This window comes from Carassius gibelio, chromosome A5 (genome assembly GCF_023724105.1).
Source record: "Carassius gibelio isolate Cgi1373 ecotype wild population from Czech Republic chromosome A5, carGib1.2-hapl.c, whole genome shotgun sequence".
Classification (NCBI taxonomy): domain Eukaryota; kingdom Metazoa; phylum Chordata; class Actinopteri; order Cypriniformes; family Cyprinidae; genus Carassius; species Carassius gibelio.
In genome coordinates this window covers 31,455,199-31,577,094 of record NC_068375.1, presented here as the reverse complement: position 1 = coordinate 31,577,094, position 121,896 = coordinate 31,455,199, and the positions used below count along the sequence as shown (strand labels likewise).

At 37.1% G+C, this 121,896-nt stretch overlaps 4 protein-coding genes across 50 annotated transcripts in view; 1 reads left to right on the top strand and 3 right to left on the bottom strand.

The window, feature by feature from the left end:
- Positions 1-3,224: 3,224 nt before the first annotated feature.
- On the bottom strand, positions 3,225-17,497 carry si:ch211-225b11.1 (uncharacterized protein LOC561694 homolog). Its single transcript, XM_052595352.1, has 13 exons — positions 16,739-17,497; positions 15,132-15,266; positions 10,787-10,997; positions 9,386-9,518; positions 9,075-9,209; positions 8,418-8,521; positions 7,425-7,549; positions 5,716-5,828; positions 5,192-5,332; positions 4,867-4,966; positions 4,616-4,716; positions 4,013-4,183; positions 3,225-3,919 (listed from the first exon to the last, which is right to left on the bottom strand). The coding sequence occupies exons 1-13, from the start codon at positions 17,007-17,009 to the stop codon at positions 3,827-3,829; spliced, it is 1,833 nt and encodes a 610-aa protein (XP_052451312.1). The 5' UTR covers positions 17,010-17,497; the 3' UTR covers positions 3,225-3,826.
- A 5,227-nt stretch (positions 17,498-22,724) lies between these two features.
- On the top strand, positions 22,725-70,996 carry limk2 (LIM domain kinase 2). 6 transcript variants are annotated; one of them, XM_052595349.1, is made up of 16 exons: positions 22,725-23,006; positions 31,432-31,528; positions 53,947-54,082; positions 57,599-57,708; positions 58,407-58,598; positions 58,959-59,064; positions 61,388-61,599; positions 61,807-61,993; positions 62,368-62,454; positions 63,634-63,765; positions 64,337-64,393; positions 64,926-64,991; positions 67,304-67,481; positions 68,127-68,182; positions 68,427-68,584; positions 69,303-70,996. In XM_052595349.1, exons 1-16 carry the CDS (start codon positions 22,991-22,993, stop codon positions 69,463-69,465), a joined length of 1,953 nt encoding a protein of 650 aa, XP_052451309.1. In that variant the 5' UTR covers positions 22,725-22,990; the 3' UTR covers positions 69,466-70,996. The 6 variants fall into 6 exon arrangements, with proteins under 6 accessions (XP_052451309.1, XP_052451308.1, XP_052451310.1 ...); XM_052595348.1 differs by lacking the exon at positions 31,432-31,528 and adding an exon at positions 23,655-23,751; XM_052595350.1 differs by lacking the exon at positions 31,432-31,528 and adding an exon at positions 39,205-39,301 and having other exon boundaries at positions 22,726-23,006.
- Positions 70,997-71,560: 564 nt separating this feature from the next.
- Positions 71,561-78,815, bottom strand: pik3ip1 (phosphoinositide-3-kinase interacting protein 1). The gene is made up of 6 exons (XM_052595351.1): positions 78,447-78,815; positions 78,016-78,114; positions 77,497-77,613; positions 75,966-76,160; positions 75,795-75,873; positions 71,561-72,929 (listed from the first exon to the last, which is right to left on the bottom strand). The coding sequence occupies exons 1-6, from the start codon at positions 78,520-78,522 to the stop codon at positions 72,713-72,715; spliced, it is 783 nt and encodes a 260-aa protein (XP_052451311.1). The 5' UTR covers positions 78,523-78,815; the 3' UTR covers positions 71,561-72,712.
- Positions 78,816-86,913: 8,098 nt separating this feature from the next.
- camk2b1 (calcium/calmodulin-dependent protein kinase (CaM kinase) II beta 1) overlaps positions 86,914-121,896 on the bottom strand; it is a 56,438-nt gene continuing 21,455 nt past the window's right edge. For 2 of the 42 annotated variants that reach the window (XM_052595300.1, XM_052595325.1), the window contains 20 exons: positions 120,120-120,192; positions 116,503-116,605; positions 116,284-116,367; positions 115,546-115,640; positions 114,794-114,916; positions 114,601-114,684; positions 114,476-114,518; positions 112,996-113,091; positions 108,309-108,346; positions 105,527-105,559; positions 103,495-103,563; positions 99,341-99,385; positions 97,589-97,637; positions 95,311-95,385; positions 94,033-94,173; positions 93,727-93,894; positions 92,426-92,501; positions 92,233-92,327; positions 91,910-92,144; positions 86,914-90,919 (listed from right to left, as the gene is read on the bottom strand). In XM_052595300.1, coding sequence (XP_052451260.1) covers positions 91,912-92,144; positions 92,233-92,327; positions 92,426-92,501; positions 93,727-93,894; positions 94,033-94,173; positions 95,311-95,385; positions 97,589-97,637; positions 99,341-99,385; positions 103,495-103,563; positions 105,527-105,559; positions 108,309-108,346; positions 112,996-113,091; positions 114,476-114,518; positions 114,601-114,684; positions 114,794-114,916; positions 115,546-115,640; positions 116,284-116,367; positions 116,503-116,605; positions 120,120-120,192 — 1,723 coding nt within the window. In that variant the 3' untranslated portion in view covers positions 86,914-90,919; positions 91,910-91,911. The remainder of the gene's footprint in view (positions 90,920-91,909; positions 92,145-92,232; positions 92,328-92,425; positions 92,502-93,726; positions 93,895-94,032; positions 94,174-95,310; positions 95,386-97,588; positions 97,638-99,340; positions 99,386-103,494; positions 103,564-105,526; positions 105,560-108,308; positions 108,347-112,995; positions 113,092-114,475; positions 114,519-114,600; positions 114,685-114,793; positions 114,917-115,545; positions 115,641-116,283; positions 116,368-116,502; positions 116,606-120,119; positions 120,193-121,896) is intronic. The other 40 variants (XM_052595302.1, XM_052595301.1, XM_052595307.1 and 37 more) reach the window with 40 other exon arrangements.

Below are 121,896 nucleotides of genomic sequence, written 5' to 3'. Positions count from 1 at the left end.
CTTAATTGTGTGTGTTTTGGATGACGGCTATAAAATTATTCCCAGTAAGACAGTTTATATAGACTGTTGGTTACTGTTATTAGACACTTTCAGGAAATGCTTGTTGTAAGAGAGTTTAGATTAGTCTGTCAGAAAGAGTGAAGAAAGAGAAGAAAACATCTCCTCAACTAATGGATCTGAGAAGGACACTGGCACCAGACGGTGAGGTAAGACTAAAGGTGACTGAGTGAGTGTGTATTTTCAGCCTCGCTTCACTTCTCTCTGTGTCCTTTGAGCTGCTCTGATTCATCCTTATCATGGTTTTCAGACTCACAGCTTCATTACACAAACACATTTCTCCCCCTTCAGCAAACTCTAAGACAGGCATAAACACATACAGATTGGCAGACTGCGTACACTCAGCTGTTAATGCTAACACAGCTGCCCCTTCATTGCCTGATGGGAATACACAGTAGCAAGAGTATCGTTTATTTCAACATTCATTCATTCATTTTATCACTTGCTTGTGGTTTTATGTAACTGGTCATAGCTATTGCTGTCTTTCTTGATTAGCATCACAGAGGAAGTATTTATTGCTCAGAGGCTGCTGTTTCATAACTCAAGAGACCTCAGTTATGCTTCAGTTGAGTATCAACTTCATCTCATTTTCCACTAATTGATCTGGAAAAATTAAAATACAAACAAATGAGCGAATCCTTGAGCTGCTATAGTAGAATACAGGGGTATCGTGGATAACACTGTAAAAAGACTGTAAAAACTGTACAAAAATTCCTGTTAATTGGTTAACTGTAACTTACCATGTGAATAATTCTAAATGGTTGAACAATAAATGTAATATTATTGTAAAACACTGGCAAAATTATTATTATTATTATTTTCAAATGAAGAGTAGAAGGAATTTGATGAGAAGTGTGAAATATCTCTTGAAAGATCCAACTTTGATTGCAGACTTCAGTATCTTGGCAAATATAAAGCAAGTGAATAGTTTTCCCACTGTTAAATTACCTTATGAGTCTGTGAATTTGGGGACTATCCATTTGTCCAACCAGTTGAAGTAAAAAATAATGTTTGTTTTTTCATGTCAGATAACTGCTGGTGTGTTCATATTTGCTACTGTTCATTGAATTTTAACTTGGTGAAATCCAGTAATTTCATTAGAAATCCACGTGATCGGGAAGTTTGCGTGAAGTTGCAGATTACACACCAGGTTCAGTTGGTCACATGAATTTGCAGTGTTGACCAACAGAATACTGCTTGCTTTAAATGAGATTTGTGTCAACTCTGATTTATCAATAAACTACTGAAAATAGACCTTTTTTTGCCTGTGATGTTTTGCTAATGTTACCACAAAAGATAAAAGGTTGAGATTCTTGAACGAAAACTGGACAACTGTGGTTGCTCTTTCAATGCAAGCCAATATTTACTATTATGTAAAGTCAATGCAAAGGCTCACATGCCTGTTTTCCATCTGAACCACATATGTATGTGTGTGTGGAGGGTAAAAAGAGGGACATGTGTCTTCATTTCCCTTTATGCCTGATTTCCTTTTTCACTTGAAGTGAACCCTCCCCTGCAGTGACTCTGAGTGTGCTATAGCACACCTGCGCTCCTCCATGGCAGGGAAGATAAAGAGAAGGCAGATTTGGCTGGGCTTCATTTGCAAAGGTATCCCACAGGTCAGCCAGAGGTGACCGAAAGGTCAGCTAAGCCCTAGGGCATCTCTGCAAAGACCTGCGCTTCTCTTATCCGGCCCTGTCAGGTCACAAAGATATCAATTACCAATGCCCCAGGTCCTCTCAGTTATACAGACACATTCACATATTGGAGTCTTTCCAGTCCTTAAAAAGCTAACAAACACATCTTCTCTGTTGCAGACACACATGTCCCTGTCCTCTTCCTGCACACACTGTGCTATTTCAGGGGCGCTAACAGCAGTGTAGCACATCTCTCCCACAGAGGCACTGCTCTGTCACAGGCTGTAGTGTATTGATCTGCTGCTGGCAATAAATGAGCCGCTGTGGTGGCATCCAGCCTCCGTTTGCATTGAGTGAGGGTATTGATCTGCCATCTGAACCCTAGTCTCAACTGACTTCCGCTTTTCAGTTTCAAAGTGCACAGACACAGGAAACGCAATTGATCTAGAGGAAGAGGTCACCAGAAGTCATTTTTAACTTACACAACCCCCATCAAGCTTTGCAATGTGACAAAATAAATGCACATTTAAATATATGTTTAAATCTATTTACTTTTACTTATACATAAGAATGGGATATTTCTATTATATTTAAAAATTATTTATGTATACAAGCTAAATATATAGTTTTGTAATGCATTTATAAAAAATGAAATTATAATAATTATTTTAAACAATAAATGACGATATTGTATAAATAATATTATATAAAGTTACTTCCTATGAATGCCGTGTTTGTGACAAATGAATACTTTTGACATCAGTAGTTAATTGTGCTGCGATGACATCTTGTGGTAAACGGCAGTATGACACGTCATTACACGGAACTGAAACTGACAACAAAGACTTTTATTTTGGTGAGAGCACTTGCATAAAAAACTGCCAGTCATGACATAAAAGCGACAATTTTAAATATACAAAAATGTTTCACCTTAGACAGTTTATAATGACAAACAACAACAACAACAACAGTTTGAATGATTATCCTTTTGTGGTTTCATTAACAACAAAACATACACAAAATAAGCATTCATTCTGATATGTAGATGTAAAAAAATACAATTTAATAATCAGTCCTCGAGTTGCACTTAAAACAAAAGTATTTTCTTTGTAAATATGCATTTTTAATATAAAGGCCACTTTTTTTTGGTGGGGTGGGGATGGGGGGAGGGGCAGAAAATAGTACATTATTATGAGTTCAAAATGAAGCATTATACCCCATCTGAACATGGATTATAGCAGAATTTCTATATCAGAATGCATAAGCCTTATGGATGACATCAGAAAGTGCTTACTAATAAGATCATCCATTTTTACTTGCATCCTTTATCCTTTTCCTCTTTTTTCTGTAAAGTTGGGCTAAGTGTTTTAAAATATGGTGCAACAGTTCAAGTTACAAAGTAGAGAGCAAAAGCTGAGTCATCATAAGCAGCTGAATATGTAGAGTTCAATTCATATAACCTTGGTTCACTTTGAACACAAAAGGCATCTGAGAGCAGCACTCTGTATTTCTTTTTTTAGAATCTATAGAATCTGAATGAGTTAAAGCCCATGAGAGTGAATGCTGTTGCACCCACAATAAATTGATGTTGACATTTGAGTTTCATGAAAACAGGCATTTGTAAGTGCATTGGCATCCATTTTTGAACTGTTTAAAATTCAAAGGTTCGTCAGTCATTCAGCTCAGTGTGTGAAAAGATATATTCCATCAAATTTCAAGCTCAGTGAATAATTATTTTAAAGTTTAAATAACGGAGAAAACCAAAATCTTGTAATTTCTCTCTCATTAAATCATCATATATTTTACATTTTTCTTTTCCTGAAGAAAAATATGAATAAATTCTCTTAATCTTTTTACATAAAAAAACAACATCTGTCAGACAATCAAATAAATACATGTAATACAGTTATTCAATTAGGCAATAAAAAACAGATTTTCATCAGTATTAATGCAAAATTGTAATTCTGGGACCTTTTTGGTGTTTGTTCTTTTCAGCATTAATCTCAAATGCAATAAATAGAATATGAACACTAATAAAACATAAAATGATAGTTTTTACAGTTTAAGCAAAGCTACTTTGTACTTCTAATGAGTAAACATACCAAAAACAATAATACCACAAACAATAGCGTCTAAGCAACCGTGAACAGCGCTATGGACTCAGCAGATGGCTTCTCTGAAACAGACTCCAGATCTACAGTTGGTGTTATGGACTTTTTCAACCTCTGCGTCAGAGACAGAGAGAGGCACTGGGTTCATTTTGGCATGAAGAAACAAAACAAATATTGATATAGTGAATGTCTGTGCACTGTACATACCTGTAGCAGAGACCCTTCTGTGGTCCAAAGCTCATGTAGAGCCCCAAGTGGAATCCAGATGATGGAGAAGAGAGAGATGAACCAGCCCACCACCTCTGCCCAGAACGGGTATTTGTAAGACTTACCGTATCGAGCTGGAGTATACTGAAAAATACTGGAGATCAGAATACCCTGCAGAGAGAGCCAGGAAAGAGGACATTATTATGAGTTCAAAACAAAGCATTATATGCACTTGAACAGACACAAACCAGGCTTAACTCTGTCGGTTACTATAAATAAATGTATTTTCAATGTTAAGAATGTCCTCAAATTGTAAAAAAAAAAAAAAAAAAAGTGGATTTAAGGTAATGCAATGGCATTTAGGATTCCCAGATCCCATGTATAAGGATGTGTGAACAATACAATCTGACAAAAAAAAAAATTAGTTTTGTCATTGATTTAATTTCAGTTTACTGCTACTAAATGCAAAATTTGTCTTATTGGGGAAGAAGTGACTATTGTAAAATCATCTGAGCTTTGAAGCCATTCCGGAACACACATCTATATAGTTGTCAATGTTGTGAGATATAGAGGATCCCAAAATTGTTGATTTCTTTTCCTCACCAGCACAAGCATGGGTGACAGGAACTGCCAACAAACACGGAAGAAGAGGTTTGGTTTCTTTCCCAGCATATTCTCCACCATTATACTGAGCCGTCTCACTCCTGTGTATGTGCGAGGGAAAGCAAGTTGTGGAAAAAAGCAAGAAAGAGGTGAGATAAAAGCACAAACTGTCATATCTAAATAGAAGCAGTGGTACAATGGCTACATCTGGTCTGAGTTTCTATGATCAGATTGAAGGAAGTGAAATTCACCAAATATGAGAGTGATGGCGAGCACCTCGAAGAAGGCCAGAAACATTAGAGACACCACAGCTGTGTAGTGATCCATCAGCTGAAACACATATATCCCACCCTGCACACATCAAAATGAGGGTTAGGTTTGCGTGTCCGTATTTAAAACTATATACATACATACACACACAGACACTCATTTATTCATTTTTATTTTCTTCTAAAAACTAAAATTATGTGTAAACAGTTCCAGGTCCAGTCGTGAATCCAACTGATCCAAGTATAACAAAATCTCAACTGTAAGAGCACAATACTTGTTAATGAAGTGAATCTAGATCATATTTACCCTAGTAATATGAGGAATCCCCAGCAGAAACCCAAAGCTGCACACTGCCAGAACGATCAGCTCCTTTCTCTTAAAAACGGGCAATATTTTCTTGCCAAATCCGTCCATGATGAACGTCACAGCCACCTCCACCATGGCAAACTGCACAGTGTACATGTACACATATAATTGTTCAGATGAAAGAAAATAAAACAAAGAAATTTGCCATCTGTGGCCTACCAAACCAGGGCAGCATTAGGTTTATACATTGCACAGAAGACAACTCTAGAACGCACTGGGACAAAAATTATTCAATATGAAAGCAAAGAACTGTCAATTATTCATATTTACATATACAGTTTAAGATGTTGAAAAGCAGTGAGATCCACCGCAAAGATTAAAGGTGTCTGTTAAGCACTTGTTGACAAAACAAGAGCATATCATGTGTGAATGGCTTTTTAAATAGTAGCTGTCTGCTTTTTCTAGGAATTTGACAGAAAGAAAGCTTTCTCTGGATTAAAATTATGTTTTGAAGCCTATTTTACCTGACTGTCCAGTCCCAGGCACAGTAACATGATGAAAAACAGAGGAGCCCAGAGCTGAGAGATTGGCATAGTGGAGAAAACTTCAGGATACACCACAAACACCAGACCAGGCCCTGCAAGAAAACACACACACACACAACATCACTCTCACTGACATAGAGAAAGATGACACCAGCACTTGTGCGAACATGAACAACTACCGTATTTTCCGGACCATAAGTCACACTTTTTTTCATAGTTTGGCTGGTCCTGCGACTTAAAGTAAGGTGCGACTTATTTTTTTTAAATTAAATTTGGCATGAACCTAGAGAAATGATCCAAGAGAAAACATTACCGTCTACAGCCGCGAGAGGGCGCTCTATGCTGCTCCGTGCTCCTGTAGTCTACACTGAAAACAAAGAGCGCCCTCTCGCGGATGTAGACGGTAATGTTTTCTCTTGGTTCTAAATAAATGCGACTTATAGTCCAGTGCGACTTATATATGTTTTTTTGCTCGTCTGATGCGACTTCTACTCAGGTGCGACTTATAATCCGAAAATACGGTAATTACAGAGGTCTTGGAAACGAGTAGAACCATATTTTTCACTCTCTTAGAGAACCTAACAGTTTTCAGATCCCGGTAAGACATTAGTACTTAGAGATAATAAGAGAAAAGAGATTACCACATTTTAGTATGTTTAAATCATTATGTTTTGTAATTTCCCCCCCAAATCATTACAGAAATTGCTAAAAAAAAAAAAAAGTGCAGACGATAGATTCCTATAGTACTCAAACCCCAAAATAAGACAGGAAGGGAAGGAAAGAAGCTAGAGAAACCAGAGAAATTTTTTTTTCTAATTGCATTTCTCAGAGGAAAACATCTTCATCATTTTTCTTAAGTATAACATTATCCAACAGCAGATGAGGTCTTAATGGGTTAAACTTGTGGAAACTGATGGACTTGAATGATTTTAATAAACTGTGCTGTAATATAAACACAAAAATATTATAATATTGTAAACTGCTGTGAAGTATTCTTGAGGGCAGCTCAACTCAATGACATGCTTTTAACATGTTTTAAAACTGTACTACTTTGTCTACCTTCATTTGATTCTTCACGATTCTTTTTCTTCCATGAATAGACCCTTTTATTCTTTTTCTTTGGCATAATCCTCCCCACCCTTCACCTCCTCTCACACTTATCCTCTCTCTGGCAGTAAAGAAGGAGAACATTTCATTTATTATCCTGCTTCATCTCAACTTCTGAAGCTGGAATTTTCCCACTGCATTCTCATTTCATTAGCTTGCATTGACACAGACATTCTTAGGCAAGAAAGTAGTGCATATTTATGTCAATGCCCATATTAATGGTTTACGGCAGTATTTACATTGCCAGTGTCCTGTTCTGTGTAAATTAATTAGGATTTGGATGATTGTAATCACCCTCCTCATGTACAGTGCATTAGATCTCCAATGATCACAAGAACACAATGGCAAAGACCACATCAAAAAGATAACAGAGATCCTTTGTGATCCTTAAAACTAAATTGTGATTCTTTGCTGTACAGAGACACGGCAATAAAACCAAGACAGTAAAATTGGTTCAACCAGACCAAGCGATTAAGTTAATTTCCTGCATGTGAAAAAACCTTGAAACACACAAGGACAGGGGAGGACTAGATTCACAGCTGCAGGAACTGTTATTACAAAGAAAAGGAAAACAAACCTACCATCAGTGGCAATGTCATCTACAGGGAGGTTGTGAATGTGGGCCATGTACCCAATGGCAGAGAAAATGACAAACCCAGCCACGATACTAGTGGCTGAATTAGCCAGACAGACGATAAATGTGTCCCTGTAAAATAAAAGGTGATGAGGAGAAAGAATCAGGTTTTCATGGATGATAAAAGAGTGCCTTGTAATGACTGGACTTTAATTGTTTTTATAAGACTGTTTACTGCTCAAAAGTATGTGGAAAGATGCTATGCGCAATGGAAAGTAAATCTCCCTCCAAAGGTACCATTCCTTATTGGCTCACTCAAATCCTGAGGGTGTGACATCCTCACTTTAAAGATCACTGAAAACAAGATCAGGGCAGTTTTTAGATTCTGAGAAGATGAGGACACTGAACTAGAAGTCTAAGGATCCCTAAGTTTGTGCCAGGCTGCGGTCTTGTCTCTCCATTCACCAAAGATCCTCAGACTTCAGCTGGTTCGCTCTCATAAAGACAAAATCAGCCAAGATCAACTGGAGCCTCAACAAACGGCATCAGGACACTTTTATTTAACTAGACAAGACACGAAAGAATCAAACTTAGGCTCATCGTTCGATCCATTAAGTATCCCCACCCCTTTTAAAGAAGAAATGAACTTAGAAATAGTTTGTGGTTTGCTCATGGCTGTTGATCTTCTGAATCTCAAACAATACTATAATTCTTTGCATTCCTTGCATTCATGTACTCTGATTAAGTTCTCCCTCCATTGCTAATGTGTATGCATTAATAAGTGTTTAGTGTTTAGTTAATAAAGTCTGGTTTCACACTCAAGGTTGTTTGTTAGTTTGCTCATAACTGGAGTCCCTAATTATGTAGTATTGTACAAAAAAGCCATTATTTCCCATTTTAATTAAATAAGCTTTTAAAATGTAAAATCAGTACCTGGGACAAAACCAACCAATACCCCTAACAACTATATTTAAAACCCCTTCACTGCAATATTTCTTACCTGAGGATGTTGTTGTTGAACTTGTTGTAACTGGCCATGGATATCATAGAACCAAAGGAAATGCCAATAGAGTTGAAGATCTGAGCAGCAGCATTGACCCACACCTACAACATAAGATCAGTAAAGTCAACCAAGCACAAGGTTTTATTTTTGCCCTTTGTTTATATATTGCTAACATAAACCTATCTAAAGTTTTGAGTTTTATTAACAGGAATCATATGTCATGTTTGCTTTATTATATTGAGTTACTAGAATTCTCAACTGATCTGAATATTTAATAGTAATTTAATTCTGCAGTTAACATTTTTATGAAAACATTTGTATTTGTATTTTTTTGTACATTTGTAGAAGCATTTATACAAGCAACATCAATAGAAACAGGGGTAAAGTGTGTCACGAGGATTCAGTGCCCTATTATTTACATGAATCATAGATGTTTTCAAAGATTTTCTGGTGTTAAAGTTATTATTTCAAACCTCCTCCGGACCTGCTGAGAAGTGCTAATTACATGTCAAATGGTAAACCACCACAGATCCCACAGTAATCTTGTTGTTTGTCCAGCGGTACTACAGTAATGATGTGGTAGCATGTAAAAAGCTTCTAGCTTGTTTTTAACACTATGTGACTTCATGTATGTTCATTCACATATAATCTCACCTGGACTTCCAAGAGTTTACTCCAGTTCGGCATGAGGAAGAAGAGGATACCATCTTTTGCTCCAGGCAATTGAACATTATTAATCAGCAATGCAAACAGTATGAAATAAGGGAATGTGGCAGTAAAGTACACAACCTATGGACAGAGTCAATAGAGGAATTTTATATTTATGATAAGGCAAAACTAAATATATATATATATATATATATATAGTTATATGATATGCTATTGTTTCCCATACTAAAGGCTTTATTTAGATTATTCAAATGCATTGAATCAGTTAAGAAATGATGTGAGTTCTGAGCTCAGACCTTTCCAGTGGATTTGACCCCTTTAAAGATACAGAAATAAACAATGGCCCAGGCCAGAACTAGAAGACCAAAGAGTTCCCAACGAATCCCTCCAGCATGCTCAATCCCTGCGGTCATTTCTAGCACCTTATGACTGAAAAACAAAACATTGAAACATAATTTTGCAAAGCACAGTCACACAACAGAGCAAATCTCAGGACTCTAACATCACACTCACTGACTTAATGATTAAATTAACATACTTTCAAAATATATATTGTTAAAGACTCAAAGGTTCATTGATGTCCATAATTTCATTTGAAATCCACAAATCCTACACACATTAAAGGGACAATAAGTAACTTTTTAGGTATTTTATTATCTAAAATCAATATTTTTATTCATAAATATGCCCTCAATGGTGTACAAATACCTATGCAAATGTTTAAACTAATCCTCGTAAATGAAGAATTTATTATCTTTATATACATGGGACAGGTAGGTCGACGGAGGCTTCCATGTAGTTCCCCCATCTTGCAAAACTATAATAGCAGAGAGGGACAAAAAGTACTAAGCCAACGCGTTTCCACAGCGCGTTTTCGGTCAGAGCCAGAAACGCAGGTGCAGATCAGTGAGAGGCGCTTGAAACTGCACCGGCAAGTTTAAAAGTCTGGATTGCATTCTTATTATGGACCATACATATGCCGCGCCACAGGAGAAGAAAACATAGTCGCAAAAACAGTAAAAAATAGAACGTAAAAGGAAACGTGACCGTAGATTACAGAAAACAAGAGTTAATGTCGGGGAAGCTTTTTCTAGGTGGAAAGAGCTAATGCTTGATAAAGATGTCAAAAGAGACGCTGAAGTGGCCAGTTTTCTTCTCGACAGGTAAGTCAGTGTTACAATCTATACTACAATTTTTTTTTTATATCTAACAATGCACATAATTCAGAAAATATAACGAATAAAGAAGACATAACTACTAATTACAATATTTCATGTTTTCCACAGTCAGTAATTCATACTGTAACATTCGTTTGTTAGTTGTCATGTTGCAGTTTGTTTGAAATAACACACCTGTTCACCTGAAGGAAAACTCGACGAAGTGCTATTAGAAGACATCCCGTCAAAGCTTTTTGGTACATATCGCCTACCGTAGATGCAACGCGCATTTGAAATAGCGAGGCGCTGGAGAGCAAAATTAGTTTGAATGCAAAATACAATTTCACCACTAGATGGGAGTAATTCCTACTTAGTGCCCCTTTAAGAAAGTACTCCAAATGTTCCATTTACATTGAATATGAAAAGTCAACAATAGAGAGTGAAACACAACTATAATCGATCTCTGACAGAAAATAAAGTATTCTCATCAAATATGGAATAAACGTTGAAGACAGTAAACAAATTAAATCTGTTACTCACTCAAAGAACTGTTGACTGGCGGATTTCAGATGTGTGGCATTGCCAGGAAAACCGGTGGAACAGTTGCCAACTTCATTCCATGTGTTGTTGCAGGATTGCCACGGCAATGAGGGGCTGAAGGAGTGAAGCAGGTAGTAGAGAGCCCAGGTCATGAGCACATTGTAGTAGGTGCAGAGCACGTAAGAAATCACCACTGTGGCAAGACCCACACCTGAGGACAGACAAAGAAAGAGTGAGACACCAAAAGATGCCACCGTATTCTGCCACCTTGTCCAAGTCTTTCACTGCTGAACAGACTCACATTGGAACAGCACCTAGGGCTCTTCAGAGGCTCTGAAATGTTTAGCTTTTGTTTTAGAAGAAAAATAATAAAACCCTTGACCTCCAGAAGTACAGTAATATACAAGTTCCAAAAGAACAAAGCAGAACTTTAAGACAGATGTTTTTGGTCAAGTTATATTAAGAGGGCTCTATCTGAAAACATTTCCAAATGTATGCTAAAAAAAAACAAAAAAAAAACATGATTCGTCCGATCTCCTTTTTATTGAATATTTTTGGTGGTTGGCCAAAACAACCATGGATAATGCAAGAGGTTCTAGGAGATATGTATCAGAAAATAGTTTATTATTATTATTTAGGATTGAATGAAAAAATCCAGTACGGCTGTTCAGTGTTATGCTAAACATTAGATTTCAAATTTCAAAGATACACAAGACTTCATTTCAAAAGATCTCAGGCAATGAAGAGCTAAATATTTCTTGTATACTTGTTACCTGTAATAAATAAATAAATAAATAAATAAATATATATATATATATATATGTTGTATTTAGTACTGACCTGAATACAATATTTCACATAAAGATGTTTACATTATGTCCACAAGAGAAAATCATAGTTGAATGTCTAAAAAAAAAGTGTTTACATATTTGCCTTTGGCTAGTTTTCACAAAGTGACAAATACAACAAAATATCATTGTGCTTATTTGAGTGCGCTGGCTTTAACCTCAAACAAAAGCTGAATACAGTAGTAGTAGCTAAATAGTAGTTCTGCTTCTCAGTGATTTCAAGTATTAATTACATCCTGAGAAATAAACAGGAATATTAGCAATCCACAGAATATGCCTTCTTCACAAAAGGATTCAATGGTCAGTGTTAAAGGGGTCATATGAGGAGATTTCAATTTTTCATTTCTCTTTGGAATGTTACAAGCTCTTAGTGCTTGAAGAAGACATGTAAAGTTGCAAAGACTTAAGTCTCAAATCCAAAGAGATATTTTTTATCAAAGTTAAGACTCTTATTAATGGTCTTTACATTTATTTTGAAAGAAGCTAGCGATTATGGAAAGAGGCAGTACAGTACATTTCTGACGAGTGCTTGCAGTGTTCGGCCAATTACAATGCACTGGGCCAGTTGGCCAATCAGAGCAGAATATATAGGGACTTTTTGGAAACGACATGTTTGAGAGAAACGGGGCATAGAGGACCCACAATAAATGTACAGTAATACACTTTGACATATTGACATTCTAATATAATCACAACGGCATTGCTTCCAGTGATTTTAATGTATTACTGCAATACAGTAATCAGGGTTGAAAATGAAATCTCACAGAAGATGAGAACATCAAGATGATGTTTACAAATAAACAGCCACATAGAATGAAACAAATAAACATCTCAAAGACAGTTTAAAGAAAGTAAATGCATTCTTAGTAATCTATTTATGATTTACTTGCCAAATATAGATAGGGGTGTGATGCCAGTATAATCATTCAGTGTGACCTACAGTAGTTACCTTGTAACCCAAATCAACTTGGTTGGAGGATAAAAGTGCAAAGATCACCGATTAGATTTTTTTATTTTTATTTTTTCATATTTTGATGCCCGCTTTAAATCCATGGATTAACTATCATCACTCTGGCATCACTCTGTGGATCTTGGCATTATTTTGTGTCCCTTTCCCACCGTCTAAATGGAATGTCCATTAGTTGTTTCAGGCCTGAATAGTAGAAAGCTCTAAAAACAGGAATGTTGTTGTTGGCACGTTCCGTGGTGCCCTCTAAGGTCACCCAGATTCCCTCAGTGCCTTTTGGTCTCCTGAACTTAAGCCTTACGAGTCCACAGCTTCAGCGAATCTATAGACCAGAGGCATTATGGGATCATTGGATGCTCTACTGGAAATCCAGAATCAAAAGTCAATCCAAACGGTTTGTTTTTTGCATGACCATGGTAGCCATCCACTGCACATAACCTTATTGTAAACTTTGTGTTGCTCTGAATTTTATTTCATAACCAGATCTGTTAAAGTTATTAAGAATGTTATTTGTATGCATTATTAATTGAGAACAAGTTTGAACCTAAAATGGCATCACATATCTTTAAAAGAGAAAACACTACTTTGCATGTTAATATTTATTATATTATTTCACATCTACAGATTTTTTCTTCAGATCAGCCACAGTAGTTATACAACTCCACTTTAAATTGTGTGAACAGACAGTAAGGCTGGATTTGCAGACAAAACCCAGATCTGCATTAAAGGATATTCAGTTGCATTAATTAAAAATATAAGTAAGAATTCTGTTTCTGTGACAAATACAATAACCAGCTGGTATTAGCAGGGAGAACGACTTTAGAGCTGACTGTCACACAGGTTTACCAAGACAGTTAGAAAGAGACTTTTCTGAGAAAAGCCCAACTTTTGTATTTTTCTTCTGTTTGCTTTTGCAGAAAAGAACCCACAGAATTAATCTTCTGTTAAACCACATGCAATTCCACCACAAGTTCAACATTCTGAGAATCACATTAATGTTGCATGATTAAACAACTGTATGCTTTTTCATTGTTAAGTCCACAAATACGTAATTCTAACATCTTACTCCATTCTAGGCTTGTACTGAGCTGAATGGTGCCATTTTGACCTGACCATGGTCATGCAAGTCATGCAACCCTGAAGTCAACACCTGGTGAAAGACTAACCCATTAGGAAATGATTACCCTGGAGACAGAAAAGTTACTTAGGTGTGAGGTTACTTTACGAAGCATACCAAGATAGATAACACAGAAGAAAAAGGATAAGCTTTTTTACAAAGGAGAGCCACTGAATAGCCCATTACTCACTTTTTTTTTTTTTTTTTTTAAGAATGTGACATAAGTGGACATTTCAATCAAAAGAATATACAGAAAGAACTACCTGCTTCAGTCCCTCTGCTACCAAGGAGCAATAATCGGCTGAAATGAGCCCTATATCAACGGACGGACCCAAAAGATTTGACCGGGTAGACTATCTCTGTCTTTGAGGAAAGAAGTCCTGGTTAGCAGGTGAAAGAATGACAATTAAAAAAAAAATGAAGAAACCCAAATGACGAATAGTGTTGGCTGAACTTCTTAAAGTTGACACGCACTTTGGTTATAAATAGGTTACCCTCAATTTCCATTAAAATGACTAATTTCCACAAAAATCACTTTATTTTTATTTAAGTCATTTTATTTTTATATTTTAATCACATCACAATAAATCTATAATCAAATAAATAAACTAAAATGTATTTATGAAAAGGATTGATTTAACTCAACAAAAAAAAAATTGTTCTTCCAGATTAGGTTCAGTAATAACCGTTTTTCTCTTAAAAGTGATCAGGATTGTAGAGGAAATGTTGTTGTTTGCACATGAACAATGCATGTTTTTATAAACACAGGAATTCAAATATGATTAAGCTGATTAGGTACAGAAAACTGAGTAGTAATAAGATCAGCCATCACTAGATCATCAGAGATCAAGTGTAATATAGTTGCGGTCTACACATTTTACAGGGAAAATCCAACGTAAAGGGGAGAAGACAAGCTCTGCTGTCAAAATGCATGCCATGTCAAAGCAAAGAGACGAGATCATTCATAGTCCAGCAAAATGATAATGCAGTTAAAAAGAGTTGTAATGCTTAAAATATGTTACTGTAACATTGTTCAGTAACCATGTACTGTATGCAAAGAACCAAAATTCCATGATATATGATGAGCATTCACTTTTGTTGACACAGTAAACAACAGAAAAACAAAGCAGGACATAAATAATCACTAATAAGAAAAAACCAAGGTACATAGCAGGCAAAGCCATCCAGAGGTTTTACAGGGAATATATAAAAATGTATCTTTAAATGTCAAATTATCATTGAACAGGTTTAAACAGTGTTGAACAGGAGGCTATTTGTGTGATTGAAATATTGGAATGTGCACACAACATAAAAAATAAAAATAAAATAAAAACTGCCCATTTTTTGGACTATGTTTAGATGGTAGATTTAAACACTGGAGATGTGAGGGATTGGGGAACACGGACCACTCACCTTTGAAAAGGGGACATATTTTAGCCAGAGCGTGGACCGGCCCCAGACGGGTGTACTGCCCAACAGTGAACTCCATGAACAGCAGTGGGATACCACAGAGAAACAACATGATCATGTAGGGAATCAAGAAAGCACCTGGAACATGTGGACAGATGATAATGACAGATTAAATGACTAAATATTCTTTAAATAAAACTGACACCATTATTTAAAAAAAGAAATAGTTTTGCTTCAAGGGACACAAATGCACTGTATTTTTGTCTTCTGAAATTTGACAAGGATACATCAAAAGAGCAGTCAAATAGTCTTGTAATCTCATTTTCTAATCTACAATTTGTTTTGAATGGGAGTCATTCTGTGAGGTTAAAACTATTATCTTGCAAGTCATATTAATGCAAATTTATCATGAAAGGAGGAAGCGTCTTTCACAAGAGCAAGATGATTTATTCACATGCTCTAGATAGATAAAAGTTATTGCCACAAATCTGTTCTTTCTGACTTCGAAACTTTTTTTAAGAAAAAAAATAAATAAATCAAGAATCATTGGGTTAGTGAATGGTTTCACTTTCTATTAAAAACAGGTGGAAAAAGCTAACCTTTGTCTGGACAATATGCATTTATATTAAGCAAACAAAAACTATATGGAGAAATATAAACATGAAGCAGTGGGAAGCAGGATTATCTGCTGTGAACTTTGTGACAATTGTCCTATGGAACATGTTTATCCTAAATATCACAGATCACTGCTTACAGAAATTAAGTTTTATTCACTATTACTCTTGGGACAGTATATATTGCACCTCTTCAGACTTTATTATTATTTTTTTTTAATCATACTGACACGTATTTGGTACACATTTAAAAAAAAATAATAATTATATACAATTGAAAATATTGCATATGGCATTTTTAATGTTGATAAATATTCTGGGAACCAACAACCCCTTATGTTCTAACTCATATGATTTAAGTCAATAATTAACAATGGAAAAACGGTCAAACGAACATCATAAAAAACAGAAACAAAGGCTAGCGTGAGAGAACAAGAGACATATCCAATTGCACATCCAACTCCTGGAGTTTCTATTGTTACATCTTACAGTTACACAACTGCTGCAACCTTAGCTTCAAATAAATTACAGAAATAGAAATAAAATAAAAATAAAATGATGGTGATAAAAATACAGTTTGAAAATGTAGGTCATGAAAATAATTTATAAAATTTTCTATAAATATATATATTTTTTTTTACAGTCTAAAAAGTTGGTAAGTCTTTAAGTAAAAATGATTAAGACTTACGTTACAACATGCATGCAATCATGATAAAAATCAAAACCAAATATCAACAAACATCAAGAAAAGTGCCTTTTCATAAAAAGTCCAGTGTTTTGTGCCAAACTTAAATAATAATAATAATGATCTTGACTTGAATGGCCAGTATAAAGGGAACTCTTGGGGTCATGGTTTGTAGTTCTTATGTCACATGATAACAAAATGGCTTCTTGTATTTTAGTTGGCCACACCACACTGACTTATTGGCAATAAGATGAATACAAGCACACAGAGCAGAACAGAGAGAGGAGCAGGAGTGTCGTCACGTCACTCACCTCCCCCGCTCCTGTAGCACAGGTACGGAAAGCGCCACACGTTTCCCAGCCCCACAGCATAACCGATGGTGGCGAGCACGAACTCCAGGCGCCGACCCCACATTTCTCTTGTCTCCGTCTCCTGGGGTTCAGCTTTTGGCAGCCTCGTGGCTTCAGCACTGCCGGGTGTCATCTTGTCGATCTCTACCTCCTCTTTTTCCTCTTCAGACGGCTGTAGTGTAAACTTACTGGATGTGCTCACGGTTTTGTTATCAGCTCCGACTCCCATCATTACAAACGTTTCATACACACATACAATCAGTTTTTAAAATAGCGGACAGTTTTTTTTTTTACGAATCAGATTTAGACTGTTCCAATTTGCTGCCTAACCCAGCGTCACTATCACCGCTTTATTAAAAGAGGTGAATGGTGCCGAGTATATTAAATAAATCTGTCCTCATAAAACAACAACGCGCTACCGCATTGTCTTTAACGGTTCTTAACACAGAATAGTCACATATATAAGTCGTTGGTTATATATCTCAGTTACACAATTTTTAAGACCAGCCCCCTATAGTTTCCAATGTTGTCAAGACGATAGTGACCTCCTTCGGCTCCGCCCTTTTAGTGTCGTAGTTGTCCGCTGTAAAAGTCCGCTACTTCTGTCTAGGCGCGTTCGACTTGAAACAGTGCTGCACAGAATGATCACTGTATGACAAAAAGGTAGCTACAGCGCGAGCGATAAGAGAGCACACGGATCCAATGCATTCGAATCGCTCTCGCGATACTTTGATGTCATATAGTGATCATTCTGTTCAGAGCTGCTTCTAGTCTAACCCGCCTACTGTCTGTATGATTTTTGCTCACGTGCGAATTTAGAATCGAGTCACATAACGCGCATGCACGTGTCGGGGTTTGTTCGCTTCATGCAGAATTAATGTAGCCTGTATTATGTATACTATTTGACCGACTTGAAATATCTTACATTGTTAAACATTACTGGAGATGATACAGTAATAACATTTGATTGGTGTTGGCGCAGTGGATGAGGTACATGCTTTTGGTGTGAGAGAACCGGGTTCGAATCCACAGTGAAACACCAATGTGTCCCTGAGCAAGACACTTAACCCCTGGTTGCTCCAGATGTAGCAATTATAAATCGCTTTGGATAAAAGCCTCAGCTAAATGAATAAATGTAAATACTGGACACGAATAGAGCATTTAGATTGGCCATAGCCTACTGTAGACCAGTATGTCAGTAATTTAAGTTCACACGCAACATCCTCTTCTTTCATGTACTGACTAAATGCACTTATGGGATTGTACTGCCGATTCATCATGAGTTTGCAGAAATGAGAGGAAGACAGGCGTCATTAGGCAAAAGATAAGGGAAAGGCGGAATTTAAAAAAGTAAACCCACCCACAACTGCATTTAAGTCATTCTTTTAATCTATACGTATTTCCTCTTCTTGTTCATTCAAACCCAACACAAACACAAAACCTTAGAGTTTAAGGAAGTACTCATAAAAGGTATGGCAGTTTCCGCACATTTCCGTTTTTAGCTTTAAAGGCTGTAGACTCATCAGGTGTGGGGGAAAAAGGGACAAAGATACGACCCCCCGACACCATTTTTGATTTGATAGAGTAGCAAAAAAAAAAAAAAAAAGGAAAATAAAAGAAAGAAAAGTGTATTGCCTGTTTTAACCACTTTGATTTTGTTCTAATGCACTTTTTTTTCATTATTGCTTTGTCTTTTTCTATTCTGCACCCTAGAACGTTTTCCTCCTCTACTCTATTTGGCATCTGTGACTGAATATCTGTGTAATGTCCAAAGGTAGCCTATGTACCAAAGTCCCTTTTCTATTAATAGTCAAACACCTTTAACTAATTTAAAATGCTAAACAAAAGTGAATAAAAATGTTTTCGTGATTTTTAACAAATATTGATATGATTTGCAACGTTTTATTAAAGATTTATACAGACTAAGTTCAGCAAAATTGCGCCCCCTATCCACTACATACTCCATTTTTGCGCCCCTTTAAACACTGGCTGCGTCCAAAAGGGGAAGCATTCCAAAATAGGAAGGCATCAAGGCACGTCCTAATCCAATGTCAGCATTTGTCTGGTCGATGTTTGAAGGCAGCATAGATGTACCTTCGCTGCTTTGATATTTATTTACGTGATGGTTGAGCTAAAAACAATAAAGATGTCATTTGAAAGTAGGGCTTGGTGGTCAGTTTGTGTGTATGTTTGTTTGAATGTATGTTTCTGACTAACTTTTTGCCCTTCTGATGTTATTTCTAGTGATTAATTAGTATTTTAGTACTTAAATATTCACTTAATTATCACCAAAACTCTTTCTGTTTTGTAGATCATTAAACCATTAGGCTGCCTCGCAAGCCCGTCTGAAATCAGTTTCGTAAGAAACTAAAATTTTGGACGCATGCAGCCACTGTCAACCAAAAATGTATACACAACATTTTTCTGTGGATCTTTATAAAAAAAAAATTCTATTTAAAAAATTAAGCTAGTAAAAAAGTAGTAGTAGTATCAGGGCGCAATGTTCTTCGGTTTTGTTTAGTTTTTTAATTGATGGAGACCTCCTTTATTTCTTTTTAATTCTGGTTTTGAATATATACCTTCTAAATTGATATCATCCAAACCATCGTTTAAGTGAAGCAAAACTGCTATTCTGTTCATTGACAGAGCTGCAGCTTTTTATACTGCAAATAAAGTTATTTCTAGGTTGTTGATTTGAGCGTTTCCTTTAACAATAGCTATTATAAGTCAACCATGCTGAGTTGGTTAAGTGTTCTGATCATGAAAAAAAAAGAAAAAAAAGGATACTACTTGGCCCTATGCTTCTGGTGTGCTTCAAGGCCGGCTCTGTCTAGGGATGTGGCCATTGTGATTATGGGCTGCAAAATGATTACATCCAGCTCACACACAGGCATACAAATGTGTAGCAGGCCTCAACATGTAGAAAATAATGTCTGAAGGACTTCTATAGATTTGAGTCTTGTGACATGAACAGTAAGTTTGTCAGTTCCTTTGTGATGATCTTTCTTAAACAAAAACAATCTGTATTCTGTCCTGTCCTGTTCCTAAAGTGCCAAACCCCTGCAAAAGCATCATTTGACCTGTTTCCACACTCTTTCATCTATGGAAAATTATTATCATCCTCATTTCAGCAATCTCATTCTGATATTCAATCTGAACGCAAAGGGTGGCAAACCAGAAAAGCCTTTTGATCTTTCAGACACATTGTTAGGATTTGCTGTTTTTACATTTAGCCAAATACACTGGGAGGGGTTCAGTGTGCTCCATGAGACAAGTGGAATATGCTGCTCAGATTCTTAGTTTAACAATATAGACAGGTGCACTAGATGGCATAATCAGGAGTGGGACCCGCCCAATGACTTGCGAAAACTGAAATAAGTTCATAGCTCACCCTCCATCCAGTTATGGATTATTATATGAACTCCCTCTACTGTTCAGTTGTCTAGAATAGGATCCATATAAACCAAAAATTACAAAAACTCAAACAAGTTACATGAGAAAAGACCACTTTTTCAGATATTGCACATAACATTAGCAGATCTTACATTTATTCAGTTTTTTAGGTTCTGTCACTAAAATATACATTGCTACAGAGTGAGTAGTTGGAATGTGAGAAAGTAGTTTCATGAGAAAAGAAATTAAAACATGTTTGAAGACTGTTGGGTGGATTTAAGAAACTGTTTAAGATGAAAGTAGAGCACAGTCAAAAGCATAAAAAATGCAAATAAAAGTTTGCATAACTTCTAACATTTATTATCAGAGTTTTGAAAATTTGAATAGTCTACACTTCAACAATGAAAAGATATGTGCCAACAATGAAGCCATCATTGAACGATACTCAGACTGTCACATTGGCTGAACACTTTTGAGGGCACCTCAAATATTCTATTGTGTACTTTAGGGACTTCAGTGTGTATTTCAAGTGCCTCAAATCCAACCTCAAAACATTCATTGTCCAGAAAAAATTTAACTGAGAAAAAATTATCTAAAGGATTCCCTGTGTGTTGCAATCTGAGAACCTACAAATGGTGTTACAGGGATTTTAATACACTGTGGCAAAAGTATGTGGCCACACCTTTTTTAACTAGCAGGTTTGGGTATTACTGTAATTGCTATGAAAATAAATCTCAATACTACACCATACAACACGGGGTGGGAAACGCTTGCACAAAACTTTTAACCATCTCAAGTATCACCAATATTGGGGAAAGTTTCTTTTAAAATTAATGCATTTATTGCGTTACTCCCTAAAAAGTAACGTAACACATTTGTGTAAAGTAATGTGTTACGTTACTTTTAATGTTACTTTTTAAAATCTGGGCAGGGATTGCTTGTAAGTTTTTTTTTATATAAAACATTTATTCTTTTACAGACGTAAAAGCACTGTCACAACAAATCTGAAATGAATACACCTCAGGCTGAAGGAAATGTAAATTGACGTCTGTACAGTAGAGGGCGCAGCTTAATCAAATTGCATGAAGAATATGACCCAGGAGAAAACACTATTCAGCAATAACAAAAATCATACACAAATGTGCTATTTTTTCTTATTAGTAAGGTTGAATTGGGTCATCGTAGTTCAGTAGCAAAGACATTGGTTAATAAAATGGGATTAAATACAAATGTCTTATTTAACATATTTAAAGGTGCTGTAGGGAACTTTTGTAAAAAAAAAATTTTTTTTACATATTTATTAAACCTGTCATTATGTCCTGACAGTACAATATGAGACAGATAATCTGTTAAAAAAATCAAGCTCCTCTGGTTCCTGCCAGTGGACCTATTGCCATTTGCAGAAACTCTATCGCTCCCGGTAAAAAATAACCAATCAGAGCTGCGGTCCGTAACTTTGTTTGTGTTCAAAATGTAGAAAAATTTATATAATAAGTGAGTACACCATGAATCCATTTTCCAAACCGTGTTTTTGGCTTGTCCTGAATCACTAGGGTGCACCTATAATAAGTGTTTATATTCAGACTATTTTAGATTGCTTCGGGGATACCGCGGCGGAGTAACCCAGTACCATTGTGATTCTTCATAGACATAAACAGAGAGAAGTAGTTCCGGCTACGATGTTCTTCCGCAAGACGCAAGCAGTTCTGTTTATTAACCGCTAGAGCGTCAAAAGTTCCCTACAGCAGCTTTAATTATTGCATGTTTGTAGAACCACACTTCAGTGGTTTGAGTGTTACCTATAAGATAGGTCTTCCAAAGTATCTTGGACATCTAACTACTGGGGTGCCTCAGGGCTCAATTCTTTGTCCACTTCTATTCGCTGTCTACATGGCATCATTGGGTTCTGTCATTCAGAAACATGGCTTTTAACTGGTGTTACTTATTTGAAAAAGTAACTCAGATATTTCCTAAATTAAAAATGCATTACTTTATTAGTTCCTTTTAAAAAGTAATCTGATTACGTAACTCACGTTACTTGTAATGCGTTACCCCCCAACACTGAGTATCACATTCCATAAGCAAGACCACCGTATCAGTTATTGCAACAAACTTGTAAAACGTCAAAAATGTGCATAACACATTGTCAACAGAAAGAACCCTTCTTAAAATGTTGCGGTTGCCACACAGTGCAAGCCTTACATTAGTGTCACTGTAACATCAAGATCTGGCAGAAAGAAATTAATGAAAGACAAACTTATTAATTAGAAGGGTTGTGTCAACATATTTGTATTTTATGTCATAAAGTTTATATTTTTCATATGATCATATTCTCTTCAAATTGTCGGCGAAGACACAAGACTCCTCGGGTTCTGTGATTGTGCACTGGATAATGGCCTACTTACTGAAAAAATATAGCAAGGATTCTGAAACAAAGAAAATCACTGCATTCGCTTCGGTGCATCAGCGATAGATGTCGCTGCGGTATTATTGGAAGCGGTCCGGCTTTGTCGCGCAGTTTGCTCTTGCTGCAAACTCTCCTGTTTCAGGCTGGTTTCAGGTGATGCTGTTTGATCCCTTCCAGTCTCCGTACATTTCTGTGTTATGACGTCATCTAGTCGGACGGGACCTAGAAACTTTACTTGCTTGGAACCTGGATGAAATTTTGTTTCCCCCTCAATTTCCAGTCGGATTTACTCTGTGAGTCTTACACATGGATCAGAAATGGAGCATCGCCGATGTGCAGCGTGTTGAACTTCAGACTTTTCTGGACCAGCATGTGAGCTTGAACAAATATAATTAAATCAGATAGAAGAGGACATGGACGAACGAGAAGGTGAGGATTGTGCAAACGATATTCACGCTTTTTCCAGTAAATGTTCACTTGAACTCCTTTCAAACTTACCAGTACTTTATGTTAAGGCTGTCACAGTCCATAGACGAAAGTTAGTTACTCAATTGTTTTCAAAACAGATGCAACAGAAACAAACATGTAGGAATGTGTTTTCTCGAATGCTTGTTTTGTTAGTTTTTTTGGGTTTGTATATTGAAGTTTGTCGTTAAACAGTTAAATGTCTACATTTGAATATGTAATTCAAAAATATTTAAAGGGTTCCTTTTAATAATCTTTTTTTTCTTCGTATTTTAAATAACGCTATACTTTTCATCTCACAAGTAAATAAACAGATGAAATGGATCCCAGCTGTTTTTCATTACAGAAAGATGTTAAAGCAAATAAAATCCATTGGAAAAAATCCATTGCATTTATATGAGGTTTTAATGGTAAAAATCTCATAATTTGTATAAATATAAAACTGCAGCAGTCGCGAGAATAACGTTAGATAGAGATTACATAACTTAAACTTCGTGCTCAAAATGTTCCACGTCGAATTGAAAGTTAAATATCTGGGGTTTCCTATGTAAACAAACATGATCTGTGTATGAGCTGCCAGTTCTGAACGTTCCTCTGATATTTGATTGACAGATGTGACGGAGCGCGCGTGCACAGGCTGTGGCGGGAGGATTCAGGACGCGTTTCATGTGAAGGTTCTTCAAGACGCCTGGCACAACTCATGCTTTCAGTGGGTCTTAACTTGATTTCTCCTTAAACTGCGGAATGGGACGAAGTAAACAAAATGTGTTTGGTTGCTTTTCTGGGAATTGCTTAAGTTTTTTTTTTAAATATTCCCCCAGCTGAAGTGGTTTGCTGATCTTAATCTCCAGCTTTGTCTGTTGGCTAGTAAGTGGAATTTAATGGGGGGCATGGGGGCCCATCAGGACTGCTTATGCATAGGGCCTGGGATTTTGTGCAACGCCCCTGCCTGCATGGACAGCCTAAGTGGATACTCCACCCCAAAATGAAAATGCAGTCATTAATCACTTACCCCCATGTCGTTCCAAACTCGTAAAATCTTCGTTCATCTTCGGAACACAATTTAAGATATTTTGGATGATATTTTGGAGACTTGTGACTGTCCCATTAACAAGGTCCAGAAAAGTATGAAAGACATTGTCAGAATAGACCATCTGCCATCAGTGGTTCAACTGTAACATCATGAAGCGAATAGAAAATACAAATATATATATATATATATATATATATATGCAAAGAAAACAAAAATAACAATTTTATTCAACAACAACTCTGTCTCTCCGCATCATCATAGTGCCATTCTGGAGAACTTGTTTTGGAGAACATGACAGATGAACATGGCATTCAGTGGATATTCTCCAAAATGGAGCTTCAGTGATGCAGAGACGCATAGGAGACAAATTGTTGAATAAAGTCATTATTTTTGTTTTCTTCATGCATAAAAAGCATTATTGTCGCTTTGTAATGATACAGTTCAACCACTGAGGGGAGATGGACTATTCTGACGACATCTTTCATACTTTTCTGGACCTTGACAGTGTAATTTACTTAATTAGTTAATGGGACAGTCACAAGCCTCCCATAGACGAGCAAAGCTTTTACTTTTTTAAGGTTTGGAATGACATGGGGTAAGTGATTAATGAAAAAAAAGTATGTTGTGGTGGAGTATCCCTTTAAACTTAAGATTCTTAGCCAGCGAATCGTTTTATTTATCAAACTAAGTACACAACTATACAGAATTACTAAGAGATGAGGGTGGCTCAGTTGACCAGCCACCAAGACAAAGAATAATGCATTTTCTTTCCCTTTCAGAAGAAAATATGCAGACTATTGCATTCAAATGAAAGCTTTGTTTTCTTTCACACCTACATGTAGGTATTATGGGCTACTTAGTTCAATGTTTGTCAGCAACTACTAGGAACTCCTAGAACCTTCATGTAGGGGCTTGAGTGTTATGTTTATTTAAATATAAGAGATAAATGTTTGTTTGTGTAATTAAAAACAAACAGTGAAATTATGAAAAGTGGTAATGGGACCAAGAAATGGCTAAAGGTGTCCACGCTTTTTCCAGCTCTCTTCCAGCTAATCAGTGATTAAAGGGTTAGTTCACCCAAAAATAAAAATTATTTCATTAATTACTCACCCTCATGTCCTTCCAAACCCATAATGTCTTCGTTCAACTTCAGAACACATATTAAGGTATTTTTGATGAAATTTGAGCGCTTTGTGACCCTGCATTGACACAAAATGTATTCTCATAGCTTTATAAGATTATGGTTTGACCACCGATGTCACATAGACTATTTTATTGATGTCCTTACTACTTTTCTGGGCCATAAAATGTTTCAGTGGCATTGCTGACTATGCAGTTTCCATCAAAAATATCTTAATTTTCATCCGAAGATGAACGAATGTCTTACAGGTTTGGAACAACATGAGGGTGAGTAATTAGGAACAGAATTTTCATTTTTGGGTGAACCTTTCCTTTAACTATCAAATGGCATGTGCCAGTGTAAAGGTCTTTTTTTAAAAGACAGGTTAATGTGTCATCAAAATAGTTGCACCCCTAGTTAAAAAACTGCCTGCCAGAGTCGTTACTGTCAGTATTTCTAAATGTAGCTCCAAATTGCTCTTGGTTTTTTTTTATTGTTGAATGAAGGACCTCATTTAACATAACTGACCTCAGGAAGCTATTTATAAGTACTATTCTTATCAGTAGTTCGTCAAACTTTTTTTTAACATATTGTTCTTTATTAAGCGTTTCAATGAATTAAAGTAGAAGCTTTTTGATTATTGACTTCAGCTGGTCAGACCTTTAGACTTCTTTCTACTGTTTATTATTTGATTGATATTTTAATTGACTGTTTGTCCTTCTGTGAAATCCCTCTTATATTATGGCAGACATTCCCTACTTACCTGTAAGTGTTTTGTGGCACTGAAGGTAGGATCTCCTCTCTCGTTAGCTGTCACATTCCCAGACATCGGCTCATAGTTCTTGCAGACAAATACAAGACTATATTTTTTTCCCCTTTCTGTAAAGCTGTTTTTGTCAAATGTCCAACTAATGCCCCTTTTGTGATTGGAGGGACAAAGAGAACTTGTATGCTTTAATGACTGTTCTAACTATAACTATATATAACTATAGGAGGGGCTGGAATTTCCTCTGAATGCGTCTTGGATTTGAATTTTCTTTTTAACTTGCATTTGCTAGTGATTAAAATGCAATTTTTTGTTTGAAGTTTTATAGGCCTGGTTTCACGGGCCGGGCTTAGACTAAGTCAGGAATAGGCTATAGTTCATTTAAGACATTTAAGTAATTTTTATAAATATGACTTAGGAAAAAAAAACATTACCGTGTATCTTGAGGCAAAACAATGGTATTGTCATTTTATGATCATGATGCATTCTTTTTATATCAGTTGAAACAGCTCAGACTTGCTTTTTAGTCTGGGACTTGTCTTTGAAACTAGGGGATAGTGTTATAGCCATAGTGTTTAATACCATCTTTACTGTGATCCCATTTTTTTGTTGTTTATTGCTGTTATTTTCTGTTAACTTCCTTAATTAAATTATATTTATTTGAAAGTACATTCGGATAGCAATGATTTTTAATTATAGTATGAACTGAGTTTAGTTACCTTTTGAGTCCATTATGGCTGTTTTGACCATAATCACATCTGCCATCTTTAAACACTAGGACTTATTAGGTATTTGGAATCCTTGTTGATTATTTGGATAGGACATTATTATGTCTGCTCCCTTTATTTATTTTGATCCTGATCATTTGGTACTATGAGCTAACAAACACGACAGGGAACACGCAGGGTTTAGAAGATCCGAATACCAGTCGTGAGCACCAGAATGTTTCTTTGTTAATGTGAATGCTATAGTGGAATGAAGGAAGTAAAGGAGTGTTTGTTCTTTATCTGTACTGTTTGTCTTGGAGTGTTCAAGGTTTGAATAATTTCTTTTATTTCACCTGAAGCCTCTTGTTTTTCCTCTGGGTGTAAGCTGGAACAGGAAAGAGAACAGGTGTTGACTCTTCCAAGCAGAACTAAGACAAAAGCTGAGTCCGAAACCGCTCACTCATTCACTAATTCCTATAAAGTGTGTGGCAGTTGAGTGCACTATATCAGAAAAGGGTTAACAGATTCAGATGGCGACGTAGGCTATACTCTTCGCATGAGACTTGGAGCTGTTGCAAAAACATAGTCATAGGCCTATGTACTTTATTTTAGAAAATAATATTAATAGCAATAATACTCACTCAAAATGACTTAATATTGTAATCATACATACCTTCACGTGAGCTTTGTCTTTTCATTGATGCTATATTAATTTGTTTTGTAATGCTTTTATATTCATAATCATTAAATGCTATTAAAACACTGAGAACAAAAATAAACACACATTAACACGTATTTTTTGGTATCTTGACCATAGACTGTATAAAAACACGGACGGATTTTCTCAATCAAACTCACTCGCTCCCACTCTCGCTTCCAGCTCGCCGGGTCTCCACATTGGATTGTAGGCAAGCTTCAGCAAATGTACATCGGTTGTGCACTCGAAATCAGAATACATTGTGGGTAAAAAGTAGTGGACGAATGTAGGGAATGAAGTCGTTCACTCAGAATTCTGACAGCATAAATAAAAATGGCTGACACCCGATATAGTGCACTATATAGTGGACAGGGAGCAGTTTCAGACACAGCTAAAGAGTTCTCGAGATACTTGGTCATTGAAATAGGTATTACAGAGGTTCAGTGTGAGAGTTCTTTACAATGGAAGTACTCCCAAGTCATTGTGAGAATTATTTAAATGTTCCAATAAAAATCATTTTTATCATCGGTCATATGTATTTTAGAGGCTTCATTCTCTGCAATAATAATTTAAATGGTACAGAGTTTGAAAATAAAGGGATTCACAATATATTGGTTATTTGTTATTTGTGTCTTTGTGTGTGTATATGTATATACAGGTGCATCTCAATAAATTAGTTTCTGTTAAATTTGAGCCAAAATCATCACAATTTAATGAACCAAAGAATTAAACTACTTCAATCTTTGTGCATTGGATTTATTTAATTGTTTCACAATTTGAGTTGAATTTTTCGAAAGAAATGAACTTTTCCATGACATTCTAATTTGAGATGCACCTGTTTACATATAAAAGGAATATGAAGACCTGCACAAATAAAATTAATACCATATGAGTGGGGTAGGGCAATGTCTATAGTAACATATTAAACTGTAAAATAAAATTATTTACAGTTCAGATAAAAGTTTTCACAAAAATACAGTTTTATAAAATTATAGACTTCACATTTCCTTTAAACTATTATCTCCATAGATGGATAGTTAGTTACAGATATATAATATATTGGAATAATTTAGATTAACTATATCAAGAGGGTTATCAATGGGTATGTTATAGGCTTAGGAGTGGTTAGGACAATAATTACTTAATAATATAGAGAATTGAATAGCAAGTGCTATGAAAATGTATGAACTGCTAATACAAACCCGATTCCAAAGAAGTTGGGACACTGTACAAATTGTGAGTAAAAAATAAATGGAATAATTTACAAATCCCACAAAATTATATTTTATTCACAATAGAATTTAGATAACATAGAAAATGCTTAAAATTAGACATTTTGAAATGTCATGCCAAATATTGGCTCATTTTGGATTTCATGAGAGCTACACATTCCAAAAAAGTTGGCACAGGTAGCAATAAGAGGCTGGAAAAGTTAAATGTACATATAAGGAACAGTTGGCGGGCCAATTTACAACTTATTAGGTCACTTGGCAACATGATTGGGTATAAAAAGAGCCTCTCAGAGTGGCAGTGTGTCTCAGAAGTCAAGATGGGCAGAGGATCACCAATTCCCCCAATACTGCAGCGAAAAATAGTGGAGCAATATCAGAAAGGAGTTTCTCAGAGAAAAATTGCAAAGAGTTTAATCTACAGTGCATAATATCATCCAAAGATTCAGAGAATCTGGAACAATCTCTGTGCATAAGGGTCAAGGCCAGAAAACATACTGGATGCCCATGATCTTCGGGCCCTTCGAGGCGACACTGCATCACACATAGGAATGCTACTGTAATGGAAATCACAACATGAGCTCAGGAATACTTCCAGATAACATTGTCAGTGAACACAATCCACCGTGCCATTCGCCGTTGCCAGCTAAAACTCTATAGGTCAAAAAAGAAGCCATATCTAAAAATGGGCCATGGCTCATTTAAAATGGCCTGTGGCAAACTCTTCTGTGGTCAGAAGAATCTAAATTTGAAGTTCTTTTTGAAAAACTGGGACACCATGTCATCCGAACTAAAGAGGACAAGGACAAGCCAAGTTGTTATCAGCGCTCAGTTCAGAAGTCTGCATCTCTGATGGTATGAGTTTGCATGAGTGCGTGTGGCATGGGCAGCTTACACCTCTGGAAAGGCACCATCAATGCTGAAAGGTATATCCAAGTTCTAGAACAACATATGCTCCCATCCAGACATCTTCTCTTTCAGGGAAGACCTTGCATTTTCCAACATGACAATGACAGACCACATACTGCATCAATTACAACAGCAGAGCTGTGTAGAAGAATGATCCAGGTATTGAAATAGCCAGCCTGCAGTCCAGATCTTTCACCCATAGAAAACATTTGGCACATCATAAAGAGGAAGATGCGACAAAGAAGACCTAACACAGTCGAGCAACTAGAAGCCTGTATTAGACAAGAATGGGACAACAATCTTATACCTTTGTCCACTTCTATTCGCTGTCTACATGGCATCATTGGGTTCTGTCATTCAGAAACATGGCTTTTAACTGGTGTTACTTATTTGAAAAAGTAACTCAGATATTTCCTAAATTAAAAATGCATTACTTTATTAGTTCCTTTTAAAAAGTAATCTGATTACGTAACTCACGTTACTTGTAATGCGTTACCCCCCAACACTGAGTATCACATTCCATAAGCAAGACCACCGTATCAGTTATTGCAACAAACTTGTAAAACGTCAAAAATGTGCATAACACATTGTCAACAGAAAGAACCCTTCTTAAAATGTTGCGGTTGCCACACAGTGCAAGCCTTACATTAGTGTCACTGTAACATCAAGATCTGGCAGAAAGAAATTAATGAAAGACAAACTTATTAATTAGAAGGGTTGTGTCAACATATTTGTATTTTATGTCATAAAGTTTATATTTTTCATATGATCATATTCTCTTCAAATTGTCGGCGAAGACACAAGACTCCTCGGGTTCTGTGATTGTGCACTGGATAATGGCCTACTTACTGAAAAAATATAGCAAGGATTCTGAAACAAAGAAAATCACTGCATTCGCTTCGGTGCATCAGCGATAGATGTCGCTGCGGTATTATTGGAAGCGGTCCGGCTTTGTCGCGCAGTTTGCTCTTGCTGCAAACTCTCCTGTTTCAGGCTGGTTTCAGGTGATGCTGTTTGATCCCTTCCAGTCTCCGTACATTTCTGTGTTATGACGTCATCTAGTCGGACGGGACCTAGAAACTTTACTTGCTTGGAACCTGGATGAAATTTTGTTTCCCCCTCAATTTCCAGTCGGATTTACTCTGTGAGTCTTACACATGGATCAGAAATGGAGCATCGCCGATGTGCAGCGTGTTGAACTTCAGACTTTTCTGGACCAGCATGTGAGCTTGAACAAATATAATTAAATCAGATAGAAGAGGACATGGACGAACGAGAAGGTGAGGATTGTGCAAACGATATTCACGCTTTTTCCAGTAAATGTTCACTTGAACTCCTTTCAAACTTACCAGTACTTTATGTTAAGGCTGTCACAGTCCATAGACGAAAGTTAGTTACTCAATTGTTTTCAAAACAGATGCAACAGAAACAAACATGTAGGAATGTGTTTTCTCGAATGCTTGTTTTGTTAGTTTTTTTGGGTTTGTATATTGAAGTTTGTCGTTAAACAGTTAAATGTCTACATTTGAATATGTAATTCAAAAATATTTAAAGGGTTCCTTTTAATAATCTTTTTTTTCTTCGTATTTTAAATAACGCTATACTTTTCATCTCACAAGTAAATAAACAGATGAAATGGATCCCAGCTGTTTTTCATTACAGAAAGATGTTAAAGCAAATAAAATCCATTGGAAAAAATCCATTGCATTTATATGAGGTTTTAATGGTAAAAATCTCATAATTTGTATAAATATAAAACTGCAGCAGTCGCGAGAATAACGTTAGATAGAGATTACATAACTTAAACTTCGTGCTCAAAATGTTCCACGTCGAATTGAAAGTTAAATATCTGGGGTTTCCTATGTAAACAAACATGATCTGTGTATGAGCTGCCAGTTCTGAACGTTCCTCTGATATTTGATTGACAGATGTGACGGAGCGCGCGTGCACAGGCTGTGGCGGGAGGATTCAGGACGCGTTTCATGTGAAGGTTCTTCAAGACGCCTGGCACAACTCATGCTTTCAGTGGGTCTTAACTTGATTTCTCCTTAAACTGCGGAATGGGACGAAGTAAACAAAATGTGTTTGGTTGCTTTTCTGGGAATTGCTTAAGTTTTTTTTTTAAATATTCCCCCAGCTGAAGTGGTTTGCTGATCTTAATCTCCAGCTTTGTCTGTTGGCTAGTAAGTGGAATTTAATGGGGGGCATGGGGGCCCATCAGGACTGCTTATGCATAGGGCCTGGGATTTTGTGCAACGCCCCTGCCTGCATGGACAGCCTAAGTGGATACTCCACCCCAAAATGAAAATGCAGTCATTAATCACTTACCCCCATGTCGTTCCAAACTCGTAAAATCTTCGTTCATCTTCGGAACACAATTTAAGATATTTTGGATGATATTTTGGAGACTTGTGACTGTCCCATTAACAAGGTCCAGAAAAGTATGAAAGACATTGTCAGAATAGACCATCTGCCATCAGTGGTTCAACTGTAACATCATGAAGCGAATAGAAAATACAAATATATATATATATATATATATATGCAAAGAAAACAAAAATAACAATTTTATTCAACAACAACTCTGTCTCTCCGCATCATCATAGTGCCATTCTGGAGAACTTGTTTTGGAGAACATGACAGATGAACATGGCATTCAGTGGATATTCTCCAAAATGGAGCTTCAGTGATGCAGAGACGCATAGGAGACAAATTGTTGAATAAAGTCATTATTTTTGTTTTCTTCATGCATAAAAAGCATTATTGTCGCTTTGTAATGATACAGTTCAACCACTGAGGGGAGATGGACTATTCTGACGACATCTTTCATACTTTTCTGGACCTTGACAGTGTAATTTACTTAATTAGTTAATGGGACAGTCACAAGCCTCCCATGGACGAGCAAAGCTTTTACTTTTTTAAGGTTTGGAATGACATGGGGTAAGTGATTAATGAAAAAAAAGTATGTTGTGGTGGAGTATCCCTTTAAACTTAAGATTCTTAGCCAGCGAATCGTTTTATTTATCAAACTAAGTACACAACTATACAGAATTACTAAGAGATGAGGGTGGCTCAGTTGACCAGCCACCAAGACAAAGAATAATGCATTTTCTTTCCCTTTCAGAAGAAAATATGCAGACTATTGCATTCAAATGAAAGCTTTGTTTTCTTTCACACCTACATGTAGGTATTATGGGCTACTTAGTTCAATGTTTGTCAGCAACTACTAGGAACTCCTAGAACCTTCATGTAGGGGCTTGAGTGTTATGTTTATTTAAATATAAGAGATAAATGTTTGTTTGTGTAATTAAAAACAAACAGTGAAATTATGAAAAGTGGTAATGGGACCAAGAAATGGATAAAGGTGTCCACGCTTTTTCCAGCTCTCTTCCAGCTAATCAGTGATTAAAGGGTTAGTTCACCCAAAAATAAAAATTATTTCATTAATTACTCACCCTCATGTCCTTCCAAACCCATAATGTCTTCGTTCAACTTCAGAACACATATTAAGGTATTTTTGATGAAATTTGAGCGCTTTGTGACCCTGCATTGACACAAAATGTATTCTCATAGCTTTATAAGATTATGGTTTGACCACCGATGTCACATAGACTATTTTATTGATGTCCTTACTACTTTTCTGGGCCATAAAATGTTTCAGTGGCATTGCTGACTATGCAGTTTCCATCAAAAATATCTTAATTTTCATCCGAAGATGAACGAATGTCTTACAGGTTTGGAACAACATGAGGGTGAGTAATTAGGAACAGAATTTTCATTTTTGGGTGAACCTTTCCTTTAACTATCAAATGGCATGTGCCAGTGTAAAGGTCTTTTTTTAAAAGACAGGTTAATGTGTCATCAAAATAGTTGCACCCCTAGTTAAAAAACTGCCTGCCAGAGTCGTTACTGTCAGTATTTCTAAATGTAGCTCCAAATTGCTCTTGGTTTTTTTTTATTGTTGAATGAAGGACCTCATTTAACATAACTGACCTCAGGAAGCTATTTATAAGTACTATTCTTATCAGTAGTTCGTCAAACTTTTTTTTAACATATTGTTCTTTATTAAGCGTTTCAATGAATTAAAGTAGAAGCTTTTTGATTATTGACTTCAGCTGGTCAGACCTTTAGACTTCTTTCTACTGTTTATTATTTGATTGATATTTTAATTGACTGTTTGTCCTTCTGTGAAATCCCTCTTATATTATGGCAGACATTCCCTACTTACCTGTAAGTGTTTTGTGGCACTGAAGGTAGGATCTCCTCTCTCGTTAGCTGTCACATTCCCAGACATCGGCTCATAGTTCTTGCAGACAAATACAAGACTATATTTTTTTCCCCTTTCTGTAAAGCTGTTTTTGTCAAATGTCCAACTAATGCCCCTTTTGTGATTGGAGGGACAAAGAGAACTTGTATGCTTTAATGACTGTTCTAACTATAACTATATATAACTATAGGAGGGGCTGGAATTTCCTCTGAATGCGTCTTGGATTTGAATTTTCTTTTTAACTTGCATTTGCTAGTGATTAAAATGCAATTTTTTGTTTGAAGTTTTATAGGCCTGGTTTCACGGGCCGGGCTTAGACTAAGTCAGGAATAGGCTATAGTTCATTTAAGACATTTAAGTAATTTTTATAAATATGACTTAGGAAAAAAAAACATTACCGTGTATCTTGAGGCAAAACAATGGTATTGTCATTTTATGATCATGATGCATTCTTTTTATATCAGTTGAAACAGCTCAGACTTGCTTTTTAGTCTGGGACTTGTCTTTGAAACTAGGGGATAGTGTTATAGCCATAGTGTTTAATACCATCTTTACTGTGATCCCATTTTTTTGTTGTTTATTGCTGTTATTTTCTGTTAACTTCCTTAATTAAATTATATTTATTTGAAAGTACATTCGGATAGCAATGATTTTTAATTATAGTATGAACTGAGTTTAGTTACCTTTTGAGTCCATTATGGCTGTTTTGACCATAATCACATCTGCCATCTTTAAACACTAGGACTTATTAGGTATTTGGAATCCTTGTTGATTATTTGGATAGGACATTATTATGTCTGCTCCCTTTATTTATTTTGATCCTGATCATTTGGTACTATGAGCTAACAAACACGACAGGGAACACGCAGGGTTTAGAAGATCCGAATACCAGTCGTGAGCACCAGAATGTTTCTTTGTTAATGTGAATGCTATAGTGGAATGAAGGAAGTAAAGGAGTGTTTGTTCTTTATCTGTACTGTTTGTCTTGGAGTGTTCAAGGTTTGAATAATTTCTTTTATTTCACCTGAAGCCTCTTGTTTTTCCTCTGGGTGTAAGCTGGAACAGGAAAGAGAACAGGTGTTGACTCTTCCAAGCAGAACTAAGACAAAAGCTGAGTCCGAAACCGCTCACTCATTCACTAATTCCTATAAAGTGTGTGGCAGTTGAGTGCACTATATCAGAAAAGGGTTAACAGATTCAGATGGCGACGTAGGCTATACTCTTCGCATGAGACTTGGAGCTGTTGCAAAAACATAGTCATAGGCCTATGTACTTTATTTTAGAAAATAATATTAATAGCAATAATACTCACTCAAAATGACTTAATATTGTAATCATACATACCTTCACGTGAGCTTTGTCTTTTCATTGATGCTATATTAATTTGTTTTGTAATGCTTTTATATTCATAATCATTAAATGCTATTAAAACACTGAGAACAAAAATAAACACACATTAACACGTATTTTTTGGTATCTTGACCATAGACTGTATAAAAACACGGACGGATTTTCTCAATCAAACTCACTCGCTCCCACTCTCGCTTCCAGCTCGCCGGGTCTCCACATTGGATTGTAGGCAAGCTTCAGCAAATGTACATCGGTTGTGCACTCGAAATCAGAATACATTGTGGGTAAAAAGTAGTGGACGAATGTAGGGAATGAAGTCGTTCACTCAGAATTCTGACAGCATAAATAAAAATGGCTGACACCCGATATAGTGCACTATATAGTGGACAGGGAGCAGTTTCAGACACAGCTAAAGAGTTCTCGAGATACTTGGTCATTGAAATAGGTATTACAGAGGTTCAGTGTGAGAGTTCTTTACAATGGAAGTACTCCCAAGTCATTGTGAGAATTATTTAAATGTTCCAATAAAAATCATTTTTATCATCGGTCATATGTATTTTAGAGGCTTCATTCTCTGCAATAATAATTTAAATGGTACAGAGTTTGAAAATAAAGGGATTCACAATATATTGGTTATTTGTTATTTGTGTCTTTGTGTGTGTATATGTATATACAGGTGCATCTCAATAAATTAGTTTCTGTTAAATTTGAGCCAAAATCATCACAATTTAATGAACCAAAGAATTAAACTACTTCAATCTTTGTGCATTGGATTTATTTAATTGTTTCACAATTTGAGTTGAATTTTTCGAAAGAAATGAACTTTTCCATGACATTCTAATTTGAGATGCACCTGTTTACATATAAAAGGAATATGAAGACCTGCACAAATAAAATTAATACCATATGAGTGGGGTAGGGCAATGTCTATAGTAACATATTAAACTGTAAAATAAAATTATTTACAGTTCAGATAAAAGTTTTCACAAAAATACAGTTTTATAAAATTATAGACTTCACATTTCCTTTAAACTATTATCTCCATAGATGGATAGTTAGTTACAGATATATAATATATTGGAATAATTTAGATTAACTATATCAAGAGGGTTATCAATGGGTATGTTATAGGCTTAGGAGTGGTTAGGACAATAATTACTTAATAATATAGAGAATTGAATAGCAAGTGCTATGAAAATGTATGAACTGCTAATACAAACCCGATTCCAAAGAAGTTGGGACACTGTACAAATTGTGAGTAAAAAATAAATGGAATAATTTACAAATCCCACAAAATTATATTTTATTCACAATAGAATTTAGATAACATAGAAAATGCTTAAAATTAGACATTTTGAAATGTCATGCCAAATATTGGCTCATTTTGGATTTCATGAGAGCTACACATTCCAAAAAAGTTGGCACAGGTAGCAATAAGAGGCTGGAAAAGTTAAATGTACATATAAGGAACAGTTGGCGGGCCAATTTACAACTTATTAGGTCACTTGGCAACATGATTGGGTATAAAAAGAGCCTCTCAGAGTGGCAGTGTGTCTCAGAAGTCAAGATGGGCAGAGGATCACCAATTCCCCCAATACTGCAGCGAAAAATAGTGGAGCAATATCAGAAAGGAGTTTCTCAGAGAAAAATTGCAAAGAGTTTAATCTACAGTGCATAATATCATCCAAAGATTCAGAGAATCTGGAACAATCTCTGTGCATAAGGGTCAAGGCCAGAAAACATACTGGATGCCCATGATCTTCGGGCCCTTCGAGGCGACACTGCATCACACATAGGAATGCTACTGTAATGGAAATCACAACATGAGCTCAGGAATACTTCCAGATAACATTGTCAGTGAACACAATCCACCGTGCCATTCGCCGTTGCCAGCTAAAACTCTATAGGTCAAAAAAGAAGCCATATCTAAAAATGGGCCATGGCTCATTTAAAATGGCCTGTGGCAAACTCTTCTGTGGTCAGAAGAATCTAAATTTGAAGTTCTTTTTGAAAAACTGGGACACCATGTCATCCGAACTAAAGAGGACAAGGACAAGCCAAGTTGTTATCAGCGCTCAGTTCAGAAGTCTGCATCTCTGATGGTATGAGTTTGCATGAGTGCGTGTGGCATGGGCAGCTTACACCTCTGGAAAGGCACCATCAATGCTGAAAGGTATATCCAAGTTCTAGAACAACATATGCTCCCATCCAGACATCTTCTCTTTCAGGGAAGACCTTGCATTTTCCAACATGACAATGACAGACCACATACTGCATCAATTACAACAGCAGAGCTGTGTAGAAGAATGATCCAGGTATTGAAATAGCCAGCCTGCAGTCCAGATCTTTCACCCATAGAAAACATTTGGCACATCATAAAGAGGAAGATGCGACAAAGAAGACCTAACACAGTCGAGCAACTAGAAGCCTGTATTAGACAAGAATGGGACAACAATCTTATACCTTTGTCCACTTCTATTCGCTGTCTACATGGCATCATTGGGTTCTGTCATTCAGAAACATGGCTTTTAACTGGTGTTACTTATTTGAAAAAGTAACTCAGATATTTCCTAAATTAAAAATGCATTACTTTATTAGTTCCTTTTAAAAAGTAATCTGATTACGTAACTCACGTTACTTGTAATGCGTTACCCCCCAACACTGAGTATCACATTCCATAAGCAAGACCACCGTATCAGTTATTGCAACAAACTTGTAAAACGTCAAAAATGTGCATAACACATTGTCAACAGAAAGAACCCTTCTTAAAATGTTGCGGTTGCCACACAGTGCAAGCCTTACATTAGTGTCACTGTAACATCAAGATCTGGCAGAAAGAAATTAATGAAAGACAAACTTATTAATTAGAAGGGTTGTGTCAACATATTTGTATTTTATGTCATAAAGTTTATATTTTTCATATGATCATATTCTCTTCAAATTGTCGGCGAAGACACAAGACTCCTCGGGTTCTGTGATTGTGCACTGGATAATGGCCTACTTACTGAAAAAATATAGCAAGGATTCTGAAACAAAGAAAATCACTGCATTCGCTTCGGTGCATCAGCGATAGATGTCGCTGCGGTATTATTGGAAGCGGTCCGGCTTTGTCGCGCAGTTTGCTCTTGCTGCAAACTCTCCTGTTTCAGGCTGGTTTCAGGTGATGCTGTTTGATCCCTTCCAGTCTCCGTACATTTCTGTGTTATGACGTCATCTAGTCGGACGGGACCTAGAAACTTTACTTGCTTGGAACCTGGATGAAATTTTGTTTCCCCCTCAATTTCCAGTCGGATTTACTCTGTGAGTCTTACACATGGATCAGAAATGGAGCATCGCCGATGTGCAGCGTGTTGAACTTCAGACTTTTCTGGACCAGCATGTGAGCTTGAACAAATATAATTAAATCAGATAGAAGAGGACATGGACGAACGAGAAGGTGAGGATTGTGCAAACGATATTCACGCTTTTTCCAGTAAATGTTCACTTGAACTCCTTTCAAACTTACCAGTACTTTATGTTAAGGCTGTCACAGTCCATAGACGAAAGTTAGTTACTCAATTGTTTTCAAAACAGATGCAACAGAAACAAACATGTAGGAATGTGTTTTCTCGAATGCTTGTTTTGTTAGTTTTTTTGGGTTTGTATATTGAAGTTTGTCGTTAAACAGTTAAATGTCTACATTTGAATATGTAATTCAAAAATATTTAAAGGGTTCCTTTTAATAATCTTTTTTTTCTTCGTATTTTAAATAACGCTATACTTTTCATCTCACAAGTAAATAAACAGATGAAATGGATCCCAGCTGTTTTTCATTACAGAAAGATGTTAAAGCAAATAAAATCCATTGGAAAAAATCCATTGCATTTATATGAGGTTTTAATGGTAAAAATCTCATAATTTGTATAAATATAAAACTGCAGCAGTCGCGAGAATAACGTTAGATAGAGATTACATAACTTAAACTTCGTGCTCAAAATGTTCCACGTCGAATTGAAAGTTAAATATCTGGGGTTTCCTATGTAAACAAACATGATCTGTGTATGAGCTGCCAGTTCTGAACGTTCCTCTGATATTTGATTGACAGATGTGACGGAGCGCGCGTGCACAGGCTGTGGCGGGAGGATTCAGGACGCGTTTCATGTGAAGGTTCTTCAAGACGCCTGGCACAACTCATGCTTTCAGTGGGTCTTAACTTGATTTCTCCTTAAACTGCGGAATGGGACGAAGTAAACAAAATGTGTTTGGTTGCTTTTCTGGGAATTGCTTAAGTTTTTTTTTTAAATATTCCCCCAGCTGAAGTGGTTTGCTGATCTTAATCTCCAGCTTTGTCTGTTGGCTAGTAAGTGGAATTTAATGGGGGGCATGGGGGCCCATCAGGACTGCTTATGCATAGGGCCTGGGATTTTGTGCAACGCCCCTGCCTGCATGGACAGCCTAAGTGGATACTCCACCCCAAAATGAAAATGCAGTCATTAATCACTTACCCCCATGTCGTTCCAAACTCGTAAAATCTTCGTTCATCTTCGGAACACAATTTAAGATATTTTGGATGATATTTTGGAGACTTGTGACTGTCCCATTAACAAGGTCCAGAAAAGTATGAAAGACATTGTCAGAATAGACCATCTGCCATCAGTGGTTCAACTGTAACATCATGAAGCGAATAGAAAATACAAATATATATATATATATATATATATGCAAAGAAAACAAAAATAACAATTTTATTCAACAACAACTCTGTCTCTCCGCATCATCATAGTGCCATTCTGGAGAACTTGTTTTGGAGAACATGACAGATGAACATGGCATTCAGTGGATATTCTCCAAAATGGAGCTTCAGTGATGCAGAGACGCATAGGAGACAAATTGTTGAATAAAGTCATTATTTTTGTTTTCTTCATGCATAAAAAGCATTATTGTCGCTTTGTAATGATACAGTTCAACCACTGAGGGGAGATGGACTATTCTGACGACATCTTTCATACTTTTCTGGACCTTGACAGTGTAATTTACTTAATTAGTTAATGGGACAGTCACAAGCCTCCCATGGACGAGCAAAGCTTTTACTTTTTTAAGGTTTGGAATGACATGGGGTAAGTGATTAATGAAAAAAAAGTATGTTGTGGTGGAGTATCCCTTTAAACTTAAGATTCTTAGCCAGCGAATCGTTTTATTTATCAAACTAAGTACACAACTATACAGAATTACTAAGAGATGAGGGTGGCTCAGTTGACCAGCCACCAAGACAAAGAATAATGCATTTTCTTTCCCTTTCAGAAGAAAATATGCAGACTATTGCATTCAAATGAAAGCTTTGTTTTCTTTCACACCTACATGTAGGTATTATGGGCTACTTAGTTCAATGTTTGTCAGCAACTACTAGGAACTCCTAGAACCTTCATGTAGGGGCTTGAGTGTTATGTTTATTTAAATATAAGAGATAAATGTTTGTTTGTGTAATTAAAAACAAACAGTGAAATTATGAAAAGTGGTAATGGGACCAAGAAATGGATAAAGGTGTCCACGCTTTTTCCAGCTCTCTTCCAGCTAATCAGTGATTAAAGGGTTAGTTCACCCAAAAATAAAAATTATTTCATTAATTACTCACCCTCATGTCCTTCCAAACCCATAATGTCTTCGTTCAACTTCAGAACACATATTAAGGTATTTTTGATGAAATTTGAGCGCTTTGTGACCCTGCATTGACACAAAATGTATTCTCATAGCTTTATAAGATTATGGTTTGACCACCGATGTCACATAGACTATTTTATTGATGTCCTTACTACTTTTCTGGGCCATAAAATGTTTCAGTGGCATTGCTGACTATGCAGTTTCCATCAAAAATATCTTAATTTTCATCCGAAGATGAACGAATGTCTTACAGGTTTGGAACAACATGAGGGTGAGTAATTAGGAACAGAATTTTCATTTTTGGGTGAACCTTTCCTTTAACTATCAAATGGCATGTGCCAGTGTAAAGGTCTTTTTTTAAAAGACAGGTTAATGTGTCATCAAAATAGTTGCACCCCTAGTTAAAAAACTGCCTGCCAGAGTCGTTACTGTCAGTATTTCTAAATGTAGCTCCAAATTGCTCTTGGTTTTTTTATTGTTGAATGAAGGACCTCATTTAACATAACTGACCTCAGGAAGCTATTTATAAGTACTATTCTTATCAGTAGTTCGTCAAACTTTTTTTTTACATATTGTTCTTTATTAAGTATTAAGCGTTTCAATGAATTAAAGTAGAAGCTTTTTGACTATTGACTTCAGCTGGTCAGACCTTTAGACTTCTTTCTACTGTTTATTATTTGATTGATATTTTAATTGACTGTTTGTCCTTCTGTGGAATCCCTCTTATATTATGGCAGACATTCCCTACTTACCTGTAAGTGTTTTGTGGCACTGAAGGTAGGATCTCCTCTCTGGTTAGCTGTCACATTCCCAGACATCGGCTCATAGCTCTTGCAGACAAATACAAGACTTTATTTTTTTCCCCTTTCTGTAAAGCTGTTTTTGTCAAATGTCCAACTAATGCCCCTTTTGTGATTGGAGGGACAAAGAGAACTTGTATGCTTTAATGACTGTTCTAACTATAACTATATATAACTATAGGAGGGGCTGGAATTTCCTCTGAATGCGTCTTGGATTTGAATTTTCTTTTTAACTTGCATTTGCTAGTGATTAAAATGCAATTTTTTGTTTGAAGTTTTATAGGCCTGGTTTCACGGGCAGGGCTTAGACTAAGTCAGGAATAGGCTATAGTTCATTTAAGACATTTAAGTAATTTTTATAAATATGACTTAGGAAAAAACATTACCGTGTATCTTGAGGCAAAACAATGGTATTGTCATTTTATGATCATGATGCATTCTTCTTATATCAGTTGAAACAGCTCAGACTTGCTTTTTAGTCTGGGACTTGTCTTTGAAACTATGGGATAGTGTTATAGCCAAAGTGTTTAATACCATCTTTACTATGATCCCATTTTTTTGTTGTTTATTGCTGTTATTTTCTGTTAACTTCCTTAATTAAATTATATTTATTTGAAAGCACATTCAGATAGCAATGATTTTTAATTATAGTATGAACTGAGTTTAGTTACCTTTTGAGTCCATTATGGCTGTTTTGACCATAATCACATCTGCCATCTTTAAACACTAGGACTTATTAGGTATTTGGAATCCTAGTTGATTATTTGGATAGGACATTATTATGTCTGCTCCCTTTATTTATTTTGATCCTGATCATTTGGTACTATGAGCTAACAAACACAGAGACAGGGAACACGCAGGGTTTAGAAGATCCGAATACCAGTCGTGAGCACCAGAATGTTTCTTTGTTAATGTGAATGCTATAGTGGAATGAAGGAAGTAAAGGAGTGTTTGTTCTTTATCTGTACTGTTTGTCTTGGAGTGTTCAAGGTTTGAATAATTTCTTTTATTTCACCTGAAGCCTCTTGTTTTTCCTCTGGGTGTAAGCTGGAACAGGAAAGAGAACAGGTGTTGACTCTTCCAAGCAGAACTAAGACAAAAGCTGAGTCCGAAACCGCTCACTCATTCACTAATTCCTATAAAGTGTGTGGCAGTTGAGTGCACTATATCAGAAAAGGGTTAACAGATTCAGATGGCGACGTAGGCTATACTCTTCGCATGAGACTTGGAGCTGTTGCAAAAACATAGTCATAGGCCTATGTACTTTATTTTAGAAAATAATATTAATAGCAATAACACTCACTCAAAATGACTTAATATTGTAATCATACATACCTTCACGTGAGCTTTGTCATTTAATTGATGCTATATTAATTTGTTTTGTAATGCTTTTATATTCATAATCATTAAATGCTATTAAAACACTGAGAACAAAAATAAACACACATTAACACGTATTTTTTGGTATCTTGACCATAGACTGTATAAAAACCCGGACGGATTTTCTCAATCAAACTCACTCGCTCCCACTCTCGCTTCCAGCTCGCCGGGTCTCCACATTGGATTGTAGGCAAGCTTCAGCAAATGTACATCGGTTGTGCACTCGAAATCAGAATACATTGTGGGTAAAAAGTAGTGGACGAATGTAGGGAATGAAGTCGTTCACTCAGAATTCTGACAGCATAAAAAAAATGGCTGACACCCGATATAGTGCACTATATAGTGGACAGGGAGCAGTTTCAGACACAGCTAAAGAGTTCTCGAGATACTTGGTCATTGAAATAGGTATTACAGAGGTTCAGTGTGAGAGTTCTTTACAATGGAAGTACTCCCAAGTCATTGTGAGAATTATTTAAATGTTCCAATAAAAATCATTTTTATCATCGGTCATATGTATTTTAGAGGCTTCATTCTCTGCAATAATAATTTAAATGGTACAGAGTTTGAAAATAAAGGGATTCACAATATATTGGTTATTTGTTATTTGTGTCTTTGTGTGTGTATATGTATATACAGGTGCATCTCAATAAATTAGTTTCTGTTAAATTTGAGCCAAAATCATTACAATTTAATGAACCAAAGAATTAAACTACTTCAATCTTTGTGCATTGGATTTATTTAATTGTTTCACAATTTGAGTTGAATTTTTCGAAAGAAATGAACTTTTCCATGACATTCTAATTTGAGATGCACCTGTTTACATATAAAAGGAATATGAAGACCTGCACAAATAAAATTAATACCATATGAGTGGGGTATGGCAATGTCTATAGTAACATATTAAACTGTAAAATAAAATTATTTACAGTTCAGATAAAAGTTTTCACAAAAATACAGTTTTATAAAATTATAGACTTCACATTTCCTTTAAACTATTATCTCTATAGATGGATAGTTAGTTACAGATATATAATATATTGAAATAATTTAGATTAACTATATCAAGAGGGTTATCAATGGGTATGTTATAGGCTTAGGAGTGGTTAGGACAATAATTACTTAATAATATAGAGAATTGAATAGAAAGTGCTATGAAAATGTATGAACTGCTAATACAAACCCGATTCCAAAGAAGTTGGGACACTGTATAAATTGTGAGTAAAAAAAGAAATGGAATAATTTACAAATCCCACAAAATTATATTTTATTCACAATAGAATTTAGATAACATATAAAATGCTTAAAATTAGACATTTTGAAATGTCATGCCAAATATTGGCTCATTTTGGATTTCATGAGAGCTACACATTCCAAAAAAGTTGGCACAGGTAGCAATAAGAGGCTGGAAAAGTTAAATGTACATATAAGGAACAGTTGGCGGGCCAATTTACAACTTATTAGGTCACTTGGCAACATGATTGGGTATAAAAAGAGCCTCTCAGAGTGGCAGTGTGTCTCAGAAGTCAAGATGGGCAGAGGATCACCAATTCCCCCAATACTGCAGCGAAAAATAGTGGAGCAATATCAGAAAGGAGTTTCTCAGAGAAAAATTGCAAAGAGTTTAATCTACAGTGCATAATATCATCCAAAGATTCAGAGAATCTGGAACAATCTCTGTGCATAAGGGTCAAGGCCAGAAAACATACTGGATGCCCATGATCTTCGGGCCCTTCGAGGCGACACTGCATCACATACAGGAATGATACTGTAATGGAAATCACAACATGAGCTCAGGAATACTTCCAGAAAACATTGTCAGTGAACACAATCCACCGTGCCATTCGCCGTTGCCAGCTAAAACTCTATAGGTCAAAAAAGAAGCCATATCTAAAAATGGGCCATGGCTCATTTAAAATGGCCTGTGGCAAAGTGGAAAACTCTTCTGTGGTCAGAAGAATCTAAATTTGAAGTTCTTTTTGAAAAACTGGGACACCATGTCATCCGAACTAAAGAGGACAAGGACAAGCCAAGTTGTTATCAGCGCTCAGTTCAGAAGTCTGCATCTCTGATGGTATGAGTTTGCATGAGTGCGTGTGGCATGGGCAGCTTACACATCTGGAAAGGCACCATCAATGCTGAAAGGTATATCCAAGTTCTAGAACAACATATGCTCCCATCCAGACGTCATCTCTTTCAGGGAAGACCTTGCATTTTCCAACATGACAATGACAGACCACATACTGCATCAATTACAACAGCATAGCTGCGTAGAAGAATGATCCAGGTATTGAAATAGCCAGCCTGCAGTCCAGATCTTTCACCCATAGAAAACATTTGGCACATCATAAAGAGGAAGATGCGACAAAGAAGACCTAACACAGTCGAGCAACTAGAAGCCTGTATTAGACAAGAATGGGACAACAATCTTATACCTAAACTTGTCAGTCCCCCGACATTTGCAGACGGTTTTAAAAAGAAGAGGGGATGCCACACAGTGGTAAACATGGCCTTGTCCCAACTTTTTTTAGATGTGTTGATGCCATTAAATTTAAAATCAACTTATTTTTCCCTTAAAATGATACATTTTCTCAGTTTAAACATTTGATATGTCATCTATGTTGTATTCTAAGAATATAATAAGATTATAATAAGAAAAAAAAATATAGGGCCTGAAACTGCAGCCTCCAGTATTGCAGGAATACCCTTCCAATAAAACAGGCTAATTGAAAATGCACATTCATTCTCTGCCAGCAGAAGGTGCTTTTAGAATGGCAGAAATATAACAGTTTCCCCGGTAACGGCAGAACACAAAGCAGCACTCTGAAACATGCAGCGCTGGTGTTTATTTAATGAAATCATAGCCTTTTGAGGTTTAATCATCAATTTAAGCCATAGCAAAATTCTGGTCTTTCCGTCTCCCAAGATTCAAGACCTCTTGAAATCATTATTAAGACTTTCTTGTACAATTTATGGCTTTCAATTTGATACAACTAAATTTAAGACTTTTTAAGGACCCACGGAAACCCTGCATTATAATTTAAAATAACCTACTATTTTAATATATTTTGAAATGTCACATCATCCATTAGAAATTATTTAAATACGCCGATTTGATGCTTTTTTTTTTTTTCAAATTATGTTTGCCATGACAGTTTACATTACAATGTTGCAATGCCTAAATTTACCATTTAGATTGCAACAAAAAAAAATCATTGGTATTCTCCATTTAGAACATGCCATGTTTTGAAATTAGTGACCGAAATGTACCAGTCGCATCTGGTGCACAGGTGAAAGTTTATGTCATGTGTGCACACCTGGTCAGCCTTTGCAATGTCCTCACAGATGTTAGAGAATGATTCACAAACCTTTTCATCTGCTATGATGTCACTGTCGGAACACAGGTTGCCCAACTCAGGAGCAGGTTTTACCCTACAGGCACACAAATGGTGTCCCATGTTTGGATGATGAGGTTCTGCCCACTCTACGTGGGTGACTGGGTTATTTCTCCCTATAGAAACAGAGATTGTCAACATTCTTCCAAACGAAGGCAAAAACTGGCTAGACTAAAATCTAGCTGGTTCTGTAAGACAGGCTTGAAGATTTTGTGGCCTTCTCACAATAATGTGATCATTATCAGATCATCTCAGCACTATGTTGCTTTTCCATATCCTCCCCATTTTCATTCCATTGAGTGTTTTTTTTTCTTTTCTTTCAGTTTTCCCCATTTCTTTCCTTCTATTTCCCCTTTTTTAGCACATGGTGTACCGGAGAGCACAGGCTTCAGCAGAACATTGCATGCCAGATGCTTCCCTTTGGCACTTTGTCTTGTTGGGTTTGTCAGAGAGTTGTTTTCAAGTGATTGTTGGCCTTCAGTTTACAGGCCTTGATTTAGATGCTAAACACTTTGCAAAGCGTAGCTCTAAATGTGAACTGCAAGAGTTCTAAAATTGTGGAAATAAAAACTAGTAGAACTTGCTTTAATTTTAGTTAGTAAACCCTTAGAAATGTCCATTCATAACGCACACCAAGACATTCATGCTGTGTGCCAAATCAGTTTTAATAGGGTAGTTAAGTAGATTAATTGTTAATCCCTTCAGCACTGTGCGCTTCATTGTGGAAATAAAGATCATTGTACTTCTGGAATATGGCCTGAAGACGATTTCCTGCTTGGATGCTTTGGTTCAGACCTGGCTGTCTACCTCCTTTCCTGACCAGAGTCTTATAAAAATTTGGGTAACTGTTTTCCAAACAACATGATTAAATATAAAATTCTGTGCAGAATTGTTGCTTCACTTAGTGGAAAATATGACCTTATTTGCTCCTTAGATTTGTATTATTTTATTTTATTCTTTTTTTAAACACATTTGGGAATAGAAAATTGACGTCCATCCATCCATCCATCATCTTCCGCTTATCCGGGGCCGGGTCGCGGGGGCAACAGTCTAAGCAGAGACGCCCAGACTTCCCTCTCCCTAGCCACTTCCTCCAGCTCTTCCGGGGGGACCCCGAGGCGTTCCCAGGCCAGCCGGTAGACATAGTCCCTCCAGCGTGTCCTAGGTCTTCCCCGGGGCCTCCTCCCGGTGAGATGTGCCTGGAACACCTACCTGGGAAGGCGTCCAGGAGGCATCCGAAATAGATGCCCGAGCCACCTCAGCTGGCTCCTCTCGATGTGGAGGAGCAACGGCTCTACTCTGAGCTCCTCCCGAGTGACCGAGCTTCTCACCCTATCTCTAAGGGAGCGCCCAGCCACCCGACGGAGAAAGCTCATTTCGGCCGCCTATATCCGGGATCTTGTCCTTTCGGTCATGACCCACAGCTCATGACCATAGGTGAGAGTAGGAACGTAGATTGACCGGTAAATCGAGAGCTTTGCCTTACAGCTCAGCTCCTTCTTCACCACGACAGACCGGTACAGCGACCGCATTACTGCAGAAGCTGCACCGATCCGTCTGTCAATCTCACGTTCCATCCTTCCCTCACTCGTGAACAAGACTCCAAGATACCTGAACTCCTCCACTTGAGGCAGGAACTCTCCACCAACCTGAAGTGGGCAATCCACCCTTTTCCGAACCATGGCCTCGGACTTGGAGGTGCTGATTCTCATCCCAGCCGATTCACACTCGGCTGCAAACCGTCCCAATGCACACTGAAGGTCCTGGTCTGAGGATGCCAACACGACAACATCATCCGCAAAAAGCAGCGACGAAATCGTATGGTCCCCAAACCGGACACTCTCCGGCCCTTGGCTGCGCCTAGAAATTCTGTCCATAAAAATTATGAACCGAACCGGTGACAAAGGGCAGCCCTGCCGGAGTCCAACATGCACCGGGAACAGGTCTGACTTACTGCCGGCAATGCGAACCAAGCTCTTGCTCCGGTCGTACAGGGACCGAACAGCCCTAAGTAGGGAGCCGCCGACCCCATACTCCCGGAGCACCCTCCACAGGATGTCGCGAGGAACACGGTCGAATGCCTTCTCCAAGTCCACAAAACACATGTGGACTGGTTGGGCAAACTCCCATGAACCCTCCAGCACCCTGGAAAGGGTATAGAGCTGGTCCAGTGTTCCACGACCGGGACGAAAACTACACTGTTCCTCCTGGATCCGAGGTTCCACTATCGGCCGAATTCTCCTCTCCAGTACCCTGGCATAGACTTTTCCAGGGAGGCTGAGAAGTGTGATCCCCCTATAGTTGGAACACACTCTCCGGTCCCCCTTCTTGAAAAGAGGGACCACCACCCCGGTCTGCCAGTCCAGAGGTACTGTCCCCAACCGCCATGCGATGTTGCAGAGGCGTGCCAGCCAAGACAGCCCCACAACATCCAGAGACTTGAGGTACTCGGGGCGGATCTCGTCCACCCCCGGTGCCTTGCCACCGAGGAGCTTTTTAACTACCTCGATGACTTCAGCCCGGGTGATGGACGAGTGCTCCTCTGAGTCCCCAGCCACTGCTTCCTCAACGGAACACAAGTCGGTGGGATTGAGAAGATCCTCGAAGTATTCCTTCCACCGCCCGACGATATCCCCAGTTGAGGTCAACAGGTGCCCATCTCTACTGTAAACAGTGTTGGTAGGGCACTGCTTCCCCCTCCTGAGGCGTCGAACAGTTTGCCAGAATCTCTCCATGGCCTCACCGAACTCCTCCCAGGCCCGAGTTTTTGCCTCCACGACTACCCGGGCTGCAGTCCGCTTGGCCTGCCGGTACCTGTCAGCTGCCTCCGGAGTCCCACAAGCCATCCAGGCCCGATAGGACTCCTTCTTCAGCTTGACAGCATCCCTTACTTCCGGTGTCCACCACCGGGTTCGGGGATTGCCGCCTCGACAGGCACCGGAGACCTTACGGCCACAGCTCCGAGCAGCCGCAGCGACAATGGAGGTGGAGAACATGGTCCACTCGGACTCAATATCTCCAGACTCCCTCGGGATCCGGTCGAAGCTCTGCCGGAGGTGGGAGTTGAAGATCTCTCTGACAGGGGGCTCGGCCAAACGTTCCCAACAGACCCTCACAGTACGTTTGGGTCTGCCGAGTCTGTCCAGCTTCCTCCCCCGCCATCGGATCCAACTCACCACCAGGTGGTGATCAGTTGACAGCTCCGCCCCTCTCTTCACCCGAGTGTCCAAGACATATGGCCGAAGGTCTGATGACACGACCACAAAGTCGATCATCGACCTCCGGCCAAGGGTGTCCTGGTGCCACGTGCACTGGTGGACACCCTTATGCTTGAACATGGTGTTCGTTATGGACAAACCGTGGTTAGCACAGAAATCCAATAACAGAACACCGCTCGGATTCAGGTCAGGGGGGCCGTTCCTCCCAATCACGCCCCTCCAGGTGTCACTGTCACTGCCCACGTGAGCGTTGAAGTCCCCCAGTAGAACGACGGAGTCTCCAGTCGGAGCACTTTCCAGCACCCCTCCCAGAGACTCCAAGAAGGCCGGGTAGTCCACACTGCCGTTCGGCCCGTAGGCACAAACGACAGTGAGAGACCTATCCCCGACTCGAAGGCGCAGGGAAGCGACCCTATCGTTCACCGGGGTAAACTCCAACACATGGCGGCTGAGCTGGGGGGCTATTAGCAAACCCACTCCAGCCCTCCGCCTCTCACCATGGGCAACTCCAGAGTGGTAGAGAGTCCAGCCTCTCTCAAGAAGTGTGGTTCCAGAGCCCAAGCTGTGCGTTGAGGTGAGCCCGACTATCTCTAGTCGGTACCTCTCGACCTCCCGCACAAGCTCAGGCTCCTTCCCCGCCAACGAGGTGACATTCCACGTCCCTAAAGCCAGATTCCATGTCCAGAGATCGGGTCGTCGGGGGTCTCGCCTTCGACTGTCGCCCGATCCTCTATGCACCGGCCCCTTACGCTCCCTCCTGCAGGTGGTGAGCCCACAGGAGGGCGGCCCCACGTCACTCCTTCGGGCTAAGCCCGGCCGGACCCCATGGGGAAAGGCCCGGCCACCAGGCGCTCGCATACGAGCCCCAACCCCGGGCCTGGCTCCAGGGTGGGGCCCAGGCTGCGCCATGCCGGGCGAAGTCACGGTCCTTGATTTTAATTTTGCCATAAGGGGTTTTATGAACTGTTCTTAGTCTGGCCCGTCACCAAGGACCTGTTTGCCTTGGGAGACCCTACCAGGAGCATATAGCCCCAGACAACATAGCTCCCAGGATCATTCGGGTACTCAAACCTCTCCACCACGATAAGGTGACAGTTCAAGGAGAGGAAAATTGACGTCTAAAAAAAAAAAAATTCACAATTTGTTCCTGTGCGTGACCATAACGTAAAGACTGAAATGACATATGCAGTCATGTAAATAAAATAAATAACATAAGGCTATTTAAATTTGTTGAATAAAAGAACAAGTTATAGACCTGTTCTATCAGAAAGGTAACTTTAAATTGAAGTTCTGTTGTGATCTGGCACTAAAGAGAACATATTCTTAAATAAAATTATAATATAATGGCAGGGAAACACTGAATAATAACTTCACAGTAAACAGGTGTACTGTTAGTGTGTTTTAGCAATTGATTTATTAAATACTTGACATGTAGTACTGCACAAGTAAGTTGGATGTCAGTGATCTTCATTTGAGGTATTCTGTTAAAATGAAAGTGTCTTCAGCCAGTCTGTATTCTGTAATTGATCTCGACTTCATTGTTTGAGATCGCAGTTGCTGATTGTAATGTTACTTTCGCAACCTCTATGCACAATGTTTTGTTTTCCCCCCGTTGTTTTAAAAGAGAATTACTGAAATTACTATTAGGAATTTATCTGTTATAATATTTGAGAGTGGGTTTTTGTTACGCTAGTTTTCATAACAGGGTGAGTGTATATCTCTTTGATGTTTATTGATATCCTATAATTTTAACCATCAAACAGTAAGATGAAAATATGACTAAAATATGACTACTGACCAAAACACTAACAGGACAAGTTTATTAAATATGATAAAAACTAAAAGTTACATGTGACACAGGACTAAAGACTAAATTAAAAATAGCTTACAAAATTAACACATCTGTCAAATCCTGGGTGTTATGACAGTATATATCTTAACTGCAGGATATCTATCATTAGAGATTTTGCTATATCGTGTATTCCTCAGTATGCAAATATTTCTGTGAAACCATAGTACTACTTAAAAGTTATATACACCTTGGAGAGACAAGGAAACATGCAAGAATGAGAAAATAAAGATAGTTGATAGTTATTAAGTGCAATAAGCAGTGAAAAATATCTCAATGCAGTGCTCGCGATTACTGACACACACACACACACAATTTAAATTTATTAAGTGCAATAAGCAGTGAAAAAGAAATCAATACTCTGCTCGCGCTGACTGACACACACACTGAGAAAGCCCCTCTCTCAGACAGCATGCAATTTCAAAAAAATATCTCTTTTGTGCTTGAATGTTCAAATACGCACACAATTATGTCAAAATGCCCTTCGTGTTTAAACATAGTCAGTTGTGTCTTAAATAAATGTAAATAGTCGAGTGAAAAACGGATGTGTATCAGTTGGTCTTAAAGGGATAGCAGTCTAATTTACCTGCTGCTGTCTGTCATGATTAATGTTAATCACTCACTGCACTTGACTGAATCACTTTTGGATCTTTAAGAATCAGTTTGATTGATACAGTGAAGACTATGCAGTGTTTTATACACTAAATTAAATTTCTGTGAAATTTCTTACTACATGTTAAAGGGGTCCCAGGATATACCCATTTTTCACAAGTTGATATGATTCTTTAGAGTCTTAATGAAAAGTCTGTAACATAGTTTGTTTAAAATTTCTGAATTGTAGTGTAAAAAAACTTTTTTTAATCGAGATTAAAATATTTATTATATATATATTATCATAATGTAAATCGAATTGCATCGTGAGCTGAGTGAATCACTACATCCCTAAAAATTAGGATTGTTTAAATTTGTGTTTATTTCATTATATTAATAGTTGTTTTGGGATCATTTACACAGCAGCACACATACAGTGACTATGACTGTGTCTGATGTATATTTAGAGGAAATACCTTGGGCATTCATTAAGGTACTGCTATTTGCCTCTAAGGCTGTAATTTTTTTCTACTAAAGTTATGTACCCATTAGGTGTTTCACATTTGATGTAGGTCCCAGTTGCCCCTCTCCTCACCTCTAGTCTGGCAAACAAGTTGTGGCATGTAAAAAGGAACTTTTTGCTTTTTATGCATCCTTCCCTGTCTCCTCTGGATAAATGATCCTTTATTGTTTCAAAAAAGCCTCAAGGTACAAGTGCTCTGCAGTTCTAAGTCTTTAATTAGGTTCTTTTTTTTTCTCATGGGAAATAGATAATAGTTTAATGTGGCATAGCTTGTGTCCCAGCATCAGGTTCCAATTGTAGGTAGGGTGGCTGGCATGAGAGAGTGTGTTTGTGAGAGTTTCATGACTAGTTTTGGCTCATGGCCCAAATTCCTTAACTATAGTGTTTGTGTGTTGCCTGGTTGGACTTTGTCTCAGTCACAAGTGAACGGCTATTTTTGCATGTACTGTATGTGTCTTCTTTAACATGCTGTGTGTGATGTGTGCAAACCTGGTGACCAACTACAAAAAATGTCTTACCTCTGTATTTGCCAAGGGTTTATGTCATGTATTAAGTCATGTTTTGCTTGGGGATCAAATAATCATTTTACTCACTGAAATGCAAATCAGTTTCTAACCTTTAAATAATGGGTTTTTTTTTGGATTGTTTTGGTTGGTTTTCTGTCTGCTTTATCCATTAAAATAAAACTACCATAAAAATTTGCAGACACTTCATTTCTTTGTAAGTGGGCTAACTTACAAAATCAGCAGGGGATCAAATAAATATTCCCCCCACTGCAAGTCTTTTTCTTTTTATCTGTATTTATTATCTTTATATATTTTTATATATTTTATCTATATTTATTATCTTTATACTTATTTCTTTTTACTAAGTTATTAAATTACTGTTCAATTAGTTTAATAATTTTTCAGTACTTTTTGAGGATTTGTTTGAATTTTTACTTCTGAATTACCATAGTATTCTGCAGTGAAATTTAGTTGGTATCTAAAATGTAGACGTCATAGCAACTTTATTTAAAGTAAATTATTTAATATTTATCAAATATATATCACGTCTTTAAATAAATAAGTTGTTATTTTTGCCATAATTGAGCAGCCCCAGTTGTTTTTCTCTAAGAGGAACAGAATAGTGTCTATGATATTCTTCAATTTTTCTCCCTTTTGTGTTCCATAGCTGACGCAGAGTAAGTGATTGTTAGGTTAATTATTTTTTTTAAACTTTACAGATGAAATTCCAAGTATGCAGTGAACATGTCAAGTACCTAAAGCAGTCACATGCTTCAGTACTGTTTATGGCCCAACAAAGCCATGATCCTCACTTGCCAAACATTTCAGTCACACAGGTTCCTTCTTTTTCTTGGAGAGCTGAGTTCAGATAAGGGAATGTCTACAAGCAGAATGTTTCACTTACAGATTTTTCCATTCTTGTTCCTGCAGGTGTTCTGTTTGCTTTGATCTCCTGACAAACTGGTACTTTGAGAAAGAGGGGAGGCTGTACTGTCACAAACACTACTGCGAGAAGTTTGGGGAATTGTGTCATGGCTGCTCGCTGCTTATGACTGGACCTGCTATGGTAAGAAAAGCCATGTGAATTTGTCTAAATTGCATGTCAGTGTGTTTATTTTTCAGAGTTTCAGCAAAAAAAAAAAAAAAAATCCTCTGAGAGAGTAAAGAATTAGACTATTCTTAGAAAGGCCTTAAGAAGAAGATTTCACAAGGCAAATGCTAACCTGCACAAGAACCACTCAGATAACATGCCATTGTCTCATTAAGTAAATATTTGCATGGCTAAAACAAGAGGTCTAACGAAGGCAGGCAAAAGTCAATAAGTGCAGATGTTTCATGGTACTGAAGAGGTCACTGATAAGGTTAAGGGTGGTTTAAACTTTCTTTTCCACTTTTCCACTCCTAATGTGAGCAAATGAATCACATAAGTGATACTTGTGGGAGCAAATCATATGAAACACACAAAGCTTGAATCTTTCCTTGCATCATTATTACAAAATGATTTCTCATACTTATGATTCTAAAACTTCCCTGCAGCTGTCTCTCGCTTGAATCACAATTTACTTAACCTCATGTTAAGTATCATGAAAGATTTATTGAAGAACGTTTCTGTTGATTTTATCTACGAAGATCAACTGAATCTAATACTGTCCAGCTCCAAAATGAACATTTGAATTAAGCTTAATTAAGCTTTCAGAGCTTAAAGGTATCGATTCCCAAGACTCCCTAATATGGACAGCTGTAACATTATTCAAATATTTGTTTTGTGTTTCTTTCTTCTCCTCCTAGGATATATAACTCATTCGTTTGTCTTTGAATCATAGTGGTCTTTATATCATATCTTACTGGAATCATATCTCAGTCTTGATTTCAGACTAGCTGTGATTGCTGACTATTATAAATGATCTCATTCCTGTGAGCAGACTGACTGTGATCTGAAGGCTGGAGTGGCCTCAGTGTTGTGTGCTGTTTCATCATGCGTCTGGAATGCCTTTGCATGATCTTCAATGAGGAGCTGTGTAATTATGACGAAGCCGTATCAATGTGTGAGAGAGACTTCCAAATCCATCTTTTATTTAATCGAATCAGTGCTAAGAAAAAAAAACGGTAGTTTTTCAATGGGTTCAGAGAGAAAAGGGGGAGAGAGAAGAGAATTTGCCAGCGAGCAAATCTCATAATGGGCCTTTTCTGTTTGGGCCCAGATTGACGGATGCCAAGTATTTCTGGTCAGGGTGCGTTGCCAATTGTGGGCTCAGAAGCACAACCGGCAGGGTGTCAAAACCTCTGAAAGACAGGCAGGAAGAAATCACATGCACAGCTGAAGTGCTGGTTTATATGTGTTTGTGCATTTGCATAGACCATCCATGATAATGAAAACTTCTCTTTGGGTGGATTAAAGTTACTCACTGCTCAGCTGAGTTCAGTTTTTAATCGTATCCCCACCTCTTTTCTTCATCCTGGAGTTTAAATTGTCTAAAAGCTGATGTTGTGGATCTGCTACCGCTTTTTAGCATATCAAATTCTTGGGTGACCAACTCTAATGTAGATTTTTTTATTTATTTTTATTTATTTATATGTTCTGTGTTCAGTTAGCCGTGGTGATATGACTCCTTGTGTCCTAAGGGAGGGGAGGCTCTTTCACAAAGTACTGCTGGGAAACAGTCTTTCTCACATGCACATTCACACTCTGCTGTAACACACAGACAGGAATGATGTATATGCACTAAACACTAGAACACCATGCTTACTCACAGGTTGAACCAAGTGTCAAGCTGTTACACTAACTTCCATTGTAAATGTAGACATTTGATTACATCACTCCCATACTTTGTCAGGACGGTGAGTTATTATTTTATATACAGTACAATGCATAAAAAAACATATACATACATATATATATTAATTCTGTGAATGTTATTATTATTATTGAGTGTTATGGTAATTTGCCATGGTGAGATTCTTTGACATTTTATGCTAGAATGAACAAGTAGTCATAAAATCCTCTAATTGCCTGTCTACATGTTCTGAACTCTGATTGTTGAATAGTTTAGACTTCATGAGGGGGTGTGGCTTCCCCAGCCAAGAAATTACCCAAGAATTTGGTTAGTCAAACCCCGGGACCGTTGATTCACAGCTTGGTAAACATAACTGCTAATCTGCCTTTTGTGGTTCACATTAAATGAAACCTCAACGTGACCTCATACTTTCTCAATTCAGCCACACTGAAAGGAAGAGCCAGAGGGTTATTGGTTAACTAATTTTCCATTCAAATAAAAGAACAAAAGGTTGTTTCTAACCCTTCTTAATTGACAGCTATTTTTATATTGAATTTATACAAGTAAATGAGAGTGGGCAAACCGTGTGTTTATCTTGGTATTGGTGTTTGGTATTGAGACTTTTTGAGTTGTTATGCTATATACAGTGTGTGTGTGGTATGTGTGTGTATATGTATGTATGTATGTATGTATGTATATATATATATATATATATATATATAAAAACATTAGAGCTGTAAAGAAAGGAATCTGGGGTAGTTCATTGTTTACATTTAAAAGATGTGCGGGTGTTTGATTTATGCAGTTGATTTCTGTGGAATTTTATCTGCTAATTACTAGTAAACAGATGTTTATGGTTAATGTATTTCCTGTAAATTCTCAGATTAAAATGTTATGTATGGTTGCATATTTGAATGTTTTTTTCCGGTTTATTAATTTTTCAAGAGCCTGCGTTAGAGGTAGGTGGTGTTAAACAGAGATTGACAGAAATTATGTGTTGTCTAAGGCAGTGGTTTTCAACCTGTGGTCCGCGGCCCCCTAGTGGGCCGCGGTGGTATTGCAGGTGGGCCGCCAATTATTTTCTATCACATGCATAGTGATAATTTTGACTTATGTCTGTTCTAGAGATGTTACAACTTTTTGATAAAGCTCTGATTGGTTTTCTTTTGGAAATATGTTTCAAATTAATCCTGAATGCATTTATGACTGTAAAAGCACAATTGCAAAATTGATAAAAAAAATCGCGATAGTTTTTTTTTTTTTTTTTTTTGTCCATATCGCACAGCCCTAGTTTATTCAATAAATATAGTTTAAAATCTAGCTTCTGAGTACTAAGTTATTAACCCAACAATAGCGGGGTCAGTTAATTTTTTTGAAGTGGGCCGCGCAAACATATGTGTTTGGTTGTGTGGGCCGCGAGTTGAAAAAGGTTGGGAACCACTGGTCTAAGGGCATGGGATCATGGCTGTGGAGAAGGGTCTGGCAGCCTTATGTCACTTCTGATAACAGACAGACTCAGACACATGCAGGTGTTACAGAAAAAGACAGGATACACACTCACGTCACTGTTAAAGAACGTAGACTGTAGGAAGACCGTGCACTGACACAAAGCAGCTAAAGCACAATGAGGGCATGATCCACCATGTCTGGGCTTGGCAGAGAGAGCAATCTGCATACACGCAGGATACAGGAATATCCCAGAAAGAGTGCATCTGGACAACTGTCAGGCCTGGTGTTGCTGGTACTGAGGATTATTGTAAGACCGTATGGCAGTGTTCTGATGTGGACTGGGCATTCGTGTGTTTCAGGTGGCAGGAGACTATAAATACCATCCCGAATGCTTCGTGTGTTTAAGCTGCAGAGTGGTGATTGAGGATCAGGATTCCTATGCCTTAGTGGAACGTACTAAACTCTACTGGTGAGCAACTTTACACATTTCACCTTCAAACTGTACATGTATTTACTGTAGACTGTACTGGTGAGGAAACTTTACACGCATTAGATCCAAACTGTAGTGATGATTCCTCTCTGTTGACTTTACAAATCTTAGCTAGGGTGACCAGATGTCCCAGTTTTATGAGGTGTGTCCGTTTAGTTTTTTTGCAAGGAAACTTATTTTATGCAAATCTGGCCTTTTGACATTCATTTTATAATCTTATTGATTCATTCTTTAATAAATTGACCCATTTATTTGAAAGTACCAACTTACAAAATAATGGTTTTATGTACACACATTTTTTCTATTCATGTTTCATGAATAATGCCCATTAGTTCAAAATTTTACTGAGGAAACATCACATAACTGCGAACAACCCATAAGTAGCCTTTTCAGGTTAAATTCAACCTGTCGGAACTTAAATGCATATTTGAGTTCAGGTAAGCAGCGATGTTTAATACTTGTATATTTAATCATAACCTCCCAATCTCCTTTATTTATTTTGACTGTAGTTTCACTTCATTTGTTGTTTTCAGTAAAGCGCAGGCAGGTTGACACACATCTGCGTGTTTCATAACATGTCTAGAAATGACTTGCTCTTGTCAGGTCTTGTCCTGAAAGTTCAGGTCCTAAAGTTTTCGAACTCTAGTGATGCATTTCAACTTCTCTCTCTTACTCAGTGGTAAATGCTACAAGCAGGTGGTCCTAACACCAATGCTGGAGAAGCGGGGTTTGGTTGACTCTCCAACGGACCTGCTCCCTCACACAGTGACTCTGGTGTCCATGCCTGCTGCCACCAATGGCAAAAGAGGTTTCTCTGTCAGTGTGATTAGAGACTGCACCAGTGCCACGGCCAGTGTTCAAGTCAAAGAGTAAGTAAAGACATGTGAAATTAACACTTGATGTATTTTTTTATTACTTTTGCTTGAGATCTTTGTTAAGCAAGCAGTCAAATAAAGCTGAATATGTTGAGAAACATTTGGAATAATAGAGACTTGCTTAAGTTATTTATCACCTCGGAGATTCACCACAATGTCACCACACCCAGTGCCAGAGACAGATGGAATGTGTTGCATAACTGTGGTGATACGACTGCGTATGCTGGACTGAGGGAACAAACTGCAACTTTCTTTGTGTTCTTCAGATGTGAAACCATAACAAAAAGCTATGAGATTCATATCCATATTCATGTCTTTTCATGATGGGAATCTCCCAAAATCTTATCCTTATAGGGTCAGAGGGATGCATATTAGTCCAGAGGTTCGGAACGCCATCCATGTTGGGGACCGAATTCTGGAGATCAATGGACTCCCGGTGTCAGCTCTGATGGAGGAGGAGGTACTTTGCATTTTTACTACTACCATGCTTGGTATTAGTTTTGAGGTGAGGTGAAATTGTGCCAACGTTAACTTGTTTAATCAATGTGACAGTACAGAGGAACAGCATGGTAAGCATTTGGAATACAAACTCATACTATAGCTTGTCCTAGTACTTACAATGACACTCCGTTCATCTATGGTAATTATTTTAACCTTGTCATGCACTAAATTTACACAACTCCCAAGAAACAGGCTGTGTTTGTTATATGGCTTTGATGTGTTTCTTTTTGGATCTTAATACATATGACACTATGGCTGCATTTATACTTGGCATTAACACGCGATGATCGTGATCCGATCAAGCAGATCGGATCATCAGTCAATCAGAACATGTGTTTTTACACTTGGCAACATCATCTGACTTTTCTGTCTGGATAACCTATCGGATCTGTCTTTCCTGCACAATATTTAAGTAAATCTGCAGAGGATGGCCCAGTGCAAAGTCAACCTGAAGCGGTGGGTTTTCTTTTGAAAATCATTTTCAGTCGTGGGTCATTTTACAAATCAGAGAGGGGTGTAGGAGTCTCATAGTGCTCCACACAAATTTTTTTTAATGACAGTTCGCGAAAAGGGGGTAGCGTTTTTCGTAATGTCGACCTGTGTATGCAGACACGATGGCTGGATTGCGTTTACATTGAGATCCACAATGCGTCCCCGACTACCTCTGGACCAGAACACGCTTATCGAATAACATTCTGATCACAAGTGCATTTACACTTGTCTTTTCAATGTGTATGTGGACAACATCCGGATACTGGTCGCATGTTGATGCCTAGTGTAAACGCAGCCTTTGTTGATGTTGCATAAGCAGTATTTAGTTTTCTAAAAAGTAGTGCAAGAATTTAACTTTGTAATGCATACCTATCTTGGGAGTTATGTGTATGTAGACTCTTGGACTAAAGTGACTTGTCAGCTCCTACAGTATGTAAGTGCTTTGCATTCTCATTGTGCATTTGTAAATGTAATTTAATTTTCCCACCATTTCTCCTTAACGTCTGAATTCCACTGCTTTACTTCTGCTGTCATGGATTTGTGTGCCTTAATTTAATCTTGTACAAGGAGGTTTTTGGACAGACTTTGTTTGGCAGCCCTCTGCCCGATGTAATAAGCAGCCTAAAGATTTTTTGTTATTAAGGACGTAGCACTATCTGATCACTTCTGTATTATCTTTGATATATTGATCTCTGCTACCACTGAATCTAGATCTGTCTCTGTCAGAAGGAGATGCATTAACGAGAACACAATTCATTTATGGAGGCTATATCTTTAACACCACGCATTTCTGCAGACTCTGTTGAAATTGTCCTTGATTCCTTCAACTCAAAAATTAAGAATGTTATTGATGATATTGCTCCAATAATAGTCAGTAAGAAAACAAACATACATAAATCAGTTTTGAGAAGATCAACAGCAGTTCAGACTATGAAAAGACAATGCAGAAAAGCCGAGCAGATGTGGCGGAAGACAAAACTTGAAATTCACTATAACATCTATAAAGACAGCCTTAATGTGAAATTAGCCACAGCTAGACAAAATTTCTTCTCAAACCTTATAAACAGTAACTTAAACAACACTCGTACTCTTTTTGCCACTGTTGAGAAACTGACACCCCCCCCCCCCCCCAGTCAGATTCCCAGTGAAATGCTCTCAGACAGCAAATGCAATGAGTTTGCTTCCTCCTTTTCTGAGAAGATCATCAGTATCAGGAAGGCGATTAGCACATCCTCAAGCCATGCAGAGGTCAGACAGATTCAGCCACAATATCAAAAAGATACTATGTCTATTTTTGAAGGAACTGATAGCAAAGTTCTGGAAGACATAGTGCAGCACCTAAAATCGTCCACCTGCTATCTTGACACACTTCCCACATCTTTTTTCAAAAAGTGTGCTAAACTGTTTAGAAGCAGATCTTTTAGAAGTGGTGAATGCCTCACTTCTTTCTGGGACATTTCCAAACTCCCTGAAAACAGCAGTTAAGCCCCTCCTGAAAAAGAGCAATCTTGATAACACCATTTTGAGCAATTTTAGACCAATATCTAATCTTCCTTTTATAGGCAAAATTATAGAAAAGGTAGTTTTTAATCAGCTGAACAAATACTTAAACTCAAATGGATACCTGGATAATTTTCAATCTAGTTTTTGACCACATCACAGTGCAGAGACAGCACTCATTAAGATAATAAATGACTTAAAGCTGTCCTCCAGGTTTTATTGCTGTTGTGACCCTAATCAAAATAACCACAAGAGTATATGAACTTCTGAATTTGGATTGTTTGTTCAAGGTGGAGGACTTGATCCATCGGACCAGTCAGACACTGCAGCTGTTGATGGAATATGATCCAGTCAGACAGCGTCTGGACCGGCTCCGCCTGGGCTCCTGCAATCAACTGGGTGTTCCCGCAGCTTCCCGTATGCGTATGTCCTCCTCAGCAGATGCTGAGATTGAACGAAGTGTCACAGTGGGCAATGGGACGTTAAAAAGGAGGTCCCTCAGGTAACTTATGTCATCCAATTAGGTGTCATCACGAGGCATGTGTAGGTTCAACATTCAAAGTTGGAGCACATTTAATTAATATTTTTGATTCCTTGTGTATGTGGATATACAAAGGTGGTGCAAATAAATACATTATACAATTGATTAACCTTTTCCAATTGATATTAAGTTTGTAAAAATACTTTTGTCTTTGTCTTTGTATTGTAGACGTAGCAACAGCACCTGCAAGTCTCCAGTGTCTTCATCTCCAAAGGACCCTCCGATTCTAACTCGAGATATCGGGCGCTCTGAATCCCTACGTTCTACTTCTAGTTGCTCCCACCGTATATTCCGTCCCTGTGACCTCATCCATGGAGAAATCCTAGGAAAAGGCTTCTTTGGACAGGCCATCAAGGTGTGTGTTCATTCAACCTTTCCTCATTTTCTGTTTATTGCAATGTCTAAAACTGGTCATTGATTCCTTAATGTTGTCTAGAAGAGCTGGTTCACTGCATTGAAGCTTAGTTCAGTGCTGGAAGACAGGCTTGAATTTGCTTTCGTAAATGATGAGAAGTAATTCAGATTCCACAGTTATGAATTGTGGTTTCTTTGTTGTATTATTGAATAACTTAGCTAAAGCACTTCTTTAGTGGCATAGTAGTTCCATTCACAGTTGGCAGAAGGATGCAGATGAAATTCATTAAAACTATTTGGTTTCAATATTTTGGAAGATCTGGAAATAATTTATCTTCCAAACCTAATGCTGTGTGATTTTGATTTATTTTGTAGGTGACCCATAAAGCCACAGGTGAGGTGATGGTGATGAAGGAGTTGATCCGCTGTGATGAGGAGACACAGAAAACATTCCTAAAGGAGGTATGAACATCCCTTTTTCACCACATGCATCACTCATTTCTCCCATCTGATTACCATGTAATTTTTTTCCTTCATGTCTCCTATCTGCTTTTATTCCTTCCATCCCACTGTTGTCTGCTCAGGGCCAGTATCAGGGTGATTTAAACAGCAGATAAAACAGATCCATGTGGCGCCGGGATTTAGTGTTGCTGTAGCGTTTGTGATTGTTTTCAGAGGAAAATAGACTTAGTCTAGATTTATCCAGACTGTATTTAGTATGAATCATTTCAAGTCAAGTCAAGTTGGGCTTTATTGTCATTCTGCTACATGTGTGGACATACAGTGGAACGAAATGTCGTGCCTCACAGGACCACGGTGCTACATAAATACAGACATACAACAATTAAGTAAAAAAGTGTAAACCTTTAAACAACTAAACTACTGACGGATTTTGACAATAAATATACTATATATAAATGTTTTCTTATACATAAACTTAAAAAAAAATAAATACAGACTAGGGCTGCACGATGTGTCGTTTAAGCATCGATATCGCGATTTACGAATCCACGATAGTCACATCGCAGGATGTGCGATGTAGGCTGTCGTAGTTGATCCGTTATTCATTAACTGTATGGGCCAGAGAGAGAGAGAGAAAGCGCTGTCTTGCTCTCTCTCCCTCGCGCATATTAATCAATTGACACGATGGTGTCAATGTTTAAATCATTTAAAATGAGAATGTAAGTGTGCTCACCCCATTTCTGTTTGTAAGAATAAATTAGATTAGATTTCATATCGCAATATATATCGCAGAAAAATAAAATATAGCAATGTAATTTTTTCCCAATATCATGCCGCCCTAATACAGACTACACAAATGCTTTACATAATACTGTACATGTGCAAAGGGAAACATCATAAGTCAAGCAGCTGGCTGGGGAACAGTGCAAGATGATTTGTGGTGCATGAGCATGTAAACATACGTATATTACAGAGTATTTTTTTGGATTATGTACACACTGTAGTGTGTGAAAAGTGTACAGGCCCACTCACCTGTGTGTAGCACACTTCAATTTGCACACACACACATAAAAAGTAAACAGTAAAATAAAAAAAAGTTTCAGACAGTTTTCAGATTTTAAGAATCTTAGCAATTAGTATTTACTCCCCTCACTTTCTCTTTCCCTCTCTCTTTTGCAGGTAAAAGTGATGAGAAGTCTTGATCACCCACACGTTTTGAAGTTCATTGGGGTTTTGTACAAGGACAAGCGGCTTAATCTGATAACGGAGTTCATTGAGGGAGGCACTTTAAAGGATTTTATCCGAGATGCGGTGCGTCCTGATTTTAAAATCCCCTTTTTCCTTTCCTCTTGCTTCTAGGAAGGACTGTATATCAAATGTTAGTGGTTTAGTCTTTATCACTGTCTTCGTTCACCTGAGATTAACTTTATAAGGTGGAAGGGAGAAGGACAGGGTATAGGGGCTATAAAATACAAACAGTCGTTAAAAATGAGAGGAAGAAAATGCAGTTGTGTGGTTGCAGTGGATGAGAGGTAAAAAAGGTATGAAGTGTTTCCAGGTGAGGGATTCTAGAGAATGTTTTCCAGATCCCCCAGTGGGTTTGCTTTAAAATATGGGTCTCAACATAAAACACAAGGATAACAGATGATATACCTCTGCTTCAGTCTTTCATTATGTCTCTCTATTGCGCTATAATGTTTTCTATAAAAGTGTGTCTGTAATAAGTGGCTGCCGTTGAGTATGATTTCCTCTCTAATTCATGGATAGCATAGTGTGCTTGTCACACTGGGCTGTATTATAGTGTGGTTATAAACTAGGCCAGCAATTCATCTCTCTCTCTCTCTCTCTCTATCTCTATGTTTTTGTCTCCCTGTCCCTACAGGACTCATTCTCATGGGAACAGAGAGTTAGTTTTGCAAAAAGCATTGCATCTGGAATGGTGAGTGGTCTTCTGGGTCTGCACACATATAGCTTGGTAAACAATAAAAGCTATTGTTGTAAAATATTTGAGGTACTATTGGTCCAGAGTTGACAGTTATATATACATACTTTGAAGGAAACTGTGAGATTATTAATTTTTTGGGGATGTAAAAAAAAAAATCCCATTCAAGCTTAATATTCAGAGACTAAGAGTAAGACTTCCATAGGTTGATTTTGCATGTGAAGTGTCAACAATTTGGGTCTGGTACTTCCAGCATTATGTTGTTGTTTTAGTGTCTCAACCAGTCTGATGCAACAACATCTGAGTAGTTGAAGACAGACAAGCAACTTTCTGTTTAGCAGGAGGATTTGTTGTGTCCTGTTGCCTAGTGCTGCTGATTGCATCACTTTTTCAGTTTTTGTCTTTGTTCTTCTTTTTGTATTGGCGATCAAGAGGTCTCATGCAGTTTGGTCTTTCCTTGGATGCAAGCTCTTTTTCTGTCTCATCTGATTTATTTATTTATAGTTTATTTATTCTCTTATTCTTTCAGGCATATCTGCATTCAATGAGCATCATACATCGAGATCTCAACTCTCACAACTGCCTGGTCAAACTGGTACGGGAGCACCCATTCCACATATTAACTCAGATTAACGTCTACACTTATTTGGCCTTGCTTGCAGAGCCAAGGGCCTAGAAACAGGTTTTCATAACCAAGAAGAGCTGACAGGCTTGTGTCAGCACAAACAAAACTGCTAAAGTAGACAAGAACTTAAGCGGTAGAGAGAAACCTCACTGAAGGGGGATCAACGCTTCATATTTTTACTAGTCCTGCCAACATTTTCAGTTAACATTGTTTTTGATCTCTTATCTTGTATTCCAATAAGCTTATAGGATATCAATATTTTAGAAACAAATAAAATTTTACAATTCTCCATTTCAATTTTGATACAACAGCAAAAATCACTAGCCAAAAATAAACATTATTAAAGACAAGAGACAACCAGTAAATAAGAACAAATTAACAAATTACAAGTATAACAAATTACAAGTAATAGGACAATTAAATATAAGCCTATAGCACAAAGATAGAAATGAAATGATGCTTTAGGTTTTTTTATGTTTGTAGATGTTTAGGTACAGAAATTGAAAAGTCACATATAAAATAACATTTGCATATTCTTCACAAGTGCAATTTCTGATTCATATTAGATTGTGTAATTTCAAAATCAGAAGCAAAAACAGATTAACCTGACTTCAGCTTTGTGAAATTATGCTACATAAAACTTCTGTCTGAAACAGAAACATCAGGTGGGCTGAATGAGATGCAGATTCACTCTCTGACAGCAGGTGGCGCTTATGGATCAGTACAGTAATGCAGCGTTTCCCTTGTAACTGTTGTAAACATGGCAGGAGTGTGCATATTAACACTAATTAAAGACCGCGTGAATCGAAAGTTTGCGACTGATTTTACTTCCGTATTTTGACGTACTTCCAAGAGAAAATGGTTTGATTGAAAATAGGGTTTCGGGGGAACCTCATCATAAAACGCACCTCCTTGCCATTTCTGTTAGTTACGTGTTGTTTCCTCCACGCAATGTCAACGTTCATGGGGCACTGACAGTTGGAGGGGCGTGCTTAGGCTAATGCCTTAGGTCAGACTGACGTCATCACAGAAGGTCCGTCGCTTAAGAGGAGAGGAGCATTCTCAGATTTGTATTGAAGATTACGAAGGCAAACTATTTTTTTTTGTGTGGATTGACTTGCACGGATGGATTGTTCACCACAAAAATAGCAATGTGCGCTAACAAAATAAATATAATCAATTTTGATTTAATGTGTATTTTAAATGCATTATACTGAGACAAAATGAAAAGAAAACGTCAATCTGAAAACAGTCACTTATGTTCCCCTCAGAAATGGATTCTTGTAAAGTTCAATGTTTGGATTTTCTTTCTATATTTTGTGCATCATGAACAGTGGCCTGCTACAGTATTTTCTCCTCTTTGTGTGCGTCTTCAGGATCTCTGGCCTCTGTTAATGGCTGTTTACAGTTCAAGTATAATAAAAACAATATTTCCACACAAATGGCCAATTTTGAGAGAATTATTGTAGTGCAGTTTGTGTGCAAGCACGGAACAGAAGACAGTCTGAAATAAAACAAAAAATGTACAGTCACTCGGTGCATCTGTACACCATTGTATAAATTCAATATAGATGAATCATTGTTAAAGCTACAAAGTTACTTGCCAGTACAGGTATTCTGACATACTTTTGTATGTATTTGCCCGTTCATGCGGCAGAACTGAAAGAAGTTGTGGCCTGATCGGGCAAGTGACAAAATCCGTCTGACAGATCCGTCTACTGTCCCGAACGTCTTTCACGCTGGCCCCGGGCCATCGGGCAGTCCTTATTATTGTCGAGCCCCGAGGGTGAAGATCTGTTCACTCTTGAGGATTGTTTAGTTAGTGGAAAGAAGATAAGACAGGAAATGCTGGCTGACCCTTACTGACCTCAGTGTTTCACATATCATGAGTGAATCACTTATGACAAGCTATTTAAAGAACCTTTTTTAAAGAGAACAAACCGCATGCCTTTGGGGCTTAGTAAAACATTTAGACAAGCACAAATAGTTTAAAGCTAAGATAGACTTCTGGTGTTATCAAAATCTTTCTTTTTACTTTGTGAATTAGATTTTTTATTTTATTTTCATTTTTATTTTTTATTTTGTTTTTCTTAATTTAATCTATTTATAAATTGATTTTTATTTATTTATAAATACATTTGCTTTTATTTATTTACTTTTTCCCAAAATTCTTTAGATTTCCTTTGTACTCCTTGAATTTATATCATACACCTAGCACTACCTGTCATGCTAAACATTTTTGCATATTAATATTTTTTGTTCCACTTGTCTGACGCCTGCAGGACAACACTGTCGTTGTGGCAGACTTTGGTCTGTCTCGTCTAATCATGGAGGACAAGGTCAAACAGCCAACCCCTGACAAACCAGCCAATAAAAAAAGACTGTTCAGACGCATTGACCGTAAGAAACGCTACACGGTGGTGGGGAACCCATACTGGATGGCCCCAGAAATGCTTAATGGTGAGAAGAGAGTATTACACTAAAGATAGTGCTTCCATAAGACTTAAGTTCAGATTTTGCCACCATGGTCACGTAATGAATTGTGGTAGTCCATTAAAGATCATTTATACAAAAGGTTTTTCAAATAACTTTTGAATCCAACATCTTTTTGTTTTGTTTTGATTTTTCGTCTTTAATCCAGACTCCAAGCTCTGGTATAACCTTCACTTACATACATGATTAATTTTAAAATTGGGTTAGTAGTATCACTTTCAACCCTGGATTGTGGTGCCAAAGATAAAATAATTCCAGTGTAGTGATGAAAGGTTCTAAATCAAGCTGGTTAAAAGCAAACAACTGAACAATGCTTGTTTCTTTAAATCTTAATGGTAATCTGGTAATCCCAGAAACATTTAGATGCTGCATCTGAAAGATTAAAAAAATGTCAAACAGTAACTAGAATGGTGTACTTCCTCTCTGTTAATCTAATTTAACAGTTTAGTTGTATATAAATAAATAAAATCACCTTTATTGCTTTCTGAGAATATTGTGCTCAAGTTCTTTGTGCGTGTGTTCCTCCAGGTAATTGGCATAGTCTGCTATAAACATAGGTGTTTTTGTAGGCTTGTTTTTCTTAATGAATGTCTTTTATCTGTGTGTAAACAGGTAAACGCTATGATGAGAAGGTGGATATTTTCTCCTTCGGCATTGTGCTTTGTGAGGTAAGAGTCGTTTGTTGTGGTAAACATCTCTGACTTTATGAGGACAGCACGGGTTCTTAGAACTGTCATTTATGTAAGCACTTGCATACGAATGTCGGAAAGCCAAAAGCAAATGTTACGCTCTACTGGTTTGAGTCAACACTGCTATATTTCATTTTCAGTTATGCAAGAGGACACTTAAAAGTTTCCTGTTTACTTCACTTCCATTTGTCCTTCTTAATTCTGAACTCTTCTTTTGGTATAGATTATTGGTCAGGTTTATGCAGATCCCGAGTGTCTCCCGAGAACGCTGGATTTCGGGCTCAATGTGAGAAAATTCATTGAGAAATTTCTTCCTGAGCACTGTCCTCCGGCTTTCTTCGCATTGGCTGTGGCTTGTTGTGATCTCACCCCTGACAACAGGTTAGTGCCACTATGTTTTGTCACGAACGCCTTTCTTTTTTTCAGCAGTAATAATGAAAGGTGAGTTTAAAATGTAAACAAGACAAATGACAGATGTGAAATGATCATTTCCCTGGGGTGGGTTAAGGTGGTGTGGCGTTATGATTAAAGATCTGCGCTGGTAAAACCCTGAACTGGGATTTTTAGAGTTGGTATCATACAGAGAATGCTTTTATTCAGCAAGGATCCATTAAAATAATTAAAAATGATCAACTATTATGTGAATGTATTGTTCAAATAAATGGTGTTCTTTTGAACATTCAGTTCAGCGATTCCGAATGTTTTCAATTTATAATAATAATAATAGAAAATAGAAATTTCTGGGAATAATATAAATGTTTCTTGAGCACCAAATCAGCATATTCAAACAATTTCTGAAAGATCATGTTAAGACTGGAGTAATGATGCTGAAAATTCAGCTGTCATCACCGGAATAAATAACATTCAAACTTATTCAAATATAAATTTTGAATTGTAGCGGTATTTCACAATATCACTGCTTTTACTTTTTGATGAAAAAATGTGAGCATAAAAGACTTCTTTCGAAAGCCATACTGACCCCAAACTTTTGAACAGTAGTGTATCTAGATATTTTATGAATAATGGTGATTTAATATTACCCTATAATAGACAGAAATAGTTCCTGTTCTTACCTCTTTCCACTTCCGGTCTCCTTCAGGCCTGCTTTTCAGAAGTTGGAGGACTGTTTTGAGGCATTGACTCTGAATCAGGAGTTGAATATCCCACTGCCTGCAGAACTGGATGATCTTCAGCAGAAGTTTTGGAGGACTTATGGACCCAGTGAAATTGCGTCTGAAAACCAGGAAAACATCATAAACTAATCCAACAGCAGCACAGGCTGAGATATGGGCTGGAATCCTTTTTATTTTCTGGATTAGTTTACAGAACTGAATCGGAGCATTTACCTTGGGTTTGCATACGGGGAACATGCTGTTGCTGGCGTTCTTTGGTGAGATCTGTCATGACACTCAGAAAACGTCTAGAACTGCGAAGTGTTCTTGGCAGACGTCTGTTGAAGAAACAGGTACTATTTCAGTGACCCTGAACGTCTTTCTGACATTTTATTTCCTTCTGTCTAACTCCGATGGTTTAGTTATGATTTAACCATGCATCACAAAACCTTTAAGACTGCCTACCACTAATTAAGTTATAGATTTGCCTAATGAAGTTTCAAATGTCAGATTTATGTAAATGAATTGTGTAGCATCCATTATACTGGTCAATGAGTATTTTTCAATCACAACGAAAGTGTGTTTGTCATTAAACCTTTCAAGAACATGTCTGGGTCATATGGTTCCCCCCATAAAAAAATGTTGTGAGGAATTTGAGACCATTAAGATTTGACTTTTAGGATCGTTATGTTCACCCCCCTCCCAGATTCTCAGTAATGATATTTAAAGTTTTATTGTTAATGCTGATTTAAATAATAAAAACACCATTGAGGATATTGGGAATTATAGTGCTTAGTTGTCAAGGAAATTTATTTAAAAAAATAGGATCAAATGTGACCTTGACATGTTTTCAGGTGATTAACCTCTTTATTTCAAATAATAAAAGATATGGAAGGTTCTTTTGACTCACCATGTTGAAACTCTATTGTTGAACCACACTGCCCCCTGCAGGTAGTAGTGCTTAAGTGCACTCAATCCCTTTACCACTAGCACTTGAGGTCCTGACCTCTGCAACTTTACAATCCAAAGACAGAGAGTGATAAAACTCTTATGAAAAGAAGTAATAATGTTTCTGAGATCAGATTTGATTTCCTATGTGTGGTTTCTTGGAAATGCGTCTTACATTATTCTTGATACATCAGCAATTTGAAAACTGGAGTTTATTTTACTGTTATGGACTCACCTTGTAAATATAACATGACAGGGTAAGGATCTTTTTTTTTCTCCGTATCTAAACCTGTTCTGGAGTTGTATTCTCCAAGTGAAATGATAAGTGAGATCCTAATGCTGGATATTGACCAGCTGTGTCTGTACTGAAACAGGCTGTTATCGAAATGTCTGCAACACAGAATTGAACGAGTGACGTTTTGTGAGGACGTTTGAAAATGATTGTCATCCATGTTTGGATAACAAATAACGTTTAAATTAACTGGATATATATTGTTCATGTTTGTATAGATTTGCACTCATGTGTTGGGATAATGTGGATTTGTAGTTTGCATATGTTTATAGAATGTGAAAAGCTGTAAAAGAGCATTTTTTTTCTAATCTTATCTGTCAAAGGTACTGACAAAATACAAAAATTACAAAAAAAAAGTACAAAATTATAACCACTACTTGTACGCCACAGAATTTCTCACACTAATGTTTCATGAATAAAGATGAGTACGTATTGGCTTCATCTTCATTTGTTCTCTTTTTCACCAACAATTTAATATTTCTAGTAAGTGTTTAATCAGCCACAGGGAGGCGCTGTTGTATAAGATACTGACAATAAACGCAGATGACCTACCAGATTTGCTCAAATGTACCAAAACCGTATCCCATAATGCAGTGTCCTTGTCTTTAACTTTTCTTTTGTGAGAAAACGTACGGGACGTTATATCTGCGACTTTTATCATACTTCTATTCAAATCTCGAACTTTCTTAAAAAATAAAATAAATACCTGTATCGTGGTTTCCACACTTAAGTAACTCAACCATTTGTAATTAATGTAGCCTTAATGAACAAATTCTAAAAAAAATAAAAAAAAAAGTGACTTTTGATCATTTCATAACTATATGTACTTTTTATAACTACTATAAACAAATAAGTAATATTCAGTGTATACTGCACTGTATGCAAAACTTTTTTTTGCCCCTATGCTCCAATAATAATGTGCAAGAAAGTGACCATTGCTACTAAGTGATACATGGAGCACGTCATGAACTTGTAGTGTACAATACGGCAAGAATGTCAAAAAAGGACATTAATATAATTTTATTAAAACTGCTGAAAAAAAAAAAAAACAAGATCTTCTGGAACCTCAAGCAGCTGTACAATCAACCATGGGAAAACAAATGCATACAAAAAACAAAAAAAAACCTCTGTAAAATGAGACCACAGTGCTTTATTTTACTACGCCATCTTGTACCCTCTCTGTTTCAGGTGCATGCTTTAAAGTCCATCATCTTATTTCTGAACATCTGTACGGTCAGGAACAAATAAACACTGATACAGATAATGTAACCAGAGTACGCTAATCAGACTCGCTCTGACTGGTTTACTGAAGTGATGACCGCGCTCACTTGCTCTTTATCAGACTGGGGCCACAGGAGCAACAATATATTCAAATGTAATTTACTAAGGCAAGATCTCCGGAAAGTGTTCCACTTTATTCAGTCAAAAGCTTCACCTAGCTTAGCTCTAGCATCCCAGGCCACATGATCTGCCTAACGAATATCAATTTCTGGAAAAGAGCTATCAAAGGCATTTAACTCAATTAGCTGTAGTTGCTAACCAAAGCTCCCTGCAGAATGAACAGCCCAGCTGTAGAGCAACAGATTCAGTTACACAGGTACAATTTCAGTTTCAACTCTCCACCACAACTGCATTAGGAACATAAACAACAAAAAAGTCAGGGAAGAAGATAAGAATGGATTGTCTTTCTTTCAAAACGCCAGAACATCAGATGATCTGATCCATCGATACTTCATAAGAGGACGTGGATCTGTTAACGGGACTGTCACCCTCTCATTGGAGTTCAACATACAGGGAAAACGCATGCCCTGTGATGATATGCATAAAAAGTACTTGCAATTTTTCTCCAGGTCAATCCCTGACATGCATGTTTATACAAAACCACCATATCACCTTTTCCAGTGTCTCTGCCTAAGTCCTAATTTCCTCGACAACTTTGCTGAGGAAATAAGGACACTGTCTGGGACAAAAAAGCCAAAAGTTTCCACCGCTCTCTCAGTGCATATGCCATACCTTTACCATGAAACTGTGCTGTAAAGAGAAAAGAGACAACAGGCAGAAGGAGGTGGATGTGGGGTTTGGTCCGCTGAGATTCTGCAGAGCTGCATAGACAAGTCTCAATGAGATGCCTTTCAAGGCACTCTTCCTGTTCCTCCATCAAGCTCCAGGGGTCCCCGCCGTCCCCATAAGGGGGTCGGCTCCCTCGACCGGCTCCTGAGTGGGGGTCTGGTTGATTGGTTCAGCCGAGATGATGATGGTGTTCTCGTCCACCAGCTCACAGGTGGGATTGGCAAAGGCAGAGAGGGGAAGAGTGATGCGATGCATCTCCCGCTCGTAAACCCGCTGCTCGTGTTGTTTCTTGAGGTCACGACCCCTATGGGACAAAAACAAAACCATTTCACTTCAACCACTACCACAACACCAAGATTTCGTCATGTTTATGTCACTCATCAACTGAATAAATAAGAGAATGGGGTATAAAAAAGTATTTATTTTTATTTTACATTTTTTAACTTTCAAAATCTTTTATATTTTTTCATGACCAATTTTTTAGCATTCCATTTTTAGTGTAAAGTTTCATAAAACATAGTGCGGTTCAAATGTTTCTTCTGCGTAAAGCCACAAATAACAATATAATACATGTATATTTTGAATATCTATACTCTTTCACATGACATTAGTAAATGTTAATAGTTTGAATCTGATGAAGTTAGAAGTTGCTTGGTACTAGACATTTAATTAAAAGCTTGATTAAAAGTGTAATAGTAATTAAGCTTAACTTTTGTTTTTGTGGCCTGAATAAACAAAAAGTGAATGTTACATTGCAATTTTATGCTTTCACATAAAAAAAATCATTTGTGCCTGAACCCTGAGGAAATGGTGAAGAATGGAAAAGAGCTTAGGCCGCCATTGTTATGTTCTCATGATCTTTGATTAAAGATGATAGGACTTCAACTATTAAGACCCTGTTTTTAAACTTATCAAACATCTAAGATTTACATTAAATGTTCCAAAGAGACTTCTCCAAATTCATACTTGCTGTCTTGAAAACACAGACTCGAAGAGCCATTCTGAATTACATAATCAAAATGAATGACTTATTCCTCAGTGCGTCTACTTCATCTCCTTTGAATATTCTGAAGTGACGCACTACAGACAGAAGCAGAGATTTGTCTCCAGTATCATCTATTTTTAGCATTGAGATATAAATGTGCTACTGTGGAGAGGACCAGCTTTAATTCATAATTTGCTGCCAAAGAAGAAACCAATCTCCTTTACTGATTCAAGATGATGGAATGAATAATGCAGAAATGTCATATTACAGGACACACCCCATCTTATCCTTCCTTTCACTCCATCTCTAGCCATTCAGACTTTGCGTGGCAGTTTTGCGGCGTTATGAAATCCTCCTACACTTACCCAGCACTTTCCAGCCTGAGTGTTTGCAGTCAGCTCTGCTTCATCACAACTGAACTGAGCACTACCGCTCTTGCAAAAAAGTAAAGACACTGAAGAAGAGTTTGAATATATGAGATCCATGTGCTGTTACATTATAACATGGGTGACATTGTCCTGGTATTAAAGGTAAACCCTCCTCTCAGCCAACATCCTGCCTCTGCTTTTTAATACTAAGCAAATTAATTGCTAGATAAATTATGTCATATTACACACTATATGAGATTTTGATGGTATGATAAGCAAAAATATAACTATTATCATTATTAATATCATTATTTAATTTTAGTTATATGATTCATATACATATCATTTATATAACTTAATATAATTTAGTTATATAATAATAATCATACACATAATTAGATTTAATAATAACCTAATTTGAAGCAAAAACAGAATGTTCTGACAAGCTTTGTGAAATTATACCACGCAAATTTTTCAGAAGACCGTCAGCTCCCCTCAGAAACAAATTCATATAAACCCCCAAATCAATATTGAGGATTTTCTTCCAATGGTTTTTGCATCACGAACAATGAGTTATTTGCTTGCTACACAATTTTTTTCTGTGCGTCCATCTTCAGCATATCTGGAAAATATTAGTGGATTTGAAACCGTGAAATTTTTCAATCGTGGAATACCTTGAAACCAGTAATCGCCCCATGCCTATTACACACATAATCAGCTGGTGCACAAGTGCATGCTGCCCAAAGCTATCGAGTCCCATGCCAAACTACTTACAAGATAGAGACAAGATATAACTGTTTCAGACTTAAATTCAGAAGTTTATCATCCATAAAGAGGGTGAATCACATGAAACCCACCAATAGTATGTCCATGTCACCAAATATATCACCAAAATCCATATGTCACCAAAAATGTAAAAAATAATAAAATAGGAAATTATAAAGATTAAACATTTTTTTTATTGTTAAAATTTAATACGGTTACATTTTATATTTGGCATAGTTTCCTACCTTTCATGGTAGTATTTGTTAGTGTCTTTAAATAAAAAAAGTCATTGTATTACAGTATTTCTTCTCATAAATTATGACTATGTATGTCACATGGTCCAACAATAAGATCAGTTATTTTAAAAATGATTTTAGGGTGAAATGTAAAATTTACCCAACAGTGAAACCTCAAATTTGATGGCTAGCTTACAAACCTGCATTTGCAGCACTTCTAGTATAATATGGGTTTGGGTACATTTACTATTATATCAATATTGATATCAGCTTTCAGAGTCCTTCTGTTCCTCCTCAAACTCAACACCTACTTCTATACGTCAAAACACCCTCCTAAATATAGACAGTCCAGATGAATCCAATATTTACACCCACTCACCATCTCTCTCATGTGTCTGATGGCATTAAAATGACAGTGTTACATGAACCTTGTATGTGTTTCCAGCTAACGCCTGATCTTGTGTTCAGTAAAACTGTATTCCCTTGAAAGCATGTAGCAAACCCAATCACATCCCTTATCTCTGCTCTTTAGAAAGCACCTCCGAGCTACTCAGAGTAGATCAAAACCAACATCTCAAAAGTTCAGACTATATCCCAAACAACTGTGCTCTCCAGCAAAAAAAAAGACTACAATTATTATGAACTGTACATGAAGTACTAGCCACACATCTCATCTCAAGTATCCTCATTCTGAAGAACCGAAGTGCCTTTTTTTTTTTTTTTTGTCTGTGGTCCTTTTCTATTGAAATCAGCTGTCTATTCTCCATTCTTAAGTGCGCACTGTAATGGGACATTGTGTTTCAGGTTATACTGACCGTTTGTAGAAGTATCCTATTGTGATGCCACCTCCAAGCAGGATGATAATGGCCATCATGAAGACAGCGAGAACATAACCTGCCAGGGTAGCAAAGACAACCAGTATACCTATGAACTTCTCAGTTCTTGAATGTATTTTGAGGTTTTAGTAATGTCAACCCAACACCTACCAAGAGTCCCAAGGTCTTTCTTCTTCTTGGGTCCACTCCTGACCTGCTGATGGACTCCCTTCACGGGCTGCACCACCACACCCTCCACCTGCGAGGGGAAGGAGTCTGCGTTTTCGAAGGTCACTACCATTCTTGGGGTGAGTCCCTGAGTGGGGACATACTCTTCTGGAGCCGTGGCTTCTGTGGAGTTTTGGTCTATGGGGTGACATGATAAACAGGAAATGAGTGTTTTTCAGCTTTTTCTCAATCTGTGCTGCTAATGCAAGTCAGCTCTACACTCCCATTAGTTAACCAAATATTTATACTAAACAGTTTTACTGTGGTCTGGGAGCGAGTGCTCTCAACTGACAATTGTGTTCTCTACCATCCATGTCTCTCCTACTGTAACAAGGTTTTTTTTTAACATAAGCAGCAACAAATGTTTCCATCCCTGTTGTGACATACATCCAGAGTAAAAACAGACTCTTGAAAAAGAAAAACTTTTCAATAGCCGTTATGCTTTTCTAAACAAAGCTTTAGTCTTTACTGGACACATCAGGCCATTACTAGGACTTTTTTTGTTTCTTTTTGAAGCATGCATAATGAGATCAGTTTTGTCTATTTTGATTTACACGGGACATTAGGTGGATGTGATATGCTTCAGAGGTCCCAAGGGGAGAATTCACATAAACATTTACTTCTCTTGCTGATGTCCAGCTCTCAGAATTTTTCCACCACCTCCTACTCTGAAAAAGTTGTTTACACACTTGAGAAGAATTAAAGAACATGAGTTCACAGCTCAGCTAGCCAATCAGTGGCTGTTGCCGTGGTGTGCATCTTCATCACGACCAATCAGAATCCCAGAGGGCGAGGCCTACACATTCTCCTACACAGCTGCAGAACAAGTTTCCTTGTTTGCTCCTTTGTCTGCCCCGGCTGAGGAAACCGAGGCTGATGAGTTTAGGCTTATGTTGTTCAAAGTAATTCTTCCTTGCAGCATGTTAAGTCAAAAGATAATTCTAAAGAAACTGAATAAGCATGGATTAAAACTGGCCTAATAGTCTCAGCAAGAGTTTTCTTTTTAATAAACCAAATAAAAGACAGCTAGCTTCTGGAAAAATGATTAAGAGCACAAGAAAAGTTCCGTTTAGTGTAAGCTCAAGGGAAAGTGAATGCATTGAAATATTTGGTGCTGACCTTGTTCAGTCCCTAGAGAATGTTTTCATAATGCCATTTGCTTTTTCCCACAAAACTAAGATTGCACATTTCTGCATCATGCAAATATTTTAAAACTAACTTCTAACTAACGTTAGTGAGACCCAGCTTTGAAATGCCTGAGAAAGACATGTTAAATAAATCACTTTCATAAATCAAAATCATATTTCATGCTTAAGTGTTTATCTAACCCCCCAAAACACCAAGTGATTTGTGATATTTTATTACTTAGGTTCAATTTAATGCCAAGAATTTAGAAAATGAACATTTATATGAATGCATAGGAGCTGCTGTGATTTTTTAAATATTTTGTTTAATTAAGAGTGAACATGGCTACCTTGGCATGTCATAATATCACACGCTTCTTTTCTGGTCACTCCATCGGACCCGGAGACATAGCACCAGGGCTTCTCTGAACCATCTGGGTTACGACAAAAATTGTGATCTCCAACATCTGGCAAGAAGTAAACAAAACAATCAACTTTGAAAATAAGATTTAATGGATACTTCATATTTTCTATCTAAACATATTTTGTTTGTGTGAGCATGTGTCCCACATGCACATCCCCATAAAAGCCCTTGTCTGAATTATAGAAGAGTGATTACTCCGCTTTTTGAGTTGTGCTCATAATATAATCTGGGCAGCATGCCCACATCATACATAACCATAATGTGTACCAGTTTGCAAAACTGCATTCTCTAATTAATGGATACAGTCTGTGAATATGCATGATTGCATGCATCCTAGCTTGATTTCCCCAAATATGATAATATTGTTTAGGGGTGTTGTTTGATTTCCAATTTTTTTTAAGTAAAAATGTACAAATATATCATGAAATGTAGAAACATAAGTTACCTGACTGAGAGTTTAAACTGTTCCAGTTGAGACAGATATTCCCTGTGGATGTCTTCTGCTGCATTCCTTTATAGTCTTCTCCATTGGAAGTTATACACTCTGGGGAAAACAAATCAACTTCATGTGATTTGGAAGACTGGTTTCAGTTCCATTCAGTTTAGAAAAAATTGGTTACATGTTCATGTTTAAATTTCAACATTTGCTAAACTAAACATAATCCTTTAATACTTTTCCAGTTAAACACCCTTTGTTATGAACAGATATGGAATGATAATTTAGAAACAGTGATGTAAAATGCAAAATGGTGAGAATATATACCCTCATTCATAAACTCCAATACTTATACTCTAGAACTAAATTTATATTATCTTTTTTCTTTTTCTTTTTTTTTTTTTTAGAAAGTAACTGCAAGACATTGAAATGGATCTTACCTTCAACAACAGACAAACCATCCACCAAACCAGAGCTCAGCAGAAACACAAAGTACAGCAGCTGACACATTTTCATTCGTCGATGTTATTAACAAGAACAAGTATTATTCATGACGGGTCGAAACGAAAAAGATCTGTTTTAAAAGGAAGAGCCTGTGGTAAACCGAGCCACACTGCTCTCTCTTGTTTTGACTCGAGCTCTGAGTGAGTTGGTAAACAGCCCTTCTGTCTGTGCACTGATGCCTTGCAGTGACGCCGCGTCCTCAGGGTCCTAGAAACACCATCTTCTCTCACAATCTGATGCATGGACGGTTCATGTGAATTATAGACGAAATGGCTGGAATGTTCCAGCAAACGATTTATTGTGTTATATATTATAAAAACACACAAATGTTTCACATTTGACAAAGGTAATTTGTTTCAAGAAACTTTTTCTGTATAAATGTATTATTTAAATGTTAGTACAGGTCAATAATAAAATATAAATCGAATGTATCTATCTATCTATAGAAAGAGAGAGAATTTATATAAAAATTATGAATATTTGTATTCATATTTAAACGTTCTTATAGAATTATGTATTGTTTAAATATTTTAGATTTAAAGATTCAGTCAAGCATACCAACACCACGGTCATTTAACGAACATCAGCATCTTCAAAAAGCTGGTCAGCAGAAGGAAGCATGAAGTGCTCCAAAATGTATTGGTGAGCGGGTGCAGTGAAAATGGACCAACACCAGCAGATGACATTTCACCCCAAATCATCACAGATTATGGAAACTTAACACTGGACTTCAAGTAACTTGGGCTATGAACTTCTCCAGACCTGAGGACCTTAGTTTCCAAATGAAATACAAAACTTGATCTCATCTGAAAAGAGGACTTTGGACAACTGGGCAACAGTCCAGTTCTTCTTCTCCTTAGCCCAGGTAAGATGCCTCTGACGTTGTCTGTGGTTCAGGAGTGGCTGATCAAGAGGAATACGACAACTGTAGTCAAATTCCTTTGACATGTCTGTATGCCTTGAACCCACCCTTAGTCCATTCCTTGTGAAGTTCACTCAAATTCTTGAATGGATTTTGCTTGACAATCCTCATCCTCATCAAGGCTGCGGTTTTCTCGGTTGGTTGTGCATCTTTTTTCTTCCACACTTTTTCCTTCCGCTCAACTTTCTGTTAACATGCTTGGATACAGCACTCTGCAAATAGCCAACTTCTTTAGCAAAGTTGTAAAGGGTGTCAATGATCGTCTTCTGGACAACTGTCAGATCAGCAGTCTTCCCCGTAATTGTTTAGCCTATAGTGAACCAAACTGAGAGACTATTTTGAAGGCTCTGGAAACCTTTGCAGGTGTTTTGAGTTGATTAGCTGATTGACATGTCACCATATTCTAATTTGTTGAGATTAAATTAGATTTAAACTAAAAATTTGATTAAATTAAGTAGACTTAAACTACTTCAGTCTGTGTGCATTGAAATTATTTAATACACAAGTTTCAATTTGAGATGAATTACTGAAATAAATGAACTTTTCCACAACATTCTAATTTATTGAGATGCACCTGCAGCAGAATTCATAAATTCATGTGTCAAACTGTACAATAATGATTATTATTATATAAATAATATAATAAATACATTTTGGAGCTTGGAAGTAAGCAATTACATTTAATTAGACCAGATTGTCTGCTTCCTTTCCATGATACTCCTGCTAGGCTAACTGACCCACTTTTTTCTTTTCCAAGAAATTACACAAAGTTTCCAACCCCAGTCAAGTTGGCAGCTTTTTATTTGTGAGTTGTGCACCCAAGCAGATGAGTGTGAGAGAGCTCAGACATTCAATCACTACAGCGTTACTTTGTTTTAAAGTTTGAAGATTGCTGTTTTTGACATCCATCTATTACTCCTGTTTGTTTCAGGAAGTCTACCTTAATTTTAAAAGCTTTTTGACTGGTTTGTTTAAAAAGTGTTATTTAAATAATAATAATAATAATAATAATAATAATAATAATGTAAACATTCTGAAAGCTTTCAGAATAGAACACACATGCATAGTCATAAACAATATAGTGAAGAAACATGATTAAACTTCCTATTTACCTATTTAAATGGAACCAAGGACAAATGGTACAATAACATTACCATGTCTAATATACTGTCCAGAGATTTCTTAAAATCTAACATAACTACTGTGAATACAAAATAACTAATCCAGAGGCAGAATAACTTATCATTTCTTCAGTTAATATTGGATCTCCATAGGAGGTAAACAGGAAGTGAAATGTGGGTTACTATGGAGAAGACAGAAGATAATGAGTGGAAAAAGCCAAGCCAAACAGATTGTTCTGTTGAATCCTGTAAAAAGACTGCCATATATTTAATTTGCACAAGCAGATGTCTCACATTCAACAACTCTGTTTTAAAACAGCTTGAATTAATAAAGAAACAGAAAGTCTTTTTAAGAGGCAAATTTTTTAAAATAATATAAAAACAGGTATAAAGACTGCTATTGTTTGTCATTATTTATTAGTTGTTTTTTCTCTCCAGATTTTAAAATAACACCCTCCCAAGAAATCCACCTGAATGTCCTCTAGACTCAAAAATAATCAATATGTCATTTATAATACAATTGCAGCATTCATAGAGGAGTGCGAATCACTTCAGCGTCTGCTGTAAACTCAGACCATCTGCTCCATGGATGGCTACTGGGATACCCAGCTGCGTCCCAACACTGTGTCCACAGCAACTGAGTACATATTCCAACCATGAATCATGAAAAAGCCCTGTGCTGAGGGCAGAAAATGGACACTTAACCTGGGAGAAGACCCTCAAATGTGGCATAAAGCATACACTCTTCTCCTGCCGTTATCGTATGGCAACTCTACTGTTGCTGCAAAAATCATTAGATCAGTGTTTGATGCATTTACCCCGGCAGTGGAAACCAGAGTAGAAGTGGCCTTTGCAAAGATACGATGAAGATGAAAAAGAGGTACAGAGTGAGAAAGAAAGTCACAAAAATATAAAAACAGAATGGTTCAAATGATCAAACATGTATTGGGAATACAAGAAAGGAGGATTAGGATAGAATGAACCACAGGAGTGAATGAGAGCAGCTGATTGCGGCTGCTTTGTGTGTATCAGAAGATGCTGTGAGGTTGGTGTGAGGCAGCTCAAACCGGTTTGGGCTTTTGTGATGTGTTGTCACAGCGAACCGTGAGCCACCACTCCACATAAAACCAAATGAGTCTCTGAGGTCGCAGAGATTGGCTATCAAAACTTCAATCAGCTAAAGATAAGCAGCGTTCATTTTCTGGCACACAAATATTTGTTATTGGGATCACAGAACAGTGTTAGCCAGTAAGTTATAAAAATGATTAAATCTTTATTTATTAATATAAAAGCATGAATCACATTTGGTTAAGAAAGGGAGATTTAGCTAAAAATTTACCATGCTCAGAATATATATATATATATATATATATATATATATATATATATATATATATATATATATATATATATATATATATATATATATATATATATATATATTCTTGCAATCATGATATTTTCATTCTAATGAGAAGGGATTTAAAAACATTTTAAGGCTATGGTATATTTTCTCATGACATGTAGAGCAGTTTGGTGTTTCGCTGACCTCACATGAGGGCTGGGTGGAAATCCTGGCCAAGTCCAAACCAAGTCTGTTTTTAAAGATTACTGAATACAATGTCTAACACAACGCCCCTCACTCAAGTACATGGAGAGTGTAACAAGATCTACAGGCTGATTTCAGGGCAAAATTATATAAAGTGAGGCTACAGCAATAAGTACAGAGTGTTAAATTTTTATGTTAAATCAAGAAAATTAATTGAAATAATAATAATAATAATAATAATAATAAAATATTTGTAAATAAATGAATGTTTTCATGACTGAAAGCAGCACAGAATGAGCGCCATTAACAAAAGCATTTGAAAACGTGTTCGTGTTTGTGTGTGCTTTCTGCATCACTCACAGTACGTGCCTATATTGTCCTCAATATCGAACTATTTTTATATCGATATCAGAGAAGATGTACCGTTAATAAATATGAATACCATTTTATCGCCCATGCCTATTATACAATATAATGCATTTATGTTCATGCAACTGTATGCAATGGATTGACTGTACAGCAGTACACCATCATACCATGGCTGTTCCTCAGCACCAGACTGTATTTTGTCGAGCAGGGTGAGGACAGGGTAGAGGGAAGGGTGTAGAAAAACGGTGGCATCATGAAGGTCTTTAGCCCTGCTTTCCAGCGCCCCCTGGAAGAAAGGCTGTAGGAAGGAGAAGACATGCTTGAATGAATCCTCTTCACCGGTCGGCTGTTGACCCAACATTCTGGTGCCGTGAGAATCAAACATGTGACTACTTCACAAAGGTTGAAATGAGAATAATTGTGAGCATGACTGGCTCATACTGTAGAGCTGCAGTGTTTCTCATGTCCCAGCACAGGAAGCTGGGGAGTGAGAGTGACAGGACGGCCTCCAAAGGGGTAAACTGTAGAACAGCTACACTCAGACTGAAGCCCTTCACCAGCGCTTGAAGGGTGTGAACAGCACACACCTTTGACATATGTCTGATCCAGCAAAACTGTAGATATATTTAATAAGTAGATCATTTACTCCACCTGTGGTAAGTCAAGAGTTTGGTCCCAGTCCTGGGGAAGAGGTACTTTGGCTGTGTCCAGTAGGGTGTTAATGGTTTCGGCCAAAAGGGGCGAGACTTGCTAGAGTCATCAGAGCACTATATTATTTTTTTTAAATATTTTTATAAAATAAATAAAAATAAAACAAAAATGTTTAATGGCTACTTAAACTCACATAATTTAACTTGATTAGAATCTCATGAATTCCTTATTGAGAATGAATCATTCACTCTGTTCTACCTGTTGTAAATGAGGGGTGGGATCTCACTGATCTCTGGGTCAGAGCATGGGGCAGAGCTGCTCAGTAGAACTCTGCAGTACTTTAGTTAAGCTAAAACAACAGACCTCTACTGCCCCCTAATGGAAGATGAGAGAAAAAGAGAGAACAGGACCACAAGCAGATGTTACTGGAGGAAACAAAGGTGTTTGGACATCAGTGTGTAAAGAGCAAATCTGTCTTCCCCAGTGTCTACATTTCAGAATGTTGTCTTTAAACACTTTGGAAACCCCTCAGGACTCTTTCACACTCCATGTCAGTCAGTTTAAACTTAGTATGCTGATGTTCTGTCATCCTTCTAGCAGCGTTACCTTCAAGAAAACCCAGCAACACGTCAGCACAAGACTATGTTCCTCAGAGAGCAGCACATTCTCCTCTCCATCCTCATCAAGCCCCGCCCACACAACTCACCCTGACCAATCAGAGAACTGATTGCATTCCTCATGTCATAGAATGATGGAGGCACATCTGTGGCAAAAAAAGAAAAGTATATTCTTATAAGAAAATATCATTAGACATATTTTTTCATTATAACTTGGATCACATTTGCAGTTTCAGCGTACCTCTCCCCTCAGTGTCCTGGTCCCCATACAGCACACATAGCAGCAGTAGAGAGAGCTTTTCTACTTAAGACACAATGTCTCCTACAATACTCTGGGTCATTGACTCTACTAGGACCCGGTCACCTCCAGCAAGCCCCTCTGCACAGTGCTTACAATACCTGAAGTTTGAAGATCACCAGTTTGGTGAAAAGGAGTGTGATCAATTTATCAAGCAGCCCTTCTGCCCGGCTCAACAGCACAGCTGTGACATCATTAGGAATGAGGGAAAAATTCGGAGAAGTATATATTTTTATATAAATATTTATATATATTTTAGAATTTATTCTTAAGACAACAGAGCTGATAAAGAATCCTTTCTTGCTTTATTTAAATATCCTTACCGTCACTTTTGATCAATTCAACGCATTCTTGGTGAATAAAAGTATTAATTTCTTTAAACAAATCTACCTGATCCAACAGTAGTGTATATTCATTTAGTTTGACCTCATTGGTTTAATCTTCTAAACAGCCAATCAGGACAAATATCTTTGGCTTTGAGAAGAAATCCCACTTTCCCTCTCTTTAGCCCAGTTTATAAGAGTACGCATATTGTTGATTGGTGACAAATATTACTCATGCACCTTTTAAATAGTGTTGAAATCATCAAACATATAACACGTTTTTCATAAAATTTTTGTTTCAAAATTCCCCTACCGACTTCTAAAGCACATGGAGAAAGGTGATTGGTGGAGAGGCATTTTAGGATGTTAGAGGGAAGAGCTGGATACAGTTCCAAATCCTTTTAGGATAAGAAACTACATTTAAATTTACATTTATTTACAATTCATTTTATAAAGATTATTTTCCAATTCATGTAGTAATTACATACAAATGTATTTCTGATATAAATATATATATTTTTACATTTATATAAAATGTATATTATTATGGATATAATAATAAATGTATAAATATTTCAAATTATTTTTTTTAAACCTAGTTATAACTACAATATTATTAATAATATGCACATTATATTATTATTAATAATAACACAATAGCTAAAAAAGGAAAGAAAAAAAAAGTAAAATAAATGCGAAAATGGGGTAGAACGAATAAGAATCCATATACCTTACCTTGTTCAAATCCATATACCTTAAAATAAAAAATATTTAGATTCATTGTACAGAAAAGGCTTACTGGGGCTCTCTCTCTGCATTGCGCCAGATGATTTGTCCAAAAACTCACTGAAGCACTCTTTCAGCCTCTTCAGCCAAATGGTAAACACTACAAAACACATATTCACACAACCTTTGTCACTGCAGTCATGCATGAAAAACATAGTAATGACAGTCAAGCTTTTCTTCACAAAGAGCTGAGATGAAGGGGAACAACCCATTCAGGAGAAGACAAGGCTGATAAAACAAAAGAAAGAGTAAGTAATTATATGTTCCACTTTGGATCATTCTTAGAAAATCTATGTGCTGCTTATGTATAATTTTTTTTGCCATGGTGACTGACAAGAATGTCATTTCTGCAGTAAGTTAACAACCCCCTGCAAACAGCCAGTCTGTCCACTCTGTCCTGATGTCTGGGATGACAGTCCACCTATAGCTCACCTACTGTCAATCTCCACGCTTCTGAGATGCACGAAATTCACATATTATGAAAACAGGCAATTAACCAAGCAAATCAGTTAGTTAAATCGTACGTTATAGATGAAGACATTTCTAATGTAAAAAAAATATGTATATTTCAAATAAAAGCTTTCTGTTAATCAAAAGCAGCACAAATATTTTTTACATTTACAACTGCAGAAAAGGTTGCTAGGATGTTTCTGGTGTCCTTAAGTGTGAGCAGTAATAATAGTGATCTTTACCTTAGCAAGATTCTGTAATTGTCTGAACTGATTATTGTGAAGTTCATCTTGTGTCTTATGTCTCATTCAGGTCACGTTCAGAGTAACTGGACCTGTCATTACTCGGTTCAGTACCGGATCCTGAATGCAGGATACTTCACTGACTGTCGGCCAGCTCATCTAAGAGCCTTCGCTAGAGAATCTGGAGTAGCAAAAAACTTTGGGAGGCCAGTGAGACACTAGTTCAACTGGCCTGATAACTGTATACATTGCTTTTTTGTTTTTGGTTTGTATGAATTTGATTTTTATGGCACTGTTTAGAGTTTTGATGTTGTGTGTTTGTGTGTTGCTTTTTACAGTACAAATTTTTACAAATTACTTTTATTTGATGATGATTGATGTGGTTTCTGACCTGCAGTATTGAACTGCCAATGTTTTCATTAAACACTTTAATTAGTGAAGAATGCAAATAGGTCACTACAAATTCCATTTAAGAAGATGGAGGGTGAACATTTATAAATGCAAACAAAGCCAGAAAGCACATAAATCTAGCAGAATTAAAAAGGTTACATTAATGCATTTGGCATATGCTTTTATCCAAAGCAATTGACTTTTGCATTCATACATTTGAACACTCCATGCCAGAGGTGACATTTTTAAACTTTGAAAAAGTTCATTTTCCCCCAAGGTAGAATTCTTTAATTAAAAAGCATTTTAAATGCTAATAGAAAAATAAAGATAAAAAAAGTGGTTGAAAAAGCTATTCCCATTAGAATTACAGTTTACTGAGCAGTGACAATGTTAAATATTATGTGATTTTACAGATTGTACTTATTGCCTTAACCTATTTCCATAACCTAACAGACCTAAAAAATGAAAGTTTTAAAAATCCCTGATATAGAATGCAATAGTCAGTTCAAGGAAATAAAAATCTCAGTTATTTTCTCAATAGCAGAACTGATTTTTAATATGTTGAAATAGACCAGCTGGGATCTACGAGGTTGTTGATTGATTGTATAAGCCATCAGCCTGCGTAGTTTCAAGTAAAAACCCTTTAAAAACATATTGCTTGTCAATTTTGAATACATGCACAAGATTCTTCAGTATTTAAATCATCTCATTTATTTATATCTTTTGAACACATTTGCTTAAGTCAGGGAATACACAGAGCATGTTTGAGAACAGCAATAACAAGAGTAAGAATCATCAGAAATCAAAAAGAATATCTTTTTATACAGGAAAACAAAACTAACAGAGGGCTACTGTGAGAAAACTCAACTTCAGAGAAACTATCTGGTACTGTTTCCAATCAGAGAAATGATATTACGAGTCGAACGGAAACAGTCCTGTGCTTAAAGATGGACAATGTTGTCGGTGCAGGCAAAAATACTCTGGATCTCTGCTATTTACTGAGCTGTAGTTGTTAAATTAGTCATAAAAGACTGATAAAATTCAGAAACAATCCCCAATTTTATTGGCCATTCAGGTTTGGAGAATATCCGCAAAGCACAAACAGCAGATCTTTGATACAAATTAGTGATTTAAAGAAAAAAAAAAAGACATGCATATTTAGCTAATATTGCAAGTGCTTCTCTGAAGTCAAGCAGTCTCATACTAATGAGAAATCTTATAATCGTTAATATAAATATCAGTCACCCTGCATTGACAACAATCAGCTTAATACAAAAGCATGCAGTAGAAATATCACCATTTCCATAATCTTAATATCATTGACATTTCCTAGCTATCTATAGTCTTCGTCATTTACGCTGCCATTGTCAGCATAATTTTGGGACAAAAATATTATATGTATATATCTATATATATATGCACTTAACAAAGATGGTAAGACAGATATGAGAAAGGTTTAGGTAAACCAGCATTCAATAGAAAAATGAAATCAAATAGTTAAATAACACCAAACTTAGTGTTCAAGTGACTATCATGCAACGAAATTCCAGCTGAAATAAACTGCAGTTTCAGTACTGTGTGTCCTGTTTTTATATTGATGTGACTTTCACTCTTCAACGTTTATTTTCGTGGTTAAACACACAGAGAACAGTACACTTTTTACATGCGGTTTTGTTTTATTTTATTTTATTTTTTAGGGAGCGGTGTGCGGACAGGTGTGGAACTTTTTTGCATGAGATAAAACATCCAAGAATGAGACACAACTGTAACAGAAGCAGAACACCGGAGCACTAACACAAGTACACGTGCCTCACGGGGTTTGTTTGAGAGACATATTTTGATTGGATTTTAAAAGATGACCTCTTTTTATCTGTATAAGAGGCTCTTTGGAAAAATTATTTTCAAATACCAACAACGGAAAAAGATCAGTAGTCATCATTGATATGACGTGGCTCAAAACTAGTGAGTTCAAACATTAGATAAAGTGTGAGAAAATTAAGAAGCCTGTAAGAAGCTGCGATAATAATATAAAATAAATAAATACAACCTGAGGACACAAGGTCAATAAAATAGTCACATGACCGGGGGACGATGTCACACTGACACGTCAGTTAACCAGAGTTCAAACCCTTCAAAGTAGAGTGAAACCAGTATAAAGTTCACAAGGTCTGACATGCACTCCATAAACTATCTTATCATCTTCTGACATATAAAACTATTGCTGCCGATTTTGACTGCAAACCTTTTCATTCTTCCAAAGACTTTCACACTCCTTGCACTTTGCCCATCCAAAGGGTAAACACTAGTGGTCAACCGATATGTGTTTTTTGACAGCCGATGCCAATATCTTGGAAAGCAGTGGGGCCGATAGCAGATATAAAACCGATTTTTTTTAATTATTATTATTAATATTTAAGAAATTTGAAATCATTTGACTATGGATTAAAAAATAAATGTGTAAAAGAAATAATCTTATGCTTTATATGACAGTATTTTTCTCAAATAAATAAATATTTAATAAAAATATAATTAAAAAGAAAGTAAACACTGTGACCAACTGGGGACTCAGTAATCTGGGAAGTTTGTGTGCACTGGGAATCATATTTTTCAAATACAGCCAGGGTAACCCTCATTTTACATACAGCACACAGTGAAAAATGACATGAATATGATAGTGGGCAAATGCATAAAGCGCAGTATTATTTGAAATCACCAGTTTATATTTTAAAGCATTCAATTAACACTGACGGACCATCACGCAGCGAACATGATCATGCTGAAATAAAAATGCACACTTCACAAGATTTCACAGATGGATTCGACTAAGTTTGCAAGGTTTGTGAAATTAAATGTTCATTAGTCATTCAAAGATTTGTTTAAATTATATAAATGCATATTTGCTTAATGCTGATGGCAAATGCTAAAGTATTTTAATGTTTGCCTTTCTATTACTAATAGTCTTAATATAAAAGCAATCATTATAATACTTTCTGTATACATTAATTTCTTTGTTTAACCGTTCTATCTGATAATTAGACAGACTTTTATCTGTATTAGACAGAACGATTAATGATGACGATGAACAAGAGAGAGAGTGTGAGCACTGCGTGTGCTCAGGTGCTACCGCTCTCAGCGCCGTCAAAATAAAAGCCCCGGCTCGAACACATCGGCTAAGCAGGAAAACTTATCGGCTCGATGCCGATATTTGAAAAATGACAAATATCGGCCGATATATCGGTCAACCACTAGTAAACACACTTTCAAAATGTTCAAGGGTAACAAAATGTTCACTCTCCTTTAAAATCTCACACACAGACGACAAATACATATAAACTCTTAAAAATAGAATAAGTAATATGTCAACAATATGCCACGAAGAATATAAATGTCAACATCTAAAAAAACTAAAAAAAGCTATATGTAACTGTCAGCTAAAATCACCAAAATTCATTCAATCAGCTGCTCTTTAATGGCCTCCAATGATTTTAAACCTCCACTATAACTAGTGTAGAGATACAAGAGTTTTATTTTTAAGAAAAATTTCCTCTAATGATGTAATTGGATGTCCACATCTTTCCATAGTCTTAAAACAGAAATGAAGAGGTAATCTGGTATCCCTACTGTATGTTAAACTGAAGTATGCTTTTAGTTCGATTCAATCGGCCCAACTTGAATAGGCGCTTTCCTAATACCACTGACTTGGCTGAAGAAGTAACAAAAAAAAATTCTAAACATTGCAACATTAAAATAACACTAACATTGCAATTGGTGTAACAGGTTACATATAAAGCACGATTGTGGCTTTCCAGAAAAAGGAATTATTCATTCAATATGCAGTTCGCCTACTAACAGCAAATCTGCTGAATTATTCCAAATCTGAGCTAATGATGTGAGAAATAATGACTGGTATAAGCTGGAAGACCCCGGACGTCACGTCGTTCTTTATCAGGCTCTGGTAGAATCTGCCCCAAAACAGTCACACATACCAACAAATGTCCACTAACGTCTGAACACACATGGACTGACGCATCAGTTGGCTGTGAATCACACGGAGAAGCCTGTACATAAACGCTTTTGATATACTGAAAAAATCATGCTCTCCAAAAACGTCAGGAAAGAAAAGGCATAAATTCAAAATCATTGGCATCCAGAACATGAATTATGTGAAAAATTACTTTTACAATTGCTTTTGTTTTAATACTAATAACAACAGTAAGAACAATGTTAATAATAATAATAATGATAATAATAACAACAATATTGAAAATCTACACACTGTAAGTGAGGACGGCGAATCAGTGTAACATAACTCACACTGGGAAGGTGCAACAGAAAGCACTTCGCTGAGGCCTTATTACCTGTACTTATCAAAGACTGTCCAACTCCACACAGCACATGTGCACAACGAGGGGAGTCTCTGCACGGGTGTAAAGATACAAGGACGGTGTCTGGGAGGGAGGGGGGAAAGTTGAAGGTAAGACAGAAGACGACGCACAGAAGTGATTGACAGGTGAGGGGGCCGGGCCCAGTGTGGGAGGGTCAGGCACTGAAGACTCACAGCCACCCATCACTGGGCTTGCTTTCCTTCCTCCCTCTCTCCAACTTCCCCCCTCCCTCACGCTCTCTTTCACTCTTGCACTCTCCATTTCTGGCTGGGCACTCTTGTTAGATGTGGCTACAACGAGCTCAACCTGAGGAAAAAATGTCTGTCAGCTGCGTACAACAACAAAGTCTATTCAAGAATGTGCAATGAGCAGACCAAGGCAACATAAAAAAACTAGTGTAGAAACAATTTTCAGTCTGAAATTGCCAGTAAATTTCACAATAACAAAGAAATACTGAATTAAGCAGAAATTTGTAGAAGTAGAAAGACTGAAATGGTATTTTCTAGTACAACATACTAAAATCTGAAATAAAAAAAAAATTTTTATAGTGTAATTGCCACAACAGCTTTGTGAAAACTGTGAAAAAAAACCTAAATGTTTTCTCTAACAGCGGTGAATTATTTAATATCAGCATATTTTAAGGCTACTATATAATGAAGATGCTGCTAAATATTTTTGTGAAAACTAGGGATGGGCGTTTTCCGCAAATATCACATTCGAATATTTGAGCTCACAAAAAACGAATATTCGAAGTGAACAAAGAAAAAAACGTAAAGCAGCCTGCAGCAATTAGGCTATTGTAGAAGGTAGCCTACACTTAACTTTTAAACTTTTAAACTGTCAGCAAATCTTTTTTGCTTTTTTTCCTATTGTTTTACATGTTCGTTGCTTGAGAGATGACGCAACAATATTCTTGAATTCGGTCACTTTCTGTGATTCTCCACGGCATCTTTGAAGTACTGTTAGATTTTTGCTTTCATACACCTTCATATATCCCGTGGAGAATCACAGAAAGTGACCAAATTAGTTTTTTGTTACATTTTTTCCTTTTTTTTTTTTTGGCGAAATTCTAATATCATTTTTATTTATAGAATAATTAGAGCAGAACGAATATTAAAATGTTCGACTATCCTTGCACACCCCTAGTGGAAACGGTGATATATTTTATTCAGGATTCTTAGATGAGTTTCAATAAGTTTCAAAGAACATCTGACCGCAAACTTTGTTGTGCACAAAGTTTGCACCATCAGCATCTGTTATAGACTGTACCATTAATCTGTCAATACAAGGATGTACCTTCACTGTAGAGGGGCGGCTGGAGCTCCCGAACAGTGGAAATGGACATTCTGCCATTTAGAGTCCCGGCGATGCCACACCCTCGTCTCTTCTGATTGGCTGCTGTGCGGCCGGCCCTGCCCATCCACATATTGCGTGAGGCGAATGTAGGCGATGCAGGCGGCCTCGTCTCCAATCAGGTGCACGTGAGGGTTCAGGATTGTGGTGTGGATGGGCTTACTGTTCTTAGACAGCACTATGACAGAGTGAGAAACGGCCACACTTTAATAAACCGACGTCATGACCAAAGGGGTAGAGGTGAAGAGTAATCTGACTCCGCTTACAGTTCTCAAAGTAAAATCTGTGGAAGTCCATCCCCTCCACAAGGTTTCCCAAGGCCTCAGGTTCAAAGCAGGTGAGTCCAGGGTCACAGATTTTACTGGAAAGAATTAAAACCATTGTTTCAGTGCCATCTCATTTACTGTCAGTTGTGGGTAAATAAAGTTAAAAATACACCTTTACACACAAGTAACTTACGCATAGGCTTCAAAGTCGCCATTGTTGTTGGCCTCAATAAGCTGTTCAGTGATTTTGATGATCTCCTGTTTGCGTGCTGTAGAAAGAGAAAGTCAGTGTTAACCGAAGCCAGTTTATCCAAACTCCCTTATATTAGTATGCACACGAAGGAGGAGCATTATGGGTAAGTGGCATATATATCTTTTAAAACACTGCAAACATGTTCCGCAGGCTCACTATAATTTATTCAGCAGACTCATTTCTAACGTGTGTCTTTCTGCATCAGTACACAAGCTGCTGTGACAGACAGAAGCTTATAAACACAAAAATAAAAAAACAGGTTGTCTGAACATCCACCCAAACAGATTTCAGCCACCTACACTACCGTACGTGCGCTCACACACAGCATTTCATTTCCAGCTCTGTTAGTCACAGGACTCCAAATACTACAGCTCAAACAACTGAAGGTTAAGATACAACTCAATCTCTGGAGGAAACACAATTCAAAGATTCTCTGTAAGATCAGGTGCTCCTATCACAAGTAGTTTGTTTAGATTATTTAAATATATACAATATGCATATATTTTATGTTGGACTTACATATTTTACATTAAGAAGCTTTAAAGAAGGGTATGTGAAAAGACGCAAAACAAATCTGATAATTATGACAGCATGGTAAAAGGTTTCCAAGAGTGGTTTAATGTGACATAATATCATATATTTCTTATAATAATAAGTAATGCTTCTCCAGCAACAAATCAGCATATTAGAATGATTCTTGAAGGTTTAATCCTTATTTTTAAGGATTATTTGACACTGAAGAAAATTCAGTTTGCCAATGCAGGAAAAATGACTTTTTACTGTTTTAAAATATATTCAAATTTTTTTTTTGTTACTTTTTTTTAACTATCAACTTTTTATAACTGTGATAATATTTCACATTATTTCTGTTTTGCTGTATTTTTCATCAAATAAATGCAGCCTCGGGAACCATGTTAGACTTGTCGATAACAAAAATATCTTACCAATTCCAAACTTCTGATTAGTAGTGTATCTTTTCTATTAATGTTATTTGATAAAAACCAATTCCTGTATCGACCTGCAATAACACTTGAGAGAGACTCTCCTCTTCATAACACAAAAGTGGTCAGAGATGACTTATTTGAGACGCATGTTACTCCCAGGTGTCCACAGTGATGTGATTAAATCACCCGAGAAATCCACACTGCATGCATGTTAGTCCAATAGCATCACTGCTGCCTGGAAATCAAAAACTCATGCTGCCGTGCCAGTACTGCAGGACACTGACACCACATACTCACAATGTGCTAACAGCAGGGGGCTTGAGGACGGTTGGGCAGGGAGAGGGGAGGGGTGTGATGGGGCAGATACCGGGGCAGTAAGGGGTCTGCTGGCTGCTGATGGCTCACTGTCTGTATGGGTGGCTATAGGTCTGCGTACACTGCTCACTAGATCAGTCAAACGTGACACTGGATGCATAATTGACAGAAGGCAGATGACAGGAAAAGACAGATAATAAACATGGACTCTAAACAAGTTTCTAATAAACATGGACTCAGCAGAACTTCTGAATAACCTGTCTGCATGCTGGTTCATCTGGGACTTACTCTGTGTGGGAATATTGGTGGTCTGGGGTGTGAAGGGGGCGGAAACAACAGCTGGAGTGATAGTGCTTCCCCCCTCAGCATCACATGTGGGCACAGAGCCCCGACGAACCACACCCAATAGATCAGTGAACTTAGAGGCAGCTGTGGGCCCAGACAGGGCAGGACAGAAATAACAGAGTGGAGCTTAGCTTAGAGAAGGAGCAGAACAGATAATAGCAGTCCTGTGTGCAGTGGCATTAAACGAACAGATTACTCGAAAATGAAAATCTATTTCATCATTGTATACCCATACATCATTCAAACATTCAGGACCCTATCATTCACCCAGCGCAATGCTACGCAAGGCGCAGCGCAAGTGTGTTTGCTAGTTTCAGTCTGGCGCCATTCGCATTTTCCCGTCCAGTGCTACGTCGTTTAATAAGCAAATGCATTTGCGCTCATTTTTGCGCCTATGGGCGTGCTGATCTAAAAAAGATGTGTGTTCAGGCACATTGCTGGCGCATTGCTACTTTAAGGAGCTGAAAATAGACTGCGCCATAGACCAACTCAAACCTGGTCTAAAGTCGAGCACAATGTTTTTTCTTTGTTATTTAAAGAGCGTACACGCTGCAACGATGTGCTAAAAAGGAAAAACTATTCCAGTGGGTTTTTGTGTACAAAGACGACAACTTTGACAAGTGTCAAAATGATCCCTGGATCCATGAAAATGACTTAAAACGCTTATGCACACCAGGCCAGTAGTTGGCAACATATTTTTAAAGCAGCACTATTCAAACACGTACTGTGATACATATGTCCATGACATCATGAATTTGATTATGTTGGAGAGAATAATGGTACCTGTTTTCAATTGCTTAAATTGTCAGGCACCCGAAACACCATTGTCTTGTAAAAGAATGGTGAAAACGTGTAAAAAGGTTTCAGGTTTTAGCTGAAATTGGCATTTTTGTTTAAACATCAAAAGAAATCCATACATACCCGGAAAGACACGAAGGTAAGGTGAGCATATGTTAACAGATTTTTTTTTTTTTACTATACTTCTAAAGAAATCCAGAGAAACTGGTTAAACAATCAGGACACAGAAATTGGCAAGATTAGATCTGATTAAAAACAAATTATCTGTTTACTAATGAGAACACAAATTATGACAATTATCTTCAGTAATGCAACTCATTTAATGGCACTACTTCACAAATTTTAGTGCTGATCTGTATCACACACATGCAAAAGGGGATTATGGTAAGATGGGTGAGGTCATGGCAGTCAGAGGGCACTTACTGAAAAGAGCAGGGGAGGGGCCAGGAGGTGTGTGGGCGGAGTCAGGCATAACTGAACTGTTATCTACAAGCTTTCCTGTGACACCCCTCCCAAAATCACACAGAGAGAGAAGGAACACAGAAAGCATACTGACATCAATTTGGTTTTTGCAGCCATTCTCTAGCCTAGTAGTCCCAGCTAAGAGTTGCTTCAGTATACACGACTGATGAATGAAATGAAATGCAAAAATCCAATTTTTTCAATCAAAGTTCCTTAATGGAATATGTCACCCTAAAATAAAAAATTATATGGCAGTTGTGCAGGTCTAACTTCATTTACATCCCGTGGTAACTAGGATTTAAACAAGCTCAAGTCTGGATCCAGAACACATGAGAAGAGATGATACCAACCCCTCAGAGGATCTCAGATGATGCTAACCCTGAATCAACAAACAGAACTAACAAATATTGCTACAAGTGTGACTGCATTATACAATAATTGCTGCTAATAATGTTCATCGTCTTGCTGACTACGTCTTGTATTAATTTTTCTGAAAAATCCTGTCATATGCACACAAACTGACAGTCACCACTTATAAGCTACTTCTAAATATTGTAGAAACATCATTTTCTGTAAAGTAGCTTTGTAATGATTTGTTTCGTAAAAAGCGCTATACAAATAAACTTTAATTTAATTGCATTGTATTTTGTCTCGTTCCACTGGCAAACACAACAGAAACACAACAAAATAGAAAGTTTTACTAAATCAAATCAACATACTCAGAGTTTGAAAACACTTATTTATAGTCCTTATAAACTGGCTCTATTCAAATAACTTATTTAAACAGAAGTGCTTTACAGTAAAGCTAGCTTAGATGTTATTAAGCTAACTTCTCACAGCTGTGCTAAAATCATCACTCAACTATTTCAGCCAGATATTTCCCAACACCATCTCGAAGTAAAACTCACACCCTTCTCATCGTCTCTTTAGTGTGATCTCGAAAACAAGACATCACGCTCCTGTCATGCACATTGTCTGCCCAGAAATTTGGCGGCAAGTTTTCTGCTCTTACGCACACTTGCACACATGCTCTGAAATAGCCAGGGTCTCTGTTTCCCACTGAGCTTAATTATAACACAAGGTGCCCTTGTTCTGGGGCAGAGAGAGCTGAACACAAACGCTGAAAGTAGGAGTGACACCAAGTGAGCACTGAATGAGCTCAGGCTAAAACTTTTCACTACATTTCTCAGTTTAATATTAACGGACCATGAAGTGAATCTAAATGTTTATATTTTTGTTGATACTCTGCATAAACTACCATTTAAAAAGTTTGGGATCAGTAAAATTTTTATGTTTTTGAAAGAAGTCTCTTATGCTAACCAAGGCTGCATTTACTTGATAAAAATTTCAAGAAAACCAGTAAAAATGTGATATATTATTACAATTTACAAGAAATGTTTTCTATTTTAATACATTTTAAAAGGTTTTTTTTTTTTTTTTTACCATTAGCCATTACACCAGTCTTCAGTGTCACATGATCTTTCAGAAATCATTCTAATAATTTTTTGCACAATAATAATAATGTGCTGCATAAAATTTTAGATAATAATATATATTTTTTTTAATTAATAGAAAGTTCCAAAGAACAGCACTTATTTGAAACTGAATTTTGTAGTGTTGTAAATGTTATTACGATCACTTTTTGTCAATTTATTAATTGCTGAATAAAAGTTCCTTAAAATTAAAAGATCCCAAACTTTTAAATGGTAGTGTAAATTTGATTTGTTTTTTCAAATATGAACTTTAGGACTGACTGTATGCTCTGTAAGTATGTAAAATCTGATGAGTACCTTTTTATTTTATTTTGTGGAACACAAAAGAAGATAATCTTAAAATTAATCTGAAGATGTTTTTGCTTTGGACCTCACTGACTTTCACTGTATGGACATTCTTTAAAATTTTTGTGTGTGTTTTGGAGAAGAAACTAAGACATACAGGTTTGGAACAACACAAGATTGAGTAAATAATTATTCATTTGAAAGATTTAATACATAATTTCCATTTTTTGCCAAACACCCCCTTTCAAATCAGCCCAATGTGAAAACACATAAGAGAGCAGGTCACTGTAGAAAGATGACAACCTGAATGTACTGAACACGTACTGAACACATTTTTTGGATTTTGAACTAAATACAGTATTATATTATATTTGCTATTCAGACTAGAAACAACTATAATATTTTTGCAACCTTAGTGCAGTGCGTGTTGTTCCATACAAATGCTTATAGTTGAGTCTTACCTTTCATTTCCTCATCCTCCACTGTGGCATTACTGCTGTCCGACGACTCCTGTGATATTCAGACACAGAACACCAATTAGTCACACGAGGTATTAACATTTTTCAGAAAGAATACCAACTAGTGCCAAAGTCCTCACTCGCATTGTTATACACACAATATAAATGAACATGTAAACAGCAGAACTCTGGGGAATCACACGCACAATCAACCGTTCAATAATGCATGTCCATGTCAGCACGACTGTTAGAAGAGGCTTGTTATGTTTGTTTTACTTAACGATATTAAACACAGGCCACACCTCCACCAGGAATGAACATTATGAACTCAATACTCTTTCCTAATTTCACAATATCCTGTGCTTAAATCTGAGAGATGCACTAATTTACAAGAGTACGGCAAACGCTTCAACGTGCAGCATATGGGTGTAAGGAACAGCATTCACCTGTTTTATAAATCATTTCAGTCCTGTGTTACGTCACCACTTGATGTCTAATTTAAAGCAGAGTCCTGATGGTTTGCAATTCTTACTAAAGCATTTAACAACTATTTCATATTTTCAAATGAGCCCAGCTGTATTGAGAAAACACATTGTTGTGGTAAGCATTTACACACGGCAGCACTTCTCATTGTACCTTATCGCTCAGCTGAATTAATCGACAGAATGATGTCTCAATAGGAAATGAGGAGGAGGGGGGCACGGTCACCTGTGATTCGGGACTGTGCACCTGTCACAGCGTAACTGTAGCAATCACCAAGGACACCAGCTCCTGCTGTAAATAGGCCATCAGTATGTGGGGCGATATTATTAGGTGCTCCTGAAAAGGCTTTTGTACTCTTATTCCATCATCTATGCTGCACTACAGACCTTGTTACACCTATATAAAGAAAGTGGCAAATGTAGCAAAACAGACAGTGTCCCACGCAAGGGTCTAGTAGCTCATTTTCTAAGGGGAATTTTAAGACCAATTCAGAATTCACACAGAACAGCAACCATTGGCAGAACAACTCGGCCCAGATCTAGACTTCACTACTGCCTCCTGGGAGAATCAAAGTGTGATGTGTGACATCACTGTTTGCGACACCTATTTTCTTCCATTTGATTTCTATTCTGTTTTATTTTTTAAAAGAATTATCTTCCACTAGGAGTACTACAAAATGCTACTTAAAAAATAATGACTGTCAAAAATAAATGTTTTCATGTCAAGGGAGATAGTTTTGCAAGTTGCACTATCAATGAGCACCACAAGAGGTCTCTACGCCACACAGCCGGAAGCAAAAGAGACCGGAGACGGCAGGTTTAATATTCTCATCATGACACAGATTTCTAAATGTTGCTCTTCGGCCTAATACTGCAAATGTCTGATGTGTCAAGAGTCATTTCCCATCATCACAATCATGAATAAACATCACTACTAAACAGACCGTCGATTAATCGCGAAACAATCGCACTAGCACGGAAAGGAGCGCCACACAAACAACTGGAATTGTGTTTCATGAGAGGAACATGTATACTCATTTGCATGTAATGTTTAATTAAAACATGCAATTTGTTATTCAACCAGATTTAAAGAGTACTAGTGCGAGAACACATTAAACTTCAAAAAGGTCATGCAAGCAGCCAACAGGCACACATGCTCAGATGATGTCATAGTCTGTGGACACATTAGCAGAAATGCATTGTGGGGATGCAGATAAAACAGAGGACGGATGGTGGGAAGGAAAGAAAAAGAGTGGTGGTGGTGGTGGGTTACCTTAATCCCATCCACTGCATTATGGATGACAGTGGTCTGTGCCTCCTACAGAGCGACAGGGGAGGAGGGGGTGGAAAAACATGAGGAGAAAAAAGAGGAGAGAGAGAGTATGTGTGTGTGGGTGGATGGGTGTTTGTGATTGCCAACCCAGTAAAAATTAACAAACAAAACATGCACAAAAACCACCAGAGGTTCAACAGCAGAGAGCTTCAGAAAACAAATTACTGCACGTTGGGCTCTAATTTTTCTAAACCACCAACTACGAATGCACAAAACAAGCATCGTACCGCTGAAAGTGGAATAGCGGTATTTTGACAGAACAACTTTGGATGCTATCGCAGCCATTAGACTAACATGTTTATTTTAATCTGTCTCCTTATGTGTCAACCCAGAAACCTGCTAGCTAGACACACATCAGACCGCATAAATCTGTAATGAACACTTCTCTCTTGCAGGAAGTAACATTCCCTCACTGTCCAATCGGCAGCCTGTGGTCCCCGTCATTATCAGGTATTCATCACCATGACAACCGTTGCCCCGTGCAACAGGCAGCAATTGCATGCTAAGGTTACTATGAACCACTCAGCTATAATAGATAACATAATATCATAATGATATATATATATATATATATATATATATATATATATATATATATATATATATATATATATATATATATATATATATATCAGTGCTATGAACAAAAGAGTCTATAAGAAGCTGCAAATGCTAACCGTTAATTTCCCCCTTAAAGGGAAAGTTCATCCAAAAATGAAAATTGCAAAATAAAAATATCATCCAGTCCTACATAACTGTAGAGTTAATAGTAAAGCTGGAAGGGAACCCATGGAACGAAGCACTAAGGCTAGAGTCTTTACTGACCATAAACACCTCCGCACTTCACTTCAAGGTTGAGTAACTAAATCTGCTCCATAAAACGCACAAACACAAACAGAACACAAACTCCACAGTGGCTGCATTAAGCTAAAATTATCTAAGCTAACAGATTGTGTTAAAAATGTAAAAGATTGGATGACAAAGAATTTTCTCCAATTAAATTCGGATAAGACGGAGATATTAATTATTGGACCAAAAAACACTACACAGAATCTTGTAGATTACAATCTGCAACTAGACGGATGTACTGTAACTTCCTCTACAGTCAGAAATCTGGGTGTTATATTAGACAGCAATTTGTCTTTTGAAAATCATATTTCCAATGTTACAAAAATTGCATTCTTCCATCTTAGAAACATTGCCAAGCTACGAAACATGTTATCTGTTTCTGATGCAGAAAAGCTAGTTCATGCATTCATGACCTCTAGACTGGACTATTGTAATGCACTTCTAGGTGGTTGTCCTGCTTCTTCAATAAACAAGCTACAGGTCGTCCAAAATGCAGCAGCGAGAGTCCTTACGAGGTCAAGAAAATATGATCATATTACCCCAATTTTACAGTCTCTGCACTGGCTACCTATTAAGTTCCGCATCAGTTACAAATTATCATTACTTACCTATAAGGCCCTAAATGGTTTAGCTCCAGCGTACCTAACTAGCCTTCTACCACGTTACAACCCATCACGCACCCTAAGGTCACAAAACGCTGGACTTTTGGTAGTTCCTAGGATAGCAAAGTCCACTAAAGGAGGTAGAGCCTTCTCACATTTGGCTCCCAAACTCTGGAATAGCCTTCCTGATAATGTTCGGGGTTCAGACACACTCTCTTTGTTTAAATCTAGATTAAAAACACATCTCTTTCGCCAAGCATTCGAATAATGTATCTTTTTAATTGTGAGTGTAGTTGCATCTGATCAAAGGTGCATTTTTATTCATTAGCTTGGGTTAAACTAATTTTACTTTGTTGGATCAGCAGCTATGCTAATGATGTCTGTATTTTGTTTCTATGTTTTGCCACGGGATTCACATCCCGTGGTAACTAGGATTTACACATGCTCCAGTCTGGATCCAGAACACCTGAGAAGAGATGATGCTGACCCTCAGAGGACCTCAGATGATGCTAACCCTGAATGAACAAACAGAACTAACAATTATTCCTAAATGTGTGACTTAATCATATAATAACTTAATTAATAATATTGATAGTTCATCGTCTAGCTGACTACGTCTTGTATTATTATTATTTTTTAGTTTTTCTAAAATCCTGTCAAATGTGCACAAACTACTAGCTACTACTAAATATTGTAGAAACATAATTTTCTGTAAAGTTGCTTTGTAACGATTTGTTTTGTAAAAAGCGCTATACAAATAAAACTTGAAACTATAAAAGATCCTAAAATTCTGATGTATTGAGCCACGTGTTGCAATAACTGTATATATCATGGAATGCATGTCATGTTTCCATTAGGAGCTTCCTTCCTTAATGCTCGTGGCTCACTATAAAACCTCTTCACAGTGCTTTTACAGACCACAGAAAATCTACAAAATTCCCCTCAGAACATAGACTATCCATCTGTATCACTCAAGCATGTCATTAAACATTAAATAATCACATAACCCATGTACCCTCCATGCTGGCATAATGACATTTATTAAATTCCCTGCCAGCTCCAAGCGATAAACAACCTTTATTATCTACCGATCAAAGCAGACACTGAAAGTCAAACTGGTATTATGCAAACAAAAAAACAACCCCATAAATGTGTGGCTAGAGTAGGGCCTTTCGCAAAACAAACTGTGGAACTACCCACTTTTGGGCATTTTCGCACCTCCAGAACTAGGTGCAATTTTAGTAGCGACCTACCTTTTTCGAGAACCAAATTAGCTCCTACTCCAGAGCAGGGTCTAACCAGCACAACTTTTACTAACCATGACGTAAGTAGACATTGATTGGCCAGACATGTTTGAATATGCCCTCACCCTCCACGATTTAAAACGGCATTTAAAGACACTTGCGAGATAATTAGACGCAGTGTTTGCAGTATGATGAATGGCGATAAATATACACTTGTAGCAAATGTAGCACTGCCAGTTGTCATTGGCGATTCCTTTTTTACGTTCTTTCAATCCCTTATAATTCTACATTCCACATCCATTTTAGTGAAACCCACGAAACACAGCTCCCTCCATATTCCGTTTGTTAACGCTGTTGAACACCACGCAGAAATGACATAGCTGTCGAAACACTGGGAAATAGTTCGCACAAAATCGTCCCAGTAATTTAGTACTGTACATTTAGTTCTGGAACTAAAGCGGTGCGAAAGGCCCTATAGTGTATAGTAATATATCAGAATGACAGAGTGCATGCAACTGAATCAACAGAGATTAATTGGGTCCATGGACAGAGCCAAAAAGTTGAGGGCTCAATTAAAAAAAAGATGTGCCACTTTAAGGCTGGGTCATTTAAAATGTTCATAAAGCACTTATAATAGCATTTAACTAGATGGCACCTGCTATGGAATAGATCTGCACCTTTAAATTTTTACAAATAAATGCTGATCTTCAAACTTCAAACACAGTTGGAATGGCAACAGCACTGCTCAGGACTGTAAACATTCAACTCACTTGACAACTAGTATACTAGACCCAGTGGATTTAATTGAGGAACACCATTAAGGATTGCCGTGAACCAAACATCCTCTTTTCAACACTGCATCCAGGAAACCGTAAGAACAGCTTAATTACTGATTAAGAGTTCTAGGAGGAGTTCCTATCCCCAAACCAATCCAGAACATAATGATGATGCTGTAAATGGCCTGGACACTGCTCACAGATCAAATATCCTTAATATCAAATGCAACTGGTTTGATATCCAACTCACTGAAATTTATACCATTTAAGGGCAGCTTCAGTACACAAATGCAAAGACACAAAGGCCACTGTATGCACTGTATATACTCTACATACATGTTATTCTCTGCTCTAAACACAATATCTTTGCATTTAACATTTTCAATGCAAAATATATAGTTTATATTAATACATTTTACTACTAGCTTTAAATTGCAATTTATTTATTTTTTATATACAGTTGGCTTGCACTCAGATGCAATGTAAATTTGGTAAAACAGCACATAAGAAAACAAACAAACAAAAAAAATCCTTATTGTCCTAAAGATTGCAAGTAAAGTCACAAACAGAGGGAGGAAAAAAGGATAGATTGGAAGAAAGAAAAGGACTAGAGAGGTAAATACCAGTGCAGGAGAGGGGAGGTTTCCCTTGGGACTGGTGACTATGCTGTTTTTGGTGCTGTTTGTCTGGGGCTGTGCAGGAAAACACAACATACATTCAGTTAAGCAAGGGTGAAAGAACGAGGGAGAGTCCGGCATGCACATGTACACAAACACTCTCACACAAACACATGCAGTAGGGTACTGTCATTATCTGTTTTAAAGTAACTGACTGATGTAGTGCCAACTAACCATTTACATGAAAACGGTGTTATTCATTGAGGCACAATGTTCTCTAGCAGCGAAAGGGAAAGGGGAGGGAGGGTCATTATTAAAATCTATAAAATGTTTTTTGCTAATCAGCCACATAACATGCAGAGGCGGATTAGCTAGGGGTGTTTATTTGTACTCAGTGTCCCTCGGGACTCATGTCTATTAGCTTGCAGTGGTATCTAACGGTCCATTTTCCCTTGTACAGCTCCGGCACTCATGCGAGAATGTCGTTATAATGTGTCTATGAGCGGGAAGCATGGTCAAGGGAGATGAATGAACCGCAGCCCACAACTACTGGATGAAATAAATTCACATAAACGAGCAAAAACACATCTGGGCACACATATCCATTCAAATACACACTGTTCCTAGTAACTTACAGAATTCATTAACAATTCTCAAAAACTTATCAGAGATGGTCATGCATCTCCATTGAAGACCAACTTTATCCAAGTAAACAGGAATATTGTCAGGAAAGAAAACCAGCAATACTATCCTCTTATGGGACCCATAAGAAAAAATTCCTGAACACTGAGAATATAAGCCTCAATCCTGCAAAAAAAATGTAAGTTAAAGGAAGCAAGATTTGGTGCAGTCAGAACCCTGGGATGTGTATAAATAGGATTTTCCAGATCTTATGGAAATATTGGGAAAAACACAGGCAAAACAAAGGGTCTTACTCTGCATGACTACTCCAGTACCTACCTGTGTATGAACAGAAAGGCCTCTCCTAAACCTGCTTTTAAAGCTTCCAGAGTGGTCAGTATTAACCATGAGATCCAGGAGGTTCGTGGTGTCCATGGAAGCCAATCAAAAATATTCAATCAAAGGAAAGAACAACGAGGAGGAGGAACTTGGTGTTTGCCAGAAAACACTCAAGAAAGCAGGACACTTTTACTGCAACCAAGTGGTCTCACAAAGCCATATCTGAACTCCAAAAAGTCTAGTCCACAGAGCGTTCTGGCCAAGGACCATGCACTAAGACATTCAGATACTGATTGACATGTAAAGCAACAATTCTGTTCTTTTAGTTTTTATGTGCCACTTAGAGGTGGGTTTACTGTATATGTAACTGTTCATACAGTATAAAATAAGACTAGACGTGTGCCATTTACGGCCTGTTCACACCAAAAACAATAACGAGAACTATTAAAGGCCCGATATGCATCAAACACCAGGCCAAAATAAAGTTAGTTTAGGGATCTTGCCAAAGCGAGTTTTCCAGAACAGCTCCATGCAATAGTTCCAAAAGTTCCAAAGCTGTTGTTTTCCATCGGTTGGAGGCAGGCTCCATCTTCTTTTACCCCTCAGCAAAGAATGGAAAAGAACTTTAAGTGTATTAGGGTTTAACTATATGATTTTAGTACGTGTTCTAATTCTACAAGGGTTCTCTTCTGCAGATATGGACACAAACATAGCTACTTTTAAAATTCTTGATGTGAACGGGCCTCTACAGAAAAACTGTTTAAGTCCGCCATTCATATAATATGAATCAAGTGCTCAGTGGACTGTGTGTGGACAGTCTTTGAGGCTGAGACTAAGATCCAAGATTAGTTGACCAGTAAAAACATGCATTCATTTTTTTTATATTTTTTTTAATATAATAATAATAAAAAAAAAAAACGAAGATATATATATATATATATATTTTTTTTTTTTGATACTGGCAATAATTTCATAAGTAAGACGTTCGAAGAAAGCGTTGCATTGGTACAGTAGGTGGAGGTACAAGAAGAGGATGATGAAAGTAAAAAGAAGGGTGCAAATGAAACAAGATTCTCACCATGTACTGAATGGTAGAGCTCGACTTCCGCTTCTACAGAGAGAATGAAAAGGAGAGAAGTGATAAAAATGGTGCAAACTGTGAGACGAAATATAAAAAAGTAGCTGTTGGCTTGTTTGATAACCATGTTCATTTGGAGTGAAGAGAAAAGTGCTGGGAGGAGATCTCAAATGCAGTCAGAGCTGTGTGTATTTTAGTCAAAGAAAACGATTTGAAAAATTATTTTGCAGTGCATGTGAAAGTTTGGGTTCAGACAAAGGAAATATGTAGAGGTTCTTCTGTACAAGAGGATTTGGAGAAAGAGGAACAAGGAAGGGTAGTGGGTCAAGTGGAGGAAAAAGGAGAGAGAAACATGCTACTAGAAGAAGAGTAGTTGAAGTGCACCTGAGGAATGATCAGCGTAACCAAAGTTACCTGATCTGGGGTCAGTTGTTTGTGACATATGACAGTTACCGTTCAGAAACATCTGGCCCTGAACCTGAAGCAGGAAAACAACGCAGGAGCTTACACAAAGTAGGAAAGACGTGCAAGGACAGGCAGGGTTGCTGAGAGAGGAAGCAAGCAGAGTCTGTGCGGTTCAGTGATATTTTTTGTCCTAAAAAAAAAGGGCAGCCAAGAACAAGTTATATTAAGCACAAAATGTTCTCAGACGCGCTTTCGTTGAAAACGAAGCAGCACAACTTCCAATCGCTGCAACTACCATATTTAAATAAATTCATAAAAATGCCTCCAATTCTAAAGCAGAATTATATAACCAGTGGTAGTGCAAAGATTTAGACAAAAAGTAAAGAAGTCAGCTTCCGTTAATATGAAAAATATTGACAAGAGACTAAATAAAGATCAGCTCAGCTTGATCTCCGAAGACAGCGATGGAGCATAAAGGTGAAAGGAGGAAAGCGAGAGAGAGAGAGCAAAGTAATCATGAAAAGGACAGAAGAAATATTTTAAAATGGCTGGAGAGGACGTGGGGGAGCCTGTTGCTAGGTGACGAGAGGAGCGCTGTGCTGCTATTTTCGTCTCAGAGTTTCCAGGGTTTCAGACTCGGGGCTATTCTTGGAAGCAGAGTCACACTCCCCATTGAACTATTTCTCAGCTCAAACACACATATGTACACACATACACATGGAGATAGCAGGTGTGAGTCACATAGGTGGGTAGTGGGGTGACGACAAAGTAAACACAGGTAGAAAAATGTGTTTGAGTGTGTGTCTGTGAACACTTCCCTAAGTGTTAAGCGCAGTTCATCTTTGAAAATCCCTTTTCATGAATCAAATTACTCTAGATAGATCCCTCAATGGCATTACAGCCGTCATAGTTATATCATTCACCTAAATGTCTCCCACACGCCTAAAGGTGGTGACGGAAATAAACCTTAATTTCGTCTCATCTTTCAGTGGTATTGCTGGCTTCATGACCGGATAGAGCTTATTATAGTGTTTGGTAATACTTGATGTTTCAATGCTCTTATGTCAGCTAGAGAGCCTGGAAAATTCACTGAAATTCTCACAGCAAGGTTCATTGTGTAAACTGCACTTGATTTTTACTTTTTGGCTAATGTGTGGAATTCTGTTGGGATGTATTTAAATACAGAGAGGTGTGTTAAAGGTAGGTTTCATTTGGTAGCTTAATAATCATGGATTTTCATGCTCATATGACTGCTGGAGAGTCTGTGAAAATTCACTAAAATACTCAGAGGCATTTATACTTTTACATTTCCATGTGAATGTGTGGTATCTTTGGGGACGGATTTAAAGAAGGTTTTAATGGTAGATAATAGGGCTGTCAAACGATGAATCACATCCAAAATAAAAGTTTGTGTTTAGATGATGTGCACACATGTCCATATATAAGAAAAATTAAGCATTTATATATAAAATATTTATATATAAATCTAAATTATATGTAAATATACATAAATCTTTTTTTTATATATACATGTATGTGTATTTATATACACATAATAAATAAACATCGCACACACATATATTATGTGAACAAAAACTTTTATTTTGGATGCGATTAATCATTTGAAAAATAAGCGAATTAGCAAAATATATTTACATTTTACCCTTAAATTAAAAATCAGGGATATTTCACCCATTTACCATATCGGTCCAAATCCTTTTTGTTTTTTCTTTATGGAAACACAAAAGGTGATGTCCAGTCTTCCTGCTCTTTTCCTTACAATGAATGTTGATGGTAAAGATTAGCTGTCAATGAACAAATTAGCTTACAAGTCTTCTGAAGATATGCGAAAGCTTTGCGTGAAGAACATAAATTTGCTTGACAGCCATTATCTACCATCAGCTTTCCTTGTATAAAAAAAGTGCAGCTTAAACTTTTCTAGTGTTTAATGTAAAAACTACAATCAGAAATACATGAGTTTTGAGTAAATGATGACTAGACATCTCTAATCTTTTTTTTTATTTATCTGTCAGTAAGGTAAAGTAATTTCTTAGTAGAGGTTGACTAGACTTAATCAGAACGACACTGAAATATACTGTATTTTTATAAGGTGACTTTAGGTGTCAGTGGTCAGGTTTTAAATCTCTCATGTCTTAAAACAAACACATCTATACACACACATCAAACACAATATCAACTAATAACACTTGTGTAAAAAACAATCATGCAATAAAGAACACACTCTAAACACACTCTAAGCAAGCACTGACAGATTAGCCAGGAAGATAAAAGGAAAGAGAGATGGAGTAGTGAAAAGAGAGAAGCCATCTGGTCATGTCTGGGTCCCAGAGGTCAGAAGTTCGACAGATCGTCTTACCTTAACGTCAGCTTTTTTGTTCAACAAGCTCTTGGCTGCTACAATGGGAGGAAATAAGAGAGAGACGTTAAATCAGCAACACCACATTGCATATTACAAAATTTCCATTTACCCAGGCTATATTTCCTAAAATGAACTTTCTATTCCTCAAGGAATCATAAAAAAATTAATCACTTATACAAAAAATTTAACCAACCCTCCTTTTGAAGGGTGGTGTGTATGAAATGAAATACAATTCAATGTTTCATGATAACTAACTATTTGTTTGTTAAAAAATAATGATCTATTAAGTACTATATAAAAGTAACAATGACTTTTAAACAGATTAAGATTTATTACTGGCCCCTCAGATTGAACAGTTCCCCATTGTCTAAATCATAAAAATAATCTTACAGGAAAGACTGCGGCAGAGAAATCTATAATTAAGCTACACATTTTTATCTGCTTCATTATCATAGAAACAACGCTGCCACAGATATCTCATTACTCAGTCTACATTTCTTAACATTTTATTTAATTTTATAAACCTTTTGGAAAAGAAACAATCATATGGAAGGGAAACAACTGAATACTTAAAATGAGCGTTTTTAGGTTCAGCCAAACAGTGTAGATGACAGTGAAATTTATCCATCCAAGGACTAAGGATAATTAAAAAATAAATACATTTATGCTTTTCATTGTTCTGTACAGCATCATGGTGAACAACATTCATTAAATTAATATAAAGCAATCATTAATGAGTATAAAGAAGCATCTGACACAATCACTGTCATTCATGGTTGGTTCTTGTACCACTTCATGATCAAAAATAAATATGCAAATAAATGCACACACACTCTGTCAAGCACCTTTGAAGCACCTTTTGGGTATGTTTGTGTATAGCTGTCACAACATCAAATTCAAACTGAGACACGAAACAAATGTGTTTTCATTATTTACATTCCGAGTACTCTGGTACTCGTGCCCATCCCTATTAAGGATATCTTAACGTCTCGGTTGAGACAACAGCTCTAGACACTGTTCATTTAATACAATAATTTCAGCAAAACCCTGTCATTCAGAAAATTCTGTAAAATGATCCTACAGATACATACATGATTAAGATGGCATGAGCTGGAATTATGCATTAAAAAATGCAAGAGGTACAACATAGCAAGAGGTTGCACAAGAAATTAAGTCAAAGTTGAATGCATTTGCTGTATTTCTGATAATAAACAAAAGAACAGGGTCACTCAAAATCCTCCTAGAACTGAATCTGGGCCACCAATCCACCCATCTGGTGGCCCAAAGAGATCAGTGAGAAGAAATGAGCATGTGTCCCTGTAGAAAGAGCAGCAGTAGTGAAGTAACCTCTAACACTCTAAAGTGAGTGGAGCTCCTTACCTTGCCATTAACACAGAAAGCAAAAAAAAGAGAGGAAGAGAGAATGGAGAGAAAAAGAAAGAGTATTGGAGAAGAGGTCAAAATATCTCGTGTGGTTTATCTATGAATGCTGAAACTAAACGACTATTTATGGAGCTGTATCTATATCCATGGACTCAAGAACAAAAAAAATGTCAACTTGTTTTCAGTAGTCATCATTTATCTCAGAGTTTATCTACCTTGCAGAGAGTCAGCAAATAAGGTTTAGCAAAAAATAGCAGGCAAACAGGTTTGTGCCAGGTTGTTTCGTATAAGCAGTTTCACTACTCTAAAACCTATTGCTCAATTGTTCTCCAGTGCTTTTCAAATACGTAAACATTAAATAAATTAATAATTACAATATATTTTTTATTAAACAAACATACAACCAAATGAAATAAAAATATATTTATATCTTAAAATTTATTTATATATATATATATATATATATATATATATATACATATATATATATATATATATATATATATATATATATATATATATATATATATATATATATATATATATGAAAATTTCAATCCATCTTGTGCAATGTATAGCAGTTGCACAAGCAAAACTAAGCATTATTATCGATTGAGAAGACAGCTTTTTGCAACATTATGGGCATAAATAGGGAGTTGATCCATCATTTGCTGTTATAACAGCTTCCACTAAAATGCCCAAACTAAAAAATGGGTGTCCACATAACCTAAAGTATAATACATAAATATATTCTCTTATATGCACCATATTAAAGTCATATATGAGGATTTGAAGGGATCCAGGTGTCAGTCCCATATGTAGTGTAACTGCCTATAGTGCAGTAGTCTGGTTGCTCAGGCTGGGGGTAGTAGAAGGACAACAGAGAGAGGCAGCACTACATAAATATTTGATTGCAGGCATGTGGAGGGAGCATTGAATATAAAGCACAGCCTTCACATTGAGCCACAGCACACGCTCAATGTACCAGCTCAACCCTTCTGCCTCACTCATGATGCACTCTATGTTAAAAAACAAAAAACAAACAGGAAAGGAAAGGAAAGGAAAGGAAAAAGAAAAGCTGAAAAATAAACCCAAATCATGTTTTGCCCTTTCAAAAAGGTAAATGGCAAGACAATGTCACTGGCTTCTCCTCCAGAACAGCTGCTTGGATAAATCTAGAAATTCTAAATGATCAAATTTTTTTGCCTATACGCTTAAATGCCAAAGGCTGTTTGGTCGAAATGATAATTCCACTGATAGAAAAACACCATTTTAAGCCATTTTAGAACAAATAAATAAATGTCAAGATATTGAATACAATTAAAAAGCTGAAAAATATCTATTATACAGTAAGTCAATCTACAACACATCCAGTCGAAACTACAAAATTAACTCTATTAGCTTCCACACTAGTGGAGTGGTGGAGGAATAATGTAGTGACCCAGAAAATATTAAACAAATCAAACCCATCTTGTATTTTGTCATCAGCTTTTCTTTTACTATCGGGTCAAAAAAATAAAAAATAATACTTTGCTCTGGAATTGATTTGTTTTGTGATAGATTAGCAGTGGCTTTCTTTGTATTGCTCTGGAGGAGATGCAATGATTATAAAATCTTTAAAGTAAGGCGCAAGAAAAAGATTCCAAATTAGAGGCTTGTAAATTGCACACATAGTGTAGTCATCTATGCTAAACCCTGCAAAATAAAACAAATACAGTATACTGCAACTGTATATCCACTATAGCCCAAAATGGAATAAAGAGAGATTTTGTTTCCATGCATTTCCCCTCATACCGTGGATCCAGTTTCAAGTAATGTTAACAACAAGTAATGTTAACTAAAATTCTACATAATTCTACATCTTGTCCATACACAAATATGAAATCCTGATTAAAAAAATGCTAAAAAAAAAAAAAAAACTGTTGTCAAGAAGCTTTGACCATGCACGAGTGCACCAGATTCGTTCAGCACATCACACCCCCAAGTTAGTGAACATGCATTAGTCCAACCTCCCATGCAGCATTCAGCACAACAGCAGGCAGACTGTTCCACCCTTTGAAACAGGGGTGAACTTCAACTTCACAGACCATATTAAAGACAGAGTAAAGGAAGGAAGGAAGAATATAGAGGATGAAAGTGAAGAAGGCTTATGGGTGTCAGATAAAAATGGAAAAGAAAGGCAATGAAGAGAAGGTTAAGAATAAACCAAAAAGAGGCAGTGATTTATGGCACATATGAAAGGAAGAAATGATGGAGAGAACAGGACTCAAAAAAGAGAGTGGGAGGGAAAATACATTCATCATATAAAGATCTTGGTGTAGATCCTCTGTGAAATAAATTAAAGATGAATGAAATGACAATGACAGACCACTGAGAGAACCAATAACCAATACACATGTTATAAGATATGAACCACAAGAGAAATGAGGTCAATAATGACACAAAAGTGTGGAGGACAAGAAAGTAACAGAAGAAACATCTGGTAAGAGAGGTAGAGGGTGAGTCATCATGCATGCTTTAGCCCCATGCAGAGACAATCATGGACTAGTGAGTGACAGAAAGGATGTAGAGGGAGGATGAAATACAGAAAGTTTTCTTTTGTAGAAGTAACTAACTAAAAGGGGGGGGGGGGGGGTGAAAAAGAAATGAATTAGACAAATAAGATAAAAATAAGAAAGAAAAGCTGAAATCAATCAGAAAAAGAGAAAAGATATAAATAGAGAAAAGGAAAATGGAAGGAAAAGGGGTAAGAAAAAGGGAAGAAGAAAGAAAAAGGTAAAAGGATGAATAAAGGGTAAGGGAAGGGGCAATTTTAATTGAAATAAAGGGAAAACAAAGGAAAAAGGAAACCGAAAAGAAGGGAAATTAATAGAGAAGTAAAGAGGAAAGGACAGGACAGAAAAGGAAATGGAAAAGGTAAAGCAAGGAAAAATGAAAAGGAGAGAGAAGAAATAAACAAAGTAAAAGGGAAATAGTAAAAGAAAGGAAAGGAAAGGAAACGAAAGAAAAGGAAACATTAAACAGATAATGGTAATTAAAAGGAAATGAAAGGAAATTATATGGGAAGTGAAAAAAGGAATTAACAAGGGAAAATAGAGGGAAAAAATAAAAGAATGAAAAATAAATTTCAAGGACAATAGGGAAAGAGAACAGATAAACAGGGGGGGGGGGGGGTCAAATAAAAAGAAAAGAAAAACTGTGGAGCACACTGTGAATAGAGAATAATGGAATGGTAGGAATAACCAGAGGAGCGGAGAGACAGAAAGGGGCAGAGGAGTTGTGCCCCGCAGGGCGGCGCTACCTTGTTCCACCAGCCCTGCTGTGGTGCCTGCAGCCGCGGCTACTGCAGCCGCAGCCGCAGTGACCGAGGCGGGAGCCGTGGTCTGTCTGCTACCCACTAACACACACATACCCACCCACACACAATGAGAGGGAGGAACAAAAAGAGAGAGAGAGAGAGAGGGAAGAGGAAAGGGGGCAGAGTGAAAGAGAACCATTCATTAGTCTACAGGTGAAGAAACGGTCAGTTATAAGAACACGTCAAACCAATTTTCTTATTTTTTTTATTTCTTTGAGAGACAGGTGGTTTGTAACAAAATGATCCCCACTCAAACAAGAGCCATACTTTCATTACAACCAAAGTACAACAAAACAAGACTCTGACCCAGAGGGAATCATAAATCCTAACATTCAAACCACATATATTTATCAATGTCCTTTGTTGGACCATCATCTGAAGCAGTTACAAGCAGAGCCCTGGCATCACAGATGAGTTCAGAAGGCAGAAAGTGCTGCTATAACTACCGGTACTTGAATTTTCATTAAGGATAGTGTCAAAAAAAAAGAGAATTGACAGAGAGAGTTAGGCAATTTACATGTGCAGGGAGAAGTCTAGAAATGCATGTTATTTTGAATAATGCATGAGATCTGTGACGTCAGAGCTACATTAAAACTGCAAACTGCAAGATGGAGAGGAAAAGGTTGTATGTACAGTAAGTGGTGGGCAGGGCGTAAAAATATAAAGAAAGTTGTCCCAAAAAGTATGTGGACCGTTAAACCACACTTAAAAATGTATCAATGTCATCACATTAGATATTGACCCAAGTGGCATTCATAAGTGGTAATTTGTTTAGTCAAGATAATTATTATGATTTTTTAAAATAAATTACAAACAATAGGACAAATAGTTTTTCACATTGGTTAAATATTCAAGCATTCAGAAATTGAATAATCAAATCTAATTGTTTTTTTACTATATTTTCTCATTCATGCATGTTTTCAATGACACTATGTCAATAAAATTAAGTAGCACTGCCTTTTTTGTATTTTGATTTTTATGGTGGTTAAATGGCTTATTATGCAGGATCATGAAAATACCACATTAGTATAGTAGAATCACAAAAAATTGGAGAAACTCTCTATCATCATTTGTTTTTAGGTACCATTTGGTTTTATATCTAATGCAATAACATTATAACACTAAGTACAACTTAAGTCACGATTACTTTTTATGGCCCCAAAATCTGTGCAGCCCAAATCTTGCCCAAAGGTCACTTTTAATGAGAGCAAGAGGCTTCAAGTATTTATTTGACAGACAACAGACAACAAAAGCACATCAAGACGGAGTGGGGATCTTAAAAGACACACAGATGATTCCCTGGAGAACCATCAGAACATACACAGAACAGACCAATCAGAAATCACACATATTCATCAACTCAGCTGTCAATCAAAACAGTTCCAAGGTTAATCTGCAGCTTCGTCACACCCGAATAACTTACCAGAGAAGTTCCGTGACACAAGCATGGTGGTGAGGATGGCCCCCTGTGAGGACAATGAGGAAATATAACCTGTGTGTGTGTGTAAAATTAGAATTGAGTGAGCATGTGTGTGTCACCAAACACACCTTGAGTTTCCTCCTGGCGTTGAACTTCTTCAGGCATTCCACAGTTTCTTGTCTGTGCATCATGGAAGCCACAGTAGAGCGTTGCTATGGAAACAAATAGGGAAAAGATTTTTACTGTATATCTACATCTGCGTTTTGCTGCTTTTGTCTAAGTGTTCTATATGTCTGCATTTGCGCGTTGGTGAATACATACGCAGACCCATGGGTGTTTGAGAGCTTCCTGTGCAGTGATTCTCTTGGCAGGGTTTATGGTTAGCATTTGATTGATGAGATTTTTGGCTTCAGGAGTAACTGTGTCCCATTCGGGAGATGGAAACTATTAGAGAAATACATTTTAAAAATGCGATTACTATACAACAACAGATTAGCTCTGTCAGCAAGCACTGCATCATATAAACCATCTATTGAAATTAGCAATTTCTGTAACTTTTGACTAGAAATTGTGCGTTTCTAAGAAAATGTAAACACCTATTGAAGTTCAATTTTCTCAATTTAATGAACTGGCATTATGAAGATGCATGAGTCAATGTTGGCTCAAGCAAAACTGAAAAAAACCATACCAGTCGACAACTAATATGAATCAATATTACCAAAAAATTTTGAACCATATAAAATGATGCTAAAAGTACTTAATATATCAATATTATCAAAAATCCCCCACTTGTGCTGCATCTATCAAATAAATCAGTCTATTCTATGAAATAGGCAATTTCTATTTTAAAAATGTATGTTTTGCAGTCTATTAGACAAACAATGTTTTTAAGTGTTAAAAAATTGATTGTGCCATCTAAAGTTAAATTAATAAAACATTCAATATGATATTCTATACTTGTGATAGCAGTTAAGTGTTTTGATAATTTGAAAACCAACACATTTCATCATATCAAAGTTTTGGCGTTTTTTGGTAAATACAGTACGCAAAACTGAAAAGATCATAAAACTCACATCATAAGCTCCCGCTTTGATCTGCTGATAAAGTTTGTGCTGATCCTCATCCCAGAAAGGTGGATATCCAACCAGCAGAATGTACAGAATCACACCTTAATAAAGACAATTAAAAAATAAATTTAAAAAACTATCTATCTGTTCCAAGTAGAGCTTAGGTAAGCAGCAATTTTAAGGCTGTTGAATACAGTACAGCCAGTTATACTGTGTTGCCAGTTATATTTTTTGTTCTATACTCAAAACAAGTACGAAATAAATGAGGTTGCTGAGTCTCTTTGCCTTTGTTTGCTTGTAGGCTTAATTGGTATCATGCAGGTTTAATGGAAATCACCAACTCTCACTGAAAATTAATGACTACTTCTATCTGTCACTGCAAATCTCTGAATGTATGAACATCCCTTTAGGACCCTGCTGAAAACAAATAAACCAGCCTAAGTCCAATTTCTTCCATCTTGGTCAAGCTGTTGTTTAGATTGTTTAGCTGGCGGGCCAAAAAAATTAGAAAGTGTCCAAAACCCCTCTAAAACAAAGACAACCAGACCAGCTTGACTAGAAGAGGAAACCAACTGAGAACAGAAAACCCTCTAGGGCTGGTTTAAATAGCTTTATATCAGCAGGGAAGGTAGACGGTGAAGCAGACAGCAAGGCAGCTCACTTAGATTTGGCACAAAGCACATAAAACTCCTGTAATTTCTTCAAAATGAGCATGTGCTTGTCACTGAATTTGAGTTTATTTACCGCAGGCCCAGATGTCCACCGGTTTGCCATATGCTTCTTTCCTCAGCACCTCAGGGGACAAGTAACCTGGTGTCCCTGCAAATCCTGTAAATGCACAGTAAAATGGGATAATAAAGGTGTAAGCAGTACAAACAAGTTCTAAAGTGTTTGTTATAAATCGTGTGGGCGTCTCTCAATATCAAACTACAGGTTTGTGTCATTGTAGCAATGTCTTCATACCAAACCATGCCTGCTGGTCTCCCTGCACCTCAATGGCCAGTCCAAAGTCGGCCAGCTTCACAGCGGCGTTCTTGCACTTACTGGCCAAGAGCAGATTCTCTGGCTGAGGGGAGAGTGAAGACAACATTTCTCCTGCCTTAACACACAACTTTACACTCATAGTAACAAACACACTGTGCATGCTGACACACACTTCACAACAACAATAGATAGTCAGATACCTATCACGTGTTCTTAACATGAAACCAGCGCACATTTTAAATGTGTATAATATAATCAACCTCCCCAAATCAGATTCTGTTAGACATTAGTTGAATGGTGGGTTTCGCTGAACTTTCAGACTGCAGAATGTTTCTAAATAAAGGATTAAGAAAAAAAAAGTTCTTCACTGGTAATAAGTGTGTGTGTGTGCGGGCATGTTTTCCTCCCAACTGACCCAGATTATCCATCCTCATTATTTTCTGTCACTGATGGATGCTAATAATGTGATATCTCCTCTAGTGCCTTCTGCTAGCACACACATGACACGATCTTATAAATCATAGTGCTAGCAACTCTGATCTATAAGGGCTAGCTAACAAACCAAATAGCCTGTCACACACACCTTTAGCTCTGCAGCAGAGAGTGAAATCTCAAGGAGATTTTCCTGCATTGCAGGGTCTGGTTGATCTAACATCCACTTCCCTCACTCTCTTATTCACATTGTAGACTGCTACTAAAATGATTTAAACTGAGAGAAATGACAACTAAAAAAAATAAGCTACCGTTTAACTGTTTGGGGTCGGTAAGACTATTTAAAATGATATCAATACTTTAATGCTGCAAGGATGAATTAAACTAATCAAAAGTGACAGATGTTTCTCATTACGCATTATAATGTTACAAAAGATTTCAATTTCAAATAAATGCATTAGTTTGAACTTTCGTTTCTTTAAGAAATAAAAAATAAAAGGTCACTGTTTCCACAAAAAATATAAACTAGCAAAAACGTTTTCAATTGTAATATTAAACGGTGTTTCTTGAACTTCAAATCAGAATGATTCTGAAGGATCAAGCAATACTAAAGAGTCATAAATGACTGATAAAATCACAGCTTTGCGATCACAGGAAAAATAATTAAATAAATAAATATACATTCGTTCATATATAATTAATTCACTACTTTCATTAGAAGCTAAGAGTAGACTGACTGTAGGTTTTTTCTGATTATCATCAATATTTACTTTTTTTTTTTGCATATGCAGAATAATCTAACATTTGTAATTATAACTTAAGTCCTATGAAAAACATCTAGATATTAATACATCTGAATATGTTCATGCAGATACACAGTCAACTTGCTCTCAAATGCTCACAGACCAGCTTGCCCATGTTTAATTAAGCCAGGGGGCATTTACTTTTTTAATAACATTCCATAACACTCATTATCACAATTACTTCACAACCTTCCCTTCATTAAAAATTTCCTAGATTTTGTCTCCATCCTCAGCAGCTCTCATATAGCATAGCTAATGCAGATTGCCCCCCCCCCCCCCCCCAAAAAAAAGAGGTTAAACATGCACTCTGTTAAGGGCTGGAACATCAGGAGCTAATCCCAGCCTTAAAGCTCAGTAGTGGGAGGAATTTTGATGAACAGCACCCTCTGAGAACAAATCTAGCTCTCCAATGCTCTTTCACGAGTGTATAACCTCTGCAGTGAAATCAATGACATGACTTCCTAGCAAAAATCTCATCAGCATGGGCACAGCTACGAATCAAATTATATGCATTATATACATGTATATGCATATACTGAAAAGCACAGCTGGGTGCACGGATTAAATTGGCATGAGTTGGTTTAGTTTACTTGCTTTGCTCAGTAAAATCCAAAAAATCATGGGTGTTGGTAGATGTGTGAGATTGTGTGTATGTGCAATAATATATGTGCAAGACCGCTGCTCTTTTCTGCAGTGGCATTCCTGTCATGCCCACTCAGTTTCCAGCTGTGGAAGAGCGCGTGCCCCAGGCTTCCATTTTAAAGGGCAGACACTGAGAGCGTGAAACCAAAATGCCATTTTTAGCATTTACCTGGTTTCGTTTTTCTTGATGCTGCTACTGTGAAACTGAGGCTTGAATCTGAATGTATATGGATTAAATCTCGTGATGCACCAAAATTAAAGCAATTTAAAATATTTGGTTTAAAACTGCAAAAAAGAACTCATTTCAGTTTTCAAAGGAAAAGGTTTTAAAACGCCAAAATCATTGATCGAAATGAGTGATGTTTAATTGGCATTAATAGTCGTTTGACTATTTCATGCAAGTCTATTGCAGATCTAGACATTAATACTTGTAAATAATTATGGCTGCAGTTGTACTAGGGAGGAATGTCAAGTGTTCACGGTCCAATATTTGGCTAAAACAGCAAAAGAATTAATGATTTTTTGGTTTCAGATTAAATCATTTTGAAATGCTGAGAGGCAACTTGTTGCCAAACTACTATGACTAAATTAATTTATCATCTTAGAACACAACACCTTTAACAGCATACCGAGGTCAATTATCAAATTACGCAAATGTAATTATTACAAAAAATTTTCAGTGGCAATTTAAATTTCAGTCTCATGTTTCGCTAAAACTATAACTTCTGTGCATTACTAATTAAATCAGATTAAAGCACCTGATTTATTGATATACATCTGGATATTATTTTGCACATGCTCTTTACGGAGTCAACATGTCAATAAAAGTACATAATATAAAGTGTACCGGATCTGTGCATATTGAAGAAAAGCTGCAGATAAATGTGTATTTATAAAGTGACATCACAGATCCAAGTCACAATCAAACCACTTATACATGCATACATAAACATGCAGCATAAATTCTGAAGCGGTGTTCACCCAGCAGTCATACATTTTTTTGTGCCAGTTACGATAAGCATCCTAGGCTAATATCTGGCCAGTTTGCACTGTAATCCGACTGCAAAACATGCCAGGTAACGTGAGATTAGTTGAATTATGTCTAGGAACAACACTTTCCCGAAGCTCACTGCATTTTAGAAAAGGTCAAAGGTCAGAAGGGAGCAGTCAAATGGCATTGCAGTGCACTCAAACCTGGACATGAGGACTGGTCTGGGACTGGGACCCTGATGTCTACACTGACTCTCTGGTCAATAAAAGCAATCTAGATAAGAGTTACATTGTCATAGTTCATTCAATTTGGTCTATATTTATTTATATTATTATATGATAATAATTGCAGGGGATTCATTTTAGTGGGAACACTTTTGAAGTGCAAAAGAGACATTTGTCTTGATCAATAAACTAAAATTAATGTAGCTCTTTAAGTCAGTCCAATTAGCGCAGTCTTACCTGAACATTCATGAAAGTGAATTTATTACCAGCAATGGTCAAACACTGCAACACTCAAGCATGTATGCCATGCACTATCACTGTGTGAAATCGGACTGACCTCCCATTTCTAAATATTTTTTCCACCCATTTTCGAAGGGAGACCAAGAGTTCCTATCAGCAATTATGTCAGTGCCCTTTAAATCTACACAGTAGTAGGCACAGATTTCCACATAGCAAGTTTATGAGCACATACACAAGTTCACACACATCACAATTGTCACTTACCTTCAGGTCTCTGTGCACCACGCCCATTTGATGGCAGTGAAGCACCGCCTCCAGGATCTGCTGGATGCAGTGACTGCATGCAAACAGCAGGGGGCGTAGGTTAGTTTGAGCAGCGCTACAGTCCCGTGCACAGGCCAGGGGTGATGGGTATTTGGGGCAGGTAAAAATGTAAAAGGGAAGGGGAAGGGTATCTTTCTCTAGACTCAACCTTGCCTCCATGTAGCTAAATATAAGCACACAATAACTGAAATAATAATAATGATAATAAAAAACAGTTGCAAAACTGCAGGTGGAGGCGCAGCGCAAGTGTGTTTGCTAGTTTCAGTCCGGCGCTGTTTGCATTTTCCCATCCAGCGCCACGTCATTTAATAAGCAAATGCATTTGCACCCATTTGTGCACCCATGGGCGTGCTGGTCTAAAAAAGAGGTGTGTTCAGGTGCATTGCTATTTTAAGGAGCTGAAAATGTTTTTTCTGTTATTTAAAGAGCGTACACGCTGCTTATTATACACAGGGACGCACAGCAGCACACAAACATGCCAAATATTAAAAATTAAAGGATTGCAATATATAAGAATTTTTTGTAGGCTAATAAAATAATATGTTCTGTCTTTGCGCTTGCCAAATTCCGCCGTGTAAATAGCAAATCCATCATGGCACGAGCGCAACTGGCTCTTAAAGGCAATGGAAGATGAGACTCTGATTGGTTTATTGCCCGTTACGCACAAAAAACACCCATTACTCATTACGAGAATAGGGACAACCGTTTTTCGGTCCAAAGTTTTTTTGCGCTTCACACTTTGCATTTAGATCTTTAAAATAGGGCCCTAAGAGTTTGAAAGCAAAACATCCCCTCAGAAATAAAAAATTTGTTTAATATAAATTGATTCAATTGTGATCTATTTAAATTTGGGTACAATATAAACATTATTATAATGGAGGCAATGCTTTGCGTCTTTTGAGAATTTACTTTTATTTTCTTATGCCAACATATGTAGGACTTAAAAATTACTATAAATATAAGAGGTAGCAAAATACTTTTTTTTGGTGGATACAGTAATGTTGTTATGATTCAGTGTAAAAGTGGTAAACAGATCATAGATTCAAATATTTACGAATCCTGTGTTAGTTTCCTATAGCTTATTAACTGGCCTATTATTAAGTATGAACCGCTTTAAACTTCAGTTTAATAATAATAATAATAATAATAATAAGCCTCAAGGAAGCATATTTTTTTCTTGAAGGCAAGAAAATGGATCTGAGATCAACTAAAAAGCCAAAAATGCTAATTATTAGTTACAAAAACTAAAATAACTTAATACTAATATTTAAGCAGGGATTTAAACAAGTGACAGTGAAGTCTTGCACATTGTTACAAAAGATTTCTAATTTTAAATAAATATCCGTTTTTACTTTTTTTCAAAGAATCAGAAAAACTTAGCATGGTTTCCACAACAATATGCCACACAACTGTTGTCAACTTTGATAATAATAAGAAATGTTTCTTGAGCACCAAATCAGTATTTTAGGATGATTTCTGAAGGATTATGTGACACTGAAAACTGGAGTAGTGACTGCTGAAAATCTAGCGGCTGTTAAATAAATGGCAGCTTGATTCTGCTAATTGCTGCTTGCAGCTCTACTCTTCTCCTCCCTAGGGCAGTAAAATAGCGTTTTAGAAATTAAACCTTGAAGTAAACCATACAGAGTAACACAGCTGTATATCTATGCAACTCTTTGATAAATATAGTGTCATGGGAGTGTAATGTGATTGCGGT

Bases quoted from the DNA above. Each gene is read 5' to 3' on its own strand.
- si:ch211-225b11.1 (XM_052595352.1), bottom strand. From the start codon at position 17,009: ATGATGGGAGTCGGAGCTGATAACAAAACCGTGAGCACATCCAGTAAG. The intron at 15,267-16,738 runs GTGAGTGACGTG...CACATGTTCCAG, and splicing joins GTGCTACAGGAGCGGGGGAG to GTGCTTTCTTGATTCCCTAC. The intron at 5,829-7,424 runs GTAGGTTTGTTT...GTTTTCTTGCAG, and splicing joins AGATGACATTGCCACTGATG to GGCCTGGTCTGGTGTTTGTG.
- limk2 (XM_052595349.1), top strand. The intron at 61,994-62,367 runs GTGTGTGTTCAT...TTTATTTTGTAG, and splicing joins TCTTTGGACAGGCCATCAAG to GTGACCCATAAAGCCACAGG. The intron at 63,766-64,336 runs GTGCGTCCTGAT...CTGTCCCTACAG, and splicing joins AGGATTTTATCCGAGATGCG to GACTCATTCTCATGGGAACA.
- pik3ip1 (XM_052595351.1), bottom strand. From the start codon at position 78,522: ATGAAAATGTGTCAGCTGCTGTACTTTGTGTTTCTGCTGAGCTCTGGT. The intron at 78,115-78,446 runs GTAAGATCCATT...TGTTTTCCCCAG, and splicing joins TGGTTTGTCTGTTGTTGAAG to AGTGTATAACTTCCAATGGA. The intron at 75,874-75,965 runs GTAGGTGTTGGG...CTACCCTGGCAG, and splicing joins GAAAGACCTTGGGACTCTTG to GTTATGTTCTCGCTGTCTTC.